General features: G+C 35.6%; 1 protein-coding gene across 3 annotated transcripts; it reads left to right on the top strand.

The window, feature by feature from the left end:
• Positions 1–22,939: 22,939 nt before the first annotated feature.
• LOC113050547 (neuronal growth regulator 1-like) lies at positions 22,940–128,137 on the top strand. 3 transcript variants are annotated; one of them, XM_026213585.1, is made up of 9 exons: positions 22,940–23,392; positions 44,138–44,376; positions 56,995–57,120; positions 63,898–64,029; positions 78,294–78,414; positions 81,733–81,881; positions 93,270–93,311; positions 96,746–96,787; positions 123,360–128,137. In XM_026213585.1, the coding sequence occupies exons 1-9, from the start codon at positions 23,223–23,225 to the stop codon at positions 123,458–123,460; spliced, it is 1,122 nt and encodes a 373-aa protein (XP_026069370.1). In that variant the 5' UTR covers positions 22,940–23,222; the 3' UTR covers positions 123,461–128,137. The 3 variants fall into 3 exon arrangements, with proteins under 3 accessions (XP_026069370.1, XP_026069371.1, XP_026069373.1); XM_026213586.1 differs by lacking the exon at positions 96,746–96,787 and having other exon boundaries at positions 22,941–23,392; XM_026213588.1 differs by lacking the exons at positions 93,270–93,311; positions 96,746–96,787 and having other exon boundaries at positions 22,951–23,392.
• Positions 128,138–135,337: the final 7,200 nt, after the last annotated feature.

The raw sequence follows: 135,337 nt of genomic DNA, 5'->3' as shown, positions 1-135,337 counted from the left end.
TAAAGTAATCTTACTGACCATTGACAGTCCATCTAACATGTACATTGGGGTGGCTTTAAAATTGAAAGCTTATTGGTTGTCCCTACTAAATGACCAATGCCATTTTTTTTATTTCAATTAACAAAACGTCTGTGATGGCCCGGCATTCATGGTTGATGGTAATCAATGAGATGCTGTGGTTTAAGCAGATAAATGTAAGCACTATCCACCTTTCTCCTCAACGCAGAAGGAAGTCTGTGGGTGAGACTTCCATTTCATCCGAATGTTCAGAGAACTGTTCGGACTGCTGAAAGGATTATTGGTGCTCCCCTGCCCACCCTTCAAGAACTGTATACACCCAGAGTGAGGAAAAGGGCTCAGAAAATCACTCTGGATCCCCCACATCCAAGTCACCCCATCTTTGAACTTTTGCCATCTGGCCGGCGTCTCAGAGCCGCAAATACCAGAACAGCAAGGCACAAGAACAGTTTCTTCCCCCAGGCAATCTACCTCATGAACAGTTAAATGTTCCCTACTTATGCTTATAAACGTGCAATATCCTTATATTTATTTGTTAACCCTCCATCCTAGAACATTCCTGCATCTCACTCAATCCTATTCCATTATCATTTATAGCACAATTGTTTATACACTTATTTATTTGTCAATTTGTAAATCTCTTTTTTTTTTTTTTTTTTTTTTTTCCTGTGTGTTGTTGTCTCTGTGTACTGGAAGCTTATGTCACTAAAACAAATTCCTTGTATGCGTAAGCATACTTGGCAATAAAGCTCTTTCTGATTCTGATTCTGATTAGCCTCTGTAGGTAAATAACGAGGAGAATAACAGCGTGCAGTAAACGGTGAAACTGTTTACAGTACAAACAAGTGTGTTCTTAATATAGATAACAGATTAAAATAGTATAATAGGACACATTAATTGTCAATATCAAGCAGCAAAACTAACTGTTTTGTACAGCTAAAAATAGCTGGACGCAAATGAGACCTGAAGCTACACCCGTAGAATTTACAAATGGAGTCACCCATTTTTACGTCAGGTAAAAGGTGGATAAACCTAATGAAATTCAGAATACATATGGACCAAATAAGAATATGTATTTTGTTCCTTTAGACTGATTTGCTTTGACATTATGTTTTAATTTTTGTAAGAACATGTTTACATGTATTAAAAACACTGAATGTGAAGATATTTTGGTGCAGGGATAAAGTTACAATGATTCAATTTAAATAAATAAATGTTAACTTATTGATTTGTGGATTTATTTATTTATTGCCATATACGTATACATTCAAGGAGTGTTAAATTTGACTTGAATTGAGTTAATTGTACACTGACTTTTTTGCTGTGTAGGAGACTTTTTGTAATGCTATCTCAATACACTGGAGTTAAAATATCAAGAGTTAATATCTATCTTAAAGGTGTTAATTTGTAACTCTTTACACTGGTGTTAAGGAAAAATCAACGCTCTGCGGTGTGGAGTTGTTTTTTAACTCTATACCATGTACATATAATTAATTCATAGTGTTAAACAAGTAACTCTGTGAAGAGTGTTAATGTAACTGAAAAGATTGGGACAATTTTTCTTTTTTTTCCTGAAAACACTTTCACTGCTGTGTCATTGGTGAGGGTTATACATGTATCCCTGTCTTAAAAAAAGGTCAAATATTATTTCTAATATATCATCAAAGACATGGAAATCTCTGTAACCTTTTAAATAGAACAGGCCACAACTGGGAAAACTTGTTCAATAGTTGTATAATATAGCAATGTTTCCCATTGAATCCCAAACAGTGGAAGAACTAATATCAATGTTTATGGTCAACACATACTTACAGCCTATTGCTCTCCATTTTTGAGGATGTTTTCAGCTCTCACAAATTTCTGTTTTTTTTTTTTTGTTCATTGACATTATATGTCTGATAAAATGTCAAAATGATAAATGGCAACGATTGACCCGACTTGTTGTTGAACATACTATATTTGCTTCTGAATTCATAGAACTAGTTTGAACTTTGAAGCTGGAAATCATTTATTAAGCATGATAGCTGGAAACAGTCCAAAAAAACGTTTAATTTTATGCATTTTGAGGGGGAGGAAAGGAGACCATTTAATAAAAAGAAAAAAAGAAACATGAAACATATAATTTTAATTAAGAGCTGAAGTGGGGGAGGACATATTTCTGCCATCATTTTCTTGCAGTGCCAGTCAGTTGCTCTGAGAACGATAAAGCATTCATGACTAATTTCAGTAGATTTTCTTTGCTGAGTTTCTGAATTAATTTTTCCCTCACATCTATTCAGTTGTCTAATTTTGTATGTTTGTGGTTTTTTTTTTATGCACAGAAAGATTATCTGATCATCATAGTCATTAGTCCAAAGTACCATGAGATTGTGACCAATGCCTCGTTCTGCATGGAAAATGATGAAACACTCAACACTGTCTACATACACAAGCAGGTACAACTTGGTTGGAAAATAATCTAGGTTTTTCTTTATTTTTCTTGTGTAATGACTCATAAAATTGCTATGTCTTTTAGTTACAAAACGAGGTTATTCAGAATGGTGCCAGGAATTACAGATTCATCCCCATCTTGTTTCCTGGTGCCAAGAAGGTAAAACTGCATCTTTTTCCATTAACGTATAAATGCAATTACTTAATGAGCAGGATGTTTGTGTTTGAACAAGTACTCGATCAAGGAGCCAAAATGCTAATTTGTGATAAGCTATTATGATAACTGCAACAAACATTTGTGGTTTTTTGTACAGTACTATAGTAACTATAGTAATCCCGAAGGATTGCTCCATTGGATTCCACTTGAATCCAATTAAATGTAATGATGCCTCATTGTTAGTTTACAACATTTCTGTCTGCTTCTTTCTGTCAGTGCCATGTCCCTTTATGGCTTCAAAGCACACAAATCTTCACTTGGCCCAGAGACTGTGATGATATTCTTCGTCGACTCGTGTGTTGAGAGGTACAACCCTCCACCCATCGGAGAGCTGCCCACTATTGTCTCCATCCCAGTATAGGTGGAGAAATCTTCAGATGCAAACATTTTCACATGCTTGTTGTTGTTGTGAGAACCTGAAAGAAGCCGGTACTACAATATCATCACACACTGTATAGTTTATTATAACAAAAAATGTGTGTTGTGCCTTAGAATTTCCTTTTGAGTCATTAGTAATGTGCCAGTTTTTTTTTTTTTTTTTTAGCAAAACATGGAGATTTCATTGTCATGTTCTTAGATGATCCTGGTCTCTTCATTTTAAAGGGGGGGGGGTGAAATGCTATTTCATGCATACTGGGTTTTACAATGTTAAATAGTTGGATTCCCATGCTAAACATGGGCAAAGTTTAAAAATTAAGTTGTACGTTTGAAGGAGTATTTTTGTTCCCACAATACTCCTTCCGGTTTGTCACAAGTTTCGGAAAGTTTTTTTCGAGTATGGCTCTGTGTGAAGTTAGATGGAGCGGAATTTCACAAATGAAGTGTGTTTTGGGTTGCCAGGGCAAGACAACCCTGCACAGATTACCAAAAAAAAACAGCATTAAGGGACCAGTGGATGGAGTTTATTTTTACAAAGCATCAACGAAGTTGTGCAAGTGTTTTTGTTTGTTCCCTGCATTTCGAAGATGCTTGTTTTACAAACATGGCCCAGTTTGACGCTGGATTTGCGTATCGTTTATTTCTTAAGGATGATGCAATCCCAACGAAAAAGGGTCACGATCGTGTGTTGGAACCGAGCAGCAACCTCCAGCTCTCTCTCGTGAGGCCAATAAGGAAGTGACTTAAACTGCAATTCATGGACTGGCCGCTTGAGGCTGGCTGCAAAAGGGAGTCAGTCCCATAGACTCCCCATGTTAAAATGCCCAACTTTACAGCAGAAAAAAACATGTTTACAGCCTGGTTCAAAAAATGATTTTGGTCTATATTGCTAATTTTGGGGGGGGTGAATTTTTTTATAACTCATCCGCTTAGATTATATTAAGCCTTAAAGTTCTGCAAAATTAAGGGCGTGGCCACTTGATTGACAGGTGGATTGCCGCTGCTGATAATGCAGTCGCACTAGGTGGGCGTGGCTTCAGCAATCAGCTCCCGCCTTTCTCTATTGCCTTTTTGCCCATTTTCGATTATGCGGGAGAGTCGCGCTGTGACGCGCTTCCAAGATGGCGACGGCCCACTCTGCACACTTTAGGCTTCAAAACCGCATCCTATAGCATCGAAGCGACGCAGCAAGAGTGAAGTATTGATAGGGAATGTACACGGTTACTAACGTAACCTCAGTTCCCTGAGATATGGGAACACGTAGCCTACTGCATAACTAGCTGTGCTTTGCAGCCGCACAACTTGGTCGTTGCTTCAGCTAAAGTAATCTGAGGATCCTATGGCAACAGGCCAGCTGAAATAGATGATTTCATCGGGTGCATGCGCCTGGCCCCAAGTTAATTTCCAGTCTGGGTATGGCGCCATCTACAAACGCAGTAAAAGGAATGAGTCTGATTTATACACAGCAAATGTATTTTGCTTGTTATCAAAAATAATCTACGAGGGACTACTTAGCTGTTGTTATTGATTCTATTTGGAAGTCTACCAGAAGTTAAGGCCAAAAAAATCGAACATGCGCAGGAACGTATGTTTATGTTGTTGCCGTTCAAACTGTCTATATCCAGATGGAACTCTGCTACTGAGCCATTGGTTAGATTTTAATATCACTGCTCGAACCAGTGGTCTTGCGGTTACCCTGCGTTATTAAAATAAGGCTTCAGTCATCTGAAAAGCAGTTTTTCCCATAGCATCTGATCGACGCAGCATTCATTCCCATATCTCAGGGAACTTAAATATGTCTTTTCCACCACAAAATTAGTTTTAGGGTCACCTTTTTGAAGTTTGTCATCCCCAGTCAACCATAGACTTTAATTTTTATTTAAGAGAGTAAACCATCTTTTGTATTCAAATAATTATACACACGGTGAGTAAATGATGTCAGAATATTATTTTTCGGGTGAAATATATCTTAAAAGCATCGACACCTGTCAAAATGTTTTAAAATCTCTCAAACATCTGTCAGGATGGAATATCAGAGAGCTCCATTCATTAAGTGTGTCTTCAAGGAGCTACTGAAGGTTAATTAAGCCCCATTAAACAAAGTGTAAACCTTCCTATTGAGGCTTATCAGGAATTAATTATTATAAATCAACCGTAACAATATAATCAAGATGATTTGGTCATAGAGGGACTGACATAATCCTCATATGAACAATATTAGCAGAATCCAAAAATGATTTGCTGAGGAGAAATGGTTATTAGTTTGTAATTAAAATGAGATGAGAAATAAAATGATTGATTACTCAACGCAATGACAGAAAAGGTTATGGGAACAGGATCTCTAACGTAGAATTTTTATAGCTGGTTAATTTTTAGATTAAACAAGTTAAATCCAGGATTATGTCATCCATCAACTGCACCACAGCTCTGTGAACTATTTTGAAGGTTTGTCAGTGTAAATATGAAGTGACAGTGTTTTCACATCTTCACAATTATCACCTACAGGATAAAACTTCTGATGTTTGCTTTGTTGTGCCTTAAGATGGCACTCTTTACATGTCCTATTAGAGGTACAGTAACTTTATATTGTAAAATCAAAAGTCAAATGTTTAATTAATAACTTACTTTAGTATTATCAGATTTTTGTTTTAATAATTTTTATCCAGTAATAAAGAACACTGTCCATCTTCCCTATACTTTAAATTTACATTAAAATATGAATATATGAACATCTTTACATTCACAGTCAATGACTTCTGTAATTTTTACAAGTAGAAAAACTGAAATTGTGTTTTCTTGGAACTAAAATATGGTTTTTGAACCAATGCTGTTGAGATAATAGCTATTTTCCTTAATTAAAAATGCATTAATGTTCATTCAGTTGCTTTTGTAATTATTGAAACTATTTGTTCTTTTAAGCATTAATTTATGTTATAGCCTAATGTTTCTGTGGAATGTTATGGAAGTTTATTATAAATTATTACCATAATCTTACATTTTCACTAACACAAGAGGGGTCATTTGTTTTTCAATTAGGTAAAATATATTATTTATTTATTTATTGGTCCTCCAGTAACACTATAGTTGAATGTGTTGCAAAAAAAAAAAAAATGTATAATGGTAATATTTAATTTTCCTTTCTAATACCAAATCAATACTGCTGGGGGGATGTTATTGTACATTAGCATTCTGACCTAATTAGAAAATAATCCGTAATAATCCAATATAATAATAAACGCTCAGGCCCTGGTAAAGAATCTGCATTTCCGTGGTAGTCCTTTAGGGGGCAGTATCTCATAAGGTCTATGTTTCAGATAGTTTTCAGCTCCACCCAGAATGGAATGTTTCACACATTCTATTTTTACACTACTGAATTATTCAATACAGAGCCATATATGATCAGTGACATTTCCTCTTTTCTAGCAGTCTGACAATGGGGTTGCATCTCTTGATCCTCGATGTGGAGTCTAGAAAGTGATATACAGCTGTGACACTATGAATAGCTTTGTTCTAGGACACAAAATGACATTAATGAATATACAAACAATGACCTAAAAACCACCCTCCATTTTCAACTTCAATTGACTCTGTTTACGGAGATGATATAATAATGCGAAATGATGCTTTCACAATAGATTTCTTTGAGCATGTTCTGTAACAGTTCATTGTCAGGCTACTGAACCCCCACTAGATCAATGAAACAGTATTTCAACATTAAATTCCAATTTAACATGTTCTTTATGGCAAATAAGGACAGGAATATCAAATGAGGAAACATCTCATCTAGGAAGAAAAAAGAAGTGCTGAATTCACATTTTTGATTCTTCCAAAGGCCCGTTTCATTCAGTTTGATTGCATTTGGTGGGAGCATTTTATAGGAGTTACTTCAGTAAGTATCAGGGCTGCTGTTTTGTTCCTGAGAGGGGAAGCCGGGTGATCCTTAAACTTGCCAAGTGTTGTTGCCATGGTAATATCACAGATCATCAAGATTCAGTGCAATAAAAGGTGGCAAAGTTTAAACGACAATTGTATCCGATGCAAACTAAGTAATGATAGTATTAAAAAACAAACTCGAACAAAATAATACTGACACAAAATTTATTTCACAATATGTGCGACACTTTCAGACTTTATGTAGCCACGCCCGGTTCCAGCACTGCACTCATTAGGTGTGTTCGACTTGAAGCGGCGCTGCGCAGAATAATCAGTGTATGACATCAAATACTGCGAGTGCATTCAAAAACATAAGGATCCTTCTCCATGTCATACACTGAGCATTCTGCGCAGCAACGGTTCAAGTCTTCTGTCTTCCGGTTTGTATTTTCACAGCATGAGAGAAAGATGTTATGAATTTATGAATGAACCGCTCATTTTAAAAACCTTCCCGGTCTATTGTCATTTGTTATTACAGCAGCTTAAAACATTACTGTGCTCATGATGACTTTTGTTAACTGTACACTAAGTAAATTCACTTCACCTGCTAATTAGCCTACTGTTTTACAGCAATGCTGTAGAAATATGCAGAGGGTGCATCCGAAATCTTGTGTCTGAGTATGTTAGGTACTACATCTGAATTTGAACTTATGTTGCGCACATTAAAAAGGTACATTCTATGTTATTTGAATATGGGTAGCAGGCCCTAGGAATGGAATTCGGAGGAACCATATCTGCCATGTTACTGTTACATGACGGTGAGCGTGATTTCAACAAGTATAACATGTTCCTGGATCAACAACCTTGTTGATCCAGGAACAACATTCCAATCAACCAATCAGACTTGAGATATAACTTCTTAGGAAATGTCAGTTTTAGGCTTTCAATCAGGATTAGGTCCGATCACGATCGGCCGATCGTTAATGCGCATCTCGGCAGTAAAGCCGGTTCTCTAATCAGCGGTTAATTCCATCAGGTGCGTGATTTCACATAGAGCAGCTGTTACTACACAGAGCCGTTGTTAACTGAGAAAAATTCGGTAAAATATATTATTTATTTATTTATTGGTCCTCCAGTAACACTATAGTTGAATGTGTTGCAAAAAAAAAAAATGTATGTTACTACACAGAGCCGTTGTTAACTGAGAAAATGCGCCAAAAAACGCTGAAAATGAAGTGGATTTGCGCATCTTCTCTATTAACAACGGCTCTGTGTAGTAACAGCTGCTCTATGTGAAATCACGCACCTGATGGAATTAACCGCTGATTAGAGAACCGGCTTTACTGACGAGATGTGCATAACGATCGGCCGATCGTGATCGGAGCACCCCTAGATTTTACCAAGTGAGACATGTTCCTGGGACAACATCTTTGTTTTCCCTGGAACAACATTGTGATTAACCAATCAGATTTGAAGAACCAGTTTATACAGTTTGTGAAGTTTATGCTTAAAATCACTATTTGGTGCTTGTACATCAGTGTCATTAATCTATCATTTCCCCTGATTTTAGGGATTACTCATGGTTAAGGTTAGGTTTAGGTGTAGGGATATGTTCAAGAATACATTTTTGGAGTAAAATGTTGTTCCAGGGTCAACAAAATATGTTGACCCTGGAACACATCTAACTCAGCAAAATCAGGACGTGCATCACGGCGACTGTTACATGACCTAGCAGTATCAGTTGTGTTGCTTCACTGTCATTCATAAATCCTCTCCTATGGCCTCAATAGATAGTAAAGTGTACATCAAATGTGCACTACAGAATCTGGGTGGAAGTAGTTGGCCATCCGGCTACTTTTCGCCTACTGTTTTTCGAATTCATTAATTCAAACATACTGTACTTTTGGCAGACTGTTTTTCACATACTGTGTAGTAGAGAACCATTTGATTCTTATGCAGTGAGAGCTACTGCAAAAACGGAAGTTCAAACACATCTTTCCAAAGATGGCAGTGTGCTTGCAATGGACCCTTTTTTACAGATGATTTGAAAAATTTTTATGAATTGATGATCCATTTCAACAGTCATTAACATTGTAAATCCTGCAGTGTTTATATATATATATATATATATATATATATATATATATATATATATATATATATACAAAGACTATAAAATACGGTAATCGGTAAAGTCATCGTGTCACTGCAGCTGGTGTTAGAATTCCCGGTTCCTATAGAAAAAGTCAGCACTCTTGAGACATGCGCTTACGACTGCGCATGAGCACTGGTTGATCTAGCCTGAATAATAAGCTTTTTATAATGCTATTTGATCAAATGTAACAACATTTATGACACAGTTGTTGTCAGATGTCTTATATGTCATATATGACATTTAGTCGTAAGCTTAGTGAACCATTTTGTAGAATTAGATTTTTCCCCATTCAACGAGATTGCACTTGCATGCCGAGAGGCTTTTCAAAGATGGCTGCCGAGTGTTTCTCCTCTTCTGACTCTTCAATCTTTCTCCGTTTTTCCTCATTTTGACAGTTGTGAAAACACTATCTTTTACTATTTTAGCAAATGGAACGCAAATATATATTTGATGTAATCTCGGCTTCACCACAATAGAAGTTTACCCAAATTTGACAACTTCCATCCAGAAATGTGAAAAGGGTCAATCTAGTTAGACGATCTGGATGATACAGATAAACACTAAAAATAGCACACAACGTATAAAGGTCCTATCATGTAATTTTCATAACTCACAACTTTTAAAAAGTTTTTGTGTACTGAACGTTTCGTTTTGTCAATTAAATATTGCTCTGTTTCAATTAAACATTGTTACTGTTGTCATTTATAGGCTAACCAGTTCTCTTGCTGAAAGTGCAAAAAATAAAATAAAAACACCACCACTAGGCACACTCAAATTTTTGGTCAGTTGAATTCAAACGTGTTGTTCACAGCAGGTGAGATATGTCTGAGAAAACTAAATATGCAGCCGGCACATCCAAGGAACCCCTCCGGCTCATTTGCCTGGGTGTTTTTTCTGTGACTCACAAAGGAAGAGGCATCACAGCTCTCTATAACAACTGACAAAGAAGCTTTACCGCATTACATCAGTGTAGTCAAGCTCAAAACTCCATGCTTAGGTCAGTCCTGTGTTCAAGGACCTCCTCCAGAAAAATAACGGAGTCTACAGCAGCAGTCTTTTGGGAAAAGCCTTCATCTCTTGCCTTGTGGGAAGCAATGAAAGCTGAAATGAGACAAAAAAAATCAAAGTAGTCATCCTCCCAGACCTGCTCTTCACTCAAGAGCGGTATGAGTCCTGACAATAAAGATTGAACGGGGTAAAATGTGTCTTTCTGTGTTACTTTTGACTGTCGGACCTTCCTGACCTGTATACATTATAATGAGTTAATTTCTAATAGTATGTTGTATTAAGAGATTGTGTGGCATAATTAATTAAACCTGGAACATGAGAAGCAAATCGAACTTAGGAAATAAATGAAAACCATGTTTAAACCAATTTGATAGCAATTTATGAATCATTCCAGAGCTCCTCAGGGACAAACCCTTCAGAATCACTCTCTTTCTCTTTCTGAAGCCATGTTTCACAGTTCATTTTACACTTTCTGTTTTCAAGAGCTAGAAAGGGGGAGGAAGAGGCAGATATTTTCTGGGAATGAAAATAAGTCACCGTCATTTACAAGGACTGCTTTCAGTTATAGGCTATTGCATATTTCTGTTTAGCAGACATTTTATTTATTTATATCATCATTAAAATTCATCTCTATTGGTCACTACTGCAAGAAAAAAGCACTGTTAGTGAAAGCTGAGAACCACCATCGGTAACTATTCCATGAAATATATGTCTTAAAACAACACTTCATTGCATTTCAAATACAATCTTAAAAAGGAAATAGGCCCCATATCCCATGGTTCCACGGTTTCTGATTTATTCAAATATAATTTAGTATACACTCTCTATTCTAACACATATCACAAACTGTTCTTATTCCTGTCTTACTGTGCCCTAAAGCCAGGAATTGACATGAATGGCTGTCCATTAGAAATGAGCATAGTATAGAAAACTAGGTCAGTGAATGAAATGTGAAGGATAACATACATATTCTTTGCACGTGATGGAGGGCCAGAAGAACTATCACCTCATTAAAATCTATCTATCTATCTATCTATCTATCTATAGATAGCCACAGTGAATCCTGATACATATCACACCAGCCTCCAATTAAACCAACCTCTTCTTTCGGCTGAAAAAGGACATTTAAAATAGCAGAAAAACACTGCTGCCCTACCATGACCCCGTCCTGTTATAGGGGATGAAAGAAAGAAAGAGAAAGAACCGAGGAAGATGGATTAATTACCACAGTCACTTTCCACTGTCTGTCCGGGGGAATCTCTGTAGGAATGTGTGTCCGCCCAGACCCCCGCTGCTCTCTCCATCTGTTCAGCACAGCTCATTTCCTCAACAGTAGGCATATCAAAAGGTGCTTCGTTTCTGATGTGCCTTAATTTAAGGGAGAATGGGGTGTCAAGGATGTGGGGAGGTTGCCTTCTGGCTGTAAGATAAATCATTTTAATGCAATACGCTTTACAGTTGCATCCGTTGTTTTTATTTGTTTATTTAGTTTGGTAATTTTTTTTTATTTAAGGTTAATTATTCATCATTTTGGCATGGAGAGGCTTTTCTTTTTCATGAAAATGCTAGTTAAAGCTGCAGTAGGTAACTTTTGTAAAGATATCATTTTTACATATTTGTTAAACCTGTCATTATGTCCTGACAGTAGAATATGAGAAATCTGGCTCCTCCCAATGGTCCTATTGCCATTTGCAGTTATGGACCGCTCCCGGTAAGAAAACAACCAATCAGAGCTGCGTAACTTTGTTTGTGTTCAAAATGTAGAAAAATGTATATAATCAGCGAGTACACAATGAATAAATTTTCCAAACTGTGTTTTTAGCTTGTCCTGAATCACTAGGGTACAACTATAATCAGTGTTTATATTCTGACTATTTTAGATTGCTTCGGGGGTACCGCGGCGGAGTAACCCTGTACCTTTGTGATTCTTCATAGACATAAACAGAGAGAAGTAGTTCCGGCTACGATGTTCTTCCGCAAGACGCAAACAGTTCTGTTTATTAACCGCTAGAGCGTCAAAAGTTACCTACCGCAGCTTTAATTTCACAGTGGACTATAACTGACTTTGCTCTCAAAGGGTATAACAACTTTCCAAATTATTTTTGCATTTGTCCCCCCACCTGATTCATTGATTTTCCCTGTCAAAAATGAATGGCCTACAAAAATTGCTCGCAAATATTTGAGTCAATCTTTTTGTCATCTTGTTTCTTTCACTTTCACTTTTTTTTTTACTGGTCCATTGCCATCATTGGTCTGAGCTAATGCACCTCAGTTTTTTTGTTTTTGCTCAAAAACTGAAGTCTGCCAAAAAGATATAAAGTACCTGTGCTAACTGAAGGAAAACAAATTGACTTAAAGCTGGAATCCAAGTTTTGATGATAGTATAGAATATTTAGAGATATTTTTTAAAAGGCCAGTCATTTTTGACCAGAAACACCAAATTAGGTGCTGTTTTCAGCATAGCACAAGGGCTATTTATTTTCTCACAATAGAGAGCATTATCATGTCTCAAACATTTTTAAAGGCCGGGTTCCGTCTGTTGTCGATTTAATTTCACCTTCCGCATACTTTTTGCAGAAGGGGTGAGATCAGGAGATGGCAGTCTGACAAATGATAAATGGGCCCACATTTATTTTCTGCTAACTTCCCTGAACTGTACCAGTGAGCCTTGTAAAGACGTAGTGTGAATTTGTTTTATAAAACCTCATATGAAACATCACAAGTCATTTTCAAGTATTTGCCAAATGTCATTCATAAAGAAACTTTAATCTGCAGAATCTGAAAATGAGACATTCGAACTGCAGGTGGCCTCCAGAGATGACAGAACGTGGTGACACTACAAGGTGACATATTTCCAGGTCATTGCTTTGATGAAGCAGAAGGGGGAAATGAGGGTGTTGATCATAACCTCAGCCAAAAATATCTATTTTATGACTGTAAAGTTGTTCTCTAAGCGGATATATATTGAACAGTCTGATTTGTCAAATGGAAGTCATAACGGCAAAAGATGTAGAGCTCATATTCGAATATCCGATGATGTGTTACAAGCCAGCTTTCCTAAAAAAGATTTTACGACAGTATCTATATTTATCTCAAGTTAAAATGTAATGCTCATTTGGAATTCTCCATAAAAATTAATAAAGAGTTAAATAATTCAATGTGATTAAAATTATTTACAGTTTTCCATTGTAATTCCTCTGTGCTATTATTTATTTTTATTTTTTTATTTTTTTGCACGTACGTGATTGATGGACCTCTGTGTGCCAGTTAAATGGGAACTTCTGATCATTTGAAACAGAAATAGGAACATTTGCACACATGAATGATCAAACTGAAAGGAGACTCCTTTCCTTTTTCCGTACATACACCAGAAACGAAATGTTTTTCCACATCATTTTAACTTAGATCAGTAGAATAATCAATTTTACAAGCCACTGCCTTCTTCTCTTCCCTTTAACAGTTCCTAGACTGGTGCTATCATTGACTGGCAAGCCAAAACTTCTTGGGATTACAGTACCTTGTTCAGCAAATATCCCATCTATATATTGAAGTATACAACATTTAGAGGTTTAATGTTCATGGTCTTCAAGCTGATGGTTTTAAATATATATAATATTTTGAATATCATAGAATATCATCAATACTCAGACAAGTGAGTCGGCTGAGCCCCAGCAGTAATCACCTGGCTGAGAGGTTTAGGTTTAGGTTAACTTTATGATAACAGAAAAGGTCATTTAGAAGTTCTTTGTAATTCCCTGTGGTCATTATATGCGATATATTAAAAGGAGCTCTAACCGAAGGTGATGTGGGCTTTGGCATAAATGGATTTGAAAAAAAAAAACGAGCGCCGTTATTGAAGAAGACAGTGAGCAGCTTGAAAAGATTGACGATTTGATCCTGATTCTGTCATAATAGGACACTGGTAAATTTGTTGTCTTGAATGCATAACGGCCCAGGTTAACACGGCACCCTTTGTTGTCATGTTATCCGTGAACCTGTGAATGTGGCTGAGATAAATAACACTAATTCACAGAGGAGACATCAGATGGTACTCCAAAAACAATACAAGTGCAGTCACGTCAGTTGAGAGTTGGCTATGAATTGAGTGCTTGGTTGAAGGGGAAAACTCAGGGCTTATTATAATGCAAGAAAACAATTCGCGTTTTGAAAAAAAGAATTAGTATTATAGCAGGAGAATAAAAGTACAAAATCAAGCCTTATCCCCGGTGCATTTTTGTCCACACGCAAGGTATGATCACAGAAAGCATGTTGAATATGAAACATTCAAACCTTCATTCGAAAACCATCCCAGATGGCACACATAACTGTCTTTGTCATCCAAGAGCATCTTTGAAATCTTCGAAGACGCTGAGGTCCCTCTGCAGAGGGAAAGGAAAACCTGGTTGAAATGCATCAGCTGCATTTAAATGAAGCCTAAGTAAGGAAATCAATTCAGGTGATAAACTGAATTTACTACATGGAAACACCAGCATACATTTAAATTGGCAAGTTTACTTCAGTGCGTCTCTTGAACCGGCTCAGCACAGATGAAATGGACTCCAGCCGGCTCTTCAACTATTGCACTATACGGCTGTTTACTTATGCTCTGCTTGTGTGTCTGCAGATATCGGGCCCTTACCACAGGGACCCCACTGGAATTGAATAGCATTTCTCCTCACACAAACATGTTCACCTCCATTGCGTTTGCTCCACAGTGGCTCGCTGAAATTGTCAGGCACTACAAATAAAAGCTCATGCTTATGTGGCAGGAGAAGCAGACAAAAACAACATGTGTGGATAAAGAGTTCTCCCGAACGTGAGGTGCGAATCGTCAATGTGCCCACCTTTAAACGGCATTCAGAATGCCTGGAGGCCTTTTATCTGGCCCGTCTGCCTTGCCCCATCACTTCTCATTATCTTCTGCTGAATATCACAATCTAGCCAATTCCAGACTGAATAAGTTGCTTCCTGTCTTCTCCTAGGGTTTATTTGCCAGCCACAGGAGCGAAAAGGGAAGAAGCTAGATATTGCTGGTCATTTCCCAAACTACTCGCAGCTCTCAGATGTATTTTATTTCCTGTTTTAATGAGCCTCTTGACAGCTACTGCTAAAAATGCTTGCAGCGTGAGCTCTGGCTTGGATGCTGGGTATCTCTATATACAGAGGAAAACAAACTACTAATCAGAGATATGGTCTTGCACAGAGAGCTACTTCATTTTTTTTCTTTCTTTGGACCAATGAGGCCTATCGATCTGAATTAAGTATTCCGAAATGATCAGGCCACACAAAAGATCTTTGAGAGTATTCTAAAAGACTGCCAGAGGGAAGTCCTTCTTGTCTTTGAATGTGAGAAGGTCACCACATTCATATGAATATACTGATCTTTGCAAAATGCGTGACATGGCCTCTTTAAATAGCTTCCTGCTCCCTATTCACAGACAGCCAAAGTTTTTAGTAGAAGGTGAATATTCATTCTAAGGGTGCAGTTATCTTAGAGAAATCTTGCAAATTATATACATTTCGCAAATTACATACATGTACAGAAATCTATGTTGGGAAACTTTGCACCCTCATGCAAAATTCCTGATCACATGGATTGAAATGACTCAATGGTAAGTGTGTCTGCATCATATTTTGTCAACAAAATTACTGATGACTATGTTAATGATTTGAATTAAAACAGTAAAAAATAGCACTGTAAATTCACTGAATAGTGAAGGAACAATGGTAAACTGAAATTCATTAACTTAAATGCATCATGTACACATGAGATCAATCACATATATAGAGAAGATATTTTAAAGAATGTGGGTGACCAAACAGTTGCTGGTAGCCATTATCTTCCATAGTACTTTATCCATACTATGGAAGTCAATGGCTACCAGCAACAGGTTGGTTACCCACATTCCTCAAAATACCTTCTTTTGTATTCAACAGAAGAAAGAATCTCATACAAGTTTGGAACACATGAGGGTTAATAAATTTTGACAGTTTTTTACTATCCCTTACTTAACCACACAAAATGACACGAACACACTCGTAAATTAAGTTCTAGACAGAATATTGTGAATACACTCTTTCCAAAGCACAGGTAATCCACATTATATTACAATATAACATAAATAATATCAGATATTTTTTATAATTTTAATTTTCTTTTATTAAAACTGACTAATATGTATATGATACAACATATTTTTTGATTAAAATATACATTTGTCATCAAAAGATAAAAGCAATTTATCTTTAAAAAATAATAATAATAATAAGACTCCATTCTAACATAAGCATGTACAGAAAGCCTGATTGCTACTCCAAGACATACTCATTGTTTCAGTATTGTATTACTATGGACATTCAGCTCAAGGTAATGGATCTAAACTGCATTTACGTTGAGCTCTGATAAAGCTGTTTTAGGTCACAGTGCACTGTGGGTAGTCTACCTTTCCATGTGAGAGGGTCAGGGAGATTAAAACCTGCTTTGAAAATCCCAGTCTTCCGCAGCACTATCTGCAGGGGGAACTCAGCCTCTCTGATCACTGGCTTTAAATGAGATGTAAAATTAACTTCCAGTCTGGCATATGAAGGTCGTACTCTTGAAGTGGTTCTTTCAGTGAAACACTGTCTGTTTTCATTGGAAAAATTCCCCTGGGCATGTGTTGTAATTTAGAAAAGGGAACTGACTGTGTAGTTTTCAGTGTTTTCCACATAGCTTTTATTGTATTCAGAAAAGTTAAGCTAAAGATAATTCATAAAAAAAAATAATAATAATAAAATAAAATACTAATTATTAATAGAAAAAATAGCATTATCCTTTTTTACTTTTAAAAGTCTTCCAAGTTTACAGTATACCTTTTCAGGCACTATGCTCCAGGGTATTATTTATGTGCTGTGTCTGTGTGCGTGCGTGTGTGCGTGCGTGTGTGTGTGTGTTAAAATAAAAAAACTTCAAGGACTCCAACTGTGACCAACTGTGTTTGTACTGGTGGGCAATTTCCTGTTGGCTTCCACTGTCACTCTTTTCAATGATGCCAATTGAGCATAACACAGGATAAAATTTTCTTTTTCATTTTGGCAGAACAATAACTGCCAGTGTGGTGGATCTTTGCATGCATAACTAAATTCATCCCATGATCTGACTCCTGTAAACCATCTCTGTTTATAAAGGAAACCTTTTGCTGAACATATTAATGTTCTGAATACATCTTTAAACTACTCTCATTATGCATCAATAAGACCTTGCTTGCCGTGACTCCAGCTACTAATCAAAAGTGAAAATGTCATCAAAATGCCACCTTGATAATCAAAAATAGTAATATCATTCTTGCTTACCTCAGCTGTATAAACAGTAAAAATCATTTCATGAATTTATTGCATTATTTACTCGCGTTTTGGCTTCAACTTCAGTATTTCTTGACTTGGAATTTTACAGTTGAAAATTTGATTATGACAAACAGCATATCTACAATGAATAATATCAGAAATGTCTTTCTTCAACCACATCATCCAGTCAACATGCAAAGTTTAAGAGAAGGTTATCTCACATGACCCCATTTGTCACTGTTTGATACATCTTAAAGGTCATTCTTGGATCTTGAGATTAATTGAAGATATAAATCAAATACTTCAAAGCTAGCTTGCCTTGATTTCCACCACACAAATAATTACATATATATATATATATATATATATATATATATATATATATATATATATATATATATATATATAAACTCCCATCAGTGTGACTATTTCAGATATATGGCAAAACTTTATATTAAGGTTCCTTTTGTTAACATTAGTTTATTAACATTTATTCATTTCATTTAACGTTAATTTCAACAGTTACTTTTACATTAAAACAATGAAAAGTTATATCTGATTGATTGATTGATTGATTGATACGAGTGCTCTTCTAAAATCCTACATGAAGTTCTACATGAAATTTTCAGAGGAGTGTGTTTATTTAATCCTACAACAATACAGACTATATATGTCATGTTACAAATTATCCAGTGTTCCAACCAGCAACAAAGTGGTGGTGTTCCTGCAGTGAATCAGCGTTTTGAATGAATTGGTTGAAATAAGCAAATCAATTGATTGATTCAATAATATACTTGAACAGAATGACTGTCAATTGGAAAATTGGAGATATAAACTCATAACTCTGAGAAAAAAAATCAGAAATATGAGCTATAAACTCTGACTTCTGACTTTCTTTTCTGCAATTTCTGAGTTCCCATCTCACAATTCTGTGTTCTGAGTTTTTCCTCAGAATTTTATTTACATCTCGCAAATCTGACTTTTTTTTTTTTTTTTTTTTACTGAATTCTGAGTTTACATGTTGCAATATTTATTTTCTTCCACTGAAAAAGAGTTATGATAAAAAGCTAATTGTGACTTTTTATTTCACATTATTGACTTTTTTGCAATTGCAAGTTTAAATCTCCAAATTCTGAGTTTATATGCCTGTCTCAAAGTTATTTTATTTTTCTTTTCACAGAATTGCAAAATAATAATAATAATAATAATACTAATAATCAGAAGAAAAAAAGCTTCACAGTCTTGTTGGACTGAATCAGCACTTTGGGAATGTTGCAAATTCAAGGACGATTATTATCTGAATAGTTGCAATGTATCTAGATTTCCTCTAACTGCATAACATCACTTTTATTGTTGAGTGCACTGCTCTTTAGTTGCTCTGCCCATACCAGTAAAGCTACTGCAGGGTGCACAAATCACTCCTGGACTGCTCACGTCAGGCATGTAACCGATGTCATGCAAGTGTGAGGAAAAAATATTCTGTGATTTAAGCCTCCAGCCAGGCTTACGTTTCAGTAGCTAGTTCATCATAGATGAAACTTTCCCCTGACTAACGTTGTACTATAACATTGTCCATTCTTTTTGACTCTGAATCATTGTCATTCTTTTAGGGATACAGCTTGTTTAATAGCTCTGTGGTATAAAATAGTAAGGAAGACTATGGAATCTAAATGTGTTTCTTTCTTATAAAGATTTGGCAAGACAGCACGACACAAAAGACCCTGCCACTGTGGTAGAATCCTGAGCGTCATTTATCTTGTCCATTATTTCAGGAGCTGCACTGTGTAAAAGTGTGAAAAGCTCCCATTTTCCCTCACATCTTCACAGAACTGTGTTGGAGTAATAATAATCACAGCTTTCATGCATGAGCAGGTAGACTCAGTTCCGTGTGCTTGAGAGAATTTCAAAAGTCATTTTGGTTATTAAGTGACTAGTTTTGCTATTGTTTTGTCTTATGGTACTTTCATATGGGTGAATGGACATCTTTGACCAAGCCTCAAACTTGGTAAAGTTCTCTCTCTGTCTGAGAAAAAGGAGCGATTCCTTGATTTTGAGGAAGATGTCTTTTGGATGATATCGTCTTCTACTATATTATTAAAATAATATATTTTCCATCTCTCATTTGTTGGTTATACGTTACCATGAATAACTGTTGCCAATACTGTAGCTGTTACATTACTTGTAACATAAAAGTCACAAAAACTCAATAATTAAATCCAGTGAACATTATTTCATCCAAGTAATTAATTAATTCAAAGCACAATTGGTCCCTAAAGGTGAAAACTATTCAGAAATATTAATAAAGGTGACAATTGTTCAGAATAATATTAAAGCATTGATGTGCTATATATTTTAGATACAGTTTATTTGTCATATTTTCATAACTGAAGTGTCTTAAATTCAATGTTATGATGTAATATCCTCATTATAACTTTGGTATAACTTCATTATAACATAGTTACTTTGGTACATATAAACATTTCTTATGCTGAAAGATGGCAAGCATATTTGTAGAAGTCTCTGAGCTATGGAAAGTGACAAAATTATAATTGACCCGTTTTTCACAGCAAGTGACAAAGCATCATTATGTTTATGTTTAGATTCTTTTGAAGCTGTGAATAATATTTTTGTTCTGTCTCCATTATTCTCAATAATACCTAAATCAGTATTTTTCAATATAGTTGTTACTTTCAACACATATATATAAATATATATTATTATTATTATTATTATTATTAATGTGTTGAATATGCATGTATTCTCCTCTTATTTAAACAATTACCTAGTAATGCATGTTTGGCTCAGCGTAAATGATTAGTACAGACCAGCTATGCCAGTCCAAATTAGATGCAGAATGGAATGCAGGGACTTTGGTTGCCATTAACGCTAATGACATTCAGGCAATTATATCCAAACCATGTCTTTCCCAATTAAAAGGAAAATACTCAACAGGAGCAGGTTCAAAATGCTTTTATCAGAGCCATTTTACAAATGGGCCAACCATGTCAGTGAGTCAACAGTAAATATATTTCTAATTAGACAAATACATTAGCTGCAGGATCCACAATTGATTAAACTAAACCCAATGAGTATGAAGCCAATCTTGGTGCAGAATTGTCCCTTAGAAGATCCTCATCTAAAAAAAGAGAAACCTTTGGTTCCACTGACATTGAATGTTGTGCACTTGTACAGTATCGATTGTACCATTTAAAATAAAGAAGGTGATACCACAGTGTGCAGAGAGAAAAGTAACAAAGAAAAATACATTTTTGAAAGAAAAAAAACTGTATTGAAAACCCAGAATGATGGGAAAGGAAAATCAAAGGAATGGTCACATCATGAGGAGAAAATGAAAACATTCAATTGAGCACATGAACACCACAAGCACAATAAAGAAAAACCTATATCCCTTATCAAAGCATGTCTGTACACCTTGTAGCTTCTTCAACAACCTGGACCTCGCTAGCAAAAAGAGGCGAATGTGAGCAAGCAAACAAGTAGTTGCAACTGAGGAAAGTGCTGTTTTAGATGGTGCCAAAAAAAAAGGAAAAACTTGTGATGGGTGTGAGAAATCCCCCAAGCTTATTAGTGAAAATGCTGATCTGGTTCTCACTTTATGCTTTAGCTGTATTGTTCTCTACTATGACTCTTAAAAGCATACTGCTTTTCCTCTTAAAGAAGCTATAGAGGAAAAGCACTGAGGATTATAGCCTTGAGCAGTAAGGGAAAAAAGGAAAATGTAGGTTACTTTAATGAAAGCTTTTGAGGTAGCCTTTAGCTGCTATTGTGGGATGTGTCAACCATTATTTTAGCTGAGAATGATTTTTCCTTCAAGCACTTCCTTTGTTCTAAAGCAGTGGCTTTCAACTGGTGTGCCGCAAGTCTGTACTGATTGGGTCAAGGACACCAGGGGGAAAAGTGTTGAATGCAGATAATAAAATGGAAGTATCTAATTGTGTACAGTACTGATTGAAAACTGACAACTTTTTTGGGGGGGGTATTGGCTTACAAATATTTAAAACGCAGAAAAAAATATAATCTTTTGTTGTTGACGTCCAACCTTATGACCTGCCATAAATTGGCTTATCAGAATCATAAATTGGCTTACCAACATTTAAAAGGCAGAAAATACTTTTGTCATTGATGTACATGTTATGACCCAGACCTAGGAATTCATTATAAAACATAGTGCGTGATCAGTGGATTGTTCTTTTGTTTAACAAGATGCCAAATGTTAAGTTGATGAAACAGCTTTCCAAAACAATAAATAAATAAATCTTTCAATATGTAAAACTCCATAAAACAATTTTCAATGTTGAGAGTTGTGAAAATTACATGATCTAAGACCGTTATACAGTGTGTGCCAATATAAAGACTGTAAGTCTGTCCATCACAACCTTAAATTCGGTATGCTGTCAACCTGACTAAGGTGAATGACTTTCAATGGCTTGAAGGAATGCTTCATTCTGATTGGTCAGTTGTGAATTTCAGCACACTCATTCAGGCAACTGAATCAAAACATAATATATACTAGTAAGCATTTATATAAATATATATAACACTCTCGTTACAGTTTGTAACTATTTTATGTTTTGGGCAAATTGGTGGCTAATTCATATGATATAATTTGGAGCTTTCTTACAATCTGTCCATGCATGTACAGTTAGGTTTGGACCTTCACATTCGTTTTGTTCTTAAAATCATAAGTTTTTGTACAAATCACATCATACAAATATTATATCAAATTGTCCCCCGTTAAAATAGTTGCAAACCTTATTGGTTTGACATTATAAATTAATGTTGTCTGTATATAACTAGGGTTGATGAAAGTGACTATTTTAAGCGGCCCCGATTTCTCATGAGACCGGACTCACTCTCTTGTTTCATACACATGCCACTGTCAATAGCTGCGAAAATGAAGAGGACTTCAGTATTAATATTAGGCCTACTGTAGCTAAAGTTGCAGTTTTGCATGTTGTTGCAAGGCTAATTGTTTCATATTAGTTGGACTATTTTAGCAGAAAATGTAAGATACATGCAGATCTTTAATTCAAATTCAAATCAGTATTTCATGTCTTTGTAGCTACTGTAATCTGCTGACTATATGGTGTTATGTAATATTGTTAAATGTTTAATCTTAAAGACAATTTTGCTTACTTTGGTATGATAAACAACACACAAAAATACTTGGTATAAGAGAACTAAGAAATCTTTTAAGCTACTGAGTCTAAAAATGGACGGGGACATCCCTCCTGCAGTAACTTCTCAGAACAAATAGCAGCCTATTGCATAGCTGCATGGGCCACCAATGACACAAACAAGACCTGACCTATGTCATTTTACATTTTGCTCTTTTCATCTTTAATCTAAGGTTTTTTTATTTAATTATTTTTTTAGAGACGACACACGCAATAGCGTGTTTGCAGAAGGACGCGTTGAGGTTGCAGGGCGCTAAACCCCGGGTGGTCAAAACTCACTCATTTAAATAGTATTGCCGTGGCAAGAATAAGCACCCGCTTAACTGCTCCATCACGAGCTACAGGGAGCAGGTTGCCTGGGAAACGGCCGCATGGCAACAGGATCAGAGCCGGGGGGTTGTCTGCTGCTAGCTCTGCTCCCGTTTCCTCACTAGTCACTAGATGGTGTGCAAGCCACTGGAGAGTCGGCTTCCTCCCGCGGTCAGGTTCCGATCAAAACAAATCTGGGATACTACACGGAACGCCATTTCTCGGGGTTTTCGAAGAGGATTATTATATTTTCATCCAGATATTTATATTTTTATTTTTGATAAGGGCGCGGATCGTGCTCCACTCGGCGGTGATGGACATAATGATTGCAGTGCAGGATGCGTGCGTCTCCGGTCAGTGGCTCACCGCTATAATTCTCAGTCTTTGCTGCTTTTTACCGTCGTGTTTGCCCGCTGGACAAACTGTGGACTATGCGTCCAGCGAGAGTGTGGTCAGCAGACAGGGAGACACCGCGCTGCTCAGGTAACGTAGGAGACTCAAGTCACTGTAGAAGTGTTGAAACTAAACTCGGCTGGCACCTGCATCAGTCGCTCTGCTCTCCGTTTTGTAAACAACACGCGGCAGATCCCCCAGTGCCGACCCGTCACTTTTATTTGGGTCACAAGCCCTGCTGATTCCCATATAGACCAGAACAGTTTGGGACAATGCTGATTTTACCGACGTATTTTCGAGTTTTGGAGATGAACTGACTCTGTTATACATTTTTAAAGTCTAGGGTCCAGATAAGGGGTCTCTATAAGGGGTTGCATAAGGAGCTGAGGAAGGGGGTAGACTTTTGTAAACCCCGCCAAGCGGAACACTTTGCACAATTACAATGAAGTCATTCATGATTCCCACCGTCAGAAAGAGCCCAACGAATGTATGAGTCCTGAAAAAATGAAAATATCAATAGATAGAAAAGTTGCTCACGATTATGTGCGGGATTAATGTGGAACTAGAGTCATGTTATAACAAAATTACAACCCATCCGCGTTTATTGAACCCCTTTTTTTCATGGGTGTGTCTGGCGGTATGCAAGTGTCTGATGCTAAGTTTTAGTTTTAATTTTATTTTTAAGTCACTAGTCCATTCTTGCCGTTTGCTGCTAGATGTTATACTCCCAAATTCTCCCTATTCATTTTTTTCTTCACAATTTCAGATATTGTCTTATTTCATCCCGGGGAGCCTATATTTTTCTTTTTTTAGACCTGATCCAAACAATGTTTATATATTAAATTCCATAAAAGATGTACTGGCAAAACAATTTAAAACATTATATGACATTTTAAATATTTGACCCCTCTTGCCAATTTAGCTTGTCCCCCTTTTCATTTCTAAATATATTTTAGCACAGGACATATACATTTCATTTTTTCCTTCAAAATTTCCAATATTGTCTTGTTTCATCCCGAGGAGCCTAAATTTTTCTTCTTTTAGACCTGATCCAAACAAGGTTTATCCCCCTTTTCATTTCTAAACATATTTTAGCACAGGACCGCTATGGTGGGAAGCTCGACTCATTTCATCGAGTCGGTTCTTTCGAGCAGTTCGTGTTAAAGAACCTGTTCAAAAACCCATTTAGCAATTCTTTTGCTCTTGTTTTCTTATTTTGTTATTCCCGTATATGTTTATTGTAGTGTCACATATTCTAGTGCAGTATGTTGTAGCCAAATAATTAAGTGATTTAGAATTGAAAACCTAATTAATTGTGTTTTATTAAATTATATTCATTAAGTTTATTACATCTCTGCATGCTTTAAAATAAAGCATTATTTATGAAAACAAACTGTAAAGCCAAATAACTAAGTGATTTCGAATTTAAAACCTAATTAATTGTGTTTTTTTAAATTACATTCATTAAGTTCATTACATCTCTGCCTGCTTTAAAAGAAAGTTTTATTTATGAAGACAAACTGTCAGCTGACGAATTAGACGTGTTCATGACAAATTTCATAGTTTAAATAGTCAGTGACTCATAAACTGCTCAGACTGATTAAGTCCGATTCGTGACCTAATAGACCTAAAAAATGATGATCCATCACCCTTTGTTCACCCATTTTTGCCACAAAATTGTTTGCTCGGCTTAAGTGACAGTCAATTTATACCATTTGGTTATATTTAGCAGACTATTCAGACTTCAGTTATGCTCCTTGCTGTTTTTTTTTCCCTAGAAAGCCTCGATTGTTATCTTAGATTTTTTCATATACCCACATAGGCTAAAATACACCATATAATGTTTTTTTCATATTGTTGTTACATTTTCAGAAATGAAGTTACTTATTGAAGTAATTTCAATATGACAACATTATTGTATTTCAAAAACTGTAATGGGAGGCTACTTTGCACTGTGAAAAGGGCTGTCATGAGTGTCCCAGATGACCAGAGAGTGTCAGTTTTGGTCTGTGAATGCTTCGAGCCAATACTTTAAACATATTCCTCACCAGCGGCATCGTTTTATGGAGACATGGGTGGGAACCTGCTTTTTTTCTTCTCATGCCACACCTCTTACTGTCAGTGCTGATTAATCAGAAGGAGGTTAATGTGAGGTTTTCTCCTCTGTTTCATCTCTTCTGTTGTATTATTAACTACACCAACACTTTAACTCTAGTGCTGTGCTCTCTAAAATAATAAATGGATGTGGTCGAATATATATATATATATATATATATATATATATATATATATATATATATATATATATATATATATATATATATATATATATATTAGCTCGTCTTGTATTTTGCTTTATTTGTGAAATCGTGCTGTACTCAACACAAAATGATCACACATTTAAGCATGTAGGTATTGAAGAGAATGTTTATGATTTAAAATGTTAATCACTTCTTATCTATTCTTTCTTTATCCTTGGCGTTGTTGATCTCTTGAGCTGAAGAGCATGAACTATAATGGTTCTTGACTTTGTGCCAATAAGCCCACGTTAAATATTTGCAATTTGGGTGTAATATATTAAAGGGGTCATATGATTCTGCTAAAAAGAACATTATTTTTGTGTATTTGATGTATTGAAATGTGTTTATGTGGTTTAAGGTTAAAAAACACATTATTTCCCACATACTGTACATTTTTGTTTCTCCTCTATGCCCCGCCTTCTGAAACGCGTCGATTTTCACAAGGCTCACCTCTCTGAAAACTGAGGTGTGCTGTGATTGGTCAGCTATCCAGTGCGTTGTGATAGGCTGAATACCTTAAGCGTGTGACAGAAATGTTATGCCTCTTAACATATTGTGAGACCTTGTCCAGCCGGAGCGATGAGACAAAAACATAAAACCCATAATAAATTAGGGCTGGGCCTGGGTAAAAAAATAATAATTTTCGATTAATAGTTTTTTAAAATGTGTTTGATTCAAAATCGATTCTCAAAGGCCATGAATCGATTATTTTTTCCATATTTATTTCTGCAAACATTGACCGCAAGATTAACGTTAATCTAATTACTAGTCTTCTCCACTAGATGTCACCCTCTTATATGCCTTGTGCGATGTTACCAAGGAGCGAGAGGCGAACCTGTCATTCATTCATTCACTGCTTAAAATGGCGGTTTCAGGTGCTTTGTCAATGTTGATGCCACCTTCACATAAAAATTCAGAGTTATGGAAGCATTTTAGATTTCGTAAGCAAGACGACAACGATAGTGTTGTGAACAAGTACAAAGCATTTTTCATCTTGCATCAAAATTGTTTTGTATTTATTTAACATATTTGTTTGCATTTGAAAATTAGAGATGGGTTCTGTTTTAATTTACCCAAGTGAACCTAAAATGAAAGAGTTTAATATACAGGTTTGTGGCTCTTAATTTCTTTTTATTAATCACCCAATTGTAAACTTATGTTCACTGTTCTTTTTTATACATATAGTTTTTGTATTAAATCTTTATTCATTGACTTGAATCGAGAATCGAGTATAGAAAATTGAATTGAGAATCGAAATTTAAAATCGAATCGAGAATCGAAATCGAAAATCGAATCGAGAATCGAAATCGAAACGATTTGAGAGCTTGTGAATCGAAATTGAATCGATCTGGAACATCTGAATCAATACCCAGCCTATGGCTGGGTACGGAACTCCGATGCCTTTATGATATTGAACGAAAGACTTCGATACTATGAGTATCGAAAAATTATTTAACTTTCGGTGCCAAATTTCGGTTCCAAAAGTCAAGCGGCGTTTTTTTTTTTTGCCGAACGGCTGTGTCCTTGTGAGCATGTAGCATGCGTGCATGTAAGGACTGGGAGGATTTCTGAAAATACTCGCAGTCACACAATACAACTGTAGTTGTTTTTTCTCAAAACGTTTACGGCTACACTTTATTAAAGTCGATGCCGAGTCAGCGAAGTGCAACATATGCAATAAGAGTATTGCAACCAAAGCCGGTGTTAATGAAGCATTTGTTTGGATGAGTGCTTTCCCCTCCCTCCCGGTTTAGTTTGGTCTACTCTATTACGTATCTTGAAACACGCCCCCTTTCACATCATCTAAAAAACAGAGAGAGAGAGAAAGATTTTTTCAGTATAGCGAATTTCTTTAAGCAGCAGTCCACTGTATACGTTCACTTAAAACATAACCGACTGTGTTTACGAGAATACTTGCAGAGACAATTATTTTTGATATAACTGTGTGTGTGTGTTCATTCAGAAGTTACGATACTCGAAAGATGAATTCATTCTCTGTACGCACATTGTCTGAAATGCTGCTCACAGCGCGTGCTTTGAATGAGTGAGCACAAGCTCCGAATGCGCACAAATTGTTTAAAAAGCTTGAATCAGCAATATTTAGAAACAAATGCAAACGATCGGCTACGATCCGTTTCACCCCTTCAAGCGAGTGAACAACGCGAAGCAAGTGAAGTTAGGAATTTTACATCACTATTCACGATAGCCCATCGGACTGGAAAACACATAGCCCCGGGACGTCAGGATAGCGATTTTGCAAGCCCTGCACCTCATATCTATCCAGTTCGTGAAACACTGGTTTCCACACTGGTTTCTAAAATAATAAATTATTATTTTAAAAGATTGACTCAAAAGAATAATCTGTTCACTAATCGGATAATGAACTTGTACCAAGCCGATTATCTATTATTGAACTTCTCGAATGAATAAAGACTTAAAGTTCATCTGTAAAGCACATAAAGCTATCGTCTGAGTTTATAAACTTCTATTTCTTGCATTACTCGTATGGATCTGCTAACTGAATGCAAAGTGTGAGTTCTAGAAGAATGTTTGTGTCTTGATGAGCATGTATCGCTCACTTGGAGTCGCTAAATGAACAGCTGTTGTTCTTTTTTTTTCAACGGAGGATCAGTTGCCCTATTGGTTAAAATCCCCAAACTGTTTACTTAAATATAAAATTAATAAATGACATAAAAACAGGGGCGTTTGCGTTATGATGTGGTGGGCTGCTGTGGGCCAGAAAGCCTGGGAAACTTTTTGGTCCCAGTCCGCCGCTGAATGGCACACCCCATCCAAAAAAAAACAACCAGTTGTATTAATAATGTTATCCTGAGTGTGAAGTGTTACCAGAATTTTTTTTAATTAAGGTAAAAAATAAAAGTTTTGTGTTTAATGTATTTGTGCTGATGTTGAAATGGATTTTAAAACATATGGTATCGGAAAAAGTATCGTTAGGAACCGGTATCGAAACTGAGGTATCGAAATTGGAACCGGATCGAAAGATTTCGCCAAACAAAGTAGTTTCGCTTTCACATTGAAACACAGCGTCTATACAACATGGCGGCAGCAACAACAATACTACAGGAGAATAAAAGGTATTCTTTCTTTGTGTGGACATCTGGGTGCCGTTATGCAAATCTTCCCACATAGTGACGTGGATATGTGGGGCCGTGTAAGAATGAGCTGTTTCAGGAGGGCGTGGACGAGTCTCAACTTTCATAAAGAATATCTCTTTGGAATTAATACTTTAATCTTTGCAACTCCACAGATCTTCTTTATTCACCAAGAGCATGTTACACTCCAAAGAAAAAAGAAAATTTGAAATCGCATCATATGACTCCTTTAACATATTTTATACTACAGATGTGATGTCTGTGGTTCATCTTAACATTATAATGTTAACATTATCACATTTTTCTTTAATTTTGTTCAAGAATAAATTCAATATTAAGTGGCCACCAAGGAGTCTAAATTCTGTGTGGTATCTTGTAAATATAGAGAGAATCCTGGATGTTATTATTGGTGATACAGAAAGCTATTAGAAAGCCAGGCATGAAGATAACATTATCTGACATTCACCAGCCATGAATACCAGAAGGCAAGATGTTATTCTTCGTTAAAGCACTGCAGAAATGTACAGTAAATATGAAAGATTGTGGTTTACTTGTTACCCTGAAAAAAAATAAAAATTAAAAAAAATAAAAAGAATTTCAGTCAAATGTGTTCGCATAGATGTTTTCACGAGCTGGTGTGAATAAATATAGATTTAAACTCAAAGACACAGGAAATCTGCGCATTACCTGATATTTTATTCGAACCCAGAAGCGCTAAACAATCCTGCAGTGTGTTTTTCATTCATCATCGAAGCCGGAGCGCGCTCTTGCGCAGAAAGTCAAATCAGGAAACTCCTAATATGGGCAACAGCGTCCAGCTATCGCTATATGAAAGCAGTTGTTTTGACAGGAGAACTGAAACTTTTGGAAACACGAAGACATTAATATAAGATTGCAACAATATATGTTTTTTTCAAGTCATCTCCAGCAGGTGATAAATACAGTATATAAACAAAACAGTACTAATTGACATAGATTTTTTACAGTAGAAACTATTCTGCCTTATTATGTGATAAATAAGTGTTTGTAGTATATAAAAAATATTATTATTTGTTAGTTTCAAGCAGTTATTCTAGCAAATTAAAAGCTAGAAATTAAAGATTTTTAAATTCCTATAGTATCCACTACCAGTCAAGTCTCTTTTGTTCACAAAGCCTGCATTTATTTGTTCCAAAGTACAGCAAAACAGTAAACTGAAATATTTTTACTAGACTATTTAAAATAACTGTTTTCTATTTGAATATATTTCAAAATGTTATTTATTGAGATTTTAAAGCTTGCTAATAAAAGTATTAATTTCTATCATTTCTTTTCCAAAAAATATATTTTTTGAATGACATACTCTACAATGTTGCAAAGGCTTTTTATTTCACATAAATGCTGATCTTTGGATCCTTCTGTTCATCAAAAAATGCTTAAAAAAATGTACTCATGTTTTAAATATTGATAATCAGCAAATCAGCATATTAGAATGATTTGATTTCTTAAGGATTTGACACTAGACTGGAGTAATGATGCTGAACATTCACCTTTGATAACAGGAATAAATTACATTTTAAAATATTTTCAAATAGAAAATAGTTATTTTAAATAGTAAAAACTTTTACAACTTTTGCTGTACTTTGGATCAAATAATGCATGGCTTGATGAGCAGAAGAGACTTCTTTAAAAACATAAAACATCTTACTGTTCAAAAACTGTTGACTGGTAGGCTATAGGTTACAGAAATGTTCTATTGTAATGTTTTATATTATATTGTAATGTGTGTGTGTGTGTGTATATATATAATTTATGTCCCCCTCACTTCTGAAAAGATGGCTACTCCCCTGGTACTTGTAATAAGATTTAAAATAAGTAAATATTTTTTGATTACATAATATTTTTAACACAATATCAGTAACTATTTGTCATTTATTGATTACACCCTTATTTTATTTTATTTTACATTTTCCTTTTATAAAAAAACCTATGATTATATAAGTTCAAAAAGTATTGTATTAATTGTTTTATTTTTATTTATTTATTTTTATTTTACATTTTTATGATTTAATTAATTATAAGCTTTCCATCAACTTATGAACCCCAGTTTGAAAAAAACATGATGATGCTTAATGCACTTTTTGTTGTTGATGATAACAAATAGAATATATGTTGTTGTTTTTTTTCAGTTCTTTTCTGTGGCAATATAGTTGTATAATTGCAATATTTTAATAGAATATTCCTAAAGAAGCCCAATTTCAAGGTCATGGTCATGGACCCGAGGTCATGAATCTCAGGATAAAATATGCAGATAAAATAATAATTATCATCAGATAATGGTTATAAGTAATTATACCTGAAGTAAGCACACAAACAAAACAAAACAAAACAGTACTGCCTTGAAGTATATGTAACCTCCTTTCTCCTCAACCTGTCACTGATTTTCATGGCTTTTGATGAAGCAGGCTTTCTAGATACCAGATAAGCTTCTTTGTCCCTCAGGTGCTAGATACCCAGTCTACTCTCAAACTGGAGAGCACACGGGCCTGTGCCGTTCACTTTAACAGTAATTCTATCATTAGCCTTCGCCACATTTACTGTTAATATTGAAGACTTATTTGTCATTGGCTCTACTATATGGTATTGAATTTATTATGAGTACAATAAAGTCCTCATTGAGAACACTAGAAACATCTGAACCATTTGTTAATATTTGGCTTAAGTGCTTCTAATATTCTTTGTGCAGCATTAAAAGGAAACTGTGTCTCAATTTATTTGTGCAGTGCATTGCCATGGCTGCAGGTTTTTAAATGGAGTCATGTAAGCAAGCCTTTAATTAGTCCCTGTCATTTGCATAATGAATCAATGTGTGTGGATTGCACGTGGCTGTTAATGCAAAGTAGAGCCAAGTAATTGGAGGGACCGCATTGGTAATTATTAGTGTATGGAATATAAAGCAGTGAAGCAGATCAATAGCATTTAGGCTTTCTTTCCCCTTCCTAGAACTTAATGTGACGTATCACTATGTTGGCAAACAAAGAAATAAAAAAACTGCTTGATGTAAGGCAATGTTGACAGCAGTTTCCCTTGTATATGAATAAAAGTAATATTCTAGAATCTAGATAATTGGGCTATTTTATGAGGATTATTTATTTAACATAGATATTTCAGCTTCCAAATTGTGTACTGACATGTTTATTTATTTATTCCCTGCCATTGGAAGCATAACGTTCTCATATATAGCTTGTTAGTCCAGTGCAAATAAATTTTGTGTATTTGGCTTTGTTTTTATTGCTTTTATTCAAATCTACTTCCAGTGTATTCAAGGTAGACATTGTCATGTGTAAACCTCATCATGTGTGTTTCCTGCAAACTAAGCTCCTAAAAGTTCCTGAAGAGATCAAACTTCTTAGACAGATTAAAAGATTTTGCTTTCAAATATTTTAAATGTCTTATTGCGTGCTGATAGGCTTCTGCTAAGAAATTTGGCAAGGCTTCACTCTGACTGAGTCTGGTAGTTTTCACCATTTTGAATGCCCATTGAGCACATTTGAGTTACATAACAGGCCCAGTTTTCCGGCTGGATGGCAGTTGCAGTTTTACTTCGCTGTTTGTTAGTGTCTGAAAAACAATGGGCAGTATCATGTTGACAACATTAGATCTTTCAGAAACTATTTTTTAAGTTTGAAATGAGAATGTATATATATAGTATATAATGCATACTGTATTACTTGCACTCTAAATAAATGTTTGGTTTGCATCAATCTTTTTGATTTATGACAGCTTATAATAAAATTATGTTCAGCCAGCAAACTAGCTTTAGTTAGAGACTTAATTGGTAGAATAAACAACCCTTTGCAAAAAAAGTTAAGTTGTTCCAATTAATTGAGTTCTTATTTAACATGTAAATATAATAAACAAGCAAGATTACTTTGTAAATTAAATGGATATTATCCATTCCAATGCAAAGCATGCTGAGAACTAGAAATCCGAAGCCCAATTTTCTAAGTAATCAAGACAATTTCATTTTAAAAAAATTGCGTACTGTTCTCTGAGGTCCACTTTATAAATTATGTTATAAAGATGTATACATCCATAAACATCTCAATTTAGAAGTAGGGCCCAATAGGCTGTTTTAAACCAACTCAGCAGAACACGTTTGAATAGGCGTGACAGATTGTTGACTCGGAAGTAAACGCCCACTGGTATGATTGGCTAACATGTTTGACAGCCTACATCCTTCATATATGGACGCTGCTGTGGTTTACATTAAAAATGCATGAATACTCAGTACATATCAAATGATCTGTAATAACAGACAAAGCAATCGTGACCACATATTAAAAAAAACACTTGTGTGATGTGACATTACTGTCTTTTACAGTAGTTTCAATCTTTCTGAAATCCTGCATAGAATTGTGCTGTGTTTGGAAACAAATCTGAAAAGTGAAGTGAATAGTCTCGAACATTAAAAATAAAGTTCAACACTCTTTCCTAATGTTGGGACCACAACTTGACAGTGTCTTCTTGTCTTCAGAGCCATATTTATGGTTTGGTTAGTGCATAGACTTGTGGCTGAATCTCTCATTATTTACACTTTATACTCAAATCAGTGGGCGGGGCTAAACAGGCAGTGACACAGAAGCAGGTGTTGATCTTCTTCTGCAGAGGCGGTGATTAGCCACACTAATACATCACAAAGTGGCACATTCCACAACCTGTCAAACTAACTTCAATATAAGCTGTTTTGACTTCTGAAATTTACAGAATGTTTTTATAGTACAATAACCTCTTTCAGAATTTATCAAGAGAATTTTGAGTTCTCAGTCCAATGACCCCTTTAAATAAATAAAATAACACAGAATATATGCACATACTGATTATAATGGCAACAAAACTCATGAAAATAAACTTTGCAACCTAAGGCATCTAATTAATTAATACATTTATATTTTTAACTTGCAAGATGTGGTAGTAGGTCCCCTGAATTTTCTTTTTAGAGTGTTGATCTTCTGAGATAAAAACATAATTAGCACATGATTCAAACTAATCAAACAAGCTAAAAAGTAGATGATGTGATGCCCCATTTATGGCCGCGATGTGATTTTTGTCCTTCGGGACTCATTATGTGCAAAAACATCTATTTCATCATTTCAAGCAAAGTTCTACCTAACTAGACTTTAAATGAACTGTCACCCGCAAGCTTTATCAAAACAAGAAAATGAAAAACGAATGAGAAATGAACTTGTCTCGAAAGTTGCATGCCTGACAGGTTTATTCAGCAGCCTCTGCAAAATGAGTGACACCTTACCAGCTTGACAGTTCTGGACGTTCATAAATTGAACCAATTCTGGGAAGTTATCAGTGGCTAATTTAGTGGACCACAGTCTAAGAGAAAGAATTTGCAAGGTTGTCCAATTAGCAATGAAGAGTGTTGGGTTGTGAGTGCATGTCAGCAGGGGAGAGAGGGCCAGTGGAGGCGTGTCATCAATCATCTCAACCGCCTTGCCTCTCCATTCTTGGCAGACTGGAGGCCCTGCTCAGACTGGGAATGCCACACCATCATCACAGACTGTCAGATGCTAAGATGCCCGTCATTTCTTCTGAACATTGTTTCATATTTTGCATATCTCGCTTTGTGCTTAATAGGTCGCATAATGCCAGATTTTCCATTTGTCAGAACTATAGAGGACTAGCATTACGGCACAATATTAGCTGAAGTGAGCTTATGTATGAAATGAAAGTAGTTGCCTCTTGAGAGAAGGCAGCGCTTGGTTTCCTTCGAGAACATGAGAGTTTTAATTGCAGCTGTCAAAAAAAACCAACAAACATGAACAATGGCGTTTAATTTGTACCAACTCACTACTTTTTACTTTTAGACCACCCAACTTTTCTTTGTTGCTAATTCTCTGATGCTTTAAAGGTGTCTGGTATTCTAAAATCAAATGTTTTAAAAGGCCATTAATGAAATTGTGGTAAGAGCAGAGGACTCAATCTGCAATTATTAAAGTGCTGTGCTGAGCTGAGAATATGTTTTAGCCAGAAGAACAAACTCTCAATGCTTGACATTGTTCACACATTGTGGATAGGCTTGTATAATTGTGCCAGTTGGATAGCGCTTGCATGCTACATACATTTATCAGATAATTGGATAGTTCACCCAAAAAAAGAAAAGTCTGTCATGATTTACTCACCTGTATGTCGTTCCAAATTATAAGACTTTTTTTCTTCTTCTGTGGAACACCCCTTTTTGTCCATACAATGGAAGTCAATGTGGTCCAAAACAACATTGATTTCATCCCACGGACTTGTATTGTGTGTCATCCAGTCAGTGGTGAACGAAGTACACAAATCAAGTACTTGAGTAAAAGTACAGATACGTATAGTAAAATATTACTCCAGTAAAAGTACTCCTTTTCCAATGTTACTCAAGTGAAAGTATAAAAGTACTCGATTTTTTATGTACTTAAGTAAAAAAGTACTGAAAGATAGATGTTTGCAATTTTATATAGGCTACTTAATTTAATTTTATATTAGCACCGATTTTTTTTAATAATGTTTAATAATTTTCATAATGTTTTTTTCCTTCTCAAATCTTGTCTGTGGTGTAAAAACACCCCTGGCCAAACGGGGTGCATCTCTTCCAAGTTTGATAATTACTAGGGCCGGGACTTTAACGCGTTAATTGAGATTAATTAATTAAACAAAAAATAACGCGTTAACTAAGATTAATTAATTACAGTAAAATAAAACTTAAAAATAAACTTATTTTTGCACCGCGGAACGTTTCTCACTGGATGAGTTTCGGCGGGACCGATTATACTGGAGCACCAACTAGCGTTCGCATATCATCGCAGCAGCACATCGAGCCTCAAGTATCACCTAAACGCAAAACATATAGCAGCTAGCGTGGACTTTACATTTTATGTTGAACTATGTATTATTTTGTTGGTGCAACAGTTTATGTTGAACTCTTTATTGTTTTGGCCAAGGTTGTTGAGAGTTGGACTTAGTATGTTATGGCCTCTGAAGCAACAGAGAGATGTTTTCTAATAGTCAGTGTTTCCAATGTTCTGAATGTAATTGACAGTATTGTGTTTTACTTAAAAAAAAAAAACACTTTACATAAGGTTCCAGCACCTATAAGCTTCCTGAATTTCTGAAATGTACTATTTCTAAATTGTTTCTAAATATGCTATTGCTACACTTCATGGCAAAAATTGCACTGGTCTGCTAGACTTGGTTGAACAAAAATAAACAATATTTTGTTGCTTAAGCTTATGTATTCAGTCATTATTCAATGGTATACTATAAATCCATGTGAAAAAAAATTACTTCTCACTGTTCTCAGGTCAAATATTTATATGCGATTAAAATGCGATTAATTTTGATTAATTAATTACAAAGCCTCTAATTAATTAGATTAATTTTTTTAATTGAGTCCCGGCCTTATATAATTACTATAATTACTATAGTTACCATGTTATGAACATCACATCACACACACACACACACACACAGATTTACACACACGGATTTAGTTCCCATACAACTGACAATTTTGACCTAAATATTATTTTCAGTGACAATAATTAATCCTAAATTTCGAAATGAATAACTTACTTTTAGCAACATCGCACGTGGCTCACAAGATCTACTTCTGGAGACTCGCACTAAACGGTTGATTTGAATCAGTGAGTGGTCGACTCCAGAACAGCTGCAATCGGATAATTTGAATTCATAAACGAATCGTTTGGTGTGATTTGCGATCAGATTTAAACGTTTATTTTGAAAAGACTCAGTTCGTTCATGATGAATCAGACACAGCTTCTGCGTGTCAGAGCACGTGATATATTATAGGGAGTAACGATATGTTTTATGAAATGTAGTGAAGTTAAAAGTAAGATTTTATGCTTTGGAATGTAGTGAAGTAAAAGTAAAAGTTACTCAAAATAAAACTACTCCAGTAAAGTACAGATACTTGAAAAATGTACTTAAGTAGAGTAACGAAGGAAAGCTACTCCGTTACTGTCCACCACTGGTGTCATCTTATTTATGCCGAAGAATAAGAGTGTCGTACAAGTTTGGCTCATCATGAAGGTGAGTAAATAATGACGATTTTTATCTTTGAGTGTACTGTCCCTTGTTGTGTAAACGCCTACCAAAGTGTTTGAACTAGTGTTAGATAGCAGAGGCTATCTAGTGCATGTCCATAGGGTGTGTTGCCGTGGTTACCATGGCCGGGTGTCTCTTTCTGTATCGGGAACACAAGAGCAAAACCAGTGAGAGTCTGTAATATACATCATGTTGTTCACTGTTTTTTAAAGACATCTTAGCATGGACGCATTTTAACAAATCTTCCATTGATTCAGCCTCCCTGCTCTGCAGCATTTCAATTTTCCCCTATTGCAGCATCACAGCACCTATCATAGTCCCTTTAAAGAAAATGGTCCCCCCTGTTGACTCTCATCTAGTATTGAAATGCTCTGCAATTGTTTCTCTATTTGACTGTCAGCATGGTGGAATATTTTCCACTCTTCTCTGGCACTATGCTGTTACAGCGTAAGCCGGGTTGTTGTTGAAATGCTTTTGTATTTGAACGCATTAATGTTTTAATCACACTGATTACATTTTAGTGTTGCTAATCCCTTTGCTCTGTAGCGGAATCTGATTAAAGCGTTCTCACATGCACTAGTTTCTCGATGAATGTAAGTGTGCTTTCAAATCTCAGTTATGAATCAAAGATCTTTGTGGGACGGACATACTATAAGCTGGGCGTAATCTCTGCCAAATGGTCTCAGAGAAAGCTTACCCAAGGAGGTTCAGTCCCTGCCAAAAATGCAGGGAATGTGAGGGAAGAACGCTCATTAAACTACCTTATTCTTCTACCCTCCATCCCAGTCAAATTAAGGGTTCTTAAAACACACGCCTTCATGTCATACGTCTTCTTCCTGCTATAAATGGCAGCCTAGTAAATTATTTTCTGTTTGTAGTTTGTTATGTCATGATATATCAGCGAGGCTGTTTTTTCTGAAAGTAAGCACGTTCAATACTGGCATGGAAACCACAAAGAACGAGTTTCCTTCACTCCTTGCGTCTTCTTTTGAGGTCCTGAGATGATATCTTCCAGCGCAAAGAAAACATCGGGTGAATGATCGAGTTTTTCTGTAGCCTAGTTCTTCCACTACATTAAGTGGCAAAGGGTATGATGGCTTGCAAGAAATATGTCACTTAAGGAAGACAGTGAGCAGAATTAGGTCATTCAAAATCTGGCAGGGTCCCAGCGGACCCTCACTCATATAATTTATCCAGTATTTGTTGTAGGAATTAGAATTGAAGTTGTGAGACACTTTGCTGATTTATTCACATACTATTCGTCTCAACAGGGTTTGAGTTTTAGTACAACAGCTGAAAGCTCCTTGTTCACATGCTGTTTTCATGTTTGATTCAATTCAGTGATATTTGTATGGGGCTTGTCATAATTCAAACCATTCCAAAGCAGCTTTACAAAGAATTCAATTCAAATCATCCTGGACGGAACCATTTGTGTATAATTATCGTAATGATAGCTTTTATAATAGCTTTTTGGGGTATAATTATAAAGCCCAATAGAGTGGCATCAAAGTATTTAGCTGCATATACGGAACAATATATGGATTTCAATATAAGCCAAGAAGAGACAGTTTTTTTTTACTTTTAATGCTGATTAAAAGTGCATTTAAATCATTGCAATATTCAAAATTGGTTGGATGGGTTGATACTACTATGCTGTATGTCCCCATATATGCCTGTGTAATTTAGATATACTTAAATATTAAAAGTTTATTAAAAATAATCTCTTATTTATCTGTATTTCATTTATTTAATAGCTTTTATGAATCTTTTTCTATGAAGTTGTTGTTCCTGTCCTTTTATTCATCCTGTTATTTGTCTTAAATTTTCTGTTAATTAAGGTATAGTTAATACAGTTTAAGTGGCTAAGCTATTTATGAAAGTCTGGTATACAATTTTATAGATATACTCACCAAAATTGTTACACAAGTCACCCAGCCCTAATGATTAAAGAGAATAGATTCTCACCATGTAATGAACAGTAGTTGTTATTTGTCTGGCAACAATCATAAACTACTGAGAAATAGTGACATATAATCGATGATTGATGATAAATGATTTTAGCAAATTTTTTGATTTAATGAAAATAAGGCTCACTGTGATGCCCTGCTCCCTAAATTACATATAAAATAAATAAAACACAGAATACATGATTAGAATCAAGTAAAATTGTAAGTCTAGGTACAATCAGAAGAGTCTCGTTGACAGGAGAGGTATTATCCAACAAAAGCTTCTTAGGTGAGCAGAATCCAAACATCATATAAATTCAAATGGAAACTTTAAATTTGTCCTTTGAGAGGTAACACTGTAATAACCATAACTATTAGTTGTCTGATGCTTTGGACTGGAGCACAGATGGCTAGGGGAGGCTGAGATCCCTAGTGGATTATTTGATGTATTTTTGCCGGTTTTGAATGGGTAATTTTGACACAGGAGATACAGTGTTCATTTGAAATAGCAGATGTTGAGATAATATTGTGCATGCATGTGAGAGTGTGCATGTGTGTATGAGAGATAGAGGTAAATGGTAGTTAGTTGCAACATAATGTGCATTTATTAAAACAGTTTAAAAAAAAAAAAACTCTGTCCTTTAGAAATCACGACCTATGTGACCTAAGGCAGCATTTTAATAGTGTCCCCACATTCAGTCATCTTTATTAGTTTTGGCCATTGTTTGGCATTTGTCAGCCAAAAGCTTCAGTTTCCATGTCCATCATTCCTCATCACTAAAAGCACTTACGGGAATGTCACCAGTTGATTTTCAACACAGTAGAGACAATATTATAGCTTGGCTTTGACATTTACTCTGGTGTTGAGAACTTGTGGCACCTTGTGAGACAAGATTTATTGGCTGGGATCGACTTAATCTTATTTTAATCCTCAGGTCTTCACAAAAGAGTAGCTCTCTTGCTTTGGCTCTTTGGCACACGTAAAATCAACAGTGGGGTCAACATTACGCAGGCACATATGTCTTATGAAAGAAAAAAAAGATAGAGAAAAAATTGTGTGGGAAAAGGCTCCTTTGGGGATTGAGGAGGATGCTGCAATCCCAGTGACATTCTGTTCTCGGATCTCTCTGATGTTCGGTTTAAACATCTTCTGTTATAGGATTTGCTCTAGTAATGCAATTTTCATGTATGTAGTATGTAGGTGTTCTGCTGATGTTGAAGTCAACATGAAATCTAAATTGACCCTATTTACTTGTTCCTGTTCTTATTCTGCGCAGTTCATCTTTGCATGCTATTGTCTCTCAAATCTTTAATCAAAATGTAATAACTTGCTCCGTCTCTGAAACAACTTCTCATTTTGCCCAACATCGTCTTGATCAGTGGGGGAAAAAAGCCAAACATGCTTCGAATACTGTATGCTGTTAGCTGCAGCCACTGTATGAAACTAGCATAGCGAGCACAGAGAAAGCTGGAAGGTGCATTTTCAGCTGTTTCCTTCCCAAAATCCTGTGCACTATTCCTATTCCCAAACTACCCTGGTTGTGTGCCTGCTGGCTTGAATCGTTCTGCTTTGAAGAAGGAAGAATATCTGTGAGGTTGTGGTTCAGTTTGAGGCATTTCAAATGCCTCCACAATTTGATCATAAAATGGGGTTTGCAGGAATTTTTCAAGTATTAAAAAGGTTTTAGTAAAAAATATGTAGATAAAATTGCTGTTTACTTTTTAATTCCTAGTGCATGCTACATGTAATAATACAATTTAAAATAGCTGCTCTATTTTAATACATTAAAATGTAATTTATTCCTGTGATGGGCTGGCAAACTGAATTATCAGCAGATTTGGTCCTCAAGGAACTCTTCTTACTCTCAATGTTTTTGTGGAAAGGGTCATACAGTGCAGTGACCATTTTAAGGACTTAGTACACATTCAGTGTGTTTAACGCACCTTGGCACGGTTCTTTAGATGCCTCAAATCCAAAAATGTACACTTCAAGCCAAAACAAGAAAAAAGCCTCCTGCTTTTTAGAAATCATGTTTTGAATCAGAAAATACCAGATGAAGACCTAATCAGTGTTGCACAATGTGGAAAGCCTCTATGGATTCTAAAAGAGATCATGAGAGGAAAAATCCCACCATGAGTGTGAAGAGGTTTGCCCTTATGAGCTTCACAGAGCAGTGCTTTGAAGGGATGAATAACGATGATTGAGGGAAATTTTGGAGGAAGAGAAAGAACAAACATGACTTGATTATGGTCTCTTCTCTCTGCTGTTTTCAGGCTTTGAGAGTTAGATGCTTATTTCAATTCTGAAATCCTGAAAATACATATTTGGATGTGAAATACATGCTGCAGTGTTTGTTTTTGTTTTTTTTGGGTAGGAGAGAGTTGGCAAGATATGTCAGGAAGTAAGATGGCATTTCTGCCATATAGCTGCCTGTGATTTGAGAGATGATCATGAGAAAATAGATATTTTTAAGAAAAGCGGTGCACATTCTCTAATGGTAAGGTGTCAAATCAAATATATGTCTATATATATCATACATATTGCAAATGTAAAACTAGGCTAAATCCTGTCCCCACTGACTTCCATCATGGGGGGGGGGACTACTATAGAAATCAGAGGGACCAAGAAACTGTTTGGTTGGCCACTAATGAATGATGGTGAAAACACAGACAGTCCTACAAGTCCCACAGTCCTAAGTCAAGGGGTTTAAAGAATAGCACATGCTAGTAGGCACATGCACCTTTGCACCTGTTCCTTACAGGCAGTACAAAGGAAATATAGCACATGTGGAGGTCTTTCTTTCACAGTAGCTTACATCTCAGTAGGAAGCACTTAAGCCTTTGTGAGAGTTATTGTGAGGTATGTCCAAATAGATCTCTGTGGTGTATGACACCAGCCATCCTGCTGTTGCAGGGGTTAGAAATGGTGATGAAACCTTCAGTGTCAGTGATGTACAGCTTTCTACCAGTTTAGCTTAAAAAAAAATCAGATTTTTTTATAACATACTAAAAAGTATATCCTAAAGTCATTCCAAACCTATGTGACTGTTAAACAGTTTTGGTTCAATTGACTTTTATTGTATTCACAATAACACAAACATAAATTTTTCCAAATGTCTTAGTTTTGGGATCAATTCTCACTATTAACTATGACTTTCTCATCAACTCCTAATTTGCTCAAGGAAATTATATTAAAAAAGCATTAAACAAAAGCATTAAACATTTCAAAGGAATAATTTTGGCTTTTGTAGGACAGCGTTGAGCATTAACATTTGCAAAAACTTAAGAATGTACTTCCATATTCTGCAGTTGTAGTTTGGTTGAATACATAATTTGAAGTCATGGTTATATATGTGTGTTTATTTACCACAAGTATTTATTTAGATAATTATTTATTTAAGTGTAAAAACAGTTACAACATCTAATATCTCTTGTGACATTAATGTTAATGTGAGGAGTATATCGTCTCTTTTGCCTTTAATTAGTTATGCTTATGAATGTAGGCCTACATAAGTTATACTCTGTTATCTGCCATTTAAATTCGGGGATGTGGCATGCATAAACTGAACTGCACAAATTATGACATAGCACTAATATTTCAGATAGTTTGTCATACTATTCAGATTGAAGATGTTACTAACAGTACTAATAATTCATGTTCTGATATGGATTTACAAAGTTGTCTGCAACATGCAATTTGAGATGATGAAATGTTTTTAATCTAAAAGGTTGTATTCTAGAAGCATCAATACATTTTTAATAAGATCTGCTCTAAATCACATTCTCAAGTGGGCCGTTCTCATGCATAATGGTAAATCAACTGCATCGTTTTAAATCTTGTCTCATTCTGTGTACAGTTTTTGACAAGCCCTAGAGAAACTAAGTTAAATCCTGTTTCATAACATTATTATTATAATTTTTTTTTTGGCTGTGGGTGGGTGGGGGGTGTAGCATGAGAACATGTCAAGCACATTTCCAAAAGATCCAGTCGACATTGAGAATGTGAGTTGCAATGTACCGACGGGTATGTTGACTCCCGTTTCACCTCTAACCTCAAGAGCATCCTGTGTGAATAACTCTCAGCATGGACACCGTACTCCATTGCTGACACCTGATACCAGATTAAAGTTCCAAGCCATCTTTTTTGTTAGTTTGCTTGGTTTGCTGAAGTCTTGTTTTGAGGTCAGAACTGTCATTTTGAAGAAGTCTCGTTTAAATGAATACAGAAGACAGAAATCCAGGAAAGAGAGGCAAATCAGCATAACCTTGAAACAAATCAAATCAAAAACATGGTTTTTGAGGAAGAGGGCTTGCCATGCAACCTGTCCATGTTGGTGTCTACATAATTTGGCTTCAACAAAGTGACGGAAGGATTTGCACAAAAATTCTTTGGAGTTTAATTGGGCCGCATGGCTTTTAATGCCAACAACAAAGGAAATGGAAAGTGTTTTTTGCTTTCATTTTTTTTTAAATGTTGATAAGTCTATTTAATTTGCTGCCCTAAATGCTTGATTATTCAGTTATTTGCTTTTTATGATTTACATTTGACGTTTTTTTTTTTTTTTCTGTGCTGTTTTAGAACAACATGGCCCCATTTTTGGGTCGCGACCCACCAGCTGGGAACCACTCCTTTAAATGTTAAATAGTCATTTTGTTGTTTTTGTTGTTGCTTGGTATATTTTGTGCACACCAGGGACTAATGTAGTTTGTATAATTTACAAGTGGTGTTTATAAAACATTTTATGTTTATAAAACATCAAACATTTATGAACAAACATAAAAAAAGAAGACTTTTTTTTGTTTGTTTCTTTTTTTCTTTTTTCTTTTTACATGTTATACATGGAAAGACAATATCTTGACAGTATTTTTTTTTTTTTTTGCAAACTGCAATTTTTTTTAATAGTCATCAGCTAATAAATCACATTCTTGGTCTATATGTTTATAAAAAATAAGGGTGAGTTATACAGTGTCATTTACAAGTCGATGTATCAGAATGGTAATGCATTTTATTTGTATTTTATCAAATAATTTTATCATTCTCTACAACATCAGCTAAAAATGTGTTGCTAATTTAACACAAAGCATGTTTCCATATGCCATTTCAAACAGCCAATGATATGAAAAGCCCCAACCTGCGAATTGATGGGATTGGTTGCATATTTGTGATGGCAGGAAACAGGGGCTGTTTCAAACAGCATTTTTGAGATCGTCTTCGGTACACCGCAGTTCTATGGCAAAAATACTCAGCAGTGTTGAGTGATGAATTTGCACATGGTTTGTCTCGAAGCATACTAAAAGCTCTAGACAGATATGTAAACAACATTAAAAACTTGATTTTCACCACATGGAGTCCTTAATTTTCTGCTTTGTTTTTGTTTTCAGATGCTACCTGTTAGATGGAATCTCAAAAGGAGCATGGTTGAATCGTTCCAGTATCATTTACGCAGGGAATGACAAGTGGTCAGGGGATCCTCGCGTGTCCATCTTATCAAATGTGGGGGATAAACATGAATACAGCTTACAGATACAGAAAGTGGATATAACGGACGAGGGCTTGTATACCTGTTCGATACAAAGTGAACGCAATCTACGCCCAAAGCTCATCCAGTTAATTGTAAAAGGTGAGTGTTTCATCCACAAATGCTTATTTCATCATGGTATGCTATGTTTTTTATTGATAAAAAAAACAAAACTAATTTAGTATTATATTAACACCTGGTTTGGTTTTTAGTTGTGAGGAGGGTTTCTTAAGCTCTGAAGTATTCATTGCATTAACAGCATTTGTCCTCTTTACTGATCATATTTCTTAATGCTGATAATAAAAATTTGTATTTACATCCATGTTCATAATACTATTTTTTGACTTCAAAGGCCCAAACACTCTCAAAATGTCAAAAAATAAAGTAAATAAATAAATAAATTCAGACTCTTGGCCACTGCATGCAATTTTACACTATTTATTAAAGCTTCAAGCACATTTTAAATGTGTATATGTTTGCATTAATACTGAAAATATGGATTGAATGTGTTACTAATGACTTTGAAATCATCAAACGTTGGAAAAAACTTTTTCATGTTTCATTATTTAAATAGGGATTCTAGCTCCACATGTGTGTGTCCCCCTTTTAAGGAATTAGAGTAAAGTCTGTGAATTAGCCTATAGGCTATAGATAGCAGTTGGAGTGCAGGATTGAGTATTATGTAACACAGTGATTAAATACTGCAATTTTCAAGTGGATCTAAATAAATAAAAAATTATGGGGTTTGATTGTTATTTTCATATGTATTGATACAATTTCCTCACAGTGATCAAATAAGTCAAAAGTAACTGTAAATTGCAAAAAAAATTAGTGTCTTTAGAGGAGTGACTCAATTTGTGGTTCAGATTTGTAGAGGAAATAATTACATTTTTTCTCCATCGTGCTCAGCAGCATAATTACTGATAATGTCCATGTGGAATAAAATGTTACATCATAGTAGTCCATGCGCATGGCCACTCTGCAAAACTCATTTTTGATGATGTTAAATGGACATCAGTTGATATAGTATATTATAATTTCTTTAGTGAGGAAAACATTAATTCACCTGTTAGCTTTGCATATTTCTATTGGTCATCTACACTTATCAATATTTTTACCTACCAGACTGAATAGTTATTAAGAAAATAATTCCACCAATGTGGTTCTTTGAACAAACCTCTGATTGCCAGCTAGAAAAATTGGCATAAACCTTTATATGTCTGCATGATAATCCCCTCCTCTCAGTGAATATGCATAACTGTAAGGTCTGCTCTCAGAACTTGTGTACATAAACTTTATGTGTATGAAGAAAATAATCAGCTTTCACTATAAATGACAGCAGAGGCCAGGTATGCTATTTGTGCGTCTTGCTTTTCCGGAGATTGTTTTTTAAATATATAAAAATTAGTTGGAGTTGTTCGATTCAGCTAGGAAAATAAATATAATGTATCTATGTGTTCAACTATATTTGTGCATGTACTGTATATACTGTAGTTTCCTATTATTTCCTTTAGTTTCTTTTCAAACTATATTAAAATTGTTATGTTTATTTATATATTACAATGTATATATGCATATGGAATATTATTTTACATATTACTAATTATGTATTGACTTTTTTATTATTATTACTTCAGAACTATTTTACTAGCCTTTTCAGTTTAGCCAGCTATTACCTTGATATCAGCTCTGCAGAATCTGGGCATTCTCTCAAGCAGCTTCATGAGGTGCCACCTGGGATGCCTTTTAAATTATATTCAAGGAGTTCCTATGTATTTTGGTTCCCTTGTTGGCTGCTATTCCTTTACTATCTGTTCCAACTCTTTTAAAATGATCAGCTCATTTCAGTTGGACGCAATTTTAGTTTTATAGAGAAATTCATATTCAGGCACAATATGTGTTTGCTGCAACACATACATAAAACTGATGATGTTAATGAATATTTCATTACTCTTTTGAGCTGTTATGTAGATATTTGTTTGGTCGCTGGGTTCATGTCACATCCTAATCATTCCGAGATATTTTAGTAATGGATATTTATCTAAATTCTCTGGTAGGCTTATATTGTGTATATATATACAGTCGACACCTCAGTAGGAGGTCCATGGCCTATAATTAACTAGAGAAAGATCACCGCAAGCACCCTAACCCCTCCTTGAGATAAAGCAAACTAATACAGGTCAGTCATATCTGAAGATGTGTAGTTTCAGAGGCCGTAACCTGTAGCCCATCGCTGAGTCGCTTCTGTGTAATTATAATCAACAAAATGAATGTCCTCCTTTTTCACACTCTTAGCCAAAGGCTGTTTCATGATCATGATGGATCTTTTGTCCTTAATAGAATCCATTACTTGCCTGTATCTCTACATGATCTGGGATAATTAATAAGCACTGGTAAGAAAATATACACGCACGGTTGGAGTAATGACAACAACTTAAGATAGAGAACAAAAGCGACAGGAAACACATGATGAACAGCAGTCTTGTAATAGGAATCGGTGAGTGGTAAACTTAATCTCCTGCAGAATTGTAACAGAAATAACATCGCTAGATTGACTCTTACAGTGGCACAAATCCTGGAACACCAAATCATATGTAATACAATTAAAACGGCTTATTTGTCCTTTATAACATTTGAACAGACTGTACTTGCGGTCTCTTCAAGCTCTCTTGATGTATCCTGAACATTTGTGTGGACGAAACCGTTTGGCTAGGACATTCTTTTTAGCCGACGGGTCAATACTGGGCATCATCAGAGAATGAGTGTGCTTGTTTGTTTTGTAGGGATCGAATGAGGATGGCCCACACACATTTTCTCCACCGCTTAAATCTTAGCCTCGTTTACCAGACAGTACCATTTGTCATAGTCCTCGGTGAGTCACCATCAAATAGAGCTGTTTGAGACTGCCACATTACTCTTTTATAGATGTGCTCAGTTAGTGAATGACAGATCAAATGCATTGCTATTCTGCTATAGCTAAATATTAAGAGTAATGGTCTGTTTGTCATCAGCAACCACCATTTTGTTTATTGTGGAAGATGAGCCAAAGAAATGAGACAGCTTGGCACTGTGCATATTCCAGTATTGCAGTAACAATGAAACAGAAAAAAAAAAATTCTGTTGTGGCGTCTTTTGAAGTGAATCATTTCTGTGGAAGAAGTCCAATTATGAAACTGTGATTATCATGAGATAGCTCTACATTTCAAGGGCTTCTTTACTGTTGAACTTCCAAGTCTTTTGAAGTCATACAATAGCTATTTGATGAACACACTGAAATTTGAACTTTTGAAGTCATAATAGACCATTTTTTAGTTAGTGAACATTGTGACTTTTTTATGGGTGGAGCTTAGTTGGAGGCAGAAAGATGTACGACCGCTTTATTAACACTAGCCAGCAAGCTTTTATTGCTTGTTTTTTTTTAACGGTGACTAGAGAAAATTAGGTTTTATCTGAATATGTAATGTCACTCACTGTCAGGGACAGCGACTGAAAATGTTAACTTCGACGGAAGGAACCAGATTGGATGACTCGTATACGCTCACTTAAACGTGCACAGTGTAATTTTTAGCGGCATCTAGCTGTGAGGTTGCGAATTGCAACTTTCGGCTCAGTCCCCCGCTCACTAGTGATGCGCGGGTCGTCTCATAACCCACAGACCCCGCAGGTAACCCACGGGTCGGGTTGGGGAAGGCAAAGAAATTGTCACCTTTTTTTGCGGTGCGGGTTGGCGCGTGTCATTAAAAACAAAATTTTAAAAAATCCATGTATGTTGCGTGCAATTCCCCAAAGCCTATATTAAATATTTGGATTATATATTTTCATATTTTATTAGGTTCTTTGATAAGGTTACAATACGAAGGTCTACTTAGCAACGTAACTTGCGTGATGTCCCCAATGTGCGGGTCGGGTCAAGAAATTTTACATTATTTGCAGGGCGGGCTGGGACAGGCCAAATAATTGTACTGTAACTGTAAACATATGCACTTGAACACACAACCATCACATAACATTGGCCTTTACTGTTCCCTCTCAACAAAATCTTTAGAAATCTGCTTAACCATAATCCATAAAATACAATATTTTATTTAACCTTAACTGAAACACAAGTATTTTAGATGTTAGTTTCTATCCAGTCCTCTTGTTTTAGGACAGCTTTCGTAGTTTTTTTTTTTTTTTTACCAATGGCAGCATAAAATTTAAAATTTTAGACTGTATTCCATCATTCTGACACTCAGAATGACATTTTAAGCTCCTTATGTAGCCAACTTTGTGCTGGTTTGTATTGGCCGCCTCCACTTATTCCTTTGTTTTGCCTCCAGCTAATGCTGTGATGTAATTGTGACGTTGGCACAAAAAGGTCTATTCTTTGTTTCACGTAGTTGAACTGGTGTCATGTTCAGCTACACAAGTGACATTAGCCTGGCTGTATTGTGCTTAATAGTCGTGGCTTAATGGTTAGAGAGTCGGACTTGTAACCTGAAGGTCGCGGTTTTGAGTCACGGTACCGGCAGGGATTGTATGCAGTGAGAGTGAATGAACAACACTCTCTTTGACTATCAATACCACGACTGAGGTGAGACCCTTAAGCCATGCACCGAACTCCCAACTGCTCCCCGGCACCACAGCAAAAATGACTGCCCACTGCTCCAGGTGTGTGTTCTTGGCATTTGTGTGTGTGTGCACTCACATGGGTTAAATGTAGAGCACAAATAATGAGTGTGGGACACCATACTTGGCCACCCATCACTTTCACTTAAATAACTGTTGGAATGAAGTTTTATTTTTATTTTTTTATTGTATTTTCCTGATCCACTACTGTACTGTTTTCCTTCTTTTATAATTTAGTAATGATAGACATTAGTTTCTTTATAAACATATATACGCACATATTTTAATACATTTAAAAATGTAATTTATTCCTGTGATAACAAAGCTTAATTTTCAACAGCAATTACTCCAATCTTCATTGTCTTCAGAAATCATTCCAATATGTTGATTTGTGGCTCAAGAAACATTTCTTATTATCAATGCTGACAACAGTGATGCTGCTAAATATTTTGCAACATTTCATAACAGTGTAACAAATGTCTTTATTGTCACTTTTACTAACTAAACATTAATATACTGTATATACAGTACACAAACACATACATATGTATATATAAAGAAAAAAACAACACCGGTATCACTAATTTGAAGATCCCCAATCTGGCCATCTGATCATTAAGCTATGGTTTGAACATCTAAAATGTCATAAAATATTAAGCCTCATTTTAGATTCTGTACCAGTGAGTCTGCACCTCACAGCAACCCTGCAAAATCTTTAATGTGAAAGTGGATCCTTTCATGAATGCCTAGTATTCCCCTCGGTGAAATCTCTGTATACTGTAAGCACTCCTGCTTATAGATTGAACTAATACAGTGTGCTGGAGAACAAAGCAATGTGTCCATGGCGGAATGTTTCTTGTCTTGCTTTTATACTGTATTAATATCTGAGATAAGAGATGGATAAATTATGAACCCAACATTCACAAACAGCACAAGAATATTAGAAATGTTATTTATTTTAATCGTGCACTTATTCAAAGTGCTATGTTTTTAATTAACTCTTCAAATGGACATGTTGTACCAAGAGAGCTCATGTACTGGGTCGTACACATTCTCACTGTCTCACGTTCCGTGGCATTACCAACTGAAGAAATCCCAGAGGGTAGAGCAGCCTGTCAGGATTTGTGTTTTGTTTCTGTCTATGACACCTAATTAGGGATCTAAGTTGGTTGGTTTTAGCAGCCTTCAGGTTGTATGGGGAATTGGGAACGACTATGAATGAATGTGGAATCTGGCAGTTTGCAAGTGTAGCATATTTCCACTTCCAGCCTCATGAGTACATTTAAAATGCATGTGCATATGAGTACAGTATAGTCGCTGGATCAGAATATTCAGTATTCCCTTGTAATGGTGTGCATGGATGAATCATAAGGAGTATTCCCAGCATACACTCTGTTTTAAAACCTGTTAAGCTGTCTATTAAAGAAATACTTCACCCAAAACGTTTTTGAAAAATGTGCTCACCCTCAGGCCGACTGAGATGAATATGTTTCTTCATTGGAACAGATTTGGAGAAATGTAGCTTTACATTCTTGCTCATCAGCTGATCCTCTGCAGTAAATGGGGCCATCAGAACGAGAGTTCAAACAGCTGTAACGTCCATCAATTTACATCTTGTGCAATGAGAAGCTGTATGTTTGTAATGAACAAATCCATCATATAGCGTTTTCAACTTTGTACTGTTGATGAAATACGAGTCCTCTATTTACAAATATGTCGGTGATTTTGATGTGAGAGGACAACAGTGGATGGACTTTATCACAAATAGTACAATATTGCATTTCACTGCATTTCAGAAACATTCTTTGTCCACTCTACACAATGGAAAATGCATGTCACATGACCATTCATGCAGGTACAACTATGTGCATGATTTTATGAAACACATTTCCAGAGTTTTAAAGCTAAACGCGGTCTACTACATTTTCGAAAGCCTCCATTTTTGAGGGTCAAAAACGCTGGGGTAGTTTAAATGACAGGTGCAACCGAATATAATTACAAAAGTGACGTGACATACAGCCGAGTATGGTGACCCATACTCAGAATTCATGCTCCGCATTTAACCCATCCAAAGTGCACACACACAGCATTGAACACACACACACCGTGAACACACGTCCAGAGCAGTGGGCAGCCATTTATTCTGTGGTGCCTGGGGAGCAGTTGGGAGTTCGATGCCTTGCTCAAGGGCACCTAAGTCGTGTTATTTCCGGTCCGAGACTCGAACCCACAACCCTTAGGTTGTTAGGAGTCAAACTCTTTCAGTTTTTTGTACTGCAAAAATTATATTTTAAATAATAGTTGCTTCCGTTGCGAAGAATGCATGTAACATGCTTTTTTTTTTATTTGCTTTTCATTTTTGGGGGGTTTAGAAAAAGATTAGAAGGCAGCATAATCATGCATCTTACCTTTTACAGCCGTAGAATTTGGTTTGTGCTTGTGATTTCTTCAAGTGCAGCTCACTATCTTTTGGAACAGAGCTGTATTGTGACCCAAAAGGGTTGTTCAGGATAAGAGTTTATTATTATGTTCGAAGTTGTTATTTACCCTTAGTGTCTCTTTTAGTTCAAGCTTTGTTTAATGATTTTAAAATCCTTCCTAACCACTTCTTAACTGAAATCATGGTATGTTTTGACTGAAGGCTTTCCACAAATTAGTTAATTGTATTTTTTTGTTTTGTATCTGTTTTTCGATTTCTCCCCTGACTGTTTTACGTTGTATTATTTGATTCCAAACCGCAGCAGATTTGCATCATCTATACGAGCACTAGAATGAGCACTACAGTACCTGTTCACAATTATAGCTAGATAATACAGTATCTCTAGAGAAGGCAAAATAAATGGAAACATTCACTTTTTTCCTCTCTTTGGTTTAAGTACCATAATAAAAAACACACAGAACAGCACTTATGTGTCTGATTTGTAGAACAAATGGAAAATGTGAGTTGCTAAACGCAATTTCTGTGGAGAATTGTTGCAATTAGAAATAAATTATTGTATATTAGACATTTATATGTCATCAAAATTGGTTCACTTCAACAAATTAGATCCAATTGCATTCAAACCAACTACATATTGGACTGTAGTCCAAATGAACCATCCCTCCTTCAGGCAGATTATAGTATGGTTCAATGTGCATGGCCAAAAAAAAAAAATTATGTAACCTTTACAGTAAAATACTTGCAGCTGTGTGGTTTCCAAAATTTTACCGTAAAAATACGTTAGCAACATTTTAGGTTTTATAGACTTAACTTAAATTCACCATAATAAACTGTACTTCATTAACTGATATAATATGTCAATCTATTGAAGTACTAATTTAGTTTGTTCCACTGAAATACACTGACAACCACCAAACACTAGTGGTGATGAGAAAGTCACATGATAAAAGCTCTTCACAAACAGCTTTTCTACAAGCTGAGGAGGGAAATACTTGTAAATAGAAAGTGCACAGTGTCATTCACACAAAAAATAAACACCATCATGGTAACACACATTACTGAAACAATACAATAAACATTACTTTAACAACACTAGATGCAAGATAAAACCTTAATGTACACAACTGATATGAAAAAGTGTCATGAAGGGAATGTCAATTTAAGGTTTTTCACTGTAAATTATACAATTACTTTTTATTTTTCACTTCCCCAAAAAAAGTTAATTTTAACATGTTAAAAGTACAGTACAGTATTTTACTGTAAAATTACATTAAATGTAATCATAGTTATTCACTGTTTGTAATGTGGAAACTTACTGTTTACCAATTAACCAGTATTTACTGTAGCCTTTTACTGTTAAAAATCACAATTTTTAAAGTTTAGTATTGTTTTACTCTTTCATTTAAATATAAGTCTGTCTGTAATGTTGCTTTCAGCATAAAAAAGTTTCAAAGTCCACGTCAGAAATCCCTTGTCAAAAACTTCAACAAATGAGTCGTTTGGACTACAATGCATATTTTCCAGAATTTGTGATATCACAAATATTGAGGACTGGGCCGAGACCTGGTTTAGCTGCATTAGAGAAGGGAACGCGTGTTATGACTATGTCGGAGAAAAGCTAGCTTTCCCAAGGCAGATGAACATAGAGTGGTTGCAATCCTCTGGAACAGAACACGGACATGTAAAGTCATCTTTTAGCTCAAGGTGCGCGCCTAAATGGTCAAATTTATGCACAAATGTGTCAAAATGCTGTGCTAGGAGATTATTCATGTATACCTTCGTCGGTCATGTAATAAATGAACGTAAAGAGTTAAGAATGAAAATACACACGTAACAGTGGTGCAGCTCTTAAAGTGACAGCGGGCTATTTTTTATTTTACATTTGATTGTTCACTTCTGTAGTAGGCTGTATCATGCTACATGAACCTTTTGATATAAACTTAAATACAAAACAAAAGCCAAACTAAAACTGAAATGAGACATTAATAATAAATAGTAAAGTGAATAAATGAAATAATCATACTGCTTGAGATTTGCATAAAAAATAAAACATTAAAGCGTAGTTTGTTTCATTTGTATCTTTTCTATTGTATATTTGTCCTTTGCTTTATTATTACTGAGAGTAAGATATTTTGTTTGTTTGTTTGTTTGCAATTCCACTGGTCCCTACAATGTAGATGTCATAGCAACCTTATTTACAGGAAATGCATATTTGATATGTATAACTATCTTTAAATAAATCACTAATATAAAGTTGGCCCCCTCATAATCATGTTAAATATTCGTGATTACAATATTGACCAAAATAATCTTGATTATGATTTTTGCCATAATCGAGCAGCCCTAAGGGCCGGGGCATGACATTTCCCCGAACAGGTGCAGAGAGCTGCCAATCACAACACACTGGCCCAGCTAACCAATCACAGCACATTTCCTATTTCAGAAGGTGGGTCTTTATTTGGTACAGGAACTATTTGAGCAGTTCATGCCAGACTGGGGAGAAAGGCGTCATAATAATGTAAAATATGTGAAAAATAATGTGTTTTTCGAACAACCTAGTATGAGAGCCTGTTCCAAAACAAAATCTACACTTTGTAAAAGCATTTTGCGTAATAGGACCCCTTTAAAGGTTAATGAAGGTCTCAGCTGTGCAATAGAGTGCATCTTTTATAGTACTGCTTATTCCACTGGTAATTTACCATCTAGAGGCCTCATATATAATCAAAATTCACCTCATTTTTTTTCTATAAATACATATGCAATACTGTAACCTACAAGTCCATTTATTGTACATCAGCCTTAACTTTTTGTTTTTCATTCCTTTTTAGCCGGAAGACAACAAATAGATAAAAGTGCATCTGATTTCTTTGCCTGTCTCTCCTCGGCTCTTTGCCTGTGCTAGTCTGCATTATGACAGGAGCCCACTTTTCCCTCAGCTCTGTAATTGGAATGTGGGCTGGCAGTAGGTGTGAAAGCAATGGGGTCTTGGAATTGGGTGGCAGCAGTCAGCCCTGGAGAACCTGTCAGAATTTATAGAGAGGCAAGCCATGTACTCCACTTTATTCAGAGGAAACTCTGCGTTTTAAAACCTGTAAGCGTTTCAGTAATTCAAGGTGGCGTCATTAGAGGCTTATTATTTTTTTCACTCTGGGGCTGAGAGACTGATAATGCCTCCCCCGTCAGCTGTGGCAGCTCCATCTCAGTGCCTCCCGCCGAAGAGATGAGGGAGAATTAGAGTGGAATGGGCAAACATGACAATCGTGCAGCAGTTAATGAATTAAACTGAAAACAAAGCATCAGGTTGTCTTGAATAGGGCCTTGGGGTAGGGCTTTGCCGTTGTCTTGTTTTCCTCTTGTCATCATTACCCTACCGATTGAACAGGCTGAGTGGAAATAAACAGGTTAAAAATAAGTATGGCCAAAAGCATACAGAGGTTGATGCGCAGAAAGGATTCACAGAAGTAAATTGCGGTCAGACCCTGAGCTTGAGATTCAACAACACGTACTTTCATTTTGAACTTAGTGATAGTTAAAAGAGCATGCTGGGATAGGTTGTTGACCTTTGCATCTGTTTATACTGCCATGTTCAGTGGAGTGTTTAGGCATACCGGTCCTCTCGGCTTTTCAGCTACTTGAAAATACAAAGAGGGTTTCATTTCATCTGATAATATACTCTGTGTTCGCAGGTGGTACACACAAGACCAGTAATGAAAGTCAAAACGATCTCGGGCGGTAATGAGAGATATTCCTTCAATGCACCAAATCCTCTGGACTTTTTTTCCTGCCAATTTATAAGCCCAAAAGCTCAATTGTTTCAACACAATTTTGCCATTATTGCATTGTAGAAGTAAAGAATTGTTTGAAAAAAGACTTCAAATCTCAAGGTGAGCATTTACAGAGAAAGTTCTAGAATATATGGCAATGAGATGAAACTGATGTTTCCTCACACAGGTTCAGTTTAAAGGCCCCACATCTCATTTAAAAGGCTGCTACCTGACTCCTCAGGTGTTGACTTTAGGGTCTTGATCCTGTTGAAGGCAGATATGATCAGTAGACGAATGCAACATTTTCCATTTGTGCTATCGGTGATTGTGGACATTTGTCAACAGTGGGAGGAATGTTGAAGTAAAGTGCAGTGGAGAGCGTGAGAGTCAGAGCAGTGCTTTCAAACAATGAAAGGGTTCATTAGAATTTCAACTCAGCCATTTAGTGCCAGCAGATTACAAAAAGCAAGATAGGAAAGACCTAAACTGGAGATCAAATAGTGTAGGAGTAAATAATATTGCTGTTTCTTTACAAATGTCGGAATGTTTGGTGTCCTTTTACTTGGAAATAAGAAATAGTGCCATTTCTTTGAAAACTTGAAAGCTCTCTTCTGTATGCTTCAAAGGATTTTATTTAGTTTTTGTCCGTGTCTTGTTTTCTTCTAATTGATTTCCCCCAGACGAGTATTTCTAATTCTATAATAGCAATCATTCATGATTATATATATTGTTTCTGGTTATGCATGGATGCAGTGGGGATTCTGCCTGTTAGGAGAACTATTAATTGACATTTCAATAAAATATATGTTAATTACAATTCCGTTTACTGTTTGAGAATAACATATTAATAGCTCTTGAGAAAGTTTGGTCATTACAAATCGGTCCTCAGGAAATGCATGGTGTTTAGAATATTATACTGGAAGGAGGGAGTCAAAGAATCAGAACCAGGCTAGTTAAATGCAATGCACTTCAAACAATTTGGCACAGAATCACAGCCAAACCTCAAAGGGAATAGCTGATTTTGCAGACTCTTGACATTTATTGCCTTTTCTTTTTATAGGAAAGCATAACTAGGAGGTCAGACATTTATTCATAAACCCCTTGACAACTGACAGTGGTGGTTTTGAGAAAGAGTAGAGGGCCTGTGTGATGAAAGGTAGGATAAAGACAGATTTGCATCTAGGTTTTTTCTTAAAGTTTGTAGTGAATGTGAGATGCAATGTGACCCATAATATCATGCAAAAGTATGTAGTTGCCTTCTATATGTCTACCAGAAAAATGCTATAGTTTCATCACCAAAATGTTAACTAAAGTTCCATGAAGCATTCCAAATCAGACGTTTGATTACAGAAGAGGTCCAAGCAGGAAATTCTGGGAATCATATCATTTTTGTCAGCATTATTATATTATGGAAAATAAATACAAAACCATGGTAGATAGTAGAAACGTGTTATAGTTTTTGCTTGTACTTAAAATTTTACATCATCACGCTCCTTGCCTTATGATTTAGGCATACCTATATTATAATTTATTAAATCAGATTACACTTAGAGTTTATAATTACAGTTGTGAACTAGGCTAATCCTAGGATTTTTATCCTGTCAGAATGAAACCATAAGAATAAGATTTTCTGGACTCCCCAGTGTCAATAATTATATAAAACATTAGGTGTGGTCTTATGTAAACGGATGTAATTCCTTAATAAAATGACAGATTTCCATGAAATTTGGCACACATTCTCAGAGTATCATTCTAAAAACAAATGAAATATTTTTGTGGGGTTCGGTCCTGCTGTAACAATGAAAATGATTTTTGTGTTGGGTACATCTGAAACTGTATGGGTGTTGTTGTTGTTGTTCACATACACGACTTTCTTGATCCAATCTAACTGTTTGTTTTGTTTCACAGTTCCTCCCAAAATCTATGACATTTCATCGGACATTACGGTAAACGAAGGCAGCAATGTTTCACTCATCTGCTCAGCCAGTGGGAAACCAGAGCCCAAAATCTCTTGGAAACACATCTCCCCATCAGGTGAGTTCAAATCAGTTAAAATACATTCCAATGCAATTGCAAGTGAGACAGAATATGAGACTGACTAAAACACAGTAGGAATGTCTTTCATGAGTGTTCATGTTGCAGTTTAGAGGCTCAGAAGATTATGGTGATGAAACTAACATTTCTTATTGAAAGCCGCTATAATGAATTGAGTTTATGAAAAGGCTTTTAATTAATTATTGCTTCAATTTGCTGATGTTCTCAGAAAGAATTCTTAGTTTAAGTCATCACTCTGCCGCAGGGTAAACAACATGTGAGGATACATCAACCTCAACTATACTTTTCATAGTTTATATTCAGCTGTTAAACCAAAAATCAAATCAAATAAAAAATATATATAAAAAATAATAAGTTGGCACATTTTCAAAGCAAATTGAAAATTCAGTGCACAGCAGTATTTTTGAGTGCTTGTGGATTTTTTATTGAAGTCAGCTTCACTTATCTTTGGACTGCCATATTTATTTATTTCTCTAGTGTATTTTGTGATTGAATTGCTTTTTTGAGATTCTGATCAAAAGACTTTGAAGCGTCATGAAACCACTATTTACCAAAGGTAGGATACTTCAAATTATAGAAACACTTCAAACCAGACGATAAGTGCATCAGTAATAAAAAGTCCTTAGACAACTCTCCTGCATATGGTGAACTTTTACTTTTGGTCAACAGATTCAGTCTGCCCAAAAAATGTCATTTGCCTGAACAATTCTTCTTCAGGCTAAGTGACAATATAAACATTTGAAAAATATTGCTACCTCTGCGACTGAAGGTTGTGATGTACAGACAATTTGTAAATATTTTCTGTGATATTGTCAAGGATTCACATGCTGACATTATATATATAAATTCTCTCTCTCTGGACAAGCCAGTATGTTCAGACTAAATTCATTATTACATACCATCACGTATAACAGTATTTGGTGCACATATGGCAGCACTATGGTAATCATCAGCGCTGTAATGACAGCAGCTCCTGGACTGTGATTTCCAGTAGTTATTAAATGACCCTGGAGGAGGTTGAACCTGCAACCTAGGGCCACTAGATTTAATTGCTGAAACACTCTTAAGTGCAGTTGGCCTCGTTAATTTCTTGTGTGTGTGTGTGTGTGTGTGTGTGTCATCAGAACTTTGACTTCTGTGCCTCTCATTATGACTTAGAATATAGATTTTTCATCAATATAAATTGGGTTTTTACTCTTAAAGACCCTTTAAAGACATTATGCATTTAAGACCTCTCAAAGACCTCTGACTTGTAATGATGAACAGATTTCAATCTGACTCAAAGGTTTGGTCCCCAAGAAGGATTTGTTGTAAATGGTACTTGACTGAGCAGCTGGATCGCATTAGTATGCTCATAGAGATAGCTCAACCAATTTATTATAAAAAATAAATAAAAAACTCATTTACTTACCCTCATGTCGCTTAAAACCCATAAGACTTTGATTAATCTTTGAAACACATATTAAGATATTTTTATTATACTATTCTATATATAATATAATTTTAATGATATTCTAAATCACAAATGGTAAACATGGAATTTTTAATATGGAATAAATAAGCCAAAATGAAATCTGTTCATCATATAAAGCAATCATATCTATATACAAGACTTCACTGAAAGAAGTTAAAGTTTTTTGTTAAATAACAAAAAATGTACTGGCAGCTCATTACCAGGACATTAATTTTACGGACGCAATGAAGTACAAAAATCAAAATACAGGTAAAAAATAAATAAATGAATAATAATAATTAATACAAATTAAATTAATACAGTACATTGTTTTGGATTAAACAATCAATTCTTATGCATTCATTTTACAATGCCTTTATAACTTTTGGATCTTTTAAGATTTGATTACATGAACTTTCAATGAATAGACAGAAGCCTCTCGGATTTCATTAAAAATAACAGTATTTGTGTTTGGACTATTAACCAAAGTCTTGCGGGTTTGGAAGGATATGAGGGTGAGTAAATGATGACAGAATTTTCTGATTTTAGTGTAAAGCATACAGTATGGATGTACTGACATAGTCTAAAAGGAAAATGTATTTACAACTTTAGAAACATAATTTCACAGCATGAATCCTTTATAATATAAATATATATTTGTACAGTATAATCACATTTTACTATGATACAGTACAGAATGAACCTGATAAAATGTCAGATTGCATAAATGCAAGTAAATGTGATGCAGTTGAACATATTTAATGCCATCGATTAAATACAATAAAATCAACTCAACATGTTACTAAGCTGTTCATAAGCAAAATGCTTGTTTTAGTTGCCGTCAATAATGTACGCTTCAATTTCTAAAACATATATGTGCTAGAACCACAAATTACGTATGATCATGTTGGATTGACTCGCAAGTATACAGCACACTCTCACTGCTGTAGGTTTTAAATGAGAGCTAAAGAACTTCAAATGTGGAGTTCTTTGTCTAAGCTTTAAATCACACTTTTTTACCACTTTCGGTAGTCAGGACATATTAAATTGCTTTACAGACATGATTTAAAATGCTGTAGATTAGATTAAGATGAAAAATGTTTAAAGTAAAACTCTATATAGAGATGTATTGAGGTTACAGGGCGGCCTCATGCTCTCTGTACAGTCTGGCCCAGCAAGCTTGATCCCACACATGCTTTCATAAGCTTTTTCCATTGTGATTTAAGACCTCGGGATATAAGGAACTCTGACCTTTCAAATAGCTGACTATAACAGTTCAGATTTGATTTTTTTCCTCATATGATAAGGCTACAGAAAAGCGTTCAATTGTCCTTTGTCAATCTTTTGTTCATGCCTCTGCCTCCCGAAATTGTCTTTACTCTGGTTTTTGTTTCCTGAACAATAGCTCTGTACTCGGCACTGACAGTCTGTCTAAACATCGCCAAATTGTTTCAATACAATGACCAGCTCTTAAAAAGTGCTTGGATAGATATTCAGCAATTGTTTTGGGGCACTTTGGGACAATGAGGAGGCTATCAGGGTTAAGGTGAGATACCGGGAATAGAAAAGTGGAGGCGGTTCAGGTGCATGTGCGTTTTGTGTGCACGATCCAGCGAGCGAGTATGTGTGGCAGTTGAATGATGGTTGATGGTTCATTGCTGACAACTCAATGAATGCCTGGGGGAAGCCTCTCATAATGCAACATTTGGGCTGCCGCAATATTCTCTCATGGGTTAACATAAGAGATATACAGGGAACTGCCACCATAGCCCATAATGCATTCTTCACCAGAGCTCATCATATCAGCAGCAGGCAGACCTCAAGGAAATGTACTTTGTGCTCTCCACACAATGTGTGAAAGTGCTTACTGTGACTGCACTTAGCACAGAACAGTGTGGAATCCTAGATTAACCTGGCTGTGATTTGGCTAATTTGGTTGGAGTGACATTTCCCAGTGGCTACGACAAGTCTGTCTTGAGCTTTTCAAATAACCCTTAACATGCACAAAATGGGAGGCAGTCGAGATTGCGGATTATAAGGGGAAAGTTTACACTGAATACATTTAAGGCACTTAATCGGTGTCCCTTAAGCCACTAAAATGCTTCAGTTTGTGTTTTTTTTTGGGGGGGGGGGGGGTTATAGGAAACTAGTTGGTTGACATAACAAAGGTTGATTTCACAAAGGAATCCATTCTTTATTAAATGTCACTAAACCATGTTAATTTCCTCTTTTGGTGTAATCAGTAAGATAAATGATGATTCATTTGGAAGTCTCTGTTAGGAAAAAGAAAATAAATCACTGAAGTTGGGGCATTATGGAATGAGTTAATCACTGATAAAGATCCCTCTGGTGTTTAGCTCGAGGAAGAAATATGGTATGTTGTAGGCAATGTTTGTTAATTTTGTAAGTTCGCCTTTTACCTGGGAACAGTTGTTTTATTAATGTGATGATTGGCATTGCTGTGATTTAAAATACACAGTTTGCCTTGAAAAAGTATACACCGATAAATGTGTGTGGTTTTCATTTCATTAGGTGCAAAAGCTCAAACCAAGAGATATCTGACTGTAAATAAATAGCTTTTCTCAGAAACTACACTTTTCTTGGCTATTTTTGTAATATTGGGACTAACTGGATTCGAGGTCTTTTTACTAGATGGTTGAAGTCAGTTTTCTTCACGTTCACATTTCACACAGGTGTTCTAGCACCTTGTTAAAATTATGTTATTTCAAAAAAGATATTGAGGTATATATGTTATTTTTATTTAAATATAATTGTTTGGCATTTTGCAGTTGAATGTATTTGCGTTCATACATTTTGGTGCCACTGTATATCAGAAAAGTGTTTTTTTTTTTATATATATGTATTATTTTTCACTTTAGTTTTAGTCATTTTATTATTTGGTTTTGTCATTTTTATTATAATTCTTTTATATTTATATTTAGTTTATTTTTATTTTAGTTTAGAACTTCACCTTCAACTTTTGTAATTTGCCAAGGGAACATGTATGATTTTCATCTAATATTTTTTATTTTATACATTTTACATACCAAATACATTCTAAGAAAAGCATGCCATATACTACTTGGCTTCAATCTTATATTTGGTCTTTTGTCAAAGGCTATTAGCTGTTAATCGAAACACCATGTAGTTTTAATGGTGGGAAAACAAGGTTATGTGTGAAAGATTTCATACTATTCACTTCCTTTGCTCTGATGTCCTTTTCATCTCGTATAGGGAAATATGGGTTGTTTTCCATGAATATGTTTGATACAATTTATCCTATTTTACAGTCTTCACCTCTGTTCATTTGTAAAGCATTGGGAGCCAAATAGCACCTTGTCAGCTCAGATGCACATCTTAGTCAGTTCCTTAATAATGGCAAGGAAAAATGTTTTGTTCAGTTGTTCATTTTGTTACCTGCTATACAGACAGTGTCTGTGCCACGGGGGGTGGGGGTTCAGAGGGGGCTGTTCCCCCTCACCTCTGCATCATGCCGTCTATAATGGGTGACCTGATTTCAGTCTGTGAGGCAGTGTACTGTCCTGGGAAGGTCTCCCATGCATTTATTGGAAACAGCGCAGACGTTCGGCGTGAACACTTGTCCACTGTGGAATATTTTTGCTCATTACGATATTTTACTATCGAAACTGGAACGCGCGTGAACTACAAAGCCTATTTTACCTAATAAATAGGCTAATGGTTTAGCTTCAAATAGGCTACATCGCAAATATGGACACATTTTGATTTGTGGCTAATTAGAGAGGTTATCCCAACTTTTCCTGTTTGTTTCGTTAAATTTTTTCTTGCTTATTGCTAAGCCTATATTATTATAGCTACTGCAACTATATTTATCCATTAGAATTATATATATATATATATATATATATATATATATATATATATATATATATATATATATATATATATATAAATTCTTGTTCTGTTCTGATACAGTTCAATTTAAAGAATTTACTGTAAAGAGAGACAGAACTAAAACATCTTACAGTGTTCATAATGTTGGTACATTAAAACATTATTAGGCACATATCATAAGTTATATGATATGTGTAAACTGTTTTATTAACAAAGCAGCACCCCATCCACTACCCCACCAAAAAAAAATCTCAGCATGGCCACCCCTCTGTCGCCTTTACCGTGGCTACAGGTGTAATTGTTTTTATGCAACACACACATATTTATGGAAATTACAAAAGGATTGAATCATTTTCAAGCTCTTGTTTCTATTAGTGTTGTAGCAGAATGATATTTGTGCAAGGAACAGATCAGCATTTAAGATTATAATAGAGGAGGCGATATCTGATTTGTGAAAGAATCGATCTTTAAAGTCAGATCCTCTCAATGAATCAAATGATCTAGTTACCAAAACAAACTGAATGATACTTTGATACTGGGTTCTCAAGCTCGACTGGCTCAGTAATCTGGTCTCATCTGTTCACAGTTCACTGGACAGAGATATCAGCAAATAACAACATAAATATCCATCTGTTTGAAATACAAATCTATCAGATGGTTTCAGATGATTTGCAATATAGTGAGTAAACCATTTTCTATTTATTCTTTGTAAATGCATGGTAAAAGGTTTGGAATGACATGAGGATGAGTACATGATGACAGAGTTTTCATTTTTGGGTGAACTATCCCTTAAGCTTTCTTAATGTCTGATCTTGAAGCTCTGTGATGCTTTACACAAGACTTGGTAAAAACACACCCCTTCTTAAGCTTTCCCATCCTCCTTTTTTTTGCATCGCTCTGTGTGCTTTTTTTTTTTTTTATTCTGTGGGGGTTTTGCTGTGTCAGACTTCTCACCCGTATGCCAGGATTTACCTCTCTGTACCATGAGAAAGATTCACCTCTCTGTAAAGTGGGATATAAATAGGTTTCACTGAGGAATATTACAATAAGGTTGGATCCTGGTCTAGATAACCTGGGGAGGTTTTCAGTCCAATAGAAGCGTGGCATCCCCATGCTGTGCTATATTGCCTCTCATTACTCAATGAACTCGAAGTCATATTTTTCATATTGGCACAGTTCTGATTTCCTCACAGTATTTGACGCCAACAGTATTCATCCCTGTGTGAATCAGACTCACAGGGGAGTCTGCAAAAGCAATTATGTGCCTTAATAAAGCTTTTTTTCAGTTTTCTGGGTGCACTTGGGCTTCATTTCCTGGCTGTTGAGACTCAATGGTGCTTGTACCTTTAAGCATTTAGCCATTAATTACTACATGCCTGTAAAAGAATGTTTCTGAAGGATTGTGCTTGTTTATTTTCTTATGTTCACAGCCAGGAAGTACGAAAGTGGGGAGTATTTAAATATCACAGGCATCACTCGGGATCAAGCAGGGGACTACGAGTGCGGCGCTGAAAATGACATTGCTTCACCCGATACCAAGACCGTGAGAGTCACAGTCAACTGTGAGTACCATATACTGTACTACTTCTTTTGTTTCTGCTTGTTTACTGACAGAAGGTGTAGAATCACATGCACAATGACATTGAGTCTTTTTTCCCTCTTACTGGAGATACCTGCTCTGTTCTATAACCTAGTGAGGCTGTCAGCTGCCTACTGCATTAACTGATATTTGAAAAGCTCTACATAGGCAGCAACTCCATGCATCATATAAATAGCAGTCTCCTCAGAAAGCACACAGGAAACTTGCCTCGCAGATGATTTAAATAGAGTATGGCGTTAGCATGTTGCTTAGCTAATAAAATGTTTTGTTAATGTTTTGTAAATGTTCAAATGTCAGTTTTAAACTACATTGAAACATTTTCCATACTGAATTAAATATAAAGACTTTTTTACATAATTACTTTAAAGAGTTATTATATTATATGATTATAATATTAATAATGCAATGTTATTTATTATTATATTGGTCATACTATAGTTTTTATGGATCAAATCTCATTAACTAACTATGACTTTTGCCTTAATAAACTCATAATATGCTGCTTATTACATTTAGGTATGGGGTAGGATTCTGGTATCTAAAATATATTAATGCAGAATGAGGCAATAACATGTGCTTTATAAGTACTAATAAACAGCCAATAACCATGCTAATAAGCATACGAAAATCGGTCTTTAAAATAAAGTCTTACCATTATATTTATATTGATATAATTATAGTAATTTAAGGTAATTATAGTTAACTGAATCTAAAACCAACAAAAAAAATTGTTACTTGAAAAAAAAAAAAAGTATTAATAAAAATAAGATATATAAAAAAAATTAAAAATTTAACTTTTTTTGCTGGTTGCCAACATTTCTCAATTTTATTTATTTATTTGATTAACTTGATGTACTAAAATAACTTAAACTAAAACTAAAATAAAAATGAATAAAGACTATGTGGACTCATAACAAAATAAAGATTTCTAAAAATAGTTACAATTACTACCAATGACAAAACCACATAACAAAATTACTAATATTATTGATAAAACCTTTAATAGTATCTTAGGTATGTCAAGTTTTAAAAGAACACTCTGTCATCCATCTTGAACTCAGTTTCAGCTCATTGCAGTAAATTCTGGACTTGTTGTCTTCACAAAGAATACATGCAGTGCTGCTTGAATTTTGCCTCTGTAGGCTGGTCGCTAGATTTTGAAACAAAACTACAATCTTACTTCTTTATCTCCAAGGTAGGCTGGGGTGGAAATTAGAATAGAATTCATGGTACTGGAGTTTCTTAATATTTAACGAGAGAATTCCCTTTTTTGTCTGGGATGGGATGATTAATTTTCAGTGAGGAATGGTCTCAGTGTTATACGGAGTCTTCTATTATGCAGGTAATGGCTCTCTCAAAGTGTGAAGAGACAGTAATGAGCACTCCAAGCATTAATGAATTATACTGACTTTAACCATCATGCTCATAGTGAGGATCTGCCTCCCACCAAATACAAAGGGAAGGACACTTGACAGTTTCTCTTCCTCCTCTTTTCTCTTTTAAGTCATTTTGTCTCATCTGCGGTCACAGGGATCATTAATCTCTTAGTCTCTGTATATACCATATGCTGAATCACGGCACAGCGAGAGCACATAAATCAGATAGGCCAACACTCACACCAGAATAAATGTGGTGTTCGGACCATCAAACGCCAGCTCCCTTTACTATCATGCAAACACAGACTTATGGGCAGATAACCACTTGGAAATGTCAAGATTTAAGCTGGGATGGCTAGATGAGGAGGATAAAGTCATAAGTCATATCACATCTCCTCCCTGTCGATTGTATTGACAATATCTAATGAGGAGTGAAGCTGAGAAGATAGAGGAATGGCTCAGTGCTGAGTCTGCTGGCCTGCAATTCTGCAGCTTAATGACCATTTTCAGTGAGCAATCCATTTATTTTATAGCCACTGTTTTTGCTCTATTTTGCATATGTTTTGAGTTTATCTGGCTGGATTGGAGCGAGGGGTCAGGGTTTGTTTGGTTAGCATGGCCCAGTTAGCCCCTGCGGATAGATGTCTATCTGGGGGCATCTTTCTACATTGACAGCCATTCAGATGTAGTCATTGACACGTTGAACACAGTTTGTGCTGCTTAATATTCTTGTGGAAACAATAATACATATTTTCAGATTCTTTTTTAATTAATGAAAAGCATTTATATGAAATATATATATATATATATATATATATATATATATATATATATATATATATATATATATATATATACAGTATATATATATATATATATATATACAGTATATATATATATATATATATATATATATATATATATATATATATATATATATATATATATATATTTGTAACAGTATAAATGTATTTTCTTTCACTTTTGATCAGTTTAGTGCATCCTTGCTGAATATATATATATTACTTACTCAGAATTTGAACTATGAATTATAGTGTATTACAGTTTCACAGCAGCACAACTATTTACAACAACTGATGGTAATAAGTATTGGCTGTTGAAAATGCAGCTTTGCCATTACATAAAGAAATAAAAAATATATATATATTAAAATAGAAAACAATGGTTTTCAGTTGTAGTAATTATTTAAAATATAACTTTTTTACTGTATTTTTCTTTAAATAAATGCAGAAATTGTGAACATTAGGAGACTTCTTTCAAAACCACTAAACAAATTGTGATTTTCGATAATGTTTATAAAGCAGAGATACTAAGAAAAAAAAAAGGAAATTCCTTATTTCTTCAGAACAGAACAGACCGACAGCATAACAAAACCACAAGTCATAACTGATGACTGATATTCGTAAAAAATATATATATATTCAAAATTTCTAACCAAATGTCTAATATATATATATATATATAATATTAATATTTTGTATTTGTTGTTTTATTTATTCTTATTTTTGGGACTGTGTTTTGTAGTGCCATTCAGCATTGTCATGAAATCGTCCTGTGGCTCTGAAGTGATTAGTCACATGGCATTTACACAAGCGGATGGATTTCTCCAGGTATTAAAGACCACCCGGAACCGGTTGATTCACAGTGATTTACAGGGACATCTAATGGAAGCTTTAACAGCAGATCCTGTTCCCTTCGCAATATTCTTTTCTCAGAGCAGGAAAAGGGATAGACATAATCCAAATGTATCAATCAAAGCACTTTTACCCACTACAGCTGGGTGAAAAATTAGCGGTAATGGAGGTTTCAATGCTGGATTTAGAAGAAAAGTGTTATCTCACCATTGTGTCCCAAAAATAAAAGTGAGGAGGATGCAGGAGCACTACTCTGCCAGTGCCCATTGCCTTGAGTAAAGAAACCCTTGTGAAATGTGCAGCGCTAATAGGATTTTATTCAACCACTTTGACCGTCTCAAAAAAATTCCCTGCGTTATTTCAGGATATTATCAATATAATATGGTGGATCATCATTTCATTGCGTTTATCAAGTAGTATTATTCAGATTTTGGGTTACTAATAATTGTTTTTTAAACATGCTAGTTGTAAATAAAGATTTTTACAAAATCGTGTAAAAATCATGTAAAATTTTGCATGGGCAGAACTATTAGTGATGTGACATCCGCAACATTTTCTTTGTATTTGTAGTTTTATTAGCCTTACACGAATGCAGATAGTGTGACTCGACTCTGACATTTCAAGGGTAATCAGCATAATTAAATTCACGCTAAAATAATCTGGTTTGAAAATAATTATAGCTTTTAGGTATGTGCAGAACTGACCTCCAGGTTAATTGCAGGTTATGTCCACTAATTGAAATAATTAAATTTATTTAATTAAAAAAAAAACTAATTCTGTGCATGTTTTAATGCATTTAGCGCATGTATGTATAAAGCCACAAGGACATGTGCCATTTACTGCAATCCTTTATCCGGCTGGGTGGAGGTGGCCGTACCCATCTTGGCAGCGTGTCACAGAGCGTCACTACCAGATGCTGAAACCACACCCACCCAGCTCGACGGCTGTGACAGCAGCGGCAATCCACCTGTCACTCAAGTGGCTGAGCCCTTAATTATGCAGAACTTTGAGGCTTAACATAATTTAAATGGCTGATAGAAAAATTCACATTAGACTTACTCACTTTTATTTAGAAATAAAATATTTAACTAGGTTTTATAAAATTATTGTTCACCCGTGATTTTTCTAGCATCTAGAGTATCTTTTGCTGCTGAATTATCCACCAACCTAGTTTATAATAGTATTTTTGTCATAGATAATGATTATATATTTTTTTATTTGTTATTTTTCATTATATTGAAACTTAACACACAAAAGAGTGATGATCGGGTCAACATAGAGAAGTATAGAAATTCTACATTGATTGAAAAAAAAACTGTGCTGGTATCGAACTGGAAAAAATAGTATCATTGCATCCCTGATGTCAATGGCATAATCTTTGTAGGTATTGCAACTATTGACCTGCGGTAAATAATAGCCTAATGGGTCCATGTGTGACAAACACCTTGAATCATGTACTGTTATTGTTGCTACTCATTCCCTAGTGATTCCTCAGATAGTCTTCTGTCAGCATTCTATGAAAGTCATGTAGATCACTCAGCTAACTGAAATAGTGTTAACACTTTAAATGCACATTATGACCTCCAGTTTATAACCTTCATTTGTAACCTCCATTCATGCAAAAAAAAAAAAACTTGTTATTGTTCTGGCTGGTGTGCAGCGATTGTATCTCTGGGTAAGCATGCTAATTCCTAACATACTGAAATTTGGCCTCACGTAAACATTTCCCAGACCTGGTGCTCAGTTCCAGCCAAATCACACATTTAGAGAAAATTAAATGAAAAAAATAATTTAGCATACCATGGTTGTGCTGCACTGAGAGTTTAATTTAATTTAATTTAATTATTACTACTATATATATATTTCATCATAAATTGAAGAGTAATTAAATTTTGCTCAGTCCTGCATATAATTAAATAATTTACCATGACTTTGTTTTTGCAGCATTTTAAATCTACACTGTTCTAATGTGAAATTTGATGTCATGAAGCTCAGTTTGTCTTTTCTGTATATGCGACAATGTTTCTTTGTTTTTTTTCTATTGGAATTCACACCAGATGTTTAGTTTTAAGTTCCACTTTCATACATGCACTGCCTCTAATGACATCAAGGAAAAGAAATATATAAATAAGACAGATTAGGGGGTGTCACGTAGCTCACAGACGTTAGAATATTTATGCAAAATGCAATTGGTAGAGCTTTGAAGTGGCAATGTAATGCCTTTGCTTCATATGTCATTTTGTCAAGACACATTTTGAGCTAATGTGTCCTGGAACAACCACTTTGTTCTGCAAGTGACAAAAAATGACATAGTCTGTTTACATTCATATTTCACCTTCTTTTAAACCTCCCAGTGGTTTATAAAGGAATTAGTAGTCAGAGAGGGATTGGTGTTATTGTGTTGCGTAAAAGGTTGATTTAAGCTCTATAGCTGCATGAATGATTAGAATCTTTAATGGATGTTTAATCTTGAACTGCAGGTCATATATTTTTATGCACTTTTGTTTTTGTCTTGTACCTTTTAAACATGATGCAATACATTAAATCTCCTGGTCTGATAAACATCATATATAAGCAAATTGAAATTTTATAATTTGTCTGGCATTAGCGGTAATAAACCAAACTTCAAAGGTTCCTGGATGATCCCCCGTCTGTCATTGGTTGAAGAAATAGCCCTGCCCCAAACTCACACGATTGGTTGAGGATATGCAAACAAACCGTCTCCATTCACTGTAATTGCTTGAAAAACTGCAACCAAGTCTATAGGTTATATATTTTCAGTAATGTGGCAAAACTTGTAATTGTCCATGTTTTAAATTGATGTGTTTACATGGCGGTTTCCTGTTATTCTAATGAGGCCAAGAGACCACTTCTGCACACTGTGTAAACATAGTCAATGACTAAGAGGTTATAGTGCAGCTTTAACTTTCATTTGAGGTTATTTAAACAATCTGTGAACAATGTTGCAATTAATTTCCCTTTTTTATACATTCTTTCCATTTTAAAAAGGCTGTTCAGCCAGTTGTTTTTGGCCAAGTCTGTTTTGTTGCATTATTATTTTTGTTTGTTTATTTGTTGCACAAGAAAGCTGTCAGAAAGTCGTGAGTTAATTTAAGGCATTTGCATTTCGAGTCTGTTGCTGGAGTTTCTCAACATGAGGACCAAAGACATCTCAGTTCTGATGAAGCATGTTGTCATTAAGCCGAGAAGCAGGATAAACTGATCAGAGGCAAAGCTGGTATGTCCAAATCACCTGTTTGAAAATCAGAGAACACTGACAAAAGAAGTGATTGTGATCCAAAGCATAGCACCCTATTTGTGAGTCATGGCTCTGTGCTATGCCCCAGGCATGTATGGCTAATTCTGTCTCCCTTGACTTTATTGATGTGATTGCTTATTAATGTAATGTGAGCTGCAATGAAGATGAATGTTTTTCAGAGCCCAGTAGATGAATAGTCTTGACAAACCAAGTCATTCCCTTGCTTAATCCAATTGAGCCTGCTTTTCACTCACCAAAGACAATTTAACCTGCCTTTCAAATACCCCAAAAAAATTTCAGTCACTGACTGAATGCTTGGGGATTTTACTATGGTAAGTATGCAATAAGGTGACTTCACATAAGGGTTTTAGTTATTGTAGTTACCTAAAAAAAATTCCTTTGGGGGGGGGGGGGGGTGTACAATGGTGTTTAGTGTATTCAGAGGTGTTCAGAGTAGCTGCGTTTACATGGACACTACTATTCCGATCGTAATAGGACTAGAAACACAATCAGAAATAAAAAAGTCACATGTAAACACGTCAATCGGATTGAAACCGAAACTGGAAAGTACTGCGCATGCACAGTGATGTAGTACTTGCGGGTTGGTACAAGTTTCGGCTGTTTTTTTTTGGTCGTGGATCTAATGACGTAGACGAGAGCGGAACATAGAGCCAGAGGAGAGCGAGACCGCGCACATCAACGCGCTTCAAAATTGTCGGCAGCGCTGCGTAGGATTTGTTCGAGAATGCCTCCAAATAATTGCGTTTTTGGATGTGATGGAAAGTTTACCGTGTTCACCTTCCCCAAGAACCCAGCTTTACATGAACAGTGGATGCAGTTTGTTTTTCCGGGGCAGTAACGGAGTTTATCAAGTGCTTTTGTGTGTTCTGGTCATTTGAGCGATGAATGTTTTGAAGACAAGGCCCAGGTCGACGTTGGATTTGCACATCATTTGCTATTAAAACATGGAGCCGTCCCTGTGATAAAAGACCCCATTCATGTAAGTACAATTGCATCAGATTTCTGTATTTTGTTGGAAATCAGCACAGAAAGCTGTATATTACTTTTACAAATATGATAAAACTTAAGACTTATGAGATATATGAGGGATATATGAAGGATGCAGTACTACTCTATAGGTACTCAAGATTAACATGAGATTAGGTGAAACTGTGTATGTTATGTACCCTTTAACATAAAATAAATATTAACTGCAATAAAATATATTTAAAAAATAATTTTAATGATTATATTCAAGCATGGACACATGCATTTATGACTTGATATATTCGTATCACTGAAAGAATTTCAGCTTGTACAGCTGTATTCATTGGGCTATACAGTACATTGCAGCCAACCAAGCATATGTTAAAAGCAAGGCCCGATTTTATGGAACATTGAGATTTATCAAAGAAGAAATGCACTGTTACTTGGCACAGTTCAATAGTGACCCGTCATTTCTGTATGATTTGACGTGTGACTGAATTTGTGGAAGGTTTCCCAGTCAAGAAATGGCAAATGTAGATATGTGAAAATTCCTGAATGTTGTAAAGCACTGAAAGGGCCTCTTTGTCTGCAAGACAGGATAAGAGGGATATGGAGGAGGCCTTTGGATGGCATTCAGTGTCATTTTACTTTAATAGAAACCTAGCATGAAAACTAGCCAGAAGAAGTCAATGTCAACAGTTGTCCGGGGCTTACAATAGGCTTTTGAAATCAATGAATGACATTACCTCTGTTCCAAAACCCACTGCACTGCCTTGCTGCTATCAAAGGCAGCAATTGATTTCTGATTTCAATTAGTTGCTATTGCTAAGCTAACGATGCAACGCTATAATAAGCATAAAAACACAAAATTTGAGTAAAATAATCCTCTGTATTAATTTTTTTTATTTCATTTGTGTACTGCTGTATGTACTGCTTATACTGTGAAAAAAAATTTTTTATTGGAGTATGTTAAAAGAAAATACAATTCATTTTTTCAACTTAAATATTTCACATTTAAGCTTGGTGCTCTTTTTTTAAAGCCTATTTTCCATATCACATATTTTAGCAATCATCTGAAATTGGATATCATTCACAAGGACAAAACGCATATCATTGGAAAGGTCTAAGTCTCTTCTCATCCATATATGACTATTTTGTAATTAAAGTAATATTATGACAGAAAGTTTACATTTATAACAGGGAAATGCATCAAAATAACAAAACAAAATCTCAAAGGAACCTACATTTTTGTGACATCAACTTCAAATTTGGAACATAACTTATTTACAAATTGATTTTATGGCAATTTATAAATCTTTTGTGAAGAACAAAAACAAAACGAAATAAATAAATCAAATGTATATTTAAAAAACCATGTTTCTACTTTGTTTTTCCTGTGTAGTTCTCAATAACCACAAAAAGGCCCGTCTTTAATGTAGTTCTGATGTGAATTAGATACACATATTGCTTTGTCCTTCACCATTTGCTGTGAGTCACTGATTGAACCAGTCGCCCCCTAAAACTGCAAACTATGTTCCTCTGACGCACATGATAACTGAAGACAGTAATGCATTTACATAGATGACTCTATGAATTATGCCCCTTTGATAAGACTTCACAGACAAATAACGGCTTGTCTCGAGTGCCCATCTTCACTGCACAGGACAATATGGCTCCTATTCTTCAGCATAATAGGCTAAAAGCCAATTTGTCTATTTACATAGATTTGTGACACTGTGGTTAATGTTTTCATTCAACTCAATACTTTTCGCCACAGTGCATATTCTCTGTGGGGCATACAAAGCACGTGTTCCCTTACCATGAGTGTTATTTATAAGGATTGGATGTGTTAGAGAAAGAGCATGATGTTATTCTTGAATTTTAAATGGAAAACTTAACGAATTAATAAATCTTAGCTGCTAAACCCAGTGCTGGCGAACAGAATAGGACAATGAGTTGGAGACAGCAATTGAAGCAGTCTCTCTGTTTATAAGCTGATAAGTCATGGACTGATGAGTCCATTCCTTAATTGTGAAGAAAACTCATTTTAGCCTTTGGCTGAAGAGGTGGGTTATTAATTGATCTCGTAATTAAAATAACATGTTATACTTGTTGGGAGGATAAAGGGGCAAGACTATATAATCATCCCATCCTCCAAAGCGTCATGTGATAAATTAATTATTGTTGGTTTGGAGATGTGCCAGTTAGTCATTCTGTACATCCACCCGACACCAACATCAGTGAGCTTTAAAGTCAGACATGCTGTGATGTTATGAAACTTATTAAGAGGAAAAATAATAAACTGGATTAGCATGCCATTTCAGTTCAACCCACTAACCTCTGGCTTCAGTGTGATAATATATATATATATATATATATATATATATATATTAGGGATGCACGATATTGGATTTTGGCCGATATTCGATATGCCGATATTTTCAAAATAATTTTGGCCGATACCGATACCGATATATATGAACATTTTCGCCTGATATATTTAAACTTTAATTTTACTGAAGAGAAATCCATGTATCTCTTCTGTACTGATTCTACCATAAATGTATTATTTTACAAATGTAGACAGACATTCACAGCTGAAAAACAGGTCAATTATTTCACTTGGAGAATATCGGTTTGCCTCATCGGCAGAAATATTCATATCATACCGATGTTGTGCCGATATTATCGTGCATCCCTAATATATATATATATATATATATATATATATATATATATATATATATATATATATATATAATTTTCATCCTATTTAACTTGATTTAACTGGTTCTCCTATTCAATTTTTTCCCTTGAAAGATCAGTTTATACCAATCCTAGATTTATACCAACAATATAAATATAATTCAATAGCAGTCTATTTTGAATTAGTCCAGGTGCATTTTTTGTATGTGTCAAATCTGTGCATAAAGACAAATCACAAAGGCATTGAACCCTTGAGAACCTTGTCTGGCATATATTGACATATTCACTGATTTGCGAGGTGCTGTGTTCACAGGTATTCTACAACATAATCTCTGCCTTGTCATTTTAATTTGCGTTTGTGATCAAGCCGCAACTGGCAAATTTGTCAAACAGTAAGCCCCGCAGCATCAATTTTTCATGCCAACTTTGCTATTTTCAGACCCTCCCATCTGGTACGAGCTTAGAAACTCACCAATGATTTACAGTTGCACTCTTTTGTTATGAAGCCTGTAAATGACTGGGATTGTAGGGCTTTCGTGGTTTTTACACCAGGATTTTACATTAGCCGATGCTGGTGTGTGATTGCTATAATGAGAACTCCTTAAAAGACTAATCTAATTAAATCTAAGAAGCTGTGCATATGGGTTTAATAGGGATTTTTCTTCATTCATGCATATTATTACATTAGGATTTACAGTATGCTCTCTTAACACAAAACTGTGTAGTTCACCCAAAAATGAATATCCTGTCATCACTTACTTACCCTCATGTAGTTACAAACCTGTGAGAAATATAATGAATGTCAATGGGGGTTCAAAACAAAATAATTGGGCCATGTTGACTTTATATTGTATGGATAGTTGTTCTTCAAAATGTCATATTTTTTGTTCTGCAGAAGAAAGAAAGTCATACAGGTGTGGGACAATATGAGTGTATAAATAAATGTTGTTGAATAAATGTTGACAGAATTTTTATTTTTGGGTGAACTGTCGCTTTAACCCTTGACAAATAATCTGCTCTATTTACAGTATTATAACCTGTACTTAGTGAGTGGTTTTGTTTTGTATGCTGTGATGGTTCTTGTTATAAAAACTGGAAATGCTTTTTGTTCAAAATCTATATTTTTGTCATCAGTTCGGAATTCAAACATTATTTTATTTTATTGTATTTGTTGCCAAAATATTTTTTTTTCAAAAGATGTATTCAAAAGACTAGCTGATACATTGACTTCTGTTCTGATTTAAAATATATTTTGATGTTTGAAATTGGATGACTTGCATGTATTCTGTCCCTCCGGAGCCTTTATCACTGCAGTATATGCGCCCAAACTATTTTAATTAATGTGAAAAGTTGTGGTTGCAGTTGTGGCTAATACTTTGTTTTCGTCCCTGGGTAGTTCTTGCTAATGCAGCTTTATAATGAACTGGATCATCCCTCTGTGAGGACAGATGCAGTGGTTTGTTAGATAGGAGAAGTTAGCTATGTGGATATATATCAGAGCCAGCTTCTCTTGTGCTATTAGGCAGCCTGCCAAGGCATGCCAATAGCTTACAATACAGCCCAAATCTCAGTGATTAATGACACAGACAGATACATACCATATCTCACCCCCAGCAGATTTCAGCCACTCTCAGATCTCTTGTTTTTAGATGTGCAAAACACATAAGCTGAATTAACTTGAAATCCTCTTGTGTAACCTCCAATATGGAGGTGTTTTTGCAGATTTGAAGCATATACATACATATAACAGATGCATAGATGCTTCTAGTAAATGCACACTTGGATTCTCTCACATTGGCTAATTTTCCGGTTCTGCATCTGAATGCGGATTATAGCATCCAAATCCATTTAAAGCAAGCTCACACTGATTAACAGGCCAGAGAAGGTGTGAAATAATTTTTCAACTGCATTCCAAATGAAATGTCAGGTAGCGTGGCAAATGTTTGAAGTGAACAGGGCTAGAGATTCAGTTTTCTGTTAAAGGCTGAACTTGGCATCACAAATCTGGACGCATTCAGATCACCGGACGCCAGATTTTTTTCTCTAATATGTGTTCGCATGTATTTTAAATTGCTTTTGACACCTGATGTCAAATTATAGCATGATTGTAACTGAAGAACGTATTGACTTATTTGAATTATCAGCATGAGGATCCATGTAAAATTGAATCCCATTATCATCTTGATGCATAAACATTTTATTGTGAGTAGATCCTGTGTGTCGTGTCCTGTGTCCTTTAGTCAATAATCAAGAGGGGGGGGGGGGGTTGTAATTGTAACAACATTAACCAATTACCAAATAACAAATTAGGCATTGTTTTAGCAAACTCTGTATAATGTGCCCACTTTCACAATCTAACCCCACCCTTCCTATTTTCACATGTTTTACTCATACTCACTGACATTTGTCAGATTACTGAAGTAAAATGGATTGCGAACAGCAGTTCACTTTGATTTTAAATTCTCTGCACTCTCGGCCTTGTCCTTTCTGCACCCATATATTATAGGCTCAGCAGTCATTTGTCCTCGCCTTTGTCATCGGCAATGTGTTCCTTTAATCTCTTATTTTATATTATCCTTAAATCTTATGCTAGCCTGCTTCTGTGATGCTCAGGTTATGTAATGCTCCCTAGGCATTTTCATGGGCTGATGCCTGTACTGTAAATGCATGATCCAGCCAAAGCACAAGATTCATTCTGGATCAGACAGACTTCTCTTTCAACATATGCCAAAACTCTGCATTCAAGCTGCGTTGATGTGTCACACTGCTATTTTCATACCTTCCCAAGAGACTGTGCAGAGAAGAAATAATGAGCATCACAATATCACAGAACAAAATTTCTCAACACAGTGATTACAATGATGGATATCCATATTCTTTATACAAAGTTTTTCACAGTCTTGGAAAACATTGTGATATTTTGATTTCTAGGAGTAAAAAGAGACATGGAAATTTCTTTAGTGAAGATAATTATCATTTATTTCAAATGATTGGTATCTGACATGAAAAAGGTAATCCATAGCAAAAAATATTGTAAACAGTTTTTTTTTTTTATCTCAGCGAATAATGTTTCTCCCTCACATTGAGTCATTTAACTAAAAAGTTAGTTAGATTTATTTTTCTCACACTTATACTGTTAGATGCTTGGATTTGCAAATGCTGGAAATTAATTTTCCTGATACTTGAAATGAGAGAAACTCTTACTTCCGTGTAGAGTGTGGTGAAGCTCATGCCTTCACATTTGTTAAAGGGTCATAACATATCTACGTGACGTAACTATGGAGCCAAAAGTCTGAGAAAATCATTCTTAAAAATCCCTTGTTACTGTTCTCACGACAATAGTGGCAATTCTTTTCCAGCCCTCAGATAACATGAAACATATTACAGTGAAGGCCTGGAGAACTTCATACCTTCAACTATGGGGTTATAGAAGAGAATGTCAAAAATGCAATCAGGAAAAAATAGTCTGAACACAGACCTCAATAACTTGCAGGTGATTTTCCAAGAACGAGTTGCCTGGAATATAAATGTCCCCCACTCAAATTCAGACATAGCAAGTAATTTAGCGCTAGCTAGAAAGACATAAGTGGATCTACTGCTTGAAGGGAGTTATTTTCAGATTTTTTTTATATTGTGTTCAACTTAGTATTCTGTACAGGCCTGCTTTATTTGTGTGTATATTAAGTATGGTGTTATTTCTTTCATAGCCTTTTTCTATATGTCATTTTGTATTTGAACACACGCCATTCTAGTAGCTTACTCTGTTTACTCCTCCTATAAGAAATAATATACAATCGAGATTTATGTATGATGAACATTTTTCTTTCCTATTGAGAGAGGATTGTTGCTTCTTGACTAGCTGGAAAATAAAAATTCACCTTGTAGATAAAGCTCTCTCGCTGACACCACTAGAGAGATTTACACTGCATTTGTGAACATGAAAGAGTCCTCATTTTACATGCACATATTCAGAGAAACCTTCCTCAGCTCCCCAGCCTTTGAACGGCCATTAAACAATTTATCACTGAGCAGTTCATTACATTTCTCCAACGTATTTCTCAGCATTGCACCCATAAGATTTACACGCGTTGACCACTCTGAATCTTGCTGCTAATTTATTTCTGCCTCTTTCGCACCACTGCAAATGAAAACTTTCTCTGTGGGTTAGTTTATATATGAGTTTACTTATTGTGTGTGTCCACTCTTCCCCTAAGTCACATTGGTTTTTATTTTCTTTCTGTAGTTCCTCCAGCAATTCATGAGATGAGAAGTCATGGTGTCCGACCCGGTCAGATTGCCTTGCTGAGATGTGAGGCAGCAGCCGTCCCCTCTCCAGTCTTTGAGTGGTACAAGGGAGAGAAAAGGTAAAACCAAGATAAAAGCCTTCGTTAGCTTACAGCTTACATTACCCTGTACAGTGATAATTTATCATGCATTATACATGTTCAGTGAGTTTATTTATGATTCAGAATGCTTACCACAGAGAAGGTTAACGTCGGTCGAGGCTTTTGTGGCAAGTGTGTCTGGGTAAAAAGATGAAATATTTAGATCGACATTCATTTGCAGTCTCTTTAGTTGAATTCACGGAATAATTACAGTACAATCAAACTGTACAGCACTTTTTAATCGCTGAACGTTGATCTAAAGCTGTATTACAGACTTTAGGAGTATTAGTTTAATAGCTATGGATCTGCAGCTTATCAAATTTTACAAAGTGTCTTATTAAAGAGTCTTATTTTGAATGATAGTGACTCTTGGCACAGCATAAGCTCGTGAAAATCACTTTTGCAACTTAACCGTCATTTTTAACTTTTAATAAAAGTCATACACTTCTGGCAAAAATAATCTAACCTTTTAAAAGTGCTCTGAAGCAAAATGTTCCATTTGAGTAATTTGGGCAACACAAAAAGGTGTTTTAATTTATCAGTAGGCATCATACATTATTTTAATAGTTATGTTTTGGGGGTGGTGGATTCAATTGTAGTGCCCAAAAAGGGCTAAAAATGTGAATTTCTAGAAGGAAATACCAGTGTTGGCAAGGCAGTGATGCAATAGTTTCATGGCTGCTTCAGTTTTGAAGAAATTAAATGTCAAATCAGATCCATTTTTAACACTGTCATTGTCATGACACTCAGTACGCTTCTAGTTTTCTGTCAACTGTGCACAAGTATCAGCACATAATGTGGCTTTCACTTTGTGCTTTTTTGTAAAGTTGGCCACAGATGGTTAAGTAGACGTAAGACCAATCACAATTCAATATGCAAATGAATGCAAGAAAGAATGCCAATATGCAAATATTCATCACTGTCAACAAAATGAAAAACACTGGCTCATTGCTAGTTGTTCCAATTTATTGACAACATTTCAGCCTCTTTCTGTGGCTGTCAGACACTAGATGTGTGTACATTATTTTTAGGTTTCTACATTTCCAATATTAAACATTCTTTCACTATGTCAGTGGGAGATTTTCTGAATTTAATTAACAATTTCATAAGAAATGTATACCCTTTTTAACACACTTAAGGCTGACATTACCTACAGACATAATCTTGTCTTTTACTGAATAAATCACTTGTGTTGATTTAAAAAAAAACTGTTAACAATATTTGATTATGTTTTAAAACAAGCCAAATGAATGAAATGTTATGGAATGTGATTATTTATACAGTTACATAGAAGCACGCACAAGCCTATGTATGTTTGGAAGATCTGTCTTACTGTCTTAACCCTGCATTTTAATTGTGTGTTTATATAACTTCATCACTAGTATAGAGCATTCCAAGTCTTCGCACCAATCAGTGTTGACTCAAGTAGTGGTTCTTGAATTTAAATACCAAATTACCCCATTACCCGTCATTTACCCACTCTTGCTGAGCACGATCTGAATCAGCAGTTCACACTGTGCTAATTGTAATTATAGGCTTCACTCAATTTATTCAAATTGCAAAGGAGGCTTATTGACATCGGGTCTGTTCTCTGCTTAATCTAAGGCTTTACATTGAACATTGTTGCTAAACTGTCCGTTTTACTGTATTTGTCTGAATGTGCTGACTCAATGCTGAACTAAAAGCAGGAAACAATGCGGAAAAAGAAAACATTAGAGTAATATAAAAAAAAAAACAGACAATAATTATGGACAGTCGTGAACGTTTTGTTTTTACAGTATAAGATAAAATAATCATGAAAAATGATAATCATGCACTAAATTTATGTAAATTTTTGTAAATGTAAAGATAGTTGGGTCTCCGAAATTAGATGCAGTGAAAAGCACTTGTGAAGAACATTATTCTTTTTTCCTGTTTATGTAATTGCTGGCTAATAACTGAGGCTAAACAAAATATTATACTGCATAAGCAAGGTGATTCTGAATAGTTTTGTGTGTGTGTGTGTGTGTAATGGCATATAACACTCAGATACAGTTGTAGCTGTAGTCCTTTGTTTTAAGAAAAGTTTTTGTTCTTATTTAAGTAAGTGTCAGCAGGAGACAAGCTACTTGAGAGTTAGGGGACAAAAGGTCAGCACATCGCTTTACCTGTGAGAGTAAAATGGATGACCCAAAGTCAGGACTCCCAAGAGCAGCTGCAGCTGAACTTTTGACCTTAACAAAGCTACAAGCCATGTGCAAATTCTTCTGCTTCTGATTTTCTCTTTGGCTGTTCCCTTAGGACCAGGGACAATTGTAAAATTTCACAGACTGCCATATATCTACCTGTCATCTTTTGATGTAAGAAACATTAATAAGTGTTCTATAGATGACGAAAGGAATCAGTGCTTTATCATCCTCCATAACAGTGTGACACCTCAGAGGAACAATATTACTTTTTAAATCTATTAATTCATAGTATTAAAAAGCTTTTACATTTATTTGGTGCTAATTCCTTTACCTTTTGAGAAGTATTCATGTTTAACCCTTTTGACTTTATTGTCTTTATCTTTGGGGTTCCAGACTGGTTCTTGCTACCTGCAGTAATTAAAACCCAGTAGATTATTTAGAAACTCTAATCATCAATTATATCATAAAGTAGGCGTGTACCTTTAAAAAACAGTAACAGTAAACAAAAAATAAATAAATAAACAATAAAAAAAGAAATGAAAAAAGAAAATATAATATTAACAGAAAATACAGTAAGCAAAGTACAAAATATACAACTAAACAATTTAAACAAATGATGGATTTTTTTCAACAAGGTTGCATTTATCAAAAATATGATTAAGCAGTAAAAAATTTAAATGATTCCTTCTGTAATGGTAAAGCTGACATTTTAATTAGTTTGGTATTCAGTGTTGCATGATCCTTTAGAAAGAGAAAGCATACTAATATGCTTATTTGGTGCTCAAGAAATATTGTATTAACATCAGTATTAAAAATTTGTGTGGGGGGGGGGTTTCTTCAAATTTTGTGTACATATATTTAAAGTCACTTTTTAAAAATAAGGAATACATGCTTGCTGAATAAAAGTATTAAAAACCATACTTACCCCCAGAAAAGTAGTGTATGTCTTACACATTACATCTTTTTTGTCACCAAATGAATTTTTTAAAGTACTATATTCCATGTAGCCTCTCAGCATGTATGAATAAGAAGTACTAAAAATAGTTTTGATGGATGGATTTATAGCATGCCACACTGCAGCAAGTGTCACTGCTTGACGTGTCATGTCAACTCATGGTCTTATTTTCAGGATTAACATGGGCCAAGGAATAGACATCAAGAACCTCAGCTCCAGATCAGTTCTCACAGTGAAGAACATGACACAGGATCGCTATGGCAACTACACCTGTGTGGCCGTCAACAGGTTGGGAACAGCCAACGCCAGTGTGCCTCTGATTCGTAAGTAACAATCATTACTCTCCCCTGGCTAACTCTTCTTGTGCTGGTAGTTACTTTTTCTTATACACTGTTACTGTGCTCAAACCAGTAATCTTCATTCTGCATTCACACACAGCATCATACCGGTAATTTACTGATAATGTCACAACTTCAATTACAGGTAAATTTCTGGTACAAATTTACCGGTATTTTTGAAAGCTACATCATCTCTTAACGGTAACTTACCGGTAATTTACCTGCAAAAACTTTGTGTGAAATGGGCTATTGTTTGGAGCCTGAAGTTTTCTGTGAAGCATTTTCAAAGAGCACTTAAAATGAGATGCAATTTCTTTGAGCTGTCTGTTTGAGATGCTTAGTGTTCTTCTGATTCAGTGGTCGCTGGAGTCAATGATAAAAGTAAGTGGGCTAACAAGATAAACAAATAAAAAAAAAAAAAAAAAAAAAAAGTGATAGTCTTAAAAGTGGCAGATGGAAAAGTTGAGTCCCCTGCTTTTAAATGAAGCATATCAAAGACCCAGCTGAGTATTTTTCACGTTCTACTGAAGACCGACAGTCTGTGATGCGAGAAACCTAGAATAGACCAGAAAGCTGCATCCTCTCCTCCCACCAGAGTTACTTTGTACCTCTTATTTTCCTCATCGCTAATGAAAAGGAAACCTACCCTACTGTGCTCCTAATGAGAAATGGCAGGCAATTGCTCCACAACACACACACATCTCCACATCTATAGAGATTGCAAATGCAAGAGCTGGTCATCATTGTCTGGGACTAAATTGCTGTTATAATATTGGTCAATAAGTATTGATGAAGCAAAGGTGGATTCAGGGACACATTAATATTTAACGGAGTACCTCAACCTCAGAGACAAGGTGTGGAGTACTAATCAAAGTTGTGTTTGATTTTCTCCTCAGCATGAAGAAACCTATCATATCACTCTATTTTTAGCTCTGCATGTTATATCCGCCCTCATATTTTATACCTTGTATTGATTGAAAGTGTTTCTTAGATTATTCTCACACATTTGTTTTGTTATCTCCTTATTCTGGATATACAGTGTTTTCGGCTGAACACTATAGTTGCATAATTAACTACTTTCCCCCTATAAAACCAACTGGGTCATTTATTGTACTGTACGTCTGCCAACACCAAGGTGATTGAGTGCTTTTGGCATCTACAAAGGGAATTTAGCATAGTGAAATGCTATTTAATGGCATGAGCCTCCATTAAAGTTATTTTTTGTGACAAGGTGATAGGGGGTAAAGGCCATTATTCCATTCCACTAGGAAGTTACTGTAGTTTTGGACAAAAGGGGGAGTTTACCCGAAACCAAAAATTCGGCCATCATTTATTTACCTACATGTCGTTACAAACCTGTATGCATTTATTTATTCTATGGAACACAAGAGGATATTTTGAAAAAGAAGAATGTGTCCAACTCCAGTGTTGGATCCATTGTTGTTTTGGACCCCACTGACTTCCTTGTATGTACAAAAACATCTAAAACATACTTTAAAATATATTATTTTGTGTTCTGCTGGTGAAAAATTATTGACGATATGAAGATGGCTAAATATTGATAGAATGTTCCATTACTGGTAAACTATGGCCAAAATTAACCCTCAAAACAGGCGTTTTCAGTGTCATTTTCCACACTGGCCCAGTATTACCACTAAAAGAGAGCTGGCAAATGAGTCTGAACTCCATTAGATCCTTATTGGCCTGGATATTTCATTCCTCGTTGTTTTATGTTTCACATAAAGTGCTTGTTTAAATGGAACCTTAAAGGCATACTCCACCCCAAAATGAAAAATTCGTCATTAATCACTTACCCCCATGTCGTTTCAAGCCTGTAAAAGCTTTGTTGGTCTTCGGAACACAATTTGAGATATTTAGGATGTTTAAATCACTGCTTTGAACTGAGAATGCATGTACTGAACAACGCTTTCTATGTGTATGATAGAGTAAACAGTAATATCACGTGCAGCGGCAGCAGTGAGAGCCTCCCCCAGGTCGTAATGCCTGTTCGGTAAGGAGTTTTAATTACATAGAGGGCGCTAATGGAATACTTTTAATAAAATGACAGTAAAAATACAAAATAACATTTAGACTGTTTCTGATTAAATAAAGCAGTAATTGATTTAATAAAATCATGAGTATGTCTTGATTTAAAGTTCAGAAGCTATAGCTACATGAATAAAATAAAACAAATTCACAAACATGACACTTGTAAATTAAATAACTGTATATATACTGATTTATTTATAATGTGTAATATGTTATATTTTTTTAATTATGAGCTCTAAAATATTTTCAGAATTTTTACAACTCTTGCTTTAGACCATCTACAAATGTTAAATCTTAAAATCAAAAGTTAAAGGTGCTGTAAGATTTTGACTCTACTAAAGCATAAATATGTTTGCAGATATTTAAGAAACATGCTAAGTTAACATAATTGTTTATCTGAAAAACAATCCCACAGTTAGTTACTCTCCTTTGAAAATGTTCGTTCCGCGCCAGAATGTCTGTCTCTGTTATGGTTTGTGAAACCCGCCTAGTTGCCGGTAAACACAGCATACCGCCTAGTTGGCGGTAAACACAGCATATTTCATTTCATTCATCGTCAATTCCGCTCGTTCCTGTTTGTGTTGTCATTCTGGCACCCTGCATTTGTCAAGTCTGAGGAGGAGGGGCCAGGTGAAAAAAAAAACTCCTCTCCAATATTTTTAATTTGGACTGCAATACCTAGTTCAACCACTTGGTGTCAATCCTACATACAGCAACTTCAAGGTTACTACCGCATTTTTTTTGTGTGGGGGGGGGGGTTGCAACGATTGATATATAGTTTATTTATAGTTATTTTCAAAGTTTCAGTGCACTGTCATTATAAAATAACTTAATTACCGTCTATTTAATTCTAACCAATAAGTTCTTGTTAAAAATAATTTGCTCATAATTTCCACACAGGAGAGACTTGGAGTTGTTTCCAAACAGAAGAAAATATACTGGCATCGACTATCTGCAAAAAAATCCAATATCGTGCATCCCTACTTAAAAGTATAATTTCCCCAAAAATGAAAATTTTATGTTCATCTGCTTACCCACAGGGCATCCAAATGTAGGTGACTTTGTTTCACTCTATCTACAATTTCAATTAGTAGTGTCAATGGTCCATTTGAGAGATAGGTGGCGGTAATGCACTTATAAGTCTGCAATCTGCCATAAAGCAAGAAGAAGAAGAAGACGCTTCACGCACTTGCTGTTGAGAACACACTCAGGACAGTTCAGTCATTCCAGTGAACCAGAAGTAAAAAACAATATAAATACTGTTCAGTTTCTTGCACAGATCAGTCGTTTTGTTTTGTGTCATGAGCCTCATGGTTTAATTTGGTTTTGTTTGTGTATGTTTGTTTTTGTTTTGTTTTTTACCCTCAAAGCCATGATTCCCATTTAATTCCATTTTATGACGATAGACTTCAACGGTTTGGGTTAAAAATCTGTTCTACTGAAAAAACTAAGTCACCTACATCTTGGATTCCCTGGGGGTAAGCAGATAAACATAAAAAATATATATATTTTTGGGTGAACTATCCCTTTAAGAGATAAAAAAGTGCACTTTCATGAAACTTTGGCATTGGTATGCACTCTGCTTATGACGTTACAGTCAGATACACTCAGATAGTGAACCACATGTTTAAAAGTGCATTATTTAATCCTTACCAATTGTTGAATGACCCCAATATACATGTAGCTAATGGCCTTGTTTGCAATAGTCAGAGACAGATACTCGTCTTCTGTAGATATAAAATGCCAAAGCAACATTCTCAGTCAGTCATTGTTTTCCACAATGTCTCAATGAGAATTCATTACAGCCACGAGTTTAATTCGTAAACAAACCAGTATTACCATAGCAACCCAAGATTTTCAGAGATGTTTTTCGTATATATATATATATATATATACATATATATAATTTTTTTTTTTTTATTAAGAAAATATTATATTATTTATTATAGAAAATATTTTATTATTAAATTATAATATTAGCCATATGTCTTGGCTACCAGATTTTATTAAGTACCTGTGGTGGCGCTAGGGCGGGTCTTGACGGGGCTATAGCCCCATCAGAAACTTGCTGATCCCTGGCACAAAGCATATGGTTAATATAATAATTTAATAATTCAATAATTTCTATAATAAATAATATAATCATTTCGTAATTCAAAATAAAGTATTAATGAATACATCTCTGATAATCCCAGGTTGCTATGGTAACGCTAGTTTGTTTACGCATTAAACTCATGGCAATGAGAAATGGATGTCGTTCCGTCAACATAACATCTCGAGGCTATGACATAAGGATGTTGTTATTGTTACCCTGACAAAATGATCAAAATGAATGCCCATAACTTATCACATTCCCATGAGTTATCATGTCGTGGCCACGCCAAAACTAAGTGAATCAACCATGTTCTCTCCCCGGCACCGTAGGTTTTATCGCATGCATCTGGTTCAAATGATTGCGTAAACTGAATCACAATATTGTTGTTATACTGTATTTAATTTTTTTTTTCTTCAGTGAGCACACATGCCCAAACATGACAAATGTCTGGCATTTAGGGTGTCTCTTTTGTTTAATTTCTAAAACCTTCTTGACTATTGTCTGTGAACACCAGATCACTGAACAGGCTCTTTTTGAAGACTAAAATCTGCAGGCATTGGGCAAAGGTGATTAATTTGACAAATGGATGTTTTTTAAAGTCTTTTTAATGTTGTACTGAGGAAAATGGGTGATATGTTGCACATGTGGTACGAATTAGAGTGACTTGACATTTACGTGGCTCTTTCTCCATTACTCACTGTCATCACATTTGATTGCACTTGGCATTAAAGTGCATTTTCAGTGATCGAATCACAATTGGATAGCATTAAACCACATTGAATGCACCCAGGGCATATTTTGATCGGATCGCTGAAACCACATTCGAATATGGTCTATGTTTGAAATAAGTAGGTTGTTTTCATCTTATCTCAAGAACTTCTGTGGCAAATTTATTTAGTTATTTATTTATTTTATCTTACCAGGCACCAATGTTGTGGTTTCTTGTCTATTATTTTTTTTTTTTTTCATTTTGTTTTACACTGGTTTTATCCTATGAATTGTTCCACTGCACTATGCTTAAAATCTCTAATTTCTCTCTCAAATCCTCACTCTCGCCTCTCTCTCCCAGTCTGTTTTAATGTGGGCGCTTTAAAATGTTATTTTCCACCCTTTCCTTCACTTCTAATCCCTATTAGCATCCCTTACTCTGGGAATGTTTCAAAAGCAGCCAAACTCAATATACCAAATGGCTCCTGTTTTTTTTTTTTTTTTTTTTTTTTTTTTTTTTTTTTTTTCTACGAGCATTTTGAATTATACGTGTTTTTCAAATTCAGTGGACAATGAAATTTTTTGGTTAACGCAATCTCTTATGTAACCGCAAAGTATGGGGGGGGCAGTATGTCCTTTACTTTTCATTTATGAAGGATAATCTTGGTGGACAACTAACGCTTAACTTTGAATTGGCTGTTTGCATTGCTTTTTTTTTTTTTTTAGATCATTGATCTGAAAATTGTACAGTACATGTGAGTTTTTCATGTTATGCATGTTGCTATATGCAGCATATTTTTTTATAGAAACAGTTAAATGTAAATGCATTAACACTGTCCTAGCTTTCTCTTTTTATGTCTTGAATAACGTAAAGAAGTTTAATGTGTGAGGCAAATGTGTCTTGCACAATGTAGCAAGGTACATCGCAAACCTGCTGTTTTCCATGCCTGGCATTTTTCTGTCTATGCTTTTCTGCAACTCTTTCTTCTACATTTTGCTGTCCTGACTGTAAGGTGCAACGCTGAGGAGCAAAGATTTTGTTGTCCTTAATTGGCAGATTGCGTCTGCTCTTTAAACCAAGCCCCCCCCGCCTCTCCACCATTTTTGCTTATAGCACAGTGTAGGCTTTTCCGAATAATCTCCTCCAACCTGTCACTGAAGTATGACTAAAACAGACTAGAAACCTTCATAGCCTGAAGAAGCTTTTAGCCTCCCTTGATAAAGCCTCCACATCTTCTGCAGGCACCAGCCTTGTTCATTTGCCATGCCTATCAATCACAACCTCAGTGTCATCTTTTCATATTTCACCATTTCTTCTTGTCCTGGTTTAACTTCAGAGCTCTTACTGAGTTGTGCCAGATGTTGTTGTTTTCGTGGTTACCATTCTGTGACCCTGTCTGATTCATGGGGTACAGGCATACAAGATGGGATGAAATGGAAGGTGAACTAGAAAAGAAGATACAATGTCAATTTATTCTCATGAATATAGTTTTTCTCCAGGCTGGGAAACTCATGCATTCATCTTGCCGTTCAGCCAGCCCTCCAGAGCCTATTCTTATTTCCCCATCAATCATATATCAGGTTGCCTTCCCCCCTGAGCACCTCTACTTGCACTGTAAAGAACTGCCAAACACAGACTGTGCACAATTTATGCTGATACATTTAAGTGCTGTGTTAAGTGCCCATGGAATATGAACCTGATTGGCTGGTATATGCACTATGATTTTCCAATTCTTCCAAACACAATTCAAGCTTCTAGATTTGACTATATTGTAAAGTCTGGTCTATATTGCAACTATTCAGCAGAACTGACTGGCATTTATAGTGACTGGCAATTAAAGTGACTAACCACGTTTCGTTTCGTTCAGGGTTCACGAATGTTCTTATTTTCATAATAGCAAAAAAAAAATTATATAAAAAATGTGATCACTCAGGCCAAATATAATAAGCAATGATTATTTCACAGACATCACTAGAAAGTAAGTAGAGAATAAACAGTTATACTCATCGATATAAAGTTTGCTTGCTTCTGAGTGCCTCAAACAAAACTCTGGAATATCTTTCAAATTTATGCCAGTGACTTTGCAAACTTTGGCAAATCTAGTGATTTGATCTTGCTGAAAAGTGCTTATTGTACCAGCCGGGTAAACTCAACTTTGTGCCCTAAGTCCCAAAAGCTGCATAACACCAGCCAATCAGGTTAAAGCTTGCCAGACTGAGAAAAAGGTTTCCTGCTTATGCATCAGACAGTCGGTGAACAAAGAGGTCTATGGACGTGCCATCTGAGGCTGAGAATGCAGATGCTATTACATTAGCTCATTTTGTTGCTGTTCTTTTGATGTGCATACTATATGAGAGATTGATATTATAATGCATTTTCTTGTTGAGGTTGCATTTTGTTGTCTTCATTTGCAGTGATTTTGAAGCTCTAATCAATTTCAGTCCAGCGCTGAAAAGGACTGCTGAACAGATGGACTGATATTTATCTTTCTCATTGACTTTTATCTTGTATTACAAGAGTCATCATTTTGACGTCTTAAAGGGTGCCACCGATTGTACGCTGTCTGTGCGGCGAGCAGGTACTTGGAAAAATAAAGTATTTGTGGTGCAGAGAGTCTGTTTTGGCTATAAAACACCTCCTGTCCTCTGTCATTAACAGAGACGGCAAACTGCCTGGAAAAATAGGCAATCCTTGCGATGTGTTTAACCATGTATGGAAGATAGAAGGTTTAGCCATTCAAGGATACAGCCAAAGTTTTTCTTCATCAGCACTGTGCATTGTGGTTCTGAAGATTAGAGAATATTAGCCCATTGAAAAAATTCATTTTTAAATCAAGTTTTAAAATCCATCATTAAGAGGTTGTCGTCAAATAAATGAATACAAGCACAGCTCTCCTTTTTAATTCTTTTCTCACAGTCTCAGAGTGGTCTAACAATGCACCGAAGATAGCGCTCCACTCGTATCTGTGCAATTTACGTTTCTGTGAATTGTATAGAAGCTGGATGTTCCTTTCTTTGTAAAGAGAAAAGGGAAAAATGTGATGTTATTATACTGTAGAATGAAATGCAATTCCTCCCACCATGATGATGTTTTTTTTCCTTGCGAGTGAGAACAGAGGTCATCCAGCGTACAAATCAATCTGCTTTTATGTGGATGCAATGCAAGCTACTCCATTGCTCTGTACAGTACCTGAATATTACACGTCATGCAATACTGTCATATAAGGACTGAGAGCTCCACATGTAAAGTAATTTCACAAATCACATTGTGGTGTTCATCTGATATTAACCGAGGCAGAGGAAATCTAAGAACTGCATGAAGACCATCAAAAGCAAAGACTATGATGAGTAACATGATCTTTGTTTTAGAAGAACTAAATGTTCAGCATAAATATAACTATGATAATCTAACCAGAATGTGAGGTAATCATAAACCATTTAAATATAGTGTTAGATTGATTTATATGAATTTTCACAAAATTAAAGTTAGTGGACTTGTTTGCTGTACCAAGGAGGCAACAGTGGTGCATAATTGTGCATAAAATAACTGTAATCGTATGTAGGAAACATAAAATGCTAGCTATGAAATAAACCTTAGCAAGACAACCATCATAGCAAAAATATCCATCCATCCATTTTCGTCTAAATAGCAAAAATATTTAAAATGCAATTCCAATACAGAATAAATTCTGATTTGAAATGTGGAGGAAAAAACATTTATGGATGGGGAAAATAAAATTACTGAATTTTCCTGTTATATACAGTATGTATATATATATATATATATATATATATATATATATATATATATATATATATATATATATATATATATATATATATACTGTTGGACATTGTTAATGAACAAAGTAGATAAACTAGTGAAAGTTTGTTCCACAGAGCCAAAGCTACCCACAGATGAACAAACAAACCAATGATATATGTATTTATGTAAATATATGAATAAATACAAGGATTATTTTTATTAAATCTTTACAAAACCTTTGTGTTTGCCTCTTTTTTAAATTTACTTCTATACCCTTTCTCTGATTTACTGTGAAATGTCAGTTTATTCCCAAAGCATGCAGAGCTGACAGTGGTGATGATTGCTCCAGGTTGCATGCCTGTGCGCTTAACATGAACGGCAGCTGAAAGCGGTCACACACATCGCCTGTTTTTTGGCTTCACGCACACTGTCTCAACCCTGCCCCTGAACCTGCAAACAGTAATGATATGAACTGTCTCTAGGCACTGTGATTTCAACTCAATTTAGCAAAGGGCTTACCAGAGAGAAGCCTCTGTTGAGGTCATTACAACTCTTAATCACAAAGTCACTCTTACTGTACGGATTCACTGTGATGTTGATTTGAACAATAAGAGAGAAAACACAGATGCTGACATTTTTTTTCTTATTCAGTTCATCACTACTGTCACAACGGATTTTAGAAGGCAAGGATAATTCTTTTGACAAATGTCCAGATGTTTATTTTTTCCTCTTAAAAAAAAAAAAAAAAAACTTTACACAACCACTTATACTACTGTTCTTCATATTAATATGTTGTTCATGTGATTTTATTGATAAAGGTTCATTATATTTGATGAAGTTGAACCGAAGAACAACAAACTACGAAAAAAGGTTTTTAGTATTTAAATGGCATTGCATAAGACAACAAAATATGAAACAAATTTGATTTTTTTAATAGCACAAATACCTTTTTAAATAAAACATTTCACAAAAGGATGTTTTCTTGTTTTTTAATTATAAATAATAGATAGACTCTTCAAAATTAAGGACACTTTCTGGTGGCATGAAAGGATACTCAAAAAAAATGTGTATCGTTTATTCATTGTTCCAAAACTTTTATGCAATTCTTTTCTCTCTATAACACAAAAGAATAGATTTTGTCCAAATAACATTGGATCCCAATGACTTTTATATTCCAAAAAAATAACAATTCTGACATTTACTCACCCTCAGCCTCATGTCCTTTCAGACCTGTATGGCATTTTTGCGGCATAAAAGGAGATACATTTTGAGGAATGTGATTTTTATTTTCTTTATCCATACATTTTTAGTTCGGAATTATACATTCGGTAACATTAGATACCAACATTTTTCAACATATCTTCTTTTGTATTGTAAGGTTTGGAATAACTTGAGGGTTATTAAATGATGACAGAATTCTTTTGAACTGTCCCATTAATGTGCAGTCATGCTAGAGTTTGTTCATTCACTTCCATTCAAAGTCATGTGAACGTGGGAGACTGGAAACAGACACATGCAGAGAGTTTCACCTTTCAGTGTGTGCCAAAGTTTAAGTTTGGTGATCTCTGATTTACAAGTTCACATAACAGAAAGGTGTTTGACCAGTAGAGCATCTAAACAGATTTACTGACCTCTTGGTTTAATATAAAGAATAGGAATTGTAAAGCTGCATGTTGTGCATTGTTGCAGGAAAGTAGAGTTAATGGCATATTTTAACAATATATATATATATATATATATATATATAAATATATATATATATATATATATATATATATATATATATATATATATATATACACACACACACACACACACACACAAACACATATTGGTTACTCTACAAGGCCACTTGTATGGACTCACGAGAAACTATTTCACACATCTACTCAAAATGACCTTGAGACCAGGTGGTTAACAGTAACGGTTAGGAAAAATGAAGTTAGCCTCTTTTGTTTGCTGATGCCACTTGGTTTAATATTTTGTATCTAATGCAAAGGCAACTTAACCTTTTTAAGTGTTCAAATAGTTTTGCTTTGGCTATTGTGGACGGATTCATTTTCTATTTTTTTTTATATTTTGCTCTTTTATGTACATGTATCACCAGATGGAAAATCAGAAGACATTAATATTTCTGTATATCTCCACCAGATCTAGACGTATCCCCCCAGTTAAGTTTTAATTACCATCAGTTAAGTAACTCACTGGAAAAGATTGAGCCTATATTGAGATTAAAAATGGATTGACATTAAAGTCCTGCTTTTCACATTACCCAAAAAGGGAGCTCTGGCAATTGAGAGAATGTGATATCTATTAATAATATGAAAACTATATTACATGGTCATAATTAAATGACTGTCTGCTAGGTGCAAATTTAATTTCATGTGTTAATTGAGCTGAGCTTCATTCCGGTCCGTTGAATTGAGTGATGCACAGAAGCTTCTAATTTGGAGCATCAAAGATCAGCGATCATAATATGATTTGAAACCGACTCCGATGAAAACCCTCTGAACATAAAGAACAAACAAAACCTGATTGAACATTACGTTGTGATCATTATGATCAAGCTCAGCAGGAATTGTTTTATTTCGTGGTGTAAGGGCTCTTTTGTTGCCTGCTGACCACAGAAGCAAAAATTTCCACAACCCTTTTTCAAGTCTTTAGATGTTTTTGTTCTCTTTTCCTTTATTTTGGGTCTTCATTATGTTAATAATATATAAATGTCCTCTTTTCCCTCTCCCTTCTTTTCCTGTAGCAATTATTGAGCCCACAACAACTAGTGCTGTCTCAAGTCCAGGTCAGTATATATCACATGCTGTACGCAGCTCAGTAAGGGATCCAAAATGCTGCACTAACCAAAAATGACCTCTTCTTCATTGCAATTTCTCCTTCTCTTGATTGGCCAGGATGCCTGCTGGCGTTCAGCTTTGTGTGTTGTCACTTTATTTTTTATTTATTAATTTTTTTCTAGGGCTGTCAATCAGTTATTTTTAAATCATATAAATTAAATTACACTTCAATTAATTCATCCTTAATCAGTGTTTGCTGAGAAAGGAGTTTTAGCCATGCTTCAGCTTCAAAAAATGTCATTTAGAACCTAAAAATTAATTTGCATTTGCAATACTTAATACATTGTTTACTTATTTACATAATGTTTTGCATATTTTAATATGCTATCCGGTCTGGTATTTGTTTTGATAAAACTAAACATATTTCGAAGTATGTGTTTTTTGTTAACATTTATGGTTGTTAAAATCAGTCGAATCCTTGGCTCATTCTAAATGGACTTGCTATAAACTCACTCATCAGTTCTCTCATTACGAGTCGTACAAGTGTTTATCTGTTTATTTATTTATTTCTAAGTTTTGGTTCCGAAAACGGTTATGGTGCGACACATGACCAAGCACTGTGAGCAGCCTTGCGCCAGTGTTCTGATGATTCGGCGTTTCTTGTAAAGGATGTCACAAACTGAATAACAGAAACACCACCCTGCCTCTTTAATTACTGAGCACATTGTTTCCAATGACGCGCACGCCACAGACGCGCCGCGCCGCATTGTTTCTTTAACTGCCGAACACATGTTTCCCATGACTGTTCGTTAAACAGCAAAACGTTATTGATGGTGTAAAAAACATCAACTTTGAAGCACATGCTGATTGATGGACTAGCGTTACTCAATATTGCTTACTATCTTCCAGCAACACTACATTCAGTGAAGGTAAAATAGTAAAAAAAAATTAATAATAATTCAAATGGAACCTGAAAATTTGTATACTGTAATATGTTGAATTTTAACATTGCCAACCTTTAAATTAAGTTGACAGTATGTAATAAACAGTATTGAGTAGTTGAGTTGAGTATTGTGCATTTTTCCATTACCGCTATTTTTCTATTATAGTTGATTAAGGATTTTAATGGAACCAGAATTGGAACTGGAACCGGAACCCGAAAACTTTGAACAATTCCCAACCCTACTCAAGAACCATCTAGACTGATTCAGTTTGGTTCTTAAACAAATCAGTTGAATCATTTAAAGATCCAAACCAAAAGATTTTTAATTTGTTAACAAATTAGACAAATTAACCATTTAAAAATGTGTTAGGGCATTACTTTTGTTTCTTTAAATGCATATTTTATTTAATTGTTTATCACTTTCAATTAAAAATGGACATCAATTGACAGCCCTTATATTTTCACTTTATTTATTTGTGTTCTTTGTGGGATTTTTTTTTTCTTTAACTTGTGGCATTGCACAGTACAGCACTGACACCCCTGTGAGCAGGCACTGTGGCGTTATGGTGGGCACTGTCATGTGTGGCACTCGGGCTTTCCTAAACGCTGACTGCTTCTCTCTGGCTTCCTCATTCTCTGCTTTAGTGCGGGCTGCATGAAGGGCGGGATATTGATATTACGCCTCCTCGACTTCTCTCTTTTATTTGTTGTCTGCCATTTTCTCTCCTCCTGAGCAGCAACTGATTCCGCCGCATCTGAACGTCTCTCACTATCTATGGCGTCGCTATGTTATCATTGTTGTGCTCCTTACTGAAATCACAGACCATGGTAATCTCTTGCTGGGGGAGCCTGGGATATTTGTGTGTGTGTGGGGGGGGGGTTGTTCCTATGTGTAATAAAGGGATAGTTCACCCAAAAATTTTAATTCTGCCATTATTTACTCACCTTCAGGTTGTCTCAAACACATATTACTTTTTTGTTATTGTATCATAAAAATAACAAGTTTATGGAATTGTACTGGTCGCTGTTGGATATATTTTGCGGATATTTTTTCAGATATTTAATTTTGAATGGTCTTTTCTTCTATTTTTATATTTAGATTACTTTTGGCATCATGGCATTTTAACTTCAAAAACACTAATAATTTACACTAATAACTATTTTTCAAAAACACTAAGCATTTAATAACACTGTGTTAAAGTGACTCTCTAACATAAATCTCAAAATGAATATCCATTTTTTATACTGTACATTATAATGTGATTTAATTAACTTTTAGCATTAAACACAACTGTTTTTTGTGTTTTGTTTTTAATTTATTTATAACATAGAATTTTAATATTTCTTATTTTAATAGCAACAGTTATTGGAGCAAAACATGAAAATAACTATTGGCTTAATGTTATTGAAAACTTAACTGTTTTGTTTCTTTTTGTGTCCTGTTTTAAAAAATGTCTTTATTTTTGAAAATGCCATAATACACTTTACACAAAAATAATAATAATTAAAAATTAAATTTTCTAATATTTTATTTCCAATTATTTTAGTCAAAAGGATGCCAAATACAGTAAATATAACCTCAATTGTTGTGCTTGTTACGTTAGTTCATTACGTTGATATCATTGGCCACCCTGCTCTTTAAGACATTGCCTTCAAAAAACCATATCTTTCTACCACTAAGTCTTTTGTGCTAAATTGCAAGTCATCTGAAGCCAACAATAGCTTTGTGTGTGGAACAGTGTAAAGACAACGAATCAGTTGATCCAGTTCACAAAAACTGGCTGAATTAAAAATCTGTTTGTGTCCAGAATGACCAGTAGATTCCTCAGAATATCTACTTTTGTGTTTTTTATTATTATTTATTTATTTTTGGTTGAACTATTCTTTTAAAACATGACTTTTAAAAGCCAGTGTGAAAATGTAATCCCTCAAAAGGGATACATTATTTCCCCTAATGCTTTCTCTTTAGCACATAAACTCTGACATATATGGACACAATGCACACACTAACAATGTGTGTGTGATGTGTTGTATTGCATGACTGTTTTTAGTAACCACAATGAGTTTCATTCAGCTTTACAGATCTTGTTGCATTTTCATACTCACTTTTACAGATATGCCACTGTATTAGAATGTATATCATTTTGTATGGAATGAATATAATTAGCCATGTGGTCCTCTCACTGCCATACTGTAGTTTAGACCTAGTGTGTAGCCCTTAACTTTCATTTGATGCAACGCTTGCAGAACAAATGACAATTTCATGGTCCACTGCAATAGCGGCAGTATCAATCGCTGAGATAAACTGTCTCGACGTCCCACTGTTCTTGTTGTGTTCCAAGTTCCAAATTGTATTTCTAGTTAATTTTGTGCTGTCCTAGTTGAGAGAGCTGGCCGAGAGAGGATAGTTTGAATTCCTCGCAACAGGTGCACTACTTATTTGACCAAGAATATAAATGAATGAATACATGCTAATTATGTTTTGACATCTCTTTACAGGAGGTTTGGATTATGGGTATTCAGAAAGAAGCAATACATACGGTATGCAAACGCAATGATGTAAAGAAATTTATATGAGCATGTATAAGGGGAGACCGAGGCTAGTTGTCACGCAGGGAATTGAACTGGTTGTAGAGACAAGGTTATTTATTTGTAAATGTCAGGTGTTGCATGACTTTTGTATGTTGTAATTTTTTAAATTACAATATTTATCGACCATTTTGTTGTCATAATTGTTTTATTGATTGAATTGAGCTTTTAAAAACTATGTTATGCTTTATAATGACAGGTTCTGTTGTGACAAGGTACAGCCTCTGCTATAGTTGCATGTTGTCACAACATGTAATATTATTCTACACAATATATATATATATATATATATATATATATATATATATATATATATATATATATATATTTATTTATTTATTTATTTATTATTATTATTATTATTATTATTATTATTATTATTATTATGGACAATAGCGGTGTAATTTAATTTAGATTTAATAGCTTTTTGTAGTCAAGACAAAAATTTTGTTTTGACTATAAGCCCCAGTCTCTCCTACGAATAAAATTAAAACATTGCACAACAGCTATTAAATCCATTCTTTACTTTTTTACTGTATGTGTGAGATATTTCATATATGCTAGAATGGAAACAGGAAGAGATGTTTTTACAGATTTTTACAGAACAGATGCTTGTCGATACCTACTCATAGTTATTTTGCATGATTTTGAAACATTTTGGCCTTTCTTTACACATTTACAACTGCTAAAAATGGCTATAAATGACTGTGACAATCAATCCTTAGTTCACACACAGTGTGCGCTTTTCTCAAAAAACACTGTCAGTACTTTTGTGTTTCACTGCATGTTTGCTGAAATAGCTACATTCAGACATGCCTTTGATTCCACTGGAAATCATCCTGTCTTTTGGTAATAGTTCAGATAGCTTCCACAAAATGTTAGATTTAGGAAGCATTTGAGCTATTGGGATTCATACAAGATTTATTCGGTGAAATCGAGTGTGTTTCATGAAAAAATAAAAAAACATATATATATATAGAGAGAGAGAGAGAGAGAGAGAGAGCTCAAACCACAACATTGAATCCACAATCACATGGACAAGTTATTCTTTAGATAAAGTGCAAACTTAAATGATTGGATCATTTTGTTTCTGTACCCTGTTGGTATATAACGTAATCTTATAATTACTCGTTTTAGATAATTAATTCTGAGCACTTTTAATTAATTGTGTACCATATTGATTTAAAAAGAAAAAAGAGGGAGAAAAATGTAATATATTCCATTCTTTATCAACAGTTTAAAATGCATTTACCTTTAGCAGACGCGTTTATCCAAAGCGACTTACATTCAGGCGATTTATATATATATATATATATATCAATCCATGACCATTTGCACTGTTAACACAATGCTCTACCACTGAGCCACAGGAACAATGTGTAATTTAATGTAATTTAATTTAATTTAATTTATTTTAACTTTACATTCCTCCAGGGTTTCCCAAAATGGGCTTTATGAAAGAACTGCAGGAGGTTTTTGAGTTGTTGAAAAGCTATAATTATTGAAATAAAATAAAAATTGATAATCAAAACAAATATTTGAACACTAACTGTATATATATATATATATATATATATATATATATATATATATATATATATATATATATATATATATATATATGTAGGGAGGTTTTAAATATTTTCATCCAGACTTTTGTCCATATCAGTAATTAGTGAAGATCACTGGATATGAAGACATTTCACGGCTGTATATCAGCTGTTTCTAGTAACTTGAAATTTGACTGGTGTTTCTTTCCCCAAATTAATTTGCATGACATTTACATGGTCATTTTACATATTTTGAATATACAGTAGTCAAAGCTATGGTATGAAACCCTGTAGGATTTTTAGAAAGAACATTTAAAAAGAGAAAACATATATCAAGAAATTACAAATAATTTACTGCCATTGTGTGAATAATATGAAATCATGTTATCCATAAAATAAAATAAAAAACTGTAATATAATTTAATTACAAGTACTTAATTTTTCTAACCTGACTGCATAATCCTGATTACTTACATGTAATCAGTTACTGTCCAGCACTGACTGTCCTGCACATGTTCATAACATCATTCCTGGTTGAGAGATCATTCAAGAAAATATGCAAAATGAAATATTGAAAAATTATTTAAATATTTTAGATTAAAATTTCCATAGAGAGTTTTTTGAGGATCTCAATTTGACACTTTGTCCACATTTAATTGTCTTCTCTTGATCCCATTCTTCAAACCTACAAATGAGCTTAGTTACAGGGCTTAATCATGTTTAAGAGCATAACTATAGCTCTGATATTCTGCCCAACTGTGTCTCGTTCAGCATATCAACAAATGAGGTTATTAGTTGGATGTCATTAGTTTGACATTGCTTATTTTCCGTCCTCTGAGACTCACATCCCTAATTTTTGGTGTCTATAAACAAAGCAATTACCGGTGTCATCAGTTCAGGATACTAGCTTTTTTTTGTTCTTTCAGCATCGCAAATGAAACTTTCACTTTCTGTCTCCAATTTGAATTAATCTGGCAAACTTGATGGAATAGTGTTGTCAGTTTTTTTCTTGTGTTACAATGCTGCGTACTGAATCCTTGCAGTGGACTCTAAGCATATGGGAAAACATATGCCAAGCGTGCATGGTGCATGAATACTGATTATTATTGCAATCACAGGACCTTTTGACCAAAATGAGCATCAGCGTGAGAGAGCGCTATTGCCTATGTACATGTGCTTGCTTAGAATGGAGATGTGTTTATGATTAGGTTGTTTACCTCGTATATTGTCTGCAATGAAATAGTGAGGATAGAATATTTTTCTAATCCACTTTAAGGTTTTATTTTTTGTTGTTTGTTGCCTGTATGTTCATGTCAGGGCTATGTTTTCAAAATAAATGCACTCTTTCATTTCATTTCTAGTAAATTTTTCTGTTTTATTTCATTAAAATATGCTATTTAAAATAACAGATTTTCTAATTTTAACTGGAACTGGAACTGAATTTTCAGCAGCGATTACTCCAGTCTTCAGTGTCATATGATTCTTCAGAAATTTGCTTATAATATATATATACAAACATGTTATCATCAAAGTTGAAAAGACTGAAGAGAAGTTGAAATTAGTGCTGCCTTATATATATACTGTGTGTATATATATATATATATATATATATATATATATATATATATATATATATATATATATATATATATATATATATATATATTAGGGCTGTCAAATGATTTAAATTTTTAATCAAATTAATCAGAATTTTCAGTGAATTAATCAGGATTAATCACTATTTGCAATTACACCTGAATCCTAACCATTTTTTTTTCTGAAATGCATACCAAAAGATAAATAACAGGACACAGATACATGATTTTCATGTATTGATTCATCAATATGTGGTTCTTTTTTTCTGAATTTCAAAAGTTTAACATTTACTTAGATCAAATTTACCTGAGCACTAGGTATCAAACCATGCCATTTAACTACTGATAGTGTAAGAGTTTTAGGTGAACCAGTGGTTAAATATAGCCACATATCTATGAAATAATGCATAGAGAAACTCAAAAGAATGAACTCAGAAACACAAACATGCGCCCTCTGCACTCTGGGCACTCTTGTTTTTGGGAGAAGTACATTTGCTCTGCCACAATACTTTAGGATCGATATTTTCACGTTCTGAAGGCTTCAAGTGCCAGTAAAACCAATTAAAAATGCATATGCTTTTCCAAACAGCTGTAATTTTCGCTGCATTGCATGTAGGCGCTCTGCGCATGCGCAGTGTGAAACACAGGACGCTATAACAGGAAGAAGCTCCAGCGTATCAACTACCAAAGTCGTCTCTGTTTATCGAGCTTGGCATGAATGTATTTGAGAGTAACTGGGGTAAAACCTTAAGCTTCTTCTGTGTTTTCGTCGCGGCGTTCGCCGCTGTTTTTTACTATCTTGAGAATTCAGAGATCATCGAGACTTTCATGACCTGAATAATTTGTCACACTGGGCATGCGAGAAATGCGTTAAAAAATTTGATGTAATTAACGACAAACAACTAATTAACGTTGTTAACGCGCTATTTTTGACAGCCCTAATATATATATATATATATATATATATATATATATATATATACATATGTATGTTTTCAGGAATTTTTGATTATAGTTCAAAAGCACAGCCTTTTTTAGAAATCTTTTGTAAAATTGTAAATGTCTTTGCTGAACAAAAGTATTAATTCCTTAAAAATAGATATATTACTGCCTTTTGGAAGATACTGTAGTGTATTATTTTATGTATTTAGGGCTCTTAAGATCAAATTAATCTACAGATTTTTACTTGTTTACTTACTTTAATACTCTTAAACTTTTTTTTTCTTAACTTAAAAATGCCTCTCAAGCACTAAAACTAAAGTCATTTATCCTCCCATTATATCTCTCCCTTACAGAAATGTTCTATTTTTGTGAAAAGGCCCCACACATGTCGAGTTTCCTATATAGTGTGTCAGATTCGAATAGAACATTTTATATGAGACCTTTACTTACAGCCATTAAAGCATTTTGTAATCACCTACTCATCTTCATGTAGCATGTATGATGGGTTACGAAAAGGAGTTATTGAATAGACAAAAGAGTACCATGATTGTCAGTGAATAACATTTTACATTTTAATCTGCTCCTCACACAAAACTATCATACAGCTCAGATGATCTGGAGCTCATGAGTAACATGATACTTACTGGTACTTTTTGGAGAGTGTGATTAGATAATGACAGTTTTCATTTTTGAATAATCTGTCCCTTTATTTTAAAATAGCTATATTAATAGTTTATTTTAAATTGTAATAATATTACTATGCAATAAGGCTGTTTATACTGTGTTTTTTTTATTATTATTAATTACAGTAATACCCTTGGTGAGACTTTTTTCAAAAAATATGTATATATATTTTATCATACTGACCCTAAACTTTGAACAGAAATGTCTCTGTGTGTATACATCCAAGTATTCTGGAAAAAATCAAGTGAAATTGTTAGACCTGGTATGCCCCACGTGAATGGCTGTAATAAGAGTCCACTGAAGACAAGTGTTGTGAGAACCCAAATGCATTTTATTATATCCCAAAAGTGAACAGATAAACAAAAGAATCTTGGCTTGCCTTGACTAGGGAAAATAAGAACATAGAGATGGACACAACACACCAACAGTAGTTGCAGGCAACATAACGGCTGTATATACCAAAAGATAGGAGAACACGACAAAAACAACCAATGAGAGAGTAGACAGAAAGCGGAATTGAAGACCACATGACAAGACAATGAACCAATGAAAGCATGACACATGAACTAAAGGAATGCAAGACGAACAAAGGAAACACATGACATGAAGCAAAATTACAAATTACAAAATTACATAAATTATGCTTCAGGCACATACTCCAGGCTTGCCGTTGAATTTGGAATTATATTTGGTATTAAAATTCACCTTGTCGCTCCAAGGTTCAATATTATATTAATTGTTTAATATTCGATTATATGTTCAGAATTTTTAGCTTACCACATATTCGTCTTTTTTATTTGTTTAATCCTTCAGACTTGCAGTCTCCTGGCATCCTGTGTACTCTCTCAGAATGGACGGCATAGTGGCCTATTGGGATATAATCCTGTTTAGCGAATCTTTCAGGTGCACTTATCAGATTTATGCTGCATCAGGAAGGAGCGGGATCAATGGAGGGAGAGACCCCTTGTAAAGATGTGATGTGGTGCTACCTGACCTTCATTTTGCTTCTCATTATAAAAAAAAACACCACCATTTCTGGTTGTGGATGATAAGCGCGTGGCATGTCATAAATCTTTCTTGACCTCTAGATTCTAAACAGGCAAGGATTGAGCAATATTGCTTGCATTCAATATGGTCCAACTGGAGTCTCATGTGTGCTTTTGTGAAAGACATCCCCAGTATAAATGATCCTGTGTTTACATGAGCCCTCAGAATAGCTCAAAAATCAATACTGTGCCCAGTTCTGCATACTGATGTGCTTAGCTTTGATCTCGCATTCAGGGGCATACAGTGAATCGGTTTAATTGTACATCACAGAAAAGCCTTCGGCTGTGTTTCACTACACTGAATGTTGCTTTCCTTTTGGTGCTTATGCACCAATGGATGAACTCCCTGATCAGATTTTGTAGCAGTAGTACTCTCTAGAAGATTTATTTTAAAATCGATGACTCTCAGGCTTAATTATTTTAATTTCAGTATATGTGTGTTTTAGAATCAGAGTGAGTTTTGTTTGAGGTTCACCCACACAAGGACTTTGAACTGGCAAAAAAAGTTTGCTCTACAGAATGAAAACAACTGAACTAAAAAAATTAAAATAAAAATATATATATATATATATATATATATATATATATATATATATATATATATATATATATATATATATATATATATTTGCCCTGTATACAGAGATAGTATACAATATATATATATATGTGTGTGTGTGTGTGTGTGTGTGTGTGTGTGTGTGTGTGTGTGTGTGTGTATATGTGTGTGTGAAGCAGAAAATGAATATTTGCAGAGCAGAGCAGATGGATCTGTACAGCTAGTATAAATATGAAGAAATACAAATGTCGAACAAAAGTTCAAAATATGGAATTTGCATATTGCACAGATGGTTTTGTACAGGTATCATGTTTAAATATGAATTTACATATAACACATTAATTCAGCATCAATAGAGATATTGCTGAGTATTCAGTTTTGTGCATTTTTCCAAATTAACGCTTGGTGAGCACCAATTGCAAGTAAAAATTGGTGTGCATAGCGGGCCGTCGCCATCTTGGCAGCGCGTCACCTACGACTCTCCTGGGTAATCGAAAATGGGCAAAAAGGCAGGAGCTGATTGCTGAAGCCACGCCCACCTAGCACGTCGGTATTGTCAGCAGCGGCAATCCACCTGTCACTCAAGTGACCACGCCTTTAATTATGCAGAACTTTAAGTCTTCATTTAATTTAAACGGATTAGTTTTAAAAAAAAATTACCTCCTCAAAGTTGTCACGAAGGGCAAAATTAGCAATATAGACCAAAAATTTTTTTTGAACCAGGCTGTAAACATGTTTTTTTCTGCTGTAAAGTTGGGCATTTTAACATGGGGAGTCTATGGGACTGACTCCCTTTTGCAGCCAGCCTCAAGCGGCCAGTCGATGAATTGCAGTTTTTGTCACTTCCTTATTGGCTTCACGAGAGAGAGCGCGAGGTTGCCGCTCGGTCAACACATGTGAAATACTCCTCATATTAGGCCACCAAAACAAAAATATGAGAAACAAAACCACAATTTTTGCATTTTGCATGTTGATCCATCAGTGTTTTCTGCACTAAATTGTCAGAACCTGGCAAGAGAAATCATATATTACCTAAAATAATATTTTATAATATAATAATTATAAAATAATTATTTAGTATTTTAGTCTTTATTTAGTTGCAGACTACTGAAAATAATACTTGCAATTTAGTGAGTCAGACATTGAATATGAACAGTTTGATTCAGCAAAGTGTTTGTCAGGCTGATTCAAACCAATAACTCATCCTTTTGAAATTGTTCATCCAACGAACCATCTCAAAAGATTCATTAGTTCAGGAAATTGGACTACATTAGTCAAACGCATTCTATGTTTACTTTAAAAAAAATTTATGCAACCCACATGGACAGCTTAATATAAAGACATTTCCTGCTATTATTTCATGGTACAGAGATTTTATTGCATCACATTTAATACAAACTACGAGCTTGCATTCACATCTCAAGTAAAATATTATTTTCTTTTGCCATGGTCACAAATATGGAAGGGAAAAAAAACAGCAAAACAACTTTATTTAGAGCAAAAATATTCCTGTATAATAATAAAACAAAAATGCAAATTCCAATTTTGTAACTGGTAAGCAATATTTATGAGCATAAATGTTCTATCATTGCCAGGTGTCGCACATTTTTTCGACCATGGATCTGAATATGTGTGTTGTTTTGCCACTAATGTTGCTTTCATCATTTTTCACATGCATAAATTTGCATCCAAGCACACATAAACACACTGGAACTGTCCTCACCAAAGTATTCAGAATTCTGTGAGCCAGCACTGTGTCTTTTTCTTCTACCTACACTAAACACAAACAAAAACATGCATTTTTCATGGACCAAAATCTCCTACCAGGAGCAAAAATGCACTCTTCCTCTTGTGAAGATTAATCTTTAGCCTTGAGCTCTGTACCCTCTTTGAGATGTCATGTTCTGCCACAAATGGGCAATAGCAAAGGATCACTCACATCCAGTCCATTCTCCTATACGAATCACCCCCACCTTTCCTTCTCATCTCTCTCTCTCCCTCTCCTACGCTCAATTATCTTTGCTTCTCCTACATGCACTCTCAGCCTGATTATCTCACCCTCTCTAGGGGCTCCTTCACTGGGCTGTCCATTAAATGGTATCTGTAGCGTCCCTCTCCCTTCCCCCCACACACATCAGCACCAGTTCTGCACAAAAACATCATGGCCCAAACAAGTGCCTGGGTGCAAAGGATGAGCAGGTTAATGTTCAGGTATAAATGCAAAAGCTCTGAAAAAAAGCCAGCAGAGAGGAGATTTTTCAGTGAAATCTCACATGCATTTAGTTTGTAATAGCTGGACAGCATAGAGTATGTGACCCTGGACCACAAACCCAGTCTTAAGTCACTGAGGTATATTTATAGCAATAGCCAAAAATACAATGTATGGGTCAAAATTATAGATTTTTCTTTTATGCCAAAAATCATTAGGATATTAAGTAAAAAGCATGTTCCATTGAGATATTTTGTAAATAGCCTACTGTAAATATATTAAAACTTATATATTTGATTAGTAATATTACAATTTTGAACAACTTTAAAGGCAATTTTGTCATTATTTATATTTTATTTTGCACCCTCAAATTCCAGATTTTGAAATAGATGTATATCTGCCAAATATTGTCTGATCCCACCAAATCATACATCAATGAAAAGCTTTTTTATTCGATCTCAGTTTTAAAATGTACCCTTATGACTGGTTTTATGGTCCAGGGTCACATATGCCAATAGAGTAACATTGCGTTTTCGGGCCTTGGGAAATAAATGTATATGTTAGCACATGCTTAGGATCGTCGAGATAATTCATGGAACTTTCTTTGTTTTGACAGGGTCCTAGATCCTTATTGGTTAATTCTCCTCCCTCCTCTCTTTTCTGCTCTTGATCTCAAAGAAAAGCTTTTATCTTGTCAGTCCCATTTCAGTTCAGTCTTGAATATTAGGTGTCAACCTTTGTCTGTGTAAATGTATAAAAAAAATGCATATACACAGACTGAAATGGATGTGCTATATATGTATTACTGTATGTATACATTTTTATCCATTTAGATTTTTTCTATAGGAACTTATAGTCCATATTAATTTTTTTGATCGATCCTAACCATGTGCTAACATATACATTTATTTCCCAAGGCCCGAAAACGCAATGTTACTCTATTGGCATATGTGACCCTGGACCATAAAACCAGTCATAAGGGTACATTTTAAAACTGAGATCGAATAAAAAAGCTTTTTGATTGTCCAATAAAATGTCCAAATCCTTTGTCTTGATGAGGCAAATTTTATAGTATTTTATATATCCTTTAAATAATTTTTTCACACTTTTTGCATAATTTTTTAAAACTGCTTGATCGGAAATGCAATAAAACAAACACCTAAAAAATAAAGTGTTTTGTGTGTAGATAGATCGGTTTTGGGACTAAATTCTTATGTGATCTTCAGAATAAAACTGAAATCTGTTTGTTTTACCAAAAAAAAAGAAAAGAAAAATGTATCTTGCACATAAATGTGCCAGAAGTTGAAGAAACACTCATTATTATACTACATGCCTACAGCAAAAGGCCATGGTCTGTGTCTCTTCCTTCTCAACATTTGAACGTTATTCAAATTTATACTAACCATGGCCTGCTAATTTAAGATCCTCATGCGATTGTCTTTAAATGATAATGTCATAGGGAGTGTCATTAGGAAGTTGGTTTTCAGTGCTCTTTCATGTGGCTAAGCTGAAGGGGAAAATAATGTTCTTTCTGCGTGATTTCAAGCCGCAAACTAATGGATCTCACTTGGAGAGTGTTTTACATTTTTCTTTCTCTTTTTTTCCAGAGTGCAAAAACCCCTCATGAGTCAATAACTCTCAATCTGTTTCTCACTGACGCAGTTTACAATATGTGTGGAATGGTTTTTATGACATGAGAATGATAGTGTCAGTGGAAAGCTCTTTGTTGATTTTACAGTAGTTACACTGTGATTCGCTCCTGTCATTCTTGCCAGAAAGCATTTTTTGTAAAGCCATCTAGATGCAGACTTACACGGCTTTAGCTGAGAACAAACTTTGGGCCCTATTTTAACGATCTGAAACGCAAGTGTCAAAGCGCGAAGCGCAAGTAACTTTGTGGGCGGGTCTCGGCGCTGTTGCTATTTTCCCGGCGGGATAAGTGGCTCTTGCGCCCGGCGCAAATCTAAAATGGGTTGGTCTGAAGTAGCTTCATTATTCATAGGTGTGGTTTGGGCGTAACGTGAAATAAACCAATCAGAGCGTCATCCAACATTCCCTTTAAAAGCAGGTGCGCAAGTTCCATTATGGATTGCTATTATTATGGCGTATTTACCAGGCGCACGCCAGGAGCGGTTCACAGCCGAGGAGACTGATGTTCTTGTAAGAGCAGTGAAAGACAGAGAAGTTGTGTTATATGGGGATGGGAGAAACCCACCCAAAATAGCGTCGGTTAAACAGGCGTGGGAGGAAATAGCCACAATTGTTTCATTGATTTTTTTTTCCTGGTTCTTGACGGACAAACCAATTTGTCAGATGTCCTTATATACATATATGACCTCAAACAGGTCTGATCCTTAATTACTACAATTAGCCTGAATAATTTGTAAGCTAGATTTATGCCTATTTTTTCACATCTTCGTGGCACACCACAATGATTTCCGTCATCTCGTGTTAATATTTTTTTAGTGTAACAATTTATGATTTGCAAAAATAACTGTTGCATCTGTGTAGATTACATGAGCAAAGTGTATGCGCGTTGTGCACGCTATACATTATGGTCAAGCATGCGCCCTTAAAATAGCATAATGAACAACGCGCAACGCGCCACTGACTTTAGACTAGGTTTTTTCTGGTCAGTGGCGCAATTGTTTAATGGAACAGCAAAATAGCACCAGGGATTGTTTGCGCCGGAACACGCCTACTTTTTTGCGCTGAACCGCCCAGGGAGCGCAAGTTCATTCACTAGTTTAGCGACGTGCTTCTGTGGAGGGAAAAGTGCGCTTTGCGCAGGTGCAAAATAGGAATGACACATGCGTCGGTGTACAAAGTCAATTGCGCTGGGTGCAAGATAGGGCCCTTTGTTTTTATGTGGAAGATTGTTTATTGAGCCACTAATGGTAATGGCGTTTTCAGATAACCAATGTTTGTAGCTATTTTAAGGTTTTGTGTGTGAACAATTCACAGTTCTTATGTTGGCGAGGTTAGCAGGGAGATTAATTCAGACTTTCAAGTTGTCACACCAACAGCGCTCTTGTTATCTTGCTCTGTCTAAAATGGCCTCTGAACCTCGGGGCTTGTATTTATAAGAATATTTCCTACCTTATTTACATGTTAAAGGGGTTTGAAATTCTGTGCCTCAGAATGATGAAATGGGGAAGTTGCATCATAAAGCTACAGTATTGTCCTCCTCACTACAATCATGGCTTCTCCTCACAGGGGCTCATTAAATGACCGTTTCACTGCTTGGAAAATGGCAGCTCAAGCGCTGAAGTGCATTTGATTGGAAGGAAATTCTAAACTGACCGTGGTGAAATGGCATGAATAAATCCCTTTATTTTAGGAAATACACAGTCGTGTGCCAGCGGCCAGTGGAAAAATAAAACGGTTTTAGATGCAGTAACAAAACTAAAATCTACAATAGTAAACCAACAAGCCAACTTCTGAAAATGAGGAGAAATTGATGTGAAACTAAAATGCAGTATTACTGGAAATAAGCTGCTGTTCATCCATACTGTGACATTTGTTTGTTTCAAATATAATTAATGAGCTATTTTGGTAAAACAAAATATAATTTATCACAAAGAAGGGATGTATGCTATATACTAGCTAGATCTAGATCATTCTTCACTGACATGACTTGCAATAAAACTCTGTATACTTTCATTACGACTTTTACAGTCTTATTAAAGTCTAAACTTTTTTCCAGTCATTATAGTCTGAGAATCTCACTCTCCTTTAGAATAATTTCCGACTAGATCTTTTTTTCTTTTATTGTGCCATCCAATTATTTCTGAAACCCAGTGAGGCAGGTTGTGCTCTTTCCTCAACGTGGCAAAACCTCTGTCACTCTTCACCTTTTCCCCATCTCTCTCTCTGTCTTTCATTTCGTCTCTCTTCCAGCTGCTCCACCCATCCACAGCCTTTCCTGCTCACTTACCATTGCAGAACTGAAATCCTGCTCACTTTACCTGAACCATAAACAAGCCTTATTAAGGCGTGCTTCACAACCATGTTGTGCCAAGGATAGATTTAGTTAAAGCGATAGTTCACCCAAAAATGACATTTTGTTCATTATTTTTTCACCCTCATGTTGCTCCAAACCTGTATAACTTGCTATAACTATTTATTTTTTCTCCATACGGTGAAAGTCAGTGGGGCCTAAGCAACACTGAGCTCTAATTTAAATTTTTGCCTTAGCTATTCCTTGTAATTTTGATCTGTTCCTCAAACAACCCATAGGAGGACAGAAAGTCATTTAATTTTTGTTTTAACTTTATTTCAAGACTATACTGTATATATTAATGCATATGCAAGGGTATATGTACAGTGCAAGTGATGTTAATTTTGTCATCAGCGTAGTATGCACACAGTTAGAAGGTGACAACACTGTGTTTCACAGTCGAAAAAGAAACAAAGGAGACAGAACAACAATAAACTACTGGAGGCCCAACAACAATGGACAGTCACATTGAAAAGCAATTGTATGAAGGGGTTAAAAGATAGACAGAGATATTTTTATCAGACATAACCTCTGGAGAGAAGCTGCAGACACTGCATGAAAGTTTTTTTCTAGTGTCCAGACACTCAATGCCTGTGTTTGAAAGGCTATGCCTTTGGCTGTACACATATAAACTAACCATTTGCGTTATCACTGCAGTACTTTGGGATAAAGATTGTGCCATGGTGATGACAAATGCAGTATTCTTCATTTCAGATATACATTTTTTTTTTTTTCAAAAACGTCTAGACATTTAAATACATTATTTTTATTTATTTATTTGCCTTTTTACATGGAGAACAACAGAAAAAAATGGACAAAGAGAGCTGGAATGACATTTGTGCATATTGCAGGCCAGATTCAAACCTGTATTTCTGTGAGCGCAACTGTTTTTAAATGTCATGAGCACAGCTAGGTACTATTGCTTTTTCCACACAATTATGAAAGTTAATGTAATTTTACAGACAGGGGTTCCCATTTAAAAGGTAATGTGTGTAATTGTTTTGTTGTTAAAATACTTTCTACTGTCCCAGCTTAATATGCAGAGACTCTTAAGTAAGCCATTTATCGGCTGATTTCTGTGAGAAGTGTAAACACTTTGGCATTATCGAAACTTTGCTCTGCTTGTTTGAGCAGCTTGACAACACCAAGAGTGGCTCTACCAATGGCGTCAGTTTGGGGCATGGTTATCTGTTTCACTGACCAATGGCATACAGGCGAGTTGTTTGGGTAACAAGTGAGGTTTTTTGCAGCTCTACGAATGAGATCTTCAACATGCAGATTATATTACCAATATGAATTGCTAGGGTAACATATATTGGGGCTTTGGGAAGGTTACGACCTTAAGCGTAGCTTTTGTGGCACGCCAGGGCTTGTCGACAATTGCAGCGCCACAGGGTTGTGACGATGTTCAGGTTGTGGCGTTTTCCATAGGACCCCATATGTCGTTCGACATAACTCGTAGTCACCGACAGATGTATATATATATATTTTTTTTTTGTAAGATTTATCACTGTAGTTACTGATCTAATTCCTCTATAACCAATAACGAATCACCTCTCGCTCTTTCTCTCTCTCTCTCCCTTGAATAAATACAGGAGCACACTGTACAATTTTGGCCACGATGTGGCCATCTGAAACAAACTCTTTAACTCCTGAAAGAATCCTCGGATCCTATAGGCTAAAATCTGAAGTCTTTGGGCTTTCATTTGACATGTTCACCGACAGCTAGTTAACACCGTTGCCATCAAATTTGACGTCCAATGAAATTCTTGCATTGTCAGAAGATTTGGCACACGGTCCTGCAGTGTGACTTCTCCTACGAAGAATGTCAAATTGTCTTTGTTTTTCAAGACAAGCCATGATCAAAATGTTATGGTGCATGTCTACTGGCATGGAGCAGTGCAAGCACCTTAAATTCATTTATATAGAAAATGAAAGAGTGTGACCAGTAGCCAACATTTAATTCCGGTGTGTAATACAGCTTACCTTCACCGAATGTGTCATGGGTTCATGTATCTTGCACAAGTCCGTTTTCAACATGTCTTGATTGTCGTTTGGTCTGACATCAATGACAGATGAGATTGTACTGTGTGACATGAGGATCATGTTCATACAGTCTGACAAGCAGCAACTGTAAAGGACTGTTATAAATGGCACAGTGTGCGCCTGGCTTAAAATGGGTGCTTCTTTAATCAGATCTCTTTAATCACAGATATCTTGTGCTCCATCATGATAAGCTCTAAACATATTTTTTAGCTTCAAATTAAGAAATTTGCCTTGAGGCCTCAGCTCTCCCAAGGGCTCAACATTTTCATTTTCTAAATACCTACGATAACATCAAGACTACACACAGGCATGCAAAAATCTCTTTGGGACATGTCACTTTCTCTTTCTGTGTTGTGCGAAAGATTAAGGTCAGTAAGCAGTGTGATCTCTTCGATAAGAGATCTTAAGTTGCGATTCCCAAGACCTGGTTGGCGCCAAAATTCCAAACACTTATTCGAGAATCCCGCCAGAATGTGACTAATCAAACAATCAACATTAATAAGTCCCGTCTTACATCCTATCCACACTGACAACGCTAATTTGTATGCGAAGGATTGGCAGGCAATTTTCTGAGCTGCTTTGAGAAAAGAGGATTAGTGAGTTTGCTTTGCTTTCGTTTTTATAGTGTTTACTGTCACAAAACCTTTTGAGCGTTACAGCGTTACCCCGTTGGTCTCTCTCATGCGCCATCATCAAAGTAAAGTGGAGGAGTATTAAAACCTTGACTTGCCTCACCCGAGTGTTTTGCCGCTCTTGTGGGGTGTGGGGGATTTTTTTATTATTATTCCCAGAGATATGTTTGCTACCTTGGGTTGTTTATTTCTAACGGCTGTACATGTTTTCCATGAGATTAGTTTTTGATAGTGTGTGTCCTTTCTTTTCTTTGTTGACATTTGGATGATTGAAGTGGGTTTATTCTTTAGATGAATAGCAGGTCTTTTGGAGCGCTGAGACAGAGGTGTCGTTCACTGTCTGTGGAAAGAAGAGGGAAAACAGTTTCACTTAAGAGACTTTATTTTACAAGCAGATGTCAGATTTTATTTGGTGCTAGTATAAACTCACATTCTATTGATACACAGAGATTGGCATTTTGACTGCACTTGCATTTGGCTCCTCCAAGGGTTAATCTCAATCACAGTTACTCAAATAACTATAATTGGATTTTTCAATCATCCTGAGAGAAGGGCATAATTTGTTTTTGTCTTGTATTAGTTTATTTCGATGACTTTAATGAAGGACCCTGTGGGTGGTGGGTTTGTTTGGATGCCGTGTTCATGCTCTCGCTCAGTGGCAAAGCCAGATAGGAAACTATTTTCTGAGTTTTGCTTCATGGCCATGACGCAAATAAGACCAACAAGCAGCCTTGAAGTGGCATTTGTTGTTGTTAAATTTTGTACTGATTTTTTATGGTTTAGTTAATGAGATTTTTTTTTAATTTGCTTATTTAATTATTTTTTTTATATTATTATTAATATTACTCACACTATCACTATTTACTTATCTAGTTATTTATGCTCTTTCCACCAACATTATAGACTTTGTCAAATACAAAAAAGTACATTTTGAAGCAGCAGTATAAATAATTACTGACATGAAAATAAATAAAATTTTTCTTTCTTTTTCCTGCTTAAGAAAAGCCATTTTGTTTTGTTGTTGTTGTTGTTGTTTTTTTGCAGAATAGTCTGAGGTGAGAAAGGTACTGCAGAATACCTAAAAGGTTTACCTTCCTCAGTTTTTGCAAGCGCATATTAATTGACAGTGAACCGCCACAAAATTGGAATTTCATTGTGATGAGAAAACTGACACTTTCAAAAATGCTTGTGAACATTTTATCATTAGCTTCTTGGCGAGGCAATTTGGCTGCTCTCTGGAGTTTAACAATACCTCAAACATAATGAACATAATTTATTTGAAGGGCTTTGTCAACTCCATAATGTGGAAATAAGACTCTATGCAGAGAGGTGTGGTACAAGTAGATGAATACTGGAACACACTGAATTTCATGATCTTACTCATAAGAGTATCTGTTGTCATGCACAGAGAGTGCCCTACTTGTCGCTATGATCAAGGGGTCAGGGTTTGTCTGGTTTGCATGGCCCTCTGAGACAAATCAAGCTGAAAACCGTTTCTTAATTAGTTTATTGATTTTTACGTATTATTTTTTATTTAATTCATTTTCTCATTTTACTTCAAAGGGATAGTTTACCCAAAAATAAAAATTCTGTCATCATATACTCACCCTCAAGTTGTTGCAAACCTGTACTTTACTGTAATCATGGTGGGTTTTTTTAGGTTGTGTAGAGTTATTTTTGCCCCTGCATCTTGAATTTTGAGGGCATTTTTGTTGATTTTTGAGGCATTATTCTGAAAGGAACAGTACAGTTATGTTGTTTGTTATTAAGAGACCCTGCACTGGCCACTTTTTTAAAGGGGGGGTGAAATGCTCGTTTTCACTCAATATCCTGTCAATCTTGAGTACCTATAGAGTAGTACTGCATCCTTCATAACTCCAAAAATTATTTAGTTTTATTATATTCATAAGAGAAAGATAGTCTGTACCGATTTTTCCCAGAAAAACACGAACGCCTGGAGGCGTGACGTGTGGGCGGAGCTAAAGAATCACGAGCGCCAGTAGGCTTTTGCGTTGAGAGCATGTGGAAGCTGTGACAGCTGTGAAGGCTGAAACTGAACGAGAGCAGCAGCAGCAACGACTCGCTCCGAGCGGGGCTCGAACCCGGGTCTCCGATGGGAGGCGGACGCACTAACAAGGAGGCAGAGATATTTTAAGCAGTTTTACTCACCGCCTGTGGTTCCAACACACAATCGTGACCCTTTTTCGTTGGGACTGCATTATCCTTAAGAAATAAACGATACGCAAATCCGTCATCAAACTGGGCCTTGTTTGTAAAACAAGCATTTTAGAAATGCAGGGAACAAACACAAACACTTGCACAACTCCGTTGATGCTCTGTAAAAATAAACTCCATCCACTGGTCCCTTAATGCTGTTTTTTCTTTGGTAATCTGTGCAGGGTTGTCTTGCCCTGGCAACCAAAAACACACTTCTTTTGTGACATTTCGCGACGCTCTTTCTCTGATCAGTGAGTCTGTGCTCAGCCTCTCATTGCTCTGCTCTATGGGAGCGCGCGCTCTTCCGGCAGAAGTGCCCTCAGGACCCATATAAGGAAATTCCGCTCCATCTAACGTCACACATAGCCATACTCGAAAAAAACTTTCCGAAACTTGTGACAAACCGGAAGGAGTATTTTTGGAACAGAAATACTCCTTCAAACGTACAACTTAATTTTTGAAACTTTGTCCATGTTTAGCATGGGAATCCAACTCTTTAACAGTGTAAAAAAACTCAGTATGCATGAAATAGCATTTCACCCCCCCTTTAAGGATTTAAGCATTCTTGACATGCTTTTGAGTCATCTTTTACATGCTCATGTAGTGTATATGTACAACTTGCAAGCTTAAATGTTACTTTCACCCACAGAATACCCAGAGTAAAGGGTCTCTGTGTTGTTTCATCAGCTCTAGTCTTGATTTTTTTCCCAGCGGTGGGTGTATTTCTGACAGGGCTGCAATGTAATTTGCACCACGGCTGCCAGAGGGGGTCATAGAAAGGGTCAATATCCCAGCCTAATTTGTCAGGAATCATCAAGTAAGGCTGATCAATAATTTTTGACCCCTTCCTGAAAGGCTCAAACGCAAAGGTATAAAGCACTTCCTGGCCTGAAGCGATGAGAGTTTGACAGTATCCATATCAAGCTAAAGTGCATGTGTCACTGTGGGGAGTTTGGTATTTATGCAGTGCTGTAAGTCCCACAGATAGTGTCAGGGTGCCTGAAAGGATACAGCAACGGAAGAAAGATAGACTGGATTTGATGGTGATAACATATGAAGGTTTGTGTGCGCGGAAGTGCTTGTTTTTGAGAGTCATTGTAGTTGTTGTTGAGACTGTCTAATGCTAGCAGTCCTGTCAATCAATATGGCCTACAAAGCCGGCTACATGAATTTTGAATTTAAACAAACAGCAACAGAAATTGATAACTCTTGAGGTACCTTATTTCATCTTTAATAAGATAAAGCATCTGACCCAAAAATGTCCAGAGTCCAAACACTCTAGTGGTCCGATATCAGATATAAATGTGAGAAAACCACTAGGCAAATGTTCAGCAAATAATGTAGCTTATCTTGAGAATACAGTTTGTTTGCATTATGTGGCTAAAAGCACCATTTCCCACATCCAGCCTTGCAGCATGGAGATTTGTTTATAAAAAACCATCCTGACCATAGAAGAACAATAGGAATGAATAATACATATATTAAATAGATTTTTAGTATTCTGCAGGTGATCTTTGCACTCTTAGAAGTGCATAACCAAATTGTGCACTGAATGAATATAGCTCACTCGTGGACACTGTAGCTTTCATCCGTGTTTTCCCAGGGCTGTTCACAATAGGGTCCCGAGTTTCATCCTCATGTAATTGACTCATATTTAATGCGTTGGAGTTTGAAGTATCTGATGATAAGAAAGCAGTGAGCACAGATAAGAGCTTAAGGTGGCTGTTGCTGTTTAAAACATTCAATTTTTTACATATACTAATGAGTGCATCCACTGCATATTTTAACTTCATTCTTCATAAAACATAACTACATTTATTATCTGGGCTTAGTGCGTGACTGTGCTTAGGGAAATTTTATATTGCATATTAATTTCTAAACAGTTGGTGGTATTGTATTCTGTATAACATGCTGTGTTTAATGTAATGCTTCTTTTACTTTTATTTAAAATAATAAATTCTTTATGTAAAAGGGTAGTTGAAATGTCAAGCGCTGACAAGGGTGTCCTGTACAGTTTGATAATGGTGGGATTTCATAATGTTAAAATATTATCTTATGCTAACCTAGACTAAAATGAAAGGAAAAATAAATACTGAAACCATAATCTTGTGAAATATGAAATAAAATGTGTTAAATGCAAAATGACAGATATAAAAATACAAATGGTGATTACAACTGGTGATAAGATAATGGACATGTTAAATGCAATTTACCCCCATTAAAAGTGGAAACTCAAACAGTTGCATTTCAGTGCAGAGTTTTTCATTAGCCGTCTCTCATAATGAGGAGCGGGAAGAATGGAAAAATGTCCAGATTATACCAGCACTGGCTGATTCAGCAATGAAGCCTTGCGTTACTGCTCCAATTCATGGTACTCATTATTTACGCCACCCACGGGACACTTGTTGATGAAGGAGGCAAAGACACCGAATCTCCCGTGTTTACTCCACAGCAGATGTGTTTCCTTTTTGTTTTTCCAAAAGGATTCTCAAAGAGCTTAGTGACGTCTTTAGCACACTGCGATCTAATCAAAACCCTGTAGGCATAATTATGTGCAGGAAATAGTGGCTTTTAAAATACAGCGCAATGATCAATCAATACATTGGGTCAATTACAGGCAATAACGTCACGCTTCCTCGCTCAGAACAGACAAGCCTGAGGATGAAACGTACTTTGAGGGGAAAGAATGTTTGGTGATGACAGGAGATGGTTATCACACTAAATATGTCTCTTTTTAAGAAGGTCCAGTATGAAAGTGCCACCTGGGCTGAAAAGTGTATATAATAAGGGAAGTGAAATTTAATGTATTTTTGTTGTCTGCTGCAGTCTTGTATCAAACAGATTTCCTGCTGTGTTAGTGTTCAGGTGAAGCTCAAGGCCAGGCTGAGACGCAGTCGAGTTTTATTCAATACCAGCATGTCAGGTGAACTCCTTCTGTATACAATGTTGAAATAAGCTTTTACTCAGCACTGAATCAGAATTTAGCTCATTTATATCTCATCAGACCATCACACATAGCGTTAGGCTCTATTTATGATAATGCATTCCTGGGATTTCAAACCCATTATCATTATCACAGCAGAAACATCATAAGCATTTGTGTCAAAAATAACAACCTTTCTCAGTGCCCCAAGTTGTAGAAAGGTGGTTAACTCAAAACTGATCAGACAGTTGCACAGACACTTCATTTTGTCCAAGTGCTATTCAGTTTTGACTCATAGTGGCAGCTTGTTCACCATGTGTTTGTTCTGTCAATTGCTGCTCAGATTGTAATTGCGGGCGTTGCGTTTTCGTTTTATGTGCTAAATAATTTATTCTCCTTGTTAGAGACTCACATTGTGCAGTTTCTTTGTTACACTTTCCTTCAAACAAAACACTAAAAGTGCCATGTTTTATTGACATGGAATTCTTTTAAATACCATATATATGTCAGTACATAAATAATAGGAAGATTAACTTTTTTTAAACTCGTTAATTATATTCTGATTAATCAAATTACATAACAATATTATTAGAGTATATAAACGCATCAGTGTTTGCTGAGGAAAAAAAGCCCACAAATAAAGGTTATGCGGGGATATTATATTACTTTAGAAGTGATTTTATTGTTGTGGTTTTTCTGTGGGATTAAACATTAGCCTATCACTGGCCTACAGTCCATAGAAATCCATTTTTGCAGATTCTCTCTGTGCTTTTTTAATTGTAGGTCTACATAAATCAGTCAGACTTTTTCTATCATGTCATGTCTTGTCGTTCAGACTGACATCTTTGGTTGTGTTAAATCTGAAGTAATTCAACATACAAAAACGTGTCTCGAAAACCCTTCCGTTCTGTTCCATTTTGTTTGTGATCCATCCAGCTGTTTTTGAATTCAATAACGGTGTGAACAGCCTCTTACTCATTCTGTGCTGCTTAATTATAACTAAATGAATGTGTTAAATTGACAGCCCTAATGAATAAATGAAGAAATCTTTCTTTCTGAAACTGTTTCACTGCAGTGTTCTGATTACATGGATAAGGAAAGAACTTCATTATAGTTTTTCAATTGCTTTCTTTAAATTACTCCACTATCATGTAAATAACAATGAATATTAGAGCTGTCAGATCATTCTTTTTTTAAATCAAGTGAATTGCACGATATTCAAATTAACTAATTAATCAGATTTTATAAAGGCGTATTGAGACGATAAAACCACATTTATCAGTATTTGCTGAAAAAGCAAGAGCAGTGTGAACTGGGCCATAATCATAATGGTCTGCTTAATTGGGTTATGAATGTGTTAAACTGACAGCTCTAATGAGTATATAGAACTTTCCTTCTGATGCCGTTTTGTTACTGATTTAAAATAAGGAAAGTACTCCAAGCAAAGTTTTCGAACCTACAAGTACATGCAGCGCAATAATGATACCAAGTGACTGGATGTTTGTGCGAAAGCAAGCCGAGGAAAACCAAATTGTTCATGTTTGTTCTATTATGACAGGGAATTAGGTAGTTTATCATATGGAGAGCAGAAATACTGAAAGAGGATTTAAGGGAATATATGTCAAATCCAAGATTGGAGATGTGGGATTTACTCCAGATTGCCAAGGACTCGGCAGAAGCTTAGGCCTGCGTGGTGAGGCTTTCTCTAGAGGCAGTAGAGGGAACAATAGGCCACTGATTGATGGTCAAGGACATTGAACCCTTCTCTTGAAGCCAGAGAAGACTAGCCTAAAGGGAGAAGTGCTGCTGCCAGCCGTCATCTGTGCAGATTACCTGGATTACCTACAGCCACACTCACATAACCACCATTGAGATGATTGCTTTCAGTTCGTTATGTAAACTGTTTCGTTTGCCTCTGCTGTACTACATGTGTTTTAGGGAGAAACTATTATGAATTTGCACAACAATATGAATTTAAAACAGTTGACTATATATTGAATATGTTTTATTTTATTAAGTAATGAGCTAAAATTAATTTTACTAAGGGCCATCAGGGTTGTGCAAAATTAAGAATTTGAAAAAACTGACCACACCCCACACAGGAAGTTGAAGTGGAATTTCAACTTAAGTGTCAGAAAGTGGAATTTAGTAAATGGCAAGTGAAAGAAATTCAGCATAATGACATTTTGGGAAATTAAATGTTTATCACCCTGGGCCATAAATCTGTCCGACTATAAGGTCTATAAACCTTATTTTCAAACTTTCAAATAAGGCTGTCAAGTTGATATTGAAAGTTTATCTTGACAAACTTTCCTTTTTTTTTTTGTTAATAACTTGACTTATTGGGGCTATGTTAATTCCTTTTTAAAATTCTAGTTTATATTCTCTTTTTATTTTATAATTTTTTATCTATTCCTGTGAAGCTAAATGTATTTTTTTTTTTTTTTTTTTTTTTACTGTCAGTGTTGAAAACACTTTTTTGGTTATTTATTTATTATTTTGGAAAACGTTACTTTTGATCAGTTTAATGCATTATTTCTTAATGAGAGTATTCATTTAAAAAAAAATGTCTTACTGACTTCAAACATTCAAATTGTAGTGTACTTTTAATTATTAAAATGTCAGTACTAGTTCCTCAAATTAAATTCAGGAATTGACTAATCAGAACCAAAACTATCCATTTTATTGTAATAAAATGAAAATGAAAACTGTGGAAATAATCTTATTATAACTGTAATGCGTTTTATCACAGCATAAGAGTGGAACAAAGAGGGAGAGCATGGAATGGAAGGATGAAATCCATTAAGTAGCTTAACGATGGGTCTTGTGCCAGTTAAAAGGAATGGTGGGACTCGAACTTCCAGCTGATTATAGGGTGGCAGCCTCTCTTTTTATACTGTGCTGTCACACAAACAACATTATGCATAAAAAACTTAAGCAGTTAACTAAATCAACCAAAACAAATACACAAAGTAGAACTGAAGGAGAGCGCTCATTTGCTTTAATTGGAGTCTTGTACTTATATATAGGCTGCGCGGAAACTTCTGTCTGTGGCCTTAAGCAGTTCCTCAGCAATCATTATGCAGAATTATAATACGTGGCCTCTTCATAATCATACAAACGGAAGGTTTAGACAGAGTGCATAACCATGATTTAGACGCACATGACTGATTACTCCCTGATCCGAACTTAATGAGGAAATTGATGCTCTTGCATCTCAAGATATGCCATCTTTAAGCGGTTAATCTGACGATTTGTTTTTAAGTGCGAAATGTCAAGGCATTCCTAATACCAGAACTAACTTCAGTCATATGTCTTTGGGGCCACCATGTTGTTGCAAAAGCCAGTGCAGTAACCTATTTCTCACTGTATTTACACACTTTAAATTTAAAGCAGTGTAATCACAAGGCAGCCATTGTCTGCACGGGAGGGGTTGAGTTAATTAAAATGGCAAGTGCACCGTCACAACAACAGACTGATTTAGACGCAGTGGGATATTAAACAGCTCCCTAACTCACACAACGCAGCCAGGCAGGTAATATTGGTGCTTTCCTTAATTGCTTCTATAGTGCCAGATGATAGGATGTTTCTGGCACGACCCTGAATCATCGCAGACGTTCCAGTAGCTATTAGTCCGATGGGGCACTGGAAAGAAATATACTGTAGGGACAAAGCGTTTCGTCCTTTTACCTTTCACAGGCCATATGGCATTGTTTGTTTTTTGGCGAAGAGAGCTTATAGTTAGATACTGCAGCAGGTGCCTATAGCCTAAATGATTCTGTTCCATTGGTAGCGTTGTGCACACTCTGTGGCTCTGGCAAAGGGGCCAACGCAGGATGTGAGCTGTTTCCATGGTTACCGGCTCCACTCTCTCTGCCTAGCAAAAACTGTGTCATTATCCGATGCTTTGGATGGAGGCAGAATGAAGCCGCAGTGTACAGGGCAGTTTGCTCTCCTCGTTTCCACCCCGGCCTGACCATGCATCTCATGCACATCATCACAATTTGCATCATTTCCTATCTCATATAACCATTTCTGATTTTCCGGGCTTCCCTTTGCAAAAGGCTGTATTTTTTTGGTTTAAAGATTTTTAAGCAACACTGGTAATTTAAAGCCATAAAAGCTGAAATGGAACCGAAAATGAACGCACGGCTTTTCATCTGAGCTTTGAGCTTCCATTTTCTGCAGTTCATGAGAGGACTTGTCACAAAGCAATTATTTTATCAACCTTCCGTGCACAAACATACTTATTACTGTCAGATGTGCTATCTGATGCCATGATTCAGTCTTATTGGGGTTTTCAATGCAGGAAAACAATTCAAACAAATGAATTCATATCATAATGACTCCATTAGATACTGGCATCACATGTATTCGCAAATAGCGTGCATAACAAAAATTTGCTGGATGTAAAAGAAAGTCAGTATACCAGCCAGGACACATAATCTCCTGAGTGTGTGAGTGTGTGTTTGTGTGTGCGATGTACTAATCTCCTTAGGTAGGCCAGTGTCTGTCATTAACAGAGCTGTGAAACAAAAACTCTCATGAAGATGAATGCCTGTACACTCTCACACCTGTTCTGAAGCACCTCTCCTGAGTACTACATTCAAGTTATTTTGCTTCAGGGACAGACCTGAAGGCTTTCAGCCACTGAGATCTGCGTTGGCTGAGAAAATATGAGCATGCCCAGCATCAGCACAGGCTTATCACTGGAGCTTGCTAACGCATACATCACTGTTGCTAATGCTTATGCTTGGAGATTAAATTTTGCCACATTGCATGATATGGAAGTGAATAACACTTTTTTGACTATCGACCACCGAGCAACCGCAGAGCAACATAGAAAGAACCACTCAGTGCACTTTGCGACTACATAGCAACCTCCTGTCAACCACCACAACACCCTAGCAACCACAAAGCAATGTGCTAATAAGAACTCAGAATATCTTCCAGTTAGAATACACTAAAGATTTTTGTTCTGATTTAAAGTCTGGAGAAGGTGATGCTAGTTGTCATTTGGCTTCACAGAAAATCTCATAGTATATGATGGCCACAGACTCAAGCTTCAGAGCATGAATCTCTCCAGTCAGAGGATATCAAACATATTTGATATTTTGAGCTGATTTTAGAACACATGTTGTTTTCATTTGTCACGTGTCTCCTAGCAACAAGAGAGTTTCTGCATGAGTTTGTTGTGCCCGGAAAGACTTTAAAGTCTGGTAGTGTATGATCCTCATTCGTTTAATGTGTAGTGGTCAGCTTTTCATCTATAACTATTTACAAAATCAAAGGCAAGTGTATGATGCCTAGTTTAGTGTATTCCATCCTTTAGCTGCTGCTTAGTAACTCCTTGGCAACCATCCAGAACACCCTTTGCAATGACAAAGCAATGTGGTAAGAATCTTTAAAAGTACCTTGGTGATATCCAGAACACCCCAGCAAAGGACACCGCAATGTGCTCATCTCAACAGCTCCTTGGCAACCACCCAGAACAACCTATCAACTGCATAGCAACACCCTTGTAACCACATACTGTAGCAGTGTATTAAGAATTATTCATTGTTTCTCGGTTCCTCAGCAACTGCATAGCAGTGCCCCTGGTGACCATCCAGAACACCCTAGCAAAGGAAATAGCAATGTGCTCATAACATCTTAACAGCTGCTTAGAAACTCCTTGGCAACCACCCAGATCACCCTAGCAACCACACAGAAACGTGCCAATACTGCCAACCAGCCTAGAAGCATGTCAGCAAGTTTTTGCATATTTTCAAAAATATCTTTTATGCACATATATTTTCACTATGGATGAAAAAGATTTGATGTGTCCTAGCAGGTTTAAAGGTAAGAGCAGAGAAAGCAACATATCATATATCTGAGATTAATTGTAATGCCTTTTAATTTTTAAGTACCCAGCATGGGTTTAAAACAAGGCATCTTTTTGAAGGACTCCTTCCGGCATGCGAGCTCGTTGTGAGTCTTGATTTGAGAGCGTGAAGGCAGGCAGCGTGAGCTTCGCTCATATGAAAAGGGAGGAGGTACTGCTTGACTGAAACTATGACTCGCTGCCAGGAGAGAGAGAGAATCTGCTAATCAGCGTGTGTCTCTGCTCTGTTGTTTACAGCACCCAACACCGCTCCGTATGGAAGTACAGGAGGCGCTGAAGTCCTGCTGGCCTGCCGGTACCTGATCCTGGCTCTCTCCTCTCTCATCAGTATTTACTAGCCCTGGGGATGGCCATACACAATGACTGTAAAGAACCCTTTTGAGCATTTACAGATCCTTTGACATTGCTGATGGCTGGATCCAATCTGGTACAGTGTGTTTGGAAAGCAGCGAGGGATTTTAATCAGCATTGCTTATGTTAGGATGGCAATTTTCTTCTGTGGTGTTTGTCATCATGTAAATACATAATGGTTTTAGAGGTTTGGATTTCTTTCTCTTGTCTTATTTTCTATTCTTTTCTTTTCCTGATTTCCCAATTTGTGAATCAGCACACATTGTCCCCTTTGAATGCTCACAGATTAGCTGAAAGCACACTTTGGAAAAGTGAGGGTGTGTGACATTAGTGTCTTTGTTATTGTAAAAGGAAAGACACTGTAGTGTGCCTCCTTGCTCTCTGTGCTGGTACATCATTCTCATACCCATAAAACCGGCAAAGTGTTTAAATAATGTGGTTTTTGCCAAGCTCATTTAAATCCAGTGAACCGAGAAACACTGTTTAGGATTTCACAAAGGAGAGATATTGAATTTGATATCAGAAGTGATACAGTCAAAGGTGAAGTGAACAACTGAAGAGCAACTTTAGTTTAATACGCTAATGTGCAGGGCTTTTCCACTGACAGTGAAATATGATTATGGACCAAAACTACAGCCATACCTCAATGGTTTAGACCTCTGGGCTATAGACTCCAATTGCATTTAACTGAATTATGCAGAGTACGATCATCAACCTTTCAGTACGATCATCAACCTTTCTAGTAATTCTAGAAATACATATATTAGTTGTTTTACTGCAGGAAAAAAATCCTAGATTGCACTCGAGATTAAAATATGTAAATGTATTAGATAAATTTGCCACTTGTAAAACTATTTGTGAGCCTAATTGTAAAATTACAGTGAGCCTCATGCAGTGGTCAAAAGGTTATAAAACAGAAAAGCAGAGTTACAGAGCAGACCTTTCTGCCCCGAGGGTGTTTACAATAATAGCTCTAATATAAAAAAGGAATGGAGAAAATGCCTGTTTTGCATTTGAGATTGTATAAAATTATATATATATATATATATATATATATATATAACACATAAAATACATTCTTTAGTTGTCAGCATGCAAAATAATGTAACAGGCCAATCCAAAGTAAAACCTGGAGGGAAAGCAGTAGAAAGTGTGTCATATTTGATGTGCACTTTGATTAAATGAGGAAATTATGAACAGTGTTTAATAGAACTGATCATTGAAATCATTATTGTGTTTTTTCTTTCATTTTATGGGGTATGTTTTATGGTTTTTATAATGTATTAACATATTACCTGCTTGGCTTCTGTCAGTGTGAAATAGTTTTGAATAGGGAAGCAGAAAAAAAAGAATATGCACTTCCCTTGTGGGGACAACATGGAACTTTCAAGTGTGGATCCAAACATGTGAATGAATATTATTTCAAAATACGTATGCAGTATGGCATAGTTTACAATGTTGTCTTTTTTGTTTTATTTTAGATGCCACAACTGTTGTTGATTCTTGTCAAACAAGTAGAAGTTGGAAAAAAGAACCGTTTGTAATCAAATAATCTACTTTTAACTCAGAGGGTGTGAACCAGTCATACGGTAATATAGAAAACGAGTCACATGTGTGTATATTCAAAGAAAGTAGACTTCATTTTATCTTATTGGTAGAGCCAGTGTCTAGGTTTAGTTTAACCTCTACCCTAGTTCCCACACACTTGTTGTATACTAAGATGTGCAGAATTATAAATGTGCTGCATGTCAAATTAATATGTATGTTAAGGTGGCCACTTACCATAAATCGATAATTTGAGAACAAAACCAGTTTCGAGGCTGCTTTGACTTAATGAGATGTGTTCCACACTACTGAACATCACTTGGCCTGTCTGTTGAGCTACGATGAAATGTTTTTTCTTTGTGAAAATCGTCACAGACTCATCTCTGCTCAGTGTGCAATACTGGGTCCTTTCCTATGGACTATATTAAGGCTATTTGGTTAAGGTGTGACAAGTTTACATTCTTTTTGTATATTATTTCTTGCACAAACTATATTTTCAGTGACAGAAAGAGTCTGAATACTTTCACCCTTACAACAGATATATTCTGTTGTACACAGTCACAGAATAATATAGATTTTACTTATATGTCCCTTTGCGTACCTGAAAGCCTCAAAGATCAAACCGAGGGATGTTTAAATATTCATCGCTGTGAAGGCCTGGCTCTCGCCATTGTGATGTAAAAAGAAACATTGCACTTGCTTATCATTACCACAAACCTCCATAATTGCAGATTAACACCAATCACTTTGACAGTTAAATAAGCTGCATGTCATTTCAACATAAAATAACATTTTGAGTCAACTCTAGAAGCAAGTACTGTATAAAATGTGCCTTTAAAAGTATTCATTGATATGATCTGTTGCCATTCCATGTTGATTGCCATGTCTAAGCCTATTAAGCATTTGCCATGCATACCAGACAAATCAGTGTTGTGCAGTATTTCTGGCTTCTTTCAGTCCAAACTAAAAGCTAATGAAAGATTCTAGACGCTTTTTTTTTATGTCTACCAATTTTGAGTTCCGTAAAGATATAAAGTAGCACATGCGCTTTTAATAAATATTGTGAATGAAACGTTAACAAAGAGCTCATTAAAGCATCATTAAAACTGCATAAGTGGATATCAAGATAAAAAAAAGCAGACAAGAGCATTCATGCATGCATAATTCTCCTGAAAGTTACAGCCTTTCAAAAGAGTCTGTAAATAACAGGCAAATGTGCTGCAAATTTTCACTCTTAGCGTCTAATGACTTGATAATCACATTCCTGGACATGCATTAATATTCAATGAAATTTCTCACGTGAGCCAAGCACTCATACGCAGTGTTGTGACAGGTAAGCGGAACTTGCGTGGTGCCAGTGGTCATGAAAACCCGGTGGTCCGGTGCTATTTTCAAATGGGTTCAAATTACTCCAAGCAGCACGGTATGTTTTGGCCCGAGGAGACCCCTTGGGTTCCAACACCTTCCCAGAGTTCTCACCGTGTGGTATGAAGCAGTCATTTTGGTACTTTTTTAAATCCTATGAGCACATATCAGTATAAAAAATCTTTGGTGGATGTGTAAGCACCCGTGTAAGGTCCAAAAAAAACAAATATTTGAGATACTTCATCTCCTATCTCGAGTGAAGCTACTGGCAAGACAGAATGAAGGTGGTAGGCGGTATTTTTTTTTTAATGATTAAAAACCTGCCAGCTCCATCTCTGTCTTGGCCAGACTCTTTTGAAAGTCGGTTTGAGAGTGCTGTGTGTGCGGTCAGGGGAGGTGATTCTTCTGACCTGGCAGTTAATAAAATTCTTCCTGTGCCTTTGTCAGTTTCTGGAGGATGATTTTGTGGAGTGCTGGAGGGTGCTGCATTAACCAGCTGTGAGCGCTCACTCTCCCAGCAGCACTATGGCTGGGCTGACGGTAATCTACATAAACCTCTGTCCTTTTCAGAATGCGTGCCAGTAATTGCAGTTTTGCAGCATTCTAATTGACTCCATGGAGCGCCATAAAGAACAAAACCTATAATCCTTCGCAAAATCCTTTTGGTTTGCAGCCATTGTGTTAAACCTTCAAATGATACAAAACTGATGACAAATGAAGTGGCCGCCATGACTGTACTTAGCCGGTAGGAACGTTCATTGGCAAAATATTTGTCTGGATAATAAAGTAGCTGCCAAAATGAGAATGAGTGAATTCTAAAGCTTTTTTTTCTTCTTCTTCTTCGCCATGAAGTGTTTGTCAGCCCTCTCGCTCATTATTTTCACTGAGCTGGAAAATAAGTTAGCCAAGTACTGATGCATTGGTTCTGATAATGCTAAGGTTTTAGCAGAGCTGTCTTACACTGAGCTCTGTTTGAAACCACCGATTGTGTCTCATCAGGAGAAATGTTTAACGTGAAAAGCAAGGGATAAATTTAGAATGCAAGTCCAGAATTTTACAAAAGCACACCATTCTCTTTTATTCACCGTTATGTCTCATTAGATGTTGGTTGGCCTGGTAATTGTTGCTAGCTGTTTTGAATGGCATGGGCTATTTGTGTTGACATTGTTCATATCTTAAGCAGTTATTTTGTGAAGTGGAATAAATCCACCAGTGAAACCACCCGTCTGCTTCCGAGTAATTGAGCACAGGAGGACAGAACCCACCAGAACGATCCAAATTTACACTAATTCTTTTTGGAAACATTTGGTGAGCTTTGGTTACTTTTAGTATATACATGTTTATTTATTTGATACCTTTTATTTTGTTTTGTTCAATTTGGTGACTAAGTAAAATGGACATTGTAACCATATTGGGATGGCTGTAATTTTATTTCCTCAACTCTTGAAGCTGAAATGTCTGTGATGAGAAATTTGAAATGGTCATCTTTACTTACATGTGTATGGAGATACTTTAACCGCCAGGGATATAGTTGTATATTTTAGGCTCTAGATTACTGGAATGACATATACGGCTTTAAGTGGCATTGATATATATTGATATTTGTCAAGAAAAAAAAAAGGAATCACATACTTTAATTACTTTAAAGCTTACATTGTGTATAGCACGTATGCAAGTTCATTTTCATCATGTTTGATGTAATTTTGTAGCAGTGGTTTGATACTAATAAAGTTGGAAGTTGGTGATGGAACTCTGAAATGTGCATTACATGATACTTAATGAAATGTTATTATTTTTAAGTCATCCGCATATGATATAATTAAGACAGAATGCAAGATGGTGTGTTTTATTGCGTTTAAAATAAATATGAATACATTTAAATTCATTTACAGTAATTAAGACTACAGACTTCTATGTGAAAATGTTACTTCCCACATAATGTCACATTCACTGTAATAATGAAAACAGCTTATTTGTTAGCTCATTTGTTAGTTAATTAGTTTTTTTTTTCAGTCCTTTTCAATCAAGTGCCAAAGATAGACCCATTTAAATAGCATTTACACCACAGTGCTGATCATGTAGTTGACAATGACATTTTCTCTCACTATGGAAACATTCCTCATGCTATAGCAGGATTTTTACTTTCATGTTAACATTCCTCGTTTGGTTTTCATCGGGACCATATGTATTGGCAGGTCTGTTGAAGTCTAAAGAGTTATTCCCAGTCTTTGAATTTCCATGTCAGTAGTGCATGGCCTGCTACACTAGGATCCAAGCAGTGCCTCATGGGGGATGGAGCTTTATGTGTCCTGGAAACAAGCTGACCTCCTGCTGCACTTGATGAAAAACACAAATTGCCAAAAAAAAAGACCATTCCCCAGTGAATACATTTGGTTACATCTTTTGCAATTCATGTTTACAGCGTACATTCTAAACTAAAAATCTTTCACCTTTTGTGGTGAAAAACACGTTGTATAAGCGTGGTCACAAAGTGAATCATACCCAGAGTTTAGCCTGGAAATGATTTAGTACTCTGAGTCTGTCAGCCTCCTCCCACATCCCCATGACAGATGTCCACACTGCAGCATATTTATCTTTCATTTGGAGATCAGGCCAGGTCATTTTCAATGGCCCTATTAAAGCTTCAGTTAATGGCCCACATCACAGTGCTCCTTCAACTTCAAGCAAATGCTGCACTGAATAAAGAACACCAGTTAGAGGGGGTGTAACATTGCAGGTGTTTTTTTTTTTTTTTTTTTTTTTTTTTTTTGCACTGTGCATATCAATAATTGGTGGATTACATTGTAGCGTTAAATGAAAACCTGGACATCAGTTCAAATTGTGTATACTGAAAAAAAAAATTATAGAAACAATTGGTAACACTTTAGAATAGGTAACACTTGTTAACTAGAAACTTCGACATTTCTCTCAATAAATTCTTAATTTGCTGCTTATTAATAGTTAGGTAGTTTTTAGGTTTAGGTATTGGGTAGGATTAAGGATGTAGAATAAGGTCAAGTAGTATAAGGCATTAATATGTTCTTAATTATCACTAATACATGGCTAATAATCTAGTAATATGCATGCTAATAAGCAACTAATAGGTGTTACCTATTCTAAAGTGTTACCAAACTATTTTCACTACACAATTTCACAGTTAATTACAAAGAAATAAAAAATAACTCACAATTAAACATGAAGTTTTAAAATAGAAAGACTAGAACAACATTTTCTTTTAAAACATACTTCACTAATCTTTTATTTACATGAATTGTATGGTAATAAGTATAAAAAATCATTGTTTAAAATAATTTGAAGTAGCTAATTAAAATTATTTAAAATCTATATGGTAAAGCATAAATAAATAAATAAATATATAAAAAAAACATTCTTGGTTTTCAGCATCTTTGTGGGTTTTTCTGATATATCTTTGTGATATTGTTTTTTTTTTTCTTAATTATTACTATTATTACTTTACATATGAAAAGATTGGATGCTGTTTATTAAATTAGAAAACCAGATCACAAACAGTCTTCCAACTGCTGCTCTCACCTCAGGAGGGCGGTCATGTTTGATAGTGATTTCACCCCTGTAGCTCAATTCTAATTGGTTAAACCGATGGTGTTGCAAATCACTCTGTGTGGCAACACTCCCCAGTCTCCCCTACTAAAACAGCTCCAAATTAACATTAGTCATAGATCAGTGACCCTCCCTGCTGTATTTACAATCAAAGTAGAATAATTGATTTATTTTTATTTTGATATTCGGGCTATGACAAAATTAATACAATATGTTGATTTGACTTGGAGATTGGAGAAAATGTGCTGAGAACAAACCTAAAAAAGTCTGATACATCATTCATTGGTCTCTCAGGATAGAAGATAACAACACCTTTACACAAAAGTTCTCACAGTTTGCACAATTTCCTCATTTCTTTGTGTTTCACAGTCTCGTGCTCCTCTTATCTACAGCTGTCCTCCACTGGAGGTTCTTTCAAGGATGTGATTTCTGCAGTGGACTAATAAGATTGAATTGGCATGAGTTGGCTTCTCGTCGATCTTCTCAATGTGCAGACGGAGGGGGAGAGAGGGGAAGGAGAACACCTGCAAGCGGATTAATGAGGGAGAGACTGCTCTCTGAGCTGCCCATCCTACTCGCACTAATTAATCCTGCTGGTCATTACCAATAATGGTTAGCTTCATTCAAATACCGGCCATTTTATGTTATCTCCATATTGAAACTTGCACAGTAACTGTGTCCTGCTGAACATGCTGAGATGATGAGCGGTTATATATAAATTCTGTCATTATTTACCTAATCGTTTTAATTGATTCACTCTGCTATTCTAAGTATGTACGCTCCTATTTTTCTGAGTTTGTTTCTCCATCAGAACAGATTTCTAGAAATTTAGCATTGCATCACTTGCTCAGCAATTGCTCCTCTGCAGTGAATGGGTGCCGTCAGATTGAGAGTCTATCCGATAAAATCACAGTAATCCACACGACTCAAGATCAACAACATCTTGTGAAGTGGTGTGGTTTAGCTGGTTTGTATGGAAAAGACATGTTCTAAGGTTCTTCAAAAGACCACATTTTTGTTCCAAAAAAACAAAATTCATAGGGGTTTATTTCAATACAACAGTAACTATGAAATAGTATTTTCATGTTGAGGAATGAACTATCTCTATAGACTGAAAACAGATTTGTGGGAGTTATACGGATGTGAAAAACTTGGCTATTTCCGTTTGTGAGTGTGTGTGTGTTTGCACGATAGGATTTAAATAGATCTCTTAACACCCCCCTACAAACAGACACATACACACTTTCTGTCTTTCTCTATATGCTTGCCTCATTCCTATGCTCATGACAGATGAGAAGCAACTCCACATGGAGAAGGGGAAGGATGAGAAAAGACGTTGTGAGGGAGAGACTAAAGCGGTGAGAGAGGAAGCTGTGACAAGGAGTGCTTCCTAAAATCATGTTACTGTGTCATTATCCCACCTCTGCTCTCTTCCCAGCAATCATATTTGGAGAACATCTTTCAGGAGCTCTCAGTGCCACAACAACTGGTAAGCATGGCTAATGGAAATTTAATCAGTGACAAGAGTGGAGAATCAGTCATAATGCATGTCAAACTGAATGCACCCTGATAAGGAATAACAGAGAGATGCAAATAGTGGTTAAGGGAGGCTTCGCTGACAGACTGATAATGCCCTCGTACTTCCTGTGGCAAGCGCCGAAGGCTGTTTCATGTGAGTGGTTTATTTAGAGTGTGGTTTATGATTTATTAATTTTTTTCATTGATTTCAATGTCACAAATATGAGCACTCCAGCAAGGCACAAGGATGCAAATAGCCCTCTGTTTATGTTTTTTTTTTTCATTAAAGCAATAAGAGCCAATCTAATTAGAACATCAAGATTTCAAGCAGTTGTTTCTTGCCTGCTTGTTTGTTGGGTTGGTTTTCATTTTTCATACTTTCTCCAGGCAGAACCTTGTAAGATTAAACCAATAAATTGCTTGCAATTGTTATTTAACTTGGGGTTAAATTGACTGCACATGACAAAACCTAAACAAATCCCTCTTATCCCATTTCAACTTCCCCACTGGTAAACAGAGCGCTATCTTGTTTCACCAAAGAATTGCCATGAGCAAGACAGCGCACAAAAACGCAATCTACAAAGGAGCAAAACTGGGATGCTCCACCATCACACCACGCACCCTCCATGTCTCAACTTACCCTTGAAACAGGTTTCTTAAGGCTAGAATCATGCAAATGTTCAATAAGAGCTTCAAATCAAGCTTGTGTGAACGTGAATGGTATTTAACCCTCTCTGTTGTTGTGTGCTGTTGTTGTAACAGATTTTGTTTGAACATTGCTAGAACATTGTAAACCAAGATTTCCTATTTGTAGAATGTCAACCATATTCATGGTTACTTGTATCCTAAATATGTTTTGATATAGCACTGTTTGTTCAAATATATGGATTATCAGATATCTTTAGTAATGAAATTTCAAGTTTGGGGTATTTCTACTTTATTTGAGTATGTAGGTTGATTAATTCTTGCTTCCCTGTTTGAAAATACAATCAATATTAAAATGCTTTATTAAAAATCCATTTAAAAAGATTGAAATGCTCTTCACACACAAAAACAAATCATCTTCTTCTATGGCATCACTGAAAAAAAAAAGCCATTTTTGAACCTTTATTTTTAATAGAGCAATCGAATCTAATGTATGCTCTAGCTTAGTATTTTCCTATATTTTTTTGTCTTATTTACCCTCACAGTGCATCGATATCAAATTAGAAGTGTGTTCCTCTTAACAGATGTCATACTGGATATTTTTCAACATTAACTTTAATTTTCTTTGAGTGTAGACATTGTTAAAATTATTCAACCTTTAAACTTAAATCTGTTAAAACTGTTGGTGTGGGTTGGTTCCTCTCCTTTTAATGAGACACCTGAGCTTATGTGTCTCACAAGCTTTGTCAGTTCTTGGGGCAATCACATTCTTTAGAAATACCTCACAACCTGCGTAAGTACTTATGTAGTTGCACCTCTGACTGGGAATCACAGCTTAAGCCCAAAAAAAGAGTTTTCAGACTATAAGCTTGATCTTTATTATAATTAGATCCTACCCCTACTGATAAGGATGGCCAACTAAGCTGTGTAAATTATCACACACAAATCATCTTTGGCAAATAGGAAAATGTGAAATGGAGAAAATAGGAGGAGGGTCTCCTCTTAGGACAGGAGACCCATTATGGATGGGATCCAGGAAGGTTTATATTCTGGTGTTGGCTTCTACAAACAAAGCTCTTTGATGCAGGGTATGCATGTGTGAGTTCATATTTATTAATTGACCATATGGCTGACTGTGTGAGTGTTATCTGCAGTTCAGGAAATGATGTGATGTTGGTGGCAGTACACAGACATTATGGATTCCACAAACTGCTATTGGTAGTAATTTAAAGGGGTCACGTGATGTTGCTAAAAAGAACATTATTTTGTGTATTTGGTGTAAGGAAATGTGTTTATGTGGTTTAAGGTTAAAAAAACACATTATTTTCCACATAATGTACATAATTGTTTCTCCTCTATACCCCACCTATCGTAAACGCAAGGTATGCTCTGATTGGCCAGATGTCCAGTGTATTGTGATTGGCCAAATGTTTCAAGTGTCTGACGGACATGTTACGTCCCGCAACATATACTGTTATGACATATCCCAGACAGAACACCGGTGTTCTGTCAATTTGTCCTTCCCTGTCAGATTTTCCTCCCACTAAAACAATTCGACAATGAAAAATGCTACTGTAAAGTTTGGATTATTAACATCTACACCTACCACAACCCTAAACCTACCCTTACAGTCATGTAAATACAGTAATTATTTGTGATGGCATGACAGTTGTAGCATCCAATGGGAACATAATTACTGAGTATAATAACTTATACTGTCTTTTTACACGTTACGTTGCATATCGCGCTGTTAACATAAAAAAGTGTCTTTATTTGTAGTCGGAGAAATGACAAACAACAAGTGCTACTCTACACTGCTCAAAACTCACGTTTGAATCAACAATGGCAAATCCTTTACATATGTAAACCTACTTACATAACCTGAATCAAAAGACTGTTTTAGAAAAGATTGAGGAATGGCCAGCAGCTTGAGTGTGGAACAGCCCACGGCTTGAGTGAGCGACGGTAGGTGGATTCGGCGAAGGAGTAGATGGGGGTTGCGGCAACCACATGTGATTTCCTCAGCGACCAGCACGAATCAGCTCTAGGCATGACAAAGTGGATATCATACTTTTTTGGAAGGCCAAACAAAGTAGTTTCACTTTCACAGTGAAACACACAGCTTCTCCACGAAATGGCACTGGCAGGAAAAGCGAGAATAAAAGGTAGACCTTCTTTCTTTATGTGAATATTTAGGCGCAGTTTTGCAAACCTTCCCACATAGTGAGGTAGAGATGTGGGGTATGTTTGAATGAGCTGTTTCAGGAAGGCGTGGACAAGTCTTAACTTTTATAAAGAATATCTCTTTGGATTTTAGAATTTAGTCTTTGCAACCTTACAGATCTTCTTTATGCACCAAGAGCTTGTAACACTCCAAAGAGGAATGAAAATTTTAAATCGCATCATATGACCTCTTTAATTGCATGGCCTTATTTTGTTATTAGGCTGACCTATTATGTATTTCTCCAGCAATGTGAAAAGCAATGAAGACTAAATTGGTATATCAGTGTGGTTTTATTGAACTTTAAGTGTAATACTATATGATGATGGCACCTCTAACAGCTGCGCCAGTTGGGTTGTCGGGCTAATGGGATCAGCCAATGTCTGGATGTCAGATTAGTCAAAGACAAATGAGCTGCACATAGGCCTACCTCTACATTGAGATTGTAAGTGGCTGTAAGTTTCTGTTAACATAATCACCGATAGCCAGTGTATTAATCCACTTACCAGGTACCAGGTATTTCCAAGTATTTTACTGAAGCTCACCTTTACTTACTTAACTAAGTTTCTAATTAATTGAAGCCCACATTAACTTAACTTACTTTTGAGTTTATATATAATTGGTTTAAAAGCAATTGATTGATTGATTGATTTAAATAAATTGATACTTTGATTCAGCAAGGATGAATTAAATTGACCAGAAATTGCAGTCTGACATTTACATTGTTACAGGATGTTTCTATTTCAATTAATTGCTGTTTATTAAACTTTATATTCATCATAGAGTCCTAAAAAATGTATCAGACTCTCCACAAATATATCAACCAGCAGTCAACAGTTATAAAACAGTTATAAACTCAGATTTACCATCACAGGAATCAAAAACAGTTAATAATATTTAACTCTTTTCACTGTACTTTTAATCAAGCAATACAATAAAAATTATTAATATATTCTTTTGTCTGAATTTTTTTAATTATTATTAGATATGG

Source organism: Carassius auratus, chromosome 31 (assembly GCF_003368295.1).
Source record: "Carassius auratus strain Wakin chromosome 31, ASM336829v1, whole genome shotgun sequence".
Lineage (NCBI taxonomy): Eukaryota > Metazoa > Chordata > Actinopteri > Cypriniformes > Cyprinidae > Carassius > Carassius auratus.
This window is presented reverse-complemented; position numbering and strand designations above follow the sequence as displayed.

Bases quoted from the DNA above. Each gene is read 5' to 3' on its own strand.
- LOC113050547 (XM_026213585.1), top strand. From the start codon at position 23,223: ATGGACATAATGATTGCAGTGCAGGATGCGTGCGTCTCCGGTCAGTGG. The intron at 44,377-56,994 runs GTGAGTGTTTCA...TTTGTTTCACAG, and splicing joins CATCCAGTTAATTGTAAAAG to TTCCTCCCAAAATCTATGAC. The intron at 78,415-81,732 runs GTAAAACCAAGA...TCTTATTTTCAG, and splicing joins TGGTACAAGGGAGAGAAAAG to GATTAACATGGGCCAAGGAA.